The sequence below is a fragment of the Myzus persicae genome, unplaced genomic scaffold, assembly GCF_001856785.1.
Source record: "Myzus persicae strain clone G006 unplaced genomic scaffold, MPER_G0061.0, whole genome shotgun sequence".
NCBI classification, from domain to species: domain Eukaryota; kingdom Metazoa; phylum Arthropoda; class Insecta; order Hemiptera; family Aphididae; genus Myzus; species Myzus persicae.
The window spans coordinates 1-116,807 of NW_019104203.1; the positions used below are offsets into that span (position 1 = coordinate 1).

The following is a 116,807-nucleotide window of genomic DNA, read 5'->3' on the forward strand; positions in this document are numbered from 1 at the left end:
TTAGCAATAGATTTTCAGGATTAAGGTAGGCAACTTTGTATACAAATTGACGATTAGCAATAGATTTTGGGAACCCTTGAATTCTCTTATCAAATATTGCCAGCGGACGTCCGTACCATAGAATACTATAGTATTCTATGTCCGTACATATTCTGACGTCTGCATGTGAACCAACCGCGAATTAAAATAACGGCGTAATTTATCAAACATTAAAATTATTATATAAAGCTGGTAATATGCAGTCCGCTATCTAGTTGTTTTTTATACGTCGATGTGCTGGTTATATCACAGACATATAATAGTTTGTATTTTGTTTTTTTTATATATTCGTGGTGTACACAGTCTGTTATTATTATTATCATTATATGATAAGTAGTAATATTCTGTTATCACTTCTACGTGATTGCGGTGCCCAATGACGTTACAGAACGCGGATCGTATGATTCGGGAAGGTGATCTGAGTTGCTTTATTGTTGGCACCTCCGTTCCGATGTTTTTAAACGATGCTTATCAATAACGGTGTTCGGCGCTCGTCAAATACTCAAATAACAAATAAAATTAACTGGCAAAGTGGCAACGAACAAGTACGGAGTCGACTCAAGACCGAAAATAAAATATAAAAATACGTTTCGGTAATTTATGACAAACCCGATTCCCGTCTTATTCTTGGCTTATTTTACCATACAAAAAGTATCAAAAATGTTGTTCCTAGTTGGATTTTTCACTAAATATCCCGGTCATCTCATGATGGCACCTATAATTCCCGTCTAGGTAGTACATCGAAGTTCAACCTATACAATTGTGTTAACCACATCATAGTTGAAGATACGGTTGAATTTTAATATATTTTTGTACTTTGGTGTGTCCAGATCTCTGAGGAGAGATCCCATGGATTCGAGTAATGCTGCAAACGTTTCAGATGACGAAGAATCGTTTTATGGCGTTTTTGTGGATACTGACATTGACGACAGCAGTAAGTTTTGTCTAATTTTTTTTTTAAATTTAAATTAATACCCTCGTTAATACCATTATTTTAAACCATAGGCACTCCTAGAGTGTTCACTAATTTTCAAGAAACACTTTCTGCAGTCAAATCCAACAAAACCGCCAGATTCAAGCTGTTTAGATCAGCAACTGAAGCTGAAAGATTTAGCGTCTTTGGGCAAGAAATACCTATAAAACAGATAGAAAAAAGTACACCTAATGCATCTACTAGTTTTACTTTTAAGTCTTTAAAATCTGAAGATCTGGTTGCATTTCGTCGTCTAATTGAAAGCGGAGAACTAGATAAAGTGAAACTGGCTGTGAATTCAAATCCGAGGTTTCTTGTTAGCAGTGGTGATACACCATCAATAATTCAAGTAAAATATTTTAAAGCTAGATATTATATTGAGGGTCTATTATTAATAAAACTTTCACTCCTACACTATTTATTTTGCAATCTGTTTAAAACTTAAAACTTATAACTTAGTTTTTATTTTAAATATGCTTTATATTTTATAAACTGTTAAGCTTGGATATGTTTTTAATTTATTCACCTTGCAGTTTTGTATTCAAAATAGTTATATCTAATAAATGTAGGTTTTTTTAAACTTTTAATTTATAAGCTTATTAAATTTACTAAATAAAATTTTTTTTTCTAGGAAGGATGTCGGTATAATGCTATGCATGTAGCGGCTCGATTTGACCAACCACAAATTGTTCATTTTATAATGGAGTGTGTTACTAGTTCAGACTTTATAAAAAGTTTATATGGTACGGAACAATCATATCTATCACGGAGTGAAATCATTGCAGATTTGTACTTGAACACACCTGATAAAGCTGCAAATGATACACCTCTACATATTGCTTCAAAATTTGGCCATGTGGATGTAGTAAAAGAGCTTATTTCGTATGATCAATGTATATTAACATCTCTAAATAAATATCTTCAAACTCCTAAAGATGTAAGTTTTACTAATGAATTAAATTGTTCTTCAAAACTAAAATATCATATAAAATAACATAGGTTATATGCTCAAGAAACAACAAGGAAATGTATAATGATATATTACACTTATTAGAAAATGGATATTTTGTACCAATGTTTAAATCTGATGATGATTGTGTTCAACCGACAATTGGTAAACCATTTTCACCTAAATCCTCAACAATAATTCCACCATTACAGGTGATAATTATAATATATTTTAAAAAAATTACAGTGAAAACGATTACATTTTATTTTATTATTTTCATTTAGAATGACAATCCTAAATCATTAAATCCTATACTTGAGTTAAGAGCAGTGGCTGGACCAATGAATGAATCACAAGCCCTAAATTTTTGGAAGGATTGGAAATCACCAGTGAGAAAAACACTTTTATCTCCTTCACCAAAAAAGTATTCTTCAAGCCCAAAACAAAATGAGTTTAAAAATAAAAGTATTGAAAAAGCAGGAAGGTAATTAAAAATTATTTCTTATTTTTGATTAGTTGATTATTGTTGATTAGTTATAAATGATTGTTTATTTTAACAAATTATAGAGATTTAGCTGAAAAAAAGAATGTTGGTTGGGCTGAATATTGGCCATTCCTTGATAAAATAGTAGATCTTAAATCAAATAAAGGTTTAGATTTACTTGAAAAATACTTGAAACAAAGATTTAGTATAAAAGAACAAGATTTTCCTGTTAAAGCATCGCCACGAGCTGCTTTACTAAGTCCTATGGATGAATTGTGTAAGGCGTTGGAGTCTATGCGAATTGGAGCTATTCTAAATAGACGAAGCCCTCGAGAAAATACTGTTGTGTCTTATACTTGTGTTGTAAAATCTTGTAAAGTATGTGTTGACTAAAGCAATTTTATTAATTTATTAAAGTTAATATAAATTATTATTTTTTAGGTTTTGGCAGAGCGTTTATCTAATGTAATAATATCTGAAAATAAAAATATGCTAGGCATTGAATCATTAGCTATTCGGTTATGTCATGAAGTTAGACATTTAATGGTTTTGGAAGATAGCTTTTACTCTGATAGTCGTTTTGATTCAAAGGTTAAAGGAAGAATTCATGGAAGAGTAGCTGAGCATCTTTGTCAATTGTTAATTAATAATTTGGAACTTGTCAGCAATGTTTCTTTAATAGTTACAAAACTTCAAAAGTATTATGCGTGAGTAAATTTCAGAATTTTTTTTATTATTTCACTCAAGAGAACATGTCTCCGAGTATTGTCTTTGAGGTTGTCTCTGTCTTGCAAATGTATAATATAAAAATAATTTATATACAACTGTAATATTAGAGGGAGTTGATGTATTATATAACTTAAAGTTAAGAATTTAATCAGTGTTTGGATCTTTGTTTATTACTATATTTTGATTTTTAAGAAAATATGAGCATTCTAAAATTGTAATGTTATATACAGTATTATTACTGATTATCCACAAAATAGCCACAGCAACTGCAGATTAGAACATTTCATACTAAGTGCAAATTGAAACAAAAGTATTATTTTTATATGATAATAAATGTTATTGTGTTATATTAAATAGTATTTTAAATAAATTAGACAAATGCAGAGCAGAAAATCCACTTGCAGATATTTAAAGGTGTACTATACTAAAAATTTGCTTAAAAATTTAAATATCATTTAAATAAACCAACTCGTTAATAGATAGTGTTCTTACATTTAAGTTTGATAATAGAGAGCAATTTACTTTAATATTAAAACTGATAAAAAATTGATTTTCTGAAGTTAAATTTAAGATTTTCTCCCTGTCCTGTAGTATCAGCCAAATTTGATCATTTCAAACTAATAGAGCCGCACCTAATATTTTACTGATTGTATTGAACTCCAATAATTAATATTTTAATCTCTAGCTTTATAATAGGTAAGTCTTTAAAAATAAGACTATTTTAACCTTTTTTTAACAAATTATTTTTTCTACCATTACCTAAAATAAAAATTAAAGTTCAATGCGGTCTAACTTTTTCAGATATAAAAATATTTATCAAAATCCGACAATTTTACAAGCCCTGAGAATTTTTGGTGTGAAATCATTTTTGTCGATACAGTACGCCATATCAACCCCCCTCACCAAGTAGAAGTCAGGCATTAGAGTAGTGGGAAAGTATTATAATTAAGGTGGCAACTAAAATATATAATATCATTTTTAAATCTTATAGACTGGTGAAAAATGTATTAAACTAGCACTGGCTCACTAAACCCCTTAATGGATATTATTTGACTATTTATAATTTATATTGAAAAATTGAAACTTCTAGATGCTATTGACAATAAACTTTAAAAAAAACCTTACAGTTATTCTTAGAGTTCATTATTCATTGCTTTATAATTTATAATGAATAATTTATTTTAAATGTGTACCTACAGTTGTTGTAATAGTAAATACCATTATATTTTTATTTATTTATCGAGTGTTAAATATTACTTACATAAAAAGTCATTAGACAAATCTGGTTGTTAACAATGGAGTAATGAGTAGTAGATAATAATTTGTAGTATACTTGTAGCCTGTAGGTATTCTCAACCTTCCAAAACTTCAAATTAATTATCATATTGACTAGATATATTATTTAAATTGCATTCTTATCGACTTGTTTATAAAAATATATTACAGATGTCATGCAATTGGGAGTCGTAGTGAAATCACTGGAGCTTGCTTGGTAACTCAAATACATAAGATTCTAACTGAAAAGTCTTCTATTATACATAATATGCAATCTGATGATGATGATGAACTAAGTTGTAAGCAATGGTTTTTGACAGCTGTTCCTTGTTTATGTAATATTGAAACTAAAAGGTTAAAACCAAAACAACTATTCTGTGGTAAGTATACAAAATATTTAGTTATTAATTCAGACAGATAGGACATACAGTTGTATTTATTAAACATAAATATATTGTTATATTTCTGAGTTATGTTTAAGTTTTAAGTTAAGTTTTGGATGATAAGAAGATTGTTAAATGTAACAGTGGTCTGTTTTTTTAAGAAACATATTATCATTGAGTATATACTATCTATACTCAATGATATTATGTGGTCAGATTTAGAGATTGATGCAAATGGTGCTGTGTTTTGTAAGATATGTTCTTTTCTACATTGACAAAATATGCTTAAGCTTGTTATGTATTTTTTTCCAATTGTAATGCCATTATTTCTTGCTTTTTGTATTTTTGTCTTATTTTAACAATTTTATGCTGTTATAGGAGCCTTAGATATTATTTTGCTATTACAAATTAGGAAGTTCAAAAAATAGTTTAAATAATTTATTTGAATTAATATACTCTATAACAGGGATGGGTAACTCAAAGTTACTAGAGGCCAATTTTTGGAAAATTAAAATTTATCGGGCTAGAGCATTGAAAGCAAAAAAAGGGGGGGGGGGTTATTTAAAATTTACCTTTTAATTGGTGTTAAATAGATTATAGAGTATAGATGATAAACTTTAAAATTGTATGATGTAATTTAAAAATGTAATTCGAGACAGATAAAAAATACTCGTGAGTCGCCAGTTGCTCACCCTTGCTCTATAAGAATGATCCGTATACGTATAAGTATTATGTTATTGACTTTTGTAATATTACTTGTTATTTGTATCAATTATAATAGTTTCATATTAAAGATATTTAATTTTTCCTTTAGTTACTTTTTAGCACCTTTGTCTTGTACCTAAGTTTTAATATTATATATTTTATTTTAATTAGATGATGGACCTGTTAAAAGACTAAATGAGATTGAAGAATCAAAAAATGTCACGAATGGTAATCATAAATTTCAAGAATTAAATTAAAATATTAGTTGAAGAATTGTTTTATTCTTATTGTTAACCTTTTCACTGCTACACTAATTATGCTCTGCAACCTATCTATGCTTCATAAAATAAAATTTTTATTTTTATTTTAGAAAACTAAATTGAACTTATTATTTAAGTTTACAATAATGCAAGCCAGGGGTTGTTTCTAAATTGTACAATTGATAATATTAAAATATATAAGAACTCAATTAATTGTCTGGAGCAGTGAACGGTGTAAAATTTTTGGATGTAATTGTACATCTGGAGCAGTGAAAGGGTTAAAACGTTGAAAGGACAATTCATAAGTTCAACTCATGAAAGAAGAGAATTATTATCAAATGGTACAAAATAACTAAGATTGTGTCTATTTATTTTTGCCTAACATTTTTAGGCTATGACTCAGATAATGATGTTTTTTCAAGTGCCCCTACAAGTCCATGCAGTGAATATTCTTCGTCAGATGAATCTGACGAATCAAATATGTATCATAACGCTGAGCGTGATTTTTCTTACTTATTATTTTCAAGGTAACTATTTTAATAGCATTTTAGATTTTGAACAAAGCAATTAAATTTAGTTTTACAATTAGGAATAATATTAGATTTTTTCTATTTTGTTACGGCCTTGTAGACCAAAATCAAACACCCAAACACAACTGTCTCCATCCATTTTGCTTTTGTCCTAATACATACCAATCTAGATCCTGGTGGAAGTTTGCAACATCTCCTTGACAAAGTCCTCCCAGCGCAATCATTTTTCTCTCTTGGATATCTTCACCAAAGTTTCTGATATCCTCCACAAACAACCTGCCCATTCCAGTCTTCCTTTTAATCTCATTTATTATACCTGGTCCATTATAACGTTTCTTAGATCTATTAGGTTTCTTCAATATTGTATCTCTTACCACTTTTCTATTTGTGGATCATTTGTATCTTCCATAGTATTTTCCATTCAAAAACCCTCAATCTTAATACTTAACTCCTCAGTCTTTCTTTAAGTTTAATACTGTGACTCGTACATTACTATCAATCTTATCAGAATGATATAAAGTTGCTTTGACTTACATAGGTTGTTCATTACACTTGTTTCCCATTTGGATCCTTTTTAGTAGCTCAGTTTATATTATTTCATTGCTCCTGGATATTTGAATAGTGTAACATCTTTGAAATGATAGGATCTCAACTTAAGTCTTTTCTTCCTTTCCCTGTCTTCTGATTTCCATTTATTCTGTTTTTTTCATTTATACGAAATCCTAATGGCGTGTTTCAAAAAACAAATTGGTGTAATTTGGTGGTTTTCATAATGTTGTTACACCTACCGATAAAATGTACTATTTTCCTTCAATCAATACTCACCCATCCATATTTAATGTGTTGCAACACTTGCACTTGATGTTACCAAATGTCTACTTTCTTAGCTGCTTCTATAAGTATTATGCATAAGTTTCTCACTGTATTAAATATTTATTTAATTCTCTATTACACCATATTGTCTGCATACTCTAAAAAATGTATTGATGTTCTTATATTGCTTTTATTTTATTTTAAACAATTGTTCATATAATGCATATTGTGTCTCAATTGAGAATAATCCATCTGGCAGACCGATTTACGTAAGTGCTGTGCATCTCCTACCAACTTCCCAATGTTAGCTTGATCATGTGGTTCTCATGCTCCAATCAATCGTTCATGATGCTCAAAAAGTGATTGTTCTCTTTTGAGACAAAGTATATTATATGTTATTAACTATTAAGGTTATGCTTCAATTTTTTTTTCACAATAAAAATGAAATACTTTTATTTTATAAAGAACAAAAAAAGTTAAATTTAGTATACTCTGTCCCAAAAAAAGAAGACATGTATTTATGCAATACAAAATGGAACTAGTGATTGTTTAGATTCTTTTCTTTTGGAATGAAGTATATTGTTTAAATAATAATATAATAATACAATATTATATATAAAATATTGGATAATTGTTACTAATTTTGATGGCTTTAAAATGATAAATAATCCATAAGTGGAATATTTTTTTTTCAGGGATTTACCAATAGACTATGATTATGAAATATTTGATGCCATTAATGGCATAAACGTAGACTCCGACAAATATCCATGGTTATATAGGTGGTTGTATTCAATGAATGACTACAATAAATTAAACAATCTGTGATACAAAATAAATGTTATGTATGTCTTTTATGTGATGATTTATTTATAAGTAGAAAATACTATATTTTATTAAATTTAAAATGTGTTTATAAGTTTTTATAATAAATTTAAATACCTAACTAAATGTTGTTAGTATTAAATATTGTAATCTATTTTTAATGTTTTTAATTATTTTGAGTAAGTGTTTTTTTTGTAATAATTTATTTTGATCAATTTTTTTTCAAATTCTAAAGGGTAATTTTTGATGGTGTTGACTGTTGCTCATAAAATAAATTATGCTAAATTTCTATTTTTGAGATTAAATTGTATTGTAAATGTATCATAATATAATCATATAGAATTCTGATACTACAATATAGAAATGTTTTTGGCACAAATCATTTTCATGATTCATGAAGTATCTTGATATGCTTATTGATCCTGACAATATTGATTTGTCATTAGTCACTTGGAATCGTTTTATGTATTATTTATATTATATTAAGAATATATATTTCTTGGTTCTATCAAAGAACTGAAAACAATGATCAAAGTTATTTAAATAAGTTGTTACCATGAGACCTTATTTATAATAATATAATTATTTAAAATTAAATTCAAATTCAAATATCACATTTTTTTTCTTTCTCATGGTTTTTTGGTTTTAAATTCAACTTATTGAATTTAATTGTATTTAAATGTATTTTCCCGATGATGTGACTGGTGTATTCTTATTTTTGTAATTTACCTTCCTTAACGTGATCATGTGTATTTCATTTTTTTTTTTTGTACAAACTACTCTACAATACTTTTTCATTGATATTATACCCATCTATCAGTCTAAGTAAAGATTGTAGGAATTGTAATAAATAATAATTACAGACCAACTATTTGAACATTCATTCGTTGTTGTTCCCTAATCAGTCATTAAAAATCACTGTAACTGAGCTGCTAAGCTTTTTGACGATGTTAAACGTAGACCTATTAACAATTGTTTTTCTTTATTATTGAATACCTATTAGATAATATTTTTGTAAAAAAAATAATTTTGTTGATGCTTTGTTGCATCTTTGGACTAATAAATACATTTATGATAATCTGGTTATTAATTATAAACATGAATAATAGTTTAATAATCATATATTAAAAAAAATACATAAGTACCCATACCAACTGCATTAAATGCACTTATTAAATGTATATTTAAGCTAAGACCATATTCAACAACGTTATTATAAAAAGAAATCAATGTTTTATATATATGTGCACATAATTCTTGTGTTCATGGGTAAGTTTAAATATATATTTAAGTGAAAAATATAGGTACCTATATTACACCTACCTAAGAAATATGATAACTACAAAAATCTGTGAGCTTTTAATCAACATTACACTTATTTTCTATTCGACATAAAGTACATAAAATATGCTTGATTAATAACATATTAATAGGTACCTACATACTAAAAAACAAAAAATAAAAGCTTACCTATACATCTCTTAATTATTATTTTTTTAAATAACCAATAACGAACAAAATCAATTTTGTTGAACACTGGTTTTGCTTAAATGACTGGTACCTATTCCGTTTTCCAGCAGTTTTTTTTATTTATTTTCTCCTAATGACATGGGTATTTAAAAAATAATTGTTTTCTTTCGATCCTCTCCCCATTCGCAGCTAAAAAAAGTACCGATCATCTGGATCTAGTTCTCTGCAATAAATCACTTTCTGCAATATTGAAAATTCGGGAATTTGTTTAGTCTTAGAACGTGTCGTCGTGACTCATGAAAACCATAAAATATTAATTATTATGGTACCATTTTGAGTTTTATTTTCAAAAACAAGAATTTAAAATGTGAAAAATAAGTACCACATATTCAAGTTATATAGTAAATAGTAATACATTATAGGTAAGCGGCTACTACATAATGTGATACATTCATATATTATTAGCATAGTACTACAATGCATTATTAATGCTACTGCCAATTTAATATTATACCATTCGATGCGTTTCATAATATTTTCATCCAGCCTTGACCGGAAGCAAATTCAACTGTATTCCTCCGTCCTTTATGTCCCTCTGCACCGACGCCGGCCGGGCAATAGTTTTTAAGTAGTAGGTGAGAGCGGCTTTCAGGTCCTTGTTCTCCTGTGCTGCTTTTGTTCGTCTGGCGTCGAGCTCCTGACACTGTACATCTACTCGAGCGTAACGCTTCCAGAATTTCGACATTTTATCGAATTCCTAAAATGAACACTATTATTAATAATTATTAAACATTACAATGTGTAAGGTGTTTCTATTGTCATTGATGCTGGTCGTGATTACAATTTATGACTACACGACGTGTAGGTATTGTTGTTTATACACAATTCGGTTTTTTTTATTCACATAAAAATATATAACAAGTAAATAAGAAATAAACTGTCTTCTATAAATTTGTTTTAATTTTCCAAGCCAATTTTTTCTTGATTTATGAAATTCATTAATTGCACTGATGTACCTATTCTTACATTGTTTTTTACAGTGATTTTGTAATAGGGGTTTTTTTTAAACGACACTAATATTATATATTATTTAATAAACACCTAAGAAACCAACCTAGTGTAGAACAATTTAATTTTCTTAGTATAAAAACAATTTTTTTCCAAATTTGAATTAGATATATATTTGAAGTGTGTTTTGCATTAAAAAAAAAAAACCATCCTGCAGTATAACAATTTATAATAGTATTAATAACATGCAAATATGTAGTACACTAATATACTAATGCATTAAATCGAACCGTAGGTTAATAATAATATGTACCGTGTGTATTTAATATTTTGATATAATATATATGTTACATTATGTATAGGTATACTTAAAGCCTATTAGGGACGTAGGCCGTTGGGTATTATAGTCTATATTACACTCTACATAAAATATTCATATACGTACTCCTCCGTTATTGTCTTCGTCGGGGCAGACTATGTTATTATCATCGTCATTCATTAGTTTGGCACAATTTTCCGCTGTCTTAATTATTCTCTCGCCCTTTTTTGTAATGCTTGTTAATTTCTTAACACATCATCAACAAAAACAAATAATTTAATCTTTAAATAGAACAATAGTTATATTGTACCTAGGTATGCATAAACTTAGCCATCCTTACGTCGATAACGTTTTTGTATACTCTCGTCATTGCTTCAAGTTTATTTTTATACTCGTTTCGCTTAACGGTCAGTTGATTTTGTGCCACGAAACCTCGTTTTATGAGGTCTTCACGGTCCTGTTTCAATTCGTTTTCTCGTTGTGCATACTGGGCTTCACGTTTGGCACACAGCTGTGTGAGCATTTTGATCTCTTCCTGTGTACATAATACAATACGTGTAATAACTAATGAGTAATGAGTATGAGTGCACAATATAATGCCACTGTGTCAGCTGCAGTCAGTAGGTGGGTTACTCAGGTAGGCAACCACTCAGTTCCTATTGATATTTTTATGTACCCATATATTATACGATATATACCATTATACTAGTACCTAGGTACCACTATATTGTATTATGGTCGACGAATCTATTTAATTAACTTCTACACCAATTTTTCGATTTCCTAGTCAACTTTTGTGATTTTGTAAGGTTTTTATTTAGTTTAAGCTATTAGTTTGAAGTAGCCTAGTACCTAGATACTTATTTTAACTATTATTTTCATTACCTACTGTTTTATTTTAAATGGAAATCTTGAAAAAACGTATTTTTATATGTCGAGCAATACCTATTTATATTTTTCAAAATAATTTGAATGTAGGTATCCACGAATATCCCAAAATTGAACAAATAATTTTTAATTAAATACATTTAGGTTAATATATGAAGGTCAAGAGTACTGCATTTCAGAATATAAAGCTATGGGCTTGTATGAAAAAAGTGAAGTATCAAAAATATGTTCTAAGATAAAAAACTTTAAAATTAGATTTTTGGCAGAAATTTAGTGTTATACCTAAGCAAAAGTGAATACGAAATTGCCTTTATTATATAGGTACAATTTAATTTTTAAAAAAGAATTGGGATTTTTACGTTAAATGGATTACTTTGTGATTGCATACCTACGTTTTAAGCTTAAGTGTAATCTATATTATACTGTTATAATGTTATTTGTTAAGTTAAAACATGAATATTGTATTGATATAAAGATAAATGGATTATATTTAGCAAGCTACAACACTGCATTGCTTGTTGACAGTAATTTAAGTATCCATTGTGTTTGTGTTTGAATTTTATTTATTACGGTAAATATTATATAAGTGTACAAAGGGTGAAAGGGCATACAGAATATTCATGAATTCGTTTGTTGTTCTCTTCGATAGACGCGGTATTGGCTTCATCTCGCATTTTTAAATAATTGTAATGATTCTTTTTCGACTCAGTTTCATTGCTGTAGTCGTCTAGTACTTTCTGAAATTTCTTCATGGTCGTTTGTATCTCTGCGAAACGTATTTTTGTGAACCTGTCTTTCTCGAAAAGCATCTATATTCAAACAACAGACATCGACAAGTCACAATAATAATGTTACAACTTTTAATGCATTTTTATTTCTTATTTCTAAGTAATACATTAAAAAATATTTTTAAAATTTAAAATTATGAAAAATGATACGTTGGTGCAGTCGATTTTTCTGAAAGTGCAAATGTGCAGTGGGACCTACACAATATGAAATATAATCAGAATTTAAACGAAACATATAGACATAGGTACTATATTATAGATACCGACCTCGTTGTTTAACACGGCAATTGAGTCTTCGAAATTTATGTGGGTTTGTTGTGTGTCGTCGTCATTGCGTGCCTCGAAAATAATGGACATAAGGTCCAAGCGCTCATCGTCTCTGCTGAATATATCTCTCATCCACCTAAAGTTATGTTTCAACTCGTCTAACAACAACTGCTTTTTGTGTTCGTAGCGAGCGTGGAGTTCTTCTAACGATTTCTCGTGGATACCTATAAAAGCAATACAAACGTTGAAACGTGGGTATAGTATAATAGTGTAATTTCAAAAAGAGACCACTCATCAACTTCAGGATAATTAGGTTATATTATTAATAATAAAACAACGGAAGTTTGCATGGGCGTAGGTAAGGAGGGGTTTTGGGTGTTCAAACACCCCCCGAAATTAAATAAAACAATCTTGAGCTTTTTGTGAATTTTTTCGAGAATATTATTAACTCGTATATTATTTAGGATTTAGACAAAAACCCCCTCCGAAAATATTTCCTACCTACGCCCATGGAAGTTTGGCAGTAGAACTGGAATAGTGTACCAAACTACCAACTATCTAAAAACAAATTAAGAAATATAAAATTACCATTTCAAAAATGGAAATATCACCTAGTTATAAAAATAAGAGAAGAAGTGATATGGATAACACTCCGATTACCCGAGTGAGAACGAAACACTCACACTCAACCGGCCCCTAACTCCCATAATAGGTACCGCATCACTCATCAACAGATAATCGTATCCAACACATGACCTTAAACTTGAAAGCAGTTATTAGATCAATAGTGTTATGATCAAATAATTTGTGATTAAATTTACTATAATTTGATCTAAGATTTAGTTATAGCGTGTATTACATTTTTTAGTAGGCTAATAACTATTGAGTATTAACAAATACGTAATAGAAGTAGAAATCGTAGAAGAATTAAGAAGTAGAATTCGTAGTACTGTAGTAGAAGCCTTAACAAATAATAATAAAATACTGTCATTAACGTACTATGGTCTATGACACAGAACATCTATTAGTTACCTGCAGGTAGATATGTAGCCATGTAGGTATATCTAAATATCGTATATAAAATACTAGTTCTATTGCAATATAGACATGCTTAGAAAAAAATAAACAATGTATACAAGTAAATATATATATATTTTGTCCCTACACACAGCCACTGGTTTGCACTTTTTACAACAGTAATCACATCGTGTTCAAGGTGTAGATAATAATATTATGTCATCTTCAAACATCTTATTGATTTTACAGTCAGGTGCCTACTCATCATAGAGCGATTGCATATTATTTAACAGTCCATCTGTGACTCGTACAAACATATTTTTCCGTTTGCACATTGTCACACATGTATAATTGGCTACGAAAAAATATGTATCAAGTGTAAACTTTAAATTGTTCTAAGGTTCTAACCTTTTAATAAAAAAAAAAAATAATATTATTATTATAGTAAACTGAAACATTAATTTTAAGTAGGTAGTTAATAAAATAACACGAATTGATAAGATAATGGTTCACATAAAATTTAGAAAGTAAGACACAACTTGGTTAAAACCATATTGGTTCATTAGTAACTGAATAAATGTTTTAGCTTTGAACTTTGAAGTAAAAAATATGTATTATGTCTTATTCGATATTTTATTACTCGTTATTAAATTGTTGCAATAATGCAATAATGTATATACAGTAAATAATTTTTATCTGATACACAATTTGACGGTCAAAGACTGCGTAAAATTATCCTGTAATGTGTATACGGTAAAATGAAGATTTTTGGGTGGTGCTAGTTGTGTATGGTGTGATTATCGTGGTTAAAAGTGTATATCCGCTATGAAGGAACTAAATATATATCTACTACTTAAGTACACCCGAGTCCTATACTTCAATGGTACATTTCATTTAAATACATTTTGAATTGTATTTTTGGGTTTAGAAAATGTACAAGAATTTTTATAATTTTATTGGATTCGCTTAATTTGTTTGATTTTGAAAAATTTTCTCATTTGATATAAAATCTTAAATCATAGAAAAAATTTAACCGGAATCCAAAAACGATAAAACGAATTTGATAGTAACAATTTAAGTAGAGTACAATTTATTTATAGATATTTTTTTACCATATCTAATACAATTTATAACCCAACTTGTCCAACATATATTAAAAATCAATATAAAAGATCATTATGAAAAAAATATAATACAAATATATTATGTAACTAGGTAGGTACTAATTATATTATAACTTACTCAAGAACTGAGATACAATCTCAGCATGTGCTCCGTACTGTTTTAGATTTTGTTCTTCGGCGTCTTCTAAATCTCTCAATAACATGTCTATGTGGTCGTTTTTGCAGTCTAATAAGATTTGGAATCGGTTTTCCATTGTCTACAGGTGTTACACACATGAAACAAAACGATAAATAGGTAAGTAATTCTATTTTAAGTTCTAAATTAGAGTCTACAATCAATTAATATCGCAGAAGTTCTAACAATCTTAGAGGTCAAAAAAGTCATAAAACATATTCAAAAATTCCCATTTAAACAGTTATAAATTATAATTGAGCTTTTCAAAAAAAACTATTCTATTCAAACAATTTTTCATAGAACTGAAAAAAAATACCTAAAAAAATAAAAGTGCACAAAGAACCTACTGAACTAATAACCCAATAATTTAATATCTAAATTGAAATCAGCAGTAAGTATAGATATTTATTATTTATTTTCGATAGTGCGATAAAAGTTCAGACTAATACGAAATTCACCAGCTTATTTATTAAATAAACATCAATAGTTTTATTGGTATTTAAAAATTTAGTTTATAGTTTATACTGTATTTGGAAACATGGAAAATAGTTATTGATAATAATTTAAGAGTGGCCTGGTGTGGAGCGGTATTTGGCTTCAGTCACTAACGTGTTCTGGAGTCAAGCATCAGCCCGGATTCCGGATGGGTGACCACTTAGGATTTTAGTGACATATCCTAGCCACATAATTACATAAAAAAACACTATAAGGCATTCGAACATTTCATTGTATAGATACCTATTACACTATAATAAACATTACCAGACTATAATGTATTAACGTGCAAAAGTAAGTGTATTTAAAACTTTAAATCATTTAGATCAACACACAAGAATACAAGATGATTGTTGTCATTATGCTATTATAGTGATAAAATGGTTAACACTTAATAACTTAGGTTCTTTTAGTTCTAATAAATAAACACTCAATAGGAATTTTCATATTAAATATTATTAATATGTTCTATTTTTTAATTTAATTTTATGCTTATATTATTATTGTTACTTTTTTAAAAATTCTCTAAATATTAAAATCAACTATTAAATTTGATGTCTAATGTTTGTAAGAATATGAAATATGCAGTGCTATGTTTAAAATAGTACCCATATACACCTACCATCATTTCGTCTTTGAGCTCCTTGCACTTGATTTGCCGCAAGTTGTGTCGCCATTGCTGGTTCAGTTTGGCAGTATTTAGACGGGTAAATGCTTCTTCTTTTTTCAACTTGCTCTATTACATAACATTTATAAAAATACCATTAACTAAAAAAGTAGCCGAACGCCTGGCTTGAATACCTTTAAGTACGTGGCGACCAATTGTTCTTTCCGTCGTTTCGTCTCTTCTTCTATGGCTGCCCGGTGCTGCAGGTATCTCAATTTTTCCTCATCGCTCATTCGAGCCAATTTATTACTTTTCTTATTCTTTTTAGGTCCCATTTTATTATTTTTCTGTCGATCTAGTGAGCAATAAGATCAATCTTCTGCGTTACGATATTAATAAGTGAGTACCGTGCTGCAGGAGTAGAGTTAACTAACTACTTATGAGTAATGTGTAGCAACGTAACGCGTAATCGACTAAACTTTTTGTTTGGGTAGCAACCCTATTTTATTTTCAAGTTATACATTTCTCTAACAGTATTTTATTTTATTTTCTGAATTAAAAATTACCCTGTTATTTCCACTAAGTTTCTAGAAATAAATCACAAATTCATGTTTTGTATTTTATTTTATTCAAAACGAATGCTTATAAAAATTTAATTAGAGAAATACAATAAAGTTTGATAAATAATATATATTTGTCATCGTTCACGTGATCACTAAAATAAATATTTTTTTTCTGAATAATTACAATTACCTTTAATGGTGTTTAAGGTTTAACGTATACGTATGACGTATCTATATAATTCTTATGCTTATAGTACTTGCAGGATAAAATATTGTCGTTATAGTGAATCTTGGGACAAAAGAAAATATTCAAACTTTCCAAAAAATGAATGTCAGTAATCTACTTTGGAAAAGAAAGTTTTAAAAAAATCATATAAAAATATAAAGATAAACCATAAAATACCGAAAAAATTACAAATCTAGGTATATAATATTATAGTAATATACCACGTGATTCATAACCATGATAATAACTGGATGTTGATGAATTTTTAATTTTTTCCTTTAACCCTATTTACTATGGTCATTATATTTTGGTACTTTTTTAGGTCATCACTCATCAACATCATTCTGCTATAATAACAATAATACTACTGCCGCAGGTGTCACTGTAGACGAGCCTAGTCGGTAGTCGACCTCACCGCCAACTGCGGCAATCACCTGTTGAACCTGGTCGAGTTTTCGTCGTTCCGGGTCATGGCGGGTCTCAACCAAGGGTTGAGTACCGTGGGACCGACACTGCTGTTGAGTACCGTGACTACCAGTTCGCTGGTCACCTGTCACCGTGTTCGTGTACCTATAAGATGGTATGCTGTGCACTTAGAGTTACGCAATGCTTTAAACACCGTTCATGGCCGATACCATCCTAGAGATCTTTGACAAGTTTGTCGACGGATGGGTATACAACGGGCCGACGTCCACTTCATACACCACTACTTCCCCGCCATCTGAAGTTTATGGCCAACACCAAACTAAAGTCGGGTTGTGGCGTCGACAGTTCATGTACCTTCCATTATTTTCTATAGCATTATTCTATTCTGTACAAATCTCGACCTGGAAAAAATTAATTTAAAAATTCATGAGTGTTGCAATAGTACGCGCTGATGAATTGGAACTTCTATACTTCTTTATTTTTGATGTGAAACATCTAATGCGCCTTTAAAATAAATAATAAATTTTCCTTAAATAAATCTGAATATTTTGTTTTTGATTACCTATGCCATGTTTATTTCCTTTAATAAACCATCCTTTCAATTTTCATGTTCAACTGTGAAATGTTTCATTGTTTCAAATTTCTATGTTTCACATCTGCAAGGAATCTCACTTTTTTTAGACAGCAGGGCAGTAGCGGTGAATGAATTCGATTTCGGCTCGTTGTAGGTAATAGCAGTTGCCGCTGACTGCGCCGTCTCGACACACTATACTGTCACCCACACGCCGTACGTCGCCCACGCCTCGCCCTGACCATTCCACCGCCTTGTCAAAGATCTTGAGGCTGGTGTCCATCATAAACGGTCTGAAAAGCAACGCGTAGCTCTTGGTACACAGCATAGCGTCGTACACGAACGGGTGACAGGTAACGGGCGAGCTGACGGTTAAGTCTCCGTACTCGACAGCAGTGTCGGTCGCACGGTACACGGACCCTCGGATCGCCACTATGTCGCCGTCCAGGACAGTGCCGCCAAACTGCCAGAGCAAAACTAGCTCCACAGAGAACTTGGCGACCGCGGGGCGCTTGTTGAGGCCCATTCCCTGGAACGGCGAAAACTCAAGAACATCGTCCAAGTTGACATGCATCACGTTCAACCGGTGGTTGCCGTACTTGGCCGTCAGGTCGACTAAGCTCGCCAACAGCGACACCTGTGGCAGTAGTATTATTGTTACTATAACAGAAAGATGTTGATGAGTGAAAAAAAAAGATGTTGATTGATGACCTAAAGAGTACCAAAATATAATGACCATGGTATGTAGGATTAAAGGAAAAAAAATGAAAAATTCATCAACATCCGGTTATAATTATCATTCGTTATACTGTCGAATTTAAAGTATGTTATTTGAGAATAATGCAAGTAATAGTAAAGTAACTTATATATATATATATATGCAAATGTTATTTATGTTTTTTAGCTAATTTAGTCAAAATAAATGTTGGAGTTAACATTTTAAGTACAGTTCATGTTAATAAATATAATATAGCGTATCCTATATTTATATTAAATTGGATACATAAATTAATTCTAGCATGTAATGGATTCATTTTACCAAAATTGGAGTTACATTTGTACTTTTTTATTTTTACTTGTCAAATTAACATTTTTCGGTATCTTGTGCAATAGTCATGATTTGCCGGTGCAAGTAAATTTTTATATTGAGAGATTAATAGTAATAAGCGCTTTTTACAATTGTGGTCTACATTTTGGATGTTCTAAGTGTTAGATTATTATTAATTGATGAGTTATTTAGAATACATTTAATTAGCCTGTTAGTTGTTCTTTTTAAGTTACCCGCATTATTGCGAAGAAAATTAATTTTTCGTTATTTGTTGATATAGTTTTGAGGCAATTTAAATGTGACCATTTGGGCTTTATACTGGCTAATGTTTGTATCATATGACTTACCGGCTGCGTCACCCCGACTTTGTTATCTATTCGATCGAATTCCATTCCACTGACGACGAACACATTTACCCGGCCGACGTTGCCAACAGCACCCAGGGCCGACTCCAGCGAACAGACGACTTTCCACGGTACGTGCGTGGTGTTGACAAACACGTAGTGCACGTCCTGGGCTCCACCGAGGTCCAGGTACATCAGCTTGGACACGCGACGGGTCTTGTCCACATATCCCATCTGTTCCAGCGAGTACAGGTCCCTGGACACGACCGAACAGTAATCAGAGGTGTTGGCGTCGGCGTTTTGCACCGCCGACGCCTTGGAGCTAAGGCCCGAGCCTTCGAGGTCTTCGTAGAACGAGAATTCGCCATTAATTGGATGCACCGCCTGTGCAGTGGACTTGCACCGCAAGTGCAGGTAATAAGCGAACATCACCAGGGAGAACACGAACACGAACACTGCCGTGATGAAGGACTGCATGAACATAACCGCCAACTTTTTGGTTAACGTCGTCCACCGTTGATTGTTATTGTTATCGACGATCGTGCTCCTGTCCATTTTCTGTTTCGGACGTGATAACGTGTTCTGCAGTAATACGCAGGTGGTGAACAAAATATTATTACATGTATCTAATGCTAACCGCGAATCATAATGTACAAACAAAAACACGTTGTCAGGTTATGAACGTGTTTATAATACAAATACGTCTTATAGATAACTATGATAAGGTAGGTAGGTAAGAAATCAATTTTAAAAGTTATTTAATGAAATGATCACAAGAAACAAGACATTAATTAATTTGTTTTCGGGGATAAATTTCCGTGTCGTGTTTATTGATACAACAAATCTATATGTATAAACGAGACTGTTTCGAATAGCTGCTTCATAAATCATAATCAACGCAGAGCCGAACGTATTGAAGCTATCGATTTTAAATTTTGAGGGTAGATTAATATTGTAATTTTTTTAATTGTTGAATTTTCACACATTGCCTACCAAGGTGGCTGAGTTGCATTTAAAGCCGCTCATTACCGTGCTCACAATAAAAATAAAATGTATTATTTATATAAAGTACTCACCAAGAAGGGTCCACAATCCATCGCAAGCGGATTGCCTACCTGTTAATATATTGCACTCATTATTATCACGATAGAGTCTCAAATAGAGTTATTATATACTATTCAAAATTCAAATAGGTATTAAATCGCTGAAATTGGATACTATATAATTATTTAAGTAGTACGCTGAGCACTGGACGAATATCTTATTTGTTTATGGGTACATCACCAATTCAGTGTTTTATTTAATGTAATTAAAGTGTTTCCGACCATAAATTCTGTTAAACTTTCTTGCAATCATTTGCGGTTCGTCCTTAACGATTTAATAGCACCGGGGTGGTATACAACATCAGCTATCAATATGGTCATCATGAAGTATTAGGGCTTTACATAGCCTGGGTGGCTGGGTGTTAATATCATATAGATCTAAAAGGATTGGACGTAGAACGGTTAGGTAAACGTCGTATGCATCGTACTCAGTGTCAGCTCGATAGAGAATTTTAAGAGGACACTGCCTCACTATAAATTGATTATATAATGCGTATATATGTAACGTTTTTAAATAAATGATACAATTTGTGGTGGTCGACCTCTAGCATCTACGTATGGCAGGGGTTACCAACTGACGAGTGACGGACTACGAACCCCAGTTTTACAGACTCTTATCTGGAGTAGTTTTTACATTTTTTAAATATAATTATAAAAACTATATACGTGTGTAAGTGTTATATAAAATATTACGACAAAAAATGTATTTAAGTAATTGGTACAGTTAATACAAATACAAATTTTAAAAAAATTTACCATTTATTAACGTGTGTATAATCCATTAAAATCGTTTGGGACCACGGAAGTTCGGTAAGTTTCAAAACAGACCTTCATAAAAATTAGTTGGTGACCTACGATCTATTGTCTCGTGAGAAGTAAAAAAGTTCACTGATAGATATGCCTCACTTTGAGTTAACAGTGCTGGCTGAATTTAAAAAATTTGGTATGGACGTTTCGTCATTAGCTTAGATTGAGATAGATAATCGTTGTTATACCATCACAGATTCACTTTATTTTTGTCTTATGCACAGAACAATGCTTGTGTGTGTGTGTGTGTGTGAATACCCAGTAGGAATAATATTATACTATCTATATAATACGTAGTTTATTTTTCGTGTGTCCACAAATAAAAACTCAAAGGCGGGCAACTGTACAAGGTGTAACGGAATGACCTGACAAATGAAAAATAATGTTTGTTCTAATCAATGCTTAAAAATTGTTGTAACTGTTTTGTAATATATTTTATAATTTTTGGAGTAATTTCATTCGAACAGTTCATACTGTTGCAGTGTAACTTAAAAAATATAAAAATTTATAAGCACAGCTATTTTTTACAGATATTGTAAGTTCAAATTTGAGCAACTCAGAAATAATATTTTTAGTTATTTTATTGCATTAAAAATATTATTCATGGGTAGGTCGTAGGTACTTGAGACTTTGAGATTACATTATTATATTACATACACTATACTACGGTATACACACAATGATTATTTCGACCAAATGTGAATGTTTCCTATGTCATATGCCTAATAGTAAAATTAATATCATACAATTTACTTAGTAATATTACAAGCTGACAGACCGTCTTCGCTCAGAATCGTTTTTCGTATACAAAGATTATTAATATAATCGAACTCAAATTTAACACATCCATTACTGTGACTATCTACACTCTAGACACTTAATGTACCTACATCAGAGTCTTACCCGCTTACCCTCTATTTTTTATTTTACAATATCGCAATATTTTTTTTTATGAATGTTTAGAGAAGTATGTAGTGAATAATCAAACGAACAACATAATAATTTAAAATTGTGTATTTAAAAAAAATATATATATTTTAATACAATCTTTGTAATTAATTTATGCATAATTATGTAGAGATCACAAATTGGATTTTGTAAGCTTTTTGGTAGATTAGGTACTTTTATACTAATGTCAACATGTAATATTCAATGCCTATACTTAAAAATACTCCAAATAATATAGGTATTATGTTTAAAATAGGTATTGAACTTTAAAAGTAATCATGTATTATTTTATTTACGTATTATACGTATAACTTGATATATCGATGTTTAATCAGAAATAAAATGTTTGTAGTTATATTTAATTTCTTTAAAAATAAATAAAACCATATACTGACTCCAGTTTTTATCAATATATGACTATATACAAAACGAGTAGAAGTAATATAGTAGTAATTATATATAGATATTTAGATTAATCACTAGTTAATTAGCTCTTTCAGGCCCGAATTAATTGTAGTAGGGAAAAAAATTAGGGTTGTATACATGTTATAAAAGGTACTTGATTAAAATTCTCTTCAAGTTTGAACGATCTGGACCAAAGATACAGCTATGCGCATTATAATTTCTTGCGTGCACATTACAATGTACATTGGGCTTCCTAGCATAAAACACTATGCATATTATAATGTGCAACGGGACTTAGGTGATAAACTTATTGTTTCATAAATTATACAACTTCATTTATGAAACAAAGACATCATATTGTATTGTCTTTTGTGCACAAATTGTAAAAAATTATTTTAAAAAAATCTTTAAATCAATAGTTAAATAAAATTAGTCATAGCGATGATGCCTCCTTCTCGGTTTAGATTTAGGTACTCGTGTATGATGATTGTTGGAAGTGTGTTTTACCCGACGTTGCTTAGTAGAATTTTTCAAAACAATTTGTTTGGTGTCTTGCAAGTCATTTTGTTGGTTAACTGCGTCGATCTCTTTGCATGCATTATTCTGACTTTCTTTCTCAACACATCCAGTTATTTCAAATACAAAATTGGGGTTGACTTTTTTCGGTTTGAGCTGACATACTTCCATAATTTTAGTTAATTGATCTAAATATAATTCTGTTTGATCTCGATTCTCAATGTGACCCGAAGTAATAGCCAATTTGATTTCATTACACACTAGTTCGGCAAGGTTGAATACTTTGGAATGATCCTTTATGAATATTGATCTATGTTTCTGAAAAAATATTACGATTATGAAGAACTTTTGTAATTAGGTATGTTGATTTTAGTGAAAAGTATAGTTATTTAATTTAAAAAAAGGACACAGGAGTACAATGTTTGGATATATAATGGGCATTTGTTCATAATAAATTAATACCTTGATGTGAATAAATATTATTAATATGAAACAAAATAATGATAAGCATAACCTATAAATTTGGATTCATTTCTTACCGTAATAATATCGCTATTAGCAATGCTTTCGTCATTTATTAACATCATGAATTGTTCTACACCAACTAGAAGATTTGAAGATTCCTTGAAAAGTATTGAGTAAGAACAAATTTGTGCCATTATTTTCCATCTACAATTCCCTTCATATTTTTCGAATAGATTAATCAAATCTAATATCGGATTACTACCTTTTTCGTATTTTTCCATTATAAGTATTAAGTCATCATCCAATGAGTCATGATCTTTGTTTTTCACCTGATTTTCAGTACTGGTATTTTTCAAATGACTTTTATTTTCGTTCTAGACATTACAATATATTATTTTACTATACATTTTTACAGTACACAAAGTATTACAACTTAATAGGTACAACTGTATAATATTAATATTTATTATATGATACTATTATACGTAATATATTATCTTAGGCTAATGATCCACTTGCGGAACATCCGAGGCGGAATTCACCGAAAAATGTCCTCAACATTTAATTAGAATCAGTGATATCTATATCTGTGTTTTTCTACTCGGAATTTACAGGTTTCAATTAATTTTACATAGACATTTAACATTTTATATTTCGAGTGTGGAAATATCTGTCGGCTTTACGGTGGCTTTACACATTTTATGGCAGAAAAATGCTTTAACCTTGTCAAGGGTTTGCCCTTAAGATACATTTTTTCAAAAAAAAAATGTAGAGCCGCAGTTCGTAAATACTTAGCATTTTAACCAAATATTTATACAAGCATTTTATAAAAAAAATTTTCAAAATGTAGGTATAGAGATACCTATTGGATTTTTTTAAAAATTATTCAGTAGACATTTTAAATTCTCAACTTTTTTTAGTTTTTACTCAATAAATGTCGATATAAAATGTATACGGTAAAAAACCTTGAATATTAAACAGGTACAAGTCAATTAAGTACCTATTTAGTATTCAGTTGTTCAAAATTCATACAAATTTTAATTTTTAATTTAAATATCTAATAGGTTTAAAAATTGAACTCTGTTTTTAATCTTTGTTAGTCGTTACTTGTCCTTAAAAACAATTTAAAAATATCAAAAATACATTCAAATTGAACATATCAATTTCCAACTTCTCCAGTTTTTAATATTAAAGTTTTTTAATAATAATTTATTCTTACCATTTCTATGCAAGTACAGACCAATTCTCTGAAGATTGCAATGCTTTTCTGAATTGCTCTAATCACCGTGAAGTCGTGAAAAGCCATATTTACTGCTATTGTTATAATTTGTTTAATGAGAAAAATATCGTCTTGGGTTAAATATGGAAGAGTCATTAGAGATTTTGCGCATTTAACAACTAAATGAGGATCTTCTGGTTCCATACTTATGATGTCTCTGACAAATTAAAAAATATATTTAAAATAATTTTATGGTATCACATATAATAAATGATTAACTTTGGTTGGATTATATTTACTTGATTAATTCTATTATATTGAGTAAGTCTTTTTTTACTTTTTTCAATTCATTTTCATTGCTTTTACTTTTATTATTATCATGATGATAGTGATAGAGTATTTTATTTGTCATCAAATGCATTCTGTGGAAGTTAAAATAAGGATTTGGTTCATTTGATAAGATAACTGCTTGCTGTATAGAATCAAACTCGTCTTCAGTAGGGCACGATATATTGCTATTCAGATATTGTCTTTGAGCAGTCATAGCTATTGCAAGATAATAATTCCACTGAACTGTGTCTGGATCTAACTCACATGCTGTTTTCGCATACTGAACAACATTTTTCATTGATTTGCCACCAATGTCTAAACAAACTACAGCATGTAAAGCATTAACTGCAGCTCTTGATTTCGAATCCAAATTGTTAAATCTTGTTATCATTTCAAATAACTGAAACAAAAACAATTATACAGATTTCAGCATTAGGTATAAAGTTGATAGTTAACTGGTTCACTGATGTTCCTTGTGTCCTCCCCCCTTTTAAAAATAAGTTGTTGAAATAACGTTTTTTAGAAAAAAAATTTAAATGTTAAAATGTTTGGTTCATATTTATACAAAATTCAGTTATTTCGTTAAAGTGTATATTTCCCTTGTTTTAATAGCATCGGTATAAGGTGACAATATAATATGAATTTGAATAATTTTGATATAGGTACCTAGTAATATTTTTAATTAGGTAGTATAAATAGTGAGTACTTTATACTTTTTGGTATACCTAACTCATGGGTGGATTCAGAAGGGAGCACCTGGAGCAAGTGTTTCTCCCTGTTCACAAAAAAAATATATAACATAATTTTTTTATTTATTATTAAAAAGCGACATCGTAAAAAAATATTTTTAATTTAAGTGCCTCTCCATAAACAGAATCTGGATCTGTCCTTGACCTAACTATACTCTATAAATCCAGATCCACTGGATGATATAAAATCACGATATAGTTACAACCCTGACACCTTATTTTGTTGATGTTACAATGTCATATAATGTGTGTATTAAATTTATACGTATGTGTGTTATATTATTAATTTAATTAAGTATACAGGTAATAGGCAATTGTTATATAAACTTAACAACAATCCAAAGGTAATTATTAATATAATTATAAATATACAACTGCATAAACATATGTTTAACTAAGTATTTGCATTTGGTGCGGGAGCTTGAGAGTTTCATCATACAATTATTTTATCATATATTTATGTTAGAGTATTACAAATGCCTTATATAATTCCTGCTATAAGGATTTTTTCTTCTGATCTCCTACTTGCACCTAAAAAAAGTTTTGTTTACCTGTACCACAGATTATCGATTGGTATAATAAATAATGATATTATATGTACCTTTATAGCTACATAATATTATTAAGGTTACAACTAGAATATTGGGTTATATGAACCAATGTATTAGATAGGTAAATAGGTAATTAGTTATTACATCACTATAACCAGTTGTACATTCAAGACTTACAAATAAGAGTTAAATTACTAAATATATTTTTTTTCAATTTTTAAATACTTGATATTAGGTAGATATAGCCATTTAGGTTACCTACCTTTATAAAAAGTATATTTAGAAAAGTCTATATATAATATAAATTTAAATATTCTTGCATAATATTATGATGTTTTTTTTTTATGGTGGATATATTATCGATGAATTTGTTATTTAATTTCGAGTAGTTTTGAATTACTTGTGTATCTTGACCATATATTCTAGAGTTCAAGATAGAAGTAGGCATTGGGAGAATACTTATATGAACAATTATTATTATAAACTATAAAGGTATTCCGAGAATACTTGAATAAAGTTATTAAAAACTATTAGTTTAGGTATAGTATAGTATAGTATAGTATAAAGATGATATATTTTGTGGACGGAGAAAAAGCTTATATGATTCTAGATAGGTACTTCATAATATTAGCTTTGATTTTTCTACGAATATTGAGTAATTTTGTCTTACCTGTTGACATTGCGCTCTATTCACAGTGAACAATACGTGACACAATGTAGACATAACGATATGCTTCAATCCATCTCTAATTGCCAAATATTGAGGTTCATTTTTATCGTCTAATTTATCTAGCCATTCCCAAATATTTATTAATTTATCGTGTGCTCTGTCTGCTTTGTTTGTTTTAAATAGTCCACAACTGATAATAAGATTGCTTATGTACCTAAAAAATGCATATATATATATAAATATGTATATATTTATATAATTTGTATCATATTTTTTTTTATCAACATAACGTCTCTACCTGTAGTTATAAGTTAAATAATTATAAAAAAATAGTGCTGAATGCGTGGTGGTATGTTATGATATTTAATTCAAAAATAGCTATAAATAATAAAAGTAAAAAATGATTCGCATTAGAGCTAAGCGTTAAAACCATGCTTGCTGACATTGTTCACGTTGTTAATGGTTGCCAGATTCAATATACTCGTAAGGTGAGAATATCGAATAATAAACCCTCAAAAATGTACCTTATCAATTAGAAAGTACATTTTACGACGTTGGGAAAAATCAGCCAACTAAAAAAATTGAAAACAGTGAACAATGAAAATAATAAAAAATGAACCGTTGTAAAAATTAATGACTATTCTCTCTGAATTCTGGAATACCTACCTAATTTTTGTATTATTAAAAATCAACATATAACAACTAATAAATAAAACATTTTTATGTAGAAGGATAAGTATTATAGGGGTTAATTATTAGAAAGATTTTACGGAAAATATATTAGATATAATTTTAGCAATTTAGAAACAGATAGGTGAGCTAAGACATTAAAAAATAAATAAAAATACATTGACGTATTTTTATAACTAATATAAATTATGCATTACATAATATAGATCAAGAAATAATAAGATATATTGGAATTGATGGAATAATTATGACTATTTATTACTTATTTAGCATACATTTATAATTTATATGGATTATTCCAAAGCAAAAATCAAAATATATTTACTTTTCAAATGAAAATCTGACTGAGGAAATATTCGTATTGTATTTGCCATATTTTTTTTCAATTCGATTAACAATGTTTTTTTTCCACACTGCAGATTCAAAATCCCAAGTAAATGGACATTGTAAAGTCTTCAAATGTTTTTCCGTAACTCTACTAAATCTATTATTAATAACCATAGAATCTTCTGTACTAACTTCTGAATTACCAATCTCGTTTATAACTGTATTGTCATTTTCAATAACCACTTGTTCAGTTGCAGTTATTTCTGGAGTTAACTCTTTAAATTCATTGTAAGGATCAAATATCGAAAGATATGCAAAATGTTTGTCCGTAACAAATACGTTGTCATTACATGCTTCCAAATCATTAAAAACGTCCAATTTGGGTAGAAGATCTTTAATAATTGCTTTTGAATTGTTTACCTTCATATAATTTTCATCAGATTTAATCGTTTTACTTTTTTTGTTTCTACTGCAGCTTTTAAAAAGTAACCAAATCATGTTTTATTAAATCACGTTAATATAAATATATTTTACACATACATGCACAATTATCACAACAACTATTTTAAACTATACATAGATAGCGAAAGACTTTATTTTAATTCTATGTTATTAATTTTCTACAGTAAAAAATGAAAATATTACTGTCAAATTTATCAAAATGAATCAAACAATTATTTAAATGTAACTTATAAACACTACTGTGCATCAAAAACACAATTAATTATTATCTTTAAGTTTCTGTATAATAGGTATACTAAAACTAAATAGATAATATGTATAATGAGCTAATAACCTTGTAACATACATAGTGCTTCACTTAACAAATACAACTTTAATAGTAGTATAAAGGTAATATCTATTATCTAGGTACCTCCAGTGGAAGCAATGCGAAAGCAGATCGGTTATAACGAAAAAAAGGTACCTAAGCAAAAACTACTAGCTAGTAGCTACCTTTATCATAAACTTAATATATTTCAATCAAGGATATACAATTAAAGTAGATAGGTTTGGTTTTGATCAATAATTGCAATTTAAAGTTTAAACTAATGGCTTGAAACTCTTTTGATCGGAGTTTCAAGTATTTTAATATTCATAAATAATTTAAATCATACTGTATGTAAAATATTTTTATTGAATGACACTATACATTTCTCGCTAAAATTATTATTCTATAAAGATACTTATTATGTCAATTCATCCGCCTCGTTTATTCAATTACTCATGTATGTCTATTGTACATGTATAGGTATCATTAAAATATTTTTTTTGTGGAGTAGGTATCTGAGTACCTAGCCATTTGCATTAATTCTGTTGTAAAATAAATACCTAGTTAGTCGTCAAACAATTTAAATTTACTGACAAGCTAACTAATATAAAGTAATAATTATAAAAAATTAATTTACATAAATATTTGTGAATATTAAATATTAAAGAACAAAAAGTATTTAATATTTGAACATTTCCAATTAAAAAAAAAAATAACTATTATCGGTAAAGATCGGATGTTGGTAAATGCATTGAAAATTTAAAAAATCTTCATGTAAATATGCACTTGAAAAGCTCAAAATACACAAAATAATTTTAGAAAATTATTGCAGCTAATTATTTAATGTAAAATCAAAATATTTTTTTTTTTTTTTTGGTTTTTACGTTTTTATTCTATCTGTTACATAAAAAAAAACACAATAAGAACAATTGATGGTAAATAATATAAGATAAATTCAAAATATAAATGATAAAAAAATGTTATATCAATAAACTACAATATTATATACAATTTAAACATTATTGGAATAACAATAAGTATCGATGATTATATATTATATTCCATGTCGATCTCTGTAAAATTATAACGACGGTTTGTAACAATGTGTCTGTAGGTTCCCAAAAAAACCTTGTTCCACTTCAATGCTTGTTAATTAGTTGTTATTGGTGCCTACTTTAGACTCGAAAATATTTCCAGGGTAAATGTTGGATAGAGGAACCCTCGAAGACCAAAGTGAACATTAAATAATTAATTAATACACCTTGGTTTACTTCAGAAATGTCTTTTAAAACTAGCAAGCCTTTATTTTTATTAATAATTTTAGATCTTATATTTATTTTAGCTAAAATTTGCTTACAGTTTTTAATGCTATTGACATTATCTTCTTGTAGATTTTGAATAACATTTTTAAAATGGTTCGAAATCATCTGCATATAATATTGCCGATTCTAACCAAGTACCACCCCACCGTGCTATTATATAGGTTGGCGCTATAATGACTAGGTAATGGTTTATTATGTAACATTTCATGATATAATTGAATTTTGTAAGGAGTTTTCAAAAATATCTTTTTTCCGTTGCTAATATTAAGCGTTTTTTCCATGAAAAATAATATACATACTTTTTTTCTGCGATCCGATAAATTCCATGATCAGCACAAGTCTCGTGAATAAGATTGAAATAAATTTTTTTTTAATTATTGGCAGCCTTAACCATGCATCGGATAACATTGACAAAACTTTTTCGTCGTTACCTCCCTCTGGTCATAATAGATACTCTGAGACTAACTGCACGTTTTGAGTTTTCTTTATGTTTTTAACTTTTAAGGCATTTTCTTCGATATTATAGGTACTTTTTTAGACGTTTTCAATCGTATTATTTGTAGCGAATTATAATGATTAAAAAATTTGATTTTACTCACTGCTTCCTCATTATTTAAATATAACCACTTAATAGTTACATAACTGTTTTAGGTCTTGGATATTTTCACTATTTAAATACTTACCCGAAAAACAATAAGAAAAAAAACCGTCTATACCTAATTTTTGTTACTATTGTTAGTTTGCAGCTACAGGCTACAGCCGTTCTGTAGCTTACGCAGCGGCCGCTTTAGCTAGTTAGTACGAGACCCATTGGAAATTTCCCGATTTCCCAATGACCCAATCCGTCCCTGCTTGCAGCCTTTAATTTATAATAATCACAATACCTACTTATTTTAATCATTTATTGGTTATTTTAACTGTACCTATAAAAATTAAATGTAAATTAAAACTGAAATCCCTTTTAGTTATCTTGTGTACCAAATATTTATGGTCTTGTTAAAATAATTAAATTATATACAATTCAAAATAATGCATTAGTTTAAAATCATAATTAACTTTTTAATATTAAAATATGTTGAATCGATTTTAATAAATAATCTTTGTACCTTTGTCATATTCTATTTTGAATTTTCTACACAATTATGATTTAACTCTCTGCTGTTGCTATTGGTTATATATTATTTAACTCAGAGCTTGCGCTAAAGAAATATAAGAGTTGCACATACTGTTTGTTTTACAGAAGTAAAAAAATTTGATGTTCGCTTCGCTCTCACATAATGAATAATACATACTATCATACATATTAATTAATATTATATTATACGTCATAATATATGAATATTAACAATTAAAATAACAATTTCCTTTAATCAAATTTTAAAATGATTTTATATTTTATGACAACCTCTTCATCAGTATCACCACTATCACCACAGTTTTAGAACCGTTGTATGCCCGTAGTTTTAATCTTTTGATAATCATAAATAAATAGGTATTTACTATAACAATGTTTTAATCATAATTTCTAATAATTTCAGAAATCAAAATGTCAAATGGTTACAAGCTCATAGACATAATATAAAATTAATTATTAAAAATTCAAATCATAATATTTTTTATGAACTGCACAACATTAAAACAAGAACTACGCATTTCAATTTAGAACTGCACATTTTATGCACAACTGCACATTAGCGCAAGCTCTGATTTAACTATTACAAATAGTAGAATTGTGGCATAATACCTACACATTGTTTTAAAAATATATTTAAAAAAAAATGTTGGGCTCGAATAGCTAGTAGTAAAATAAAGATACAATGATACGGTAATATATTTTTTAGTCTGTTTCGTTGGTTGCACTGTCTGAGAAATCTCTAGATAATGATATTTGTTCTGTATTTACAATAATTAATATCTATTATCATTTATCACGCAGACTGTTAGATATAGTGCGAAGGAGTTGACGTCGAGTAGTTCACTTATAATTAGTGATTAATAATATTATTAGTTTTTTAAGTATTAAATCATTATTTATAATACATATTTTTTATATACATACAGTATATATATATTATTCGCATATACTTCTTGTTTTTATTGTTAATTTTTAGTAAGTAGTTTTAATAAGTAATAAAAATATATTGATTCTATTGTAAAAAATAAAAATAACTTATATACTGTGCACACTTTTTCAATTTATATATCAATTAAAATTTGTAAACAATTTTTGTTCTGTTAAAACAGGGTAAGACAAATCCAAAATAATTGACATGCATTTTCAATGTCTGACTACTGGAATTATTTGACAAATGCTGATAATAATCGTAAGTAAACAATATAATATTTATTAGGTCTATCCATCTACATATGTGCCTATGTACTATTATTATTATCGCTTTTATTATTAAGTTGTCTCATAGATCACAAAATTTAAAGTCAGATATATAAAATAATATTTTACTTACTACCCACATAATAGAAAATTATCAAAGAATAAACTTTTGGCTTATTAGTAAAAAGTATAACATTTTATGTATGATTAATTTTGATTTTATAATATGGAACAAAAAAAACCTATTTTTTTTTAGTTAACTTCAATAGGTAGGTACTTAATCGGCTCATCTTATATTTTTCTGATAAATTAATTTACATAGATACCTACAAAATTATTTACTTAGCAGGCTCACCCCCATTTTTTTAATTTCATAGGAAATGTATTCATATTCTGACTTTTGAAATTTTGAAATTAGTTAACTAGGTACCTACTTAGTTACTACCCTCTATATTTTTAAATTCTTGAGATTTTTTGTACTGTGTAAGGAGTGTCCTTTTACAATACAGACATCTGTTTTTCTTATAAAAATCCCCTTCTCCCTTTTACCGTAAATTATTTAGTGGATCATTTTTTAAAATATTTTGATTTAACTAATTAAAAATTCAAACCAGGTGATTTTTAATTATTAAAATGTTTGTATTAAGGATAATAGTCCTCAAAAATGGTTTTACAATAATATAAAATAGGTGTAATTATCGGATCTAGTATTTAACATACCTGATTATAATAATAATAATTGTTGACATTTTCAAATTAGTATATCCCCCATATCTTCAAATCCCATTATCATTAGTAGATACATAAAAACTACTCGTTTGAATTTTTGATTTTTATGTCGACAATATCAGGAAAACTATCTGCTAAATTTTTTATAAAATAAAGGGGTTGACATTTGAAAAACAGAAGTTTGCTTTTCCACATGAAACTTCTATTATTAAAGTACCATAGGAAGTTTCAAGAATTGGAAAAAACTGTTTGGGCATGTTTAAAAATTACGAAAATCAGATATTGAATATCTGCATTATTAAAGAAGAAAAATGGTATGACCAATACTGAGAATCTGTAGTCAGATCACTGCTTAGTGAATGTCTATATATATTTAATCAACATTAATGGAACACAATACAATTATTGTATTATAATGGAATTTCAGAAAATAATTAAATTTTAAAATTCTATAATTTGACTATTCATTATTCAATTGTAGGTATTCCAAACTTTTAAATATTTTCTTAGATATACAAAGAAGTAGGATGTTGATTTAATAATTTTCTTATGATTATTATTAGTTATTAAATATGTCTAATAAATAATTGGCAGGTGTTTAAAGCAGCTGCTGATTTCAGAATTGAATAAATAATGTACTTATCATTTTTTTAATCTATTGATTTTTAAATTCATTGAATATTAATACTTATAGTCTTCATAAATAAATATATAAATATAACTAGGTGGGTACTTATAAATGTTATTATTCTATTGTTTAATGTTGCCTTTAATTTAATACAAGTAAGAATGCAGTGTAAAAACTTGGTTATATTTTGATTATCTTATGGAAGATTGGTACACCAACTAGAGATTTAAAATTAATCAAGCGAAATCTATCCATACGACGTTCACACTAAGACTTACCCTTTGCAATGATGTTTTCATTTACGGAACCCAAAATCCAAGTGCTCAGAACACTAAATATCTTGGCTGAACCCTGATAAAAGGTTGACATGGGCCCAGCATATTAAATCAAAAAGAATAAACTTAAACCAACGTCTTTTAAAAAATCTCATCTATAATAACAGATACACTCACACTAGTACCAAACTCCTTATTTATAAATCCTTACTTAAACCCATGTGGAAATATGGACTGCAACTATGGGGAAACTCAAAAAGTCCAATCTAAACAAAATACAAACTTTCCAAAATCTAGCGCTTTGTAAATTATTAAATGCCCATCCTTATGTATCTAATCATACTATTTATTCAGATTTAAAAATGCCTCTAGTGCATGTTGAAGCAAAAATTTATTACAAACGTTTCCACCTCCACTTATTATCTCACCCCAATCCGCTCGCTAGAAATCTCTCTAATCCAACTATCCTCGGAAACCCTCCAAGAAGGTTAAAACGAAAATAGTGCCGTGACTTGCTTGTTATATAAATCAAGTACTAAATAATTAAGCATATTCAAAAAAAAATAATAATTAAAATATACTGCATATTATATATATATATAAAAAAAACGAGCAGAAGTGTCATTAATGGGTGGCTGCTCTCATCAAACGTAACATGTACTATATAATTTATTGTAAACTGTTATTATTATTAATATGTTTTGATACCTTATATATTTATTCAGTATCACATTTACTCGTTGTGCCTAAGGTATAGATTGTAAATTTCTTTTAAAAATATTAAAAAAAAAAATTTTGATTTCACTTAATTTCAAAAATGTCATTCGCTAAATCAATTTGTCTATTGCACTGTATGACACTGCTAATTTTAATTTCAAACATATATTTAATGTATCCAATACTCAATTGAAATGTTTGACTATTGGTTCAATTTTATTGTGACTTATACTTCCTTGAGAAATGCCTTACTCAGCATTTCCACAGATATTGCTGTAAAGAATAAATGAGCAACTACTTGACTTAATATTATTATAAAATTCTATTATTCATATCTATTTAATAAAATACCAAAATAATTATTAAGTATTCAACCATTTACTGGAATTATATTTTACTTTTTCAGTAGCATAACCTAGATATTTTTTTGTGTTCATTGTTTTAATTTTAAACATAGTTAAATTAACATAATTATTGTGTCAAATACTCATTGTATGCTAAACATTCAATAAATTACATTTACAATTATGAATCATATTGTTTTTATTTTAATTTTGAACAATTTATTATCCTTAAAATAAAGTGAGGTATATTACAGTACATTAATCAGATCACTAATTGTAGAATATAAGAACATTTTTAGTGGTTAAAAATAAAATTTTGTGTGTTTCTAAACTAAATAAATAAGAAATATCTCGAGCAATAAAGACTCTTCAAAGACTTGAAGATTATTTGTTATAAGTCTATCATATCCAAATGATTATCACTGCATTTAGAAACAAAGTGTAAATTATAAGAAACAATTTAAAGTTGTTTTTATACTATTTACTTTGTATTAAAATTTTATTCTTATTCAATTATCAAATAAATATGCGAGTAAATATGTAAATAAATGTAAAAAGTTATATAAAACAGTCCCTAATGCTGTTTACAAATATTTAATAATCAATATAACTATGAATATACATAGTTGATGTCTTATGAGTTATGATTAATATGAGAATATTGACAATAGATAGGTATATTATATTCTTAAATTATTAATTTTGTTGTCTTAATCGATCAATTTATAAATAAACAAATTTTGTCATGGAATTTTTAATTTTGTACTCATATTTAACTTTTTATTATAGAATGGAGTTGAGCAATGTTCAACAATTATTACTGATACTAAACCGTATCAAAACAAAAAAAAACATCCTATAAAAACAATTAAGGTAAGATTTTTATTACAAGCTTAGATAGTAGCTATATCATTTAATTTTATGCGTGAAAATATAGCATGATAATTTATAATACCTATTACCTATATTGTATGTATAATGGAATAAATCTTAGTTAGCTTATTATGATACAGAATATAACTGTAGTTAGTTGGATATATTATTCTCATTACAAATAATTCTTTTTTATATTAAGTCTTTGATTATAACTTAAACATAAAAAAGTTTATTTATAGGTATTAATTATTATTTTTAATGTACCTAGTGGGGATTATAAATATTTGTGATAAACATAGTTATTTAAACTAGTTAATCAATATTGCAAGGTGATCATTAAATTGTAATGTTCAATTCTTAGTAGGTAGGTATTTAATGATAAACTGAATGAGTATTCTTTTATCATAGTTGCTTTTAGTTTATGTCTATAATGATAAATGATAATAAATTAATTTATTATGATGTTTTGACTGAACTAATGCATAACAACAAACAAATAAAGTTTAAGAACATCTACAGGTAAATAATAGTCAAGTAATCAAAATGTATCATTTAATAATTAGGCAGGACGGTAGGTAATTTAAGGTAGGATATATACTAACTTTGGAACTTTTTAAATGTGACAATTAAAATTATGATAACTTTTTATAACTTATTAACATTATCATTATTATCAACATAGTAATAAATACATACAAGGTCAATACAATATTCTAATGTTTACTATAATGTTTTCATTAAGTATAATATTTATACTTTATATTTTCAGTACTCATAAAATAAATAAATTTACTTATTAATAATATAAATTCTTTTGATGACATCATTGTATTGATGTATAGTGTTGGTGGTTAAATATTGTAATGTTTATTTGTCTGTTCATCGTAAATCGAATTACAACCATTATTTAATTTATTTCGAATTTTAATTAGTAAAAAATATATCTATTATTGCAAATGCCAAAAAAAAACTGGACGCCGCCGTTGTAACTCGTAGTCGATGTTTGATTAAAATTCATACAGTTATGTTATGATTTATTATCGATTACTATTATTATTCTTATGATAAAAAGTGCACAGACAGAGTGGCGTCTTCGTTGTTATTCTTAATATATAGACAACATGCCATGCACGGCTATAATGTGTATACATGCTAATCTATGCTTAAATTGGATATCCAAATTTACTGGTCAAAAAAATTTTCTTTCCACAACGCAAAAATGTAATGTCCCCCATTTTATAAATTCTATAAGTTAAAAATTGTCTAATTTAATAAACTTTGGTTAGATATAAATTATAATGTATATGCGGATATACCTAGGTATATGTCGTATACTCATACCTATGGATACTTTTATATATTATGTAAATAATAATACCACGTGTATATGTATCAGTTTGTATAATTATATGCCATTGATTTTCATGTTTTTACGATAATTTTTTTCTTCTGTATCGGGTCTTCGTGCATATTGTAATACATTTGTATCACACCACATACGCTATAGTTTACATTGTATAGGTATACTCTTTCAAAGCGTGCAGTCGTTGAACTCACTTGCGTTTATTTTCCTAACCGTCGCGCGTCGCGCTGATGACCAACACGCCACCCACACCTGGCACGTTGTGTTTTCGACCAAGCGGTTGGAAATTGAAACGACCATCTCTCGTTCTCGAAAAACTCTAATAACAATAACATAGCTGTACGCCGTCCTATGTACCTACTTAATATATTATAACATATTATATTAGTAGGTACTGTGCTATTATCGGATAGGTACATAAGGTGTATGAGACACGTCTACGACGGTTCGGATCGTTTGCATTTCGGACGGATGACAGACGCGGCGGCAACCAAATGATAAATCGTGCTGTTCGCCTCGTGCTTCGTGTGGTCGTAATATTATATTACGGGTTAATATTATAGGTACGCGCCAGCGATGGTTGGATTACTATCGACGCGCCGCCAAGGACCCCGACCCCACATCGTAGCCACACTGCCTTAGTTGATTGATTACAACCAAACGACGTGGTGTCGTCGCTCCGCGGTTCGGACCAATGTGTATTTTATACGTATAATATAATTTATTATAATATATTAATATTCCCCTTGTATACTATAATTTATTGTAATATAATTGTTGCTGGGAACTTGATGCACCCTAAAAACGTCAACGCAAAAGTAATTTATAAAAAATGTCCAATTACACTATTTGCTGTTCACCTGTTTAAGTAAAACTACCTTTTCAAAAAAGTACACATTATTCTGTTCGTTGTTGTGAGATATACAAATATATACATACTATCCTATAAATTAGTTTCGGCCCTAATAAAAATATTTTATTGACAGTTATTAATACTGTACAGATGTTATTTTGTCATTGCCATTTGTGCAGCAACTGCCACATATGTTACTCATAATATTTTGTTCTATTCATCCGTTTTGGTCCTGTAGGACCCGATACTTGGGATATCTTTTCTTTTACTTTCGGTATGTTTTATGTAATTTAGTCAATGTTGTACTGTTTCTTTTGAAAGAAGATAACATTCACAGATCTGGAACGTTTATATATTTTTTTTATTAGAATTTTAACAGTCCGTAGTTTATAATATTACTTCTAACAATTTAACAAACAATACCGTTAATATTGCTTGTCTCGTTTGAACGTCGTTGAAGAAATATTTTCAGAATCACATTAGGCATATTATATTATTTTAATAATAATTCGAATTAGTGTAGTGTAGTGCAATGTAATTATTTTCAGCAAATACGATAGAACTATATTATAATTTATAAAGGGTATTTGGTGATGTATATAACTTGCTTATAGCTATGTGTCCGACTTCTTGTATGAATAACGTCATAATTTAACAGGTTCCGTATACAGTATAAGCATAAATATAATCGAGAAGCTTTAACTTAATATCACGATTGCGTTATACCAGTTTTTCCTTGCAGTGCGCCGCCGTCGCGGTCTCCTTATAGTATGGCTATAATGCCGCGGTAGGAGTGGTAGAGTTAATGTCCAGTTGTTTTTCTCTTTCTCTTCTATAGAATCGGTGGTCATTATATTATTATACGCCTACGTATTTAATGTGTTGCATTCATCAAGAAAGTATCGTATATACTTATCGCACTGGCTATTAATATTTTTTTAAATCTTTCGGATATTTCGATAAAACTTGACAGTTGATAAGAGCTCATATACCACTCGCTAGTGTCCTATCTTTTAATTGGGCCACTATATAAATGGTCAGAGTCCTTTTTGTATAAGACTAACCGAAAACAGTTGTGTTGGTGCACTATACTATTTTATATCGTTTCTTCTCAGTTTTCAACCTTCATATTATATACCTTACAATATTAATATGTTATCTAATGTATGATATTATATAGTTGAGAAAAAACGCGATTTATCTTATTTTAAAATATTATATTAGTTGTATAATGTTTTACATGTTTTATTACTTCTTGATAATTGTATATTATAATCTTAGTTGTATTTTAAATAAATGTCGGTTTTGAACCATAGTATATAGGAGTTATAAATGTGCTCGATTTAGTTAATCCAAGAAACTATATTCAGTTTATGTTTGTTTTCCGGAAGTGTGCATGTTCTTCGCTGTATTCTATTAAATTTTTTTAGTTGTGGGTTATAAATTAAATTTAAAAAAGGATATTTTTCGTGTCTTGTTCAGGACAAATAAAATAGATTCTGTTATACTAAAGTGATATCGACAAAGAATAAAAACAAGTAAGAAAATTAATAATACGTTTTAAAAAATATTCTTATGAGATAGTTAGTGTAATATTTGTTTAATAATCACTTAAAGTTTTAACTTAATTCAAATAGCTGCTGTATCAGTGTACTGTGTTGTTCTATTTTTGTTTTTATTTAAAATATCTTTTTAGAAATTATTCGTAAATATCTGCCAACAAATGTTATTCCAGTATAATATTATTATTTTCAAACTAGAATCTACAAATTATATATACATTGCATTTGAAATATATATATATATTTACGACTCTAGGAATTTAGCAAAAATAAAAAAATGTTTTCATACAAACTGTAAGTACGAGTTAAACAGTAATAATAGGAAAAGTATAAGGTATTATTTTTAAAGAAATTCTAGGGATTATACATTTGCAGCTCGAAGCATGCATGAGTAAGATATGGTCGTACTAGTAAGGTACGTTTGGTATAGTTATGACTACATTTTATAGGAGTGAGATGGAGTTATTCGAAATAAAACGTTAAAAAAGTGAGTACCGCTCTATTATACTACACGGGAGTCGATTGGATCACTAATGGTTGTGTTAGGTAAATTTGAATTAAATGTTATAAAATCATTGTATGTAAAAAACGATTCTGAGCGAAAACGGTCTGTCAGCCTATATTATTAAGTATATTTTATAATACCTATTATTGTTATTAAAATAATTCATTTTAATAAACTTAAATTTTAAATTTTATACCTAATTATAAATTGCAAAATTTAAATAAAAGCATTACTTAAAAAAAAAAAATTAGATGAATCAACCAGTATATTACTATATCAATAAATGCATATTAATTTATATATTTATGTACTTACGAAGAATGTACTAAAATTTAAAATTGTTCAAAGTTTAACTACGATAAATAAGTTTAATCACAATAGTTCAACTAGAATGAATTAGGTATTATAAAAATAATATCAAACTCATTTATTAAAATACATTAGCATATTGCACCGTCGTTTGTAGAAGTTGTGTTGCTCATTCACATAATATAATGTATTATGGTAGCCGGTAGGTATATTAAAAATAATAATCTTGGTGGAATTTTACATAAGATATTTTTGAACTAAAAGTTTCGAGTGCGCGTGCCAATTTAAACTTCCAAATGTAATAAATTCTTTGTAATATTTTATTATTATTTTTTGTATAATGTAGGTATAATATACCTATACTATTCCAAATTTCAATCATATTCATCATTTTAAGAATTGTTCAACTGTTTAATATAACACCTTGCTGTTGGTTGATTAATGAGTCTATTATGTATTGATACAGTGAATGATCTTCGTTTAATGGCCCATTGATTCGTGGTTAAAATATCTCGTTGTTACTAATGAAAAAATTATGTTTATTTCTGCTCGAATAAAATTGTTGGAGTGAAATGCTCGAAAGTTTGACTCCGTAATTTATTCGTCGATGTATCAGAGTATTCGTGATGTACAAATAAAACTATCAACATATAGCTGGTGAAATGTTTTATACATAGGAAGTTAATTAAAATTTAAACAAATAATATTATATAATATATATATTATATATGCATAAGAATAGTTAGAACTGGTTTCTCTACACGAACTTTCCGCATATACCTATCTGCGATTCGTTTAGTATAGACGAGTGTTGTTCAAGTATGTACGCAATTTCTCTATATTATATTTAATAGTAATTTACTGCCCCGGATAATACGCGTAGTTAAGTAGTCGATGCCGCTTACGCGATCAAACAAGTTAGATTTATTTTATCGGTTAAATGATTTAAAATGACGTATCTATGATTTGTATTACCATTGATTTTTATTCTAAAATCAATGGTATTACTATAATAGATCCACGTCTCAAGATGTTGATGGCATTTGAATATTCTTCTACTTTTTGAATGTTCAACATAGTGATTTTGTTTATGTACTGCAACAGTTTATTTTCATTGTATTGGAAATTAGAATCTATTCTAATCGACGTTAACGACGTTTTGGTTTGTATTTTTTGAATTCTACGGTCTTAAGAACAAATATTCTGGAGGATTTTTCTACATAGGGAATCTTTGTTTGGTAGATTCTTTGCGTTTGATTATATTATATATTATTGTATAGATATCTGTAAGCGATAAGCGTGAGTATTAATACGAGTGAGCTGGTCTTCTTCTATCGGAACACAACGGAGATGTTATTCGTGATGGCAATGAGTAAAGAGGAGAAGTTAGATGGAGAGGTACGGTTGGACTGAGAAAAAGAAGAAAACAAAACAACGGTACTTTCTATAAGAAATAAAGATCCGTGTGTTTATTATATATGTGTTCGTGTGTGCGGGTGGATGAGGAGGTAGGTCGCCGGTGGAAAGTGGTGGCGGTGGAGGCGGCGCGGCGGTCTCCCAGTAAGCCACGGCGGCGGCAGTCGTGTACACCGCACACAAACACAACCGGTTTGCCGCCGCCGTCGAAGAATTCTTCGCGCGAATCCAATCCTGTAATGGTCGTGCATGCCCGAGGGGGTGTCGACCGGCGGCGTCGTCGATCGTCGGGAAAAACTCATCGCTCGGGCGAAATTCATACCGCTGCAGTCCGCGGACGTACCCGCGCCGTGTACCTACACGGATTATTTATTTGTCGCCAAACGGTCGGCTGTCGTGCGACAAGTCTAGTGTCCGTGACCGGTTTAATAGTGTTTCGCCAACGAATAATACTACCTAGTAAAGTGACATCGAATTAGGTTTGTTTGTACTTTTTTTTAAAAAATAAATTTCAAACCGCCGGTGTTATTGTCGAATAATAGTACGTAATTATTGTTATTAGTTATTTCACATCATCATACTCTATAACCTGGTATATATAATGTCGTGTGGCTGATTTTTCTTTTGGTTGTATGCAATGGTACCCACTGGGATTTTTTAAATGAACCAAACAATCAGTGTGTAGTAATGCAAATATGTGGTTACCTATGTATGTATCACAAAAATTTAACTTTGCGCCCACTGAGCTGATTTTCTGCTGGCGCCTCTGGTTGTATGTGCAAACAAACATTGTGCTAGATATAAGTATAAAACTAATAACATTTTGTAACTTCCGACATTTGAGACTTGTCATATACTTAGTTTGGTTCGGCTATACACAGTAGCCAGTAGGTTTAATATTCAAATTATCTTGCGAAGTTATCAATGCTGATATTAATTATTATTTTATATACTGTAGGACTGTGAATGTATTGATTTTTCAAATCGAAAAATTTCATTATGTATTAAAAATAAGTGGAATACGAATTTGATTTAAGACATTATCATTCGAAATAATTAATACCAGTATTAAATAAATTTAATTTTGCATCTTTTAGACGTCGACACGTAGTGTATTATAAATATAAATTCATATAATATTATAAGTCTTTATGTGTTCTTATTCCATATTTGAGAAAAAATTGTTGATTTGGCTTTATATACTATCATATAATTTTATAACATAAAACGCTTATCAATTATAAAATATATTATACAATTTTTCAAAAAAAATGTTTTTCGTATTTTACATTTATTTAAATACCTTTTATTATTTTATTAAATTACTTGCATATTATTTATCTTTAAAATCATAAACATATACATATTGTGAATTTTTTTTGCAAGGTTATTTTGCATATTTTTTAATTTTTGGTTTATACTAATTTCATATTTCCCTGTTTTTGAGTGCATAAGTACATGCATACATTTAACGTATTTTTACGGGATTAAATGTACTGTTCTGGTTATATTATCTGTTTGATTGGTGCCAAAATTAACACTACTTAAGGTGTTCGACTGTGTTAGTGAAATACTTAAATACTTGTTAACAATTGTACTAATTGTCCTCTCACATATGCGAATAGATTTCAAATATATTTACTATTCAGAAATCAGAGCAGCGTTATGAAGTCTATTTAGTGTTTATGAGCGCTATCTGATTTTCTGAGTATCTGACTAGGGGCTTTGATCAGGTAAAAGTTAATTTTGTTATTCAATTTGTTGGTTGTTGGACTTGTGTTTATAACTTGTCGTTATAAACGATATTATACAACTATTACCCATTAGTGCATCATCGCCTTGGCCTTTGAGGCACTTTTAAAAAACCACGAAAATTAAAGTCACGGGACCTCGGGGACACATCAAATTGATGTATCGTGGATCTAAATCCTACACTTAGAAGCAATAGTATAGTTTTATTCAATCGATCTTAATACGTAGATATAACCACATAGTAATCATTTGGCGTTCGCCCTAAAATAAAAATAAAAATAATGTTGCCGAAGTTTTTTGAAAAAAATATACTTTGTAGTCATGCTTATCGTGTTCTACAATATAATACGTACCTTACTAAAATACTTGTTTTCTGTTCCTTTGTCCGTTTATATATACGGTATATAAACAATGAGCATTGTTAAACCTTACGATATATATGTTAAACGAAGTTATAAATAAAGTGAACTACTATTATTGCTACAGCAATAACTTCTTGTTTGCATACGTTTTACACATACACAAATTAGGAAATATTTGAAATTTAGGTGGTAACATTGTAACGCAATAATTTATTATTACACTCTTGATCGTTCAACATGGCCCGACCAATAGTATTCCAAATGGCAAATACTGAAATAACTATGTAAATTATCAAATATATGTACGTTTGAACCGTTTGATGTACGAATACATTTTTCTCCATTAATGTGTATTATAAAATATAAACTTACCTATTACTCCAATCTAACATCTTGTTTTTAACCTATTTAATATGACATTTTAGTTTCCCCTTGTCATATATATATTATTTATGCCTAAACAATAGAACGGTTGTTGACTCCCGGTACCTCATATTATGTTAATTTTGCAGCGTGAATTTGAATAATTTAAACTGTTTTCTATTTTGAATATTTTTTTGTCTCAGACGACCCCCCTTATAAATAAGTACATAGGTATAATATAAGATTTGCATAAATTTGCAGAGGGGTCTTTATTAATTTTATTGCCACAATGTATCTTTAGTTTTATAATGTATACAATATGTATTAGTTACGTTATGTAAATATTAATACGACTATAATAATATGTGCATTGTGCCGTGTATTGTAAATGAAGCGGATTTTAAAACTATACATTAAATGAGCAGAACATATGTTATTTCACGAGGCTATACCTAAATCAATAACTGCAAAAACTTAAAACCTCCAATAGTACAATAGGTACCATATTATTTCGTAATAATGGACGTGATAGTAACGTTACTGAAATATTTAATGCATTTTGATGTGTTTTGTTCGTCTGTACCACCCGAATACAATACATCTCGTACAATAATGTATTGATGGCTCATTAAAATATTTTAATATTATTCATCAATTGTTTAAATTTTTAAGACACTAATTAATTATTTCATATCATGAATTATCCTTTTTCGCTGTTGAAAAATGTAATTATTTGATTTGAAATATTTCCGATTAATCTATATGTACGAATAACTATATATTACGTTTGAACAGTTGTATGAAGTTCTTGTATTTACAATAATATGCTCATTACAGAATAAATAAACAAAATCAAAATATAGTAATACATATATTATTGTTTATCGTATTAAATGGATTTTGTACTTATTGCGTCGTTGGTCGTTTTATCACGTCGAGATCGATTTATATACGATGAAAATACATGTTGAAATACTTCAATTTTTTTGAACATATATTATGAATGATTTAAATTGTGAAGCTTAAAAAACATAGATTGATTTTAGGCAAATATAATTTCATAAGAAAAGAAAGTTTTTTTAACCTAACTTGAATCATATTATATTGAGTACTTATTAAATAATTAAACGGTCATATTATATAGATGGTCTACAATTTTTTAATAACGTATTGATAATATAATATTTTACTATTTACCGTGGTCGGTGTATGTTGAAAAATATACTTTATTTTTGTATTCGATAGAATATTATGCGTAGTTTATTATGTTGTTTATCAGGTAAAATCCGATGGTATTAATTATAATTCGAATTGCCCGAATGATGTTATATCCAAAATATGATGTAATCCATTTGATAATATAGTTTAACTATTTATATTTTCCATACCAATTGGCGTTTATATCATATGCGTATATAATTTAAATCACTATCTTAATTCTTAATGGTAGTTATTAAAGTTTAAATACAAACATAAGCGTACGTAGTATCGGTTTACATAATATTGTTGAAGTTGATTTATTAGGAATAAATACATTAATTTTTTCTAGAGTCTACTGATTTCCTTTATTGAATTGAATTTATAGATATTCATAAACGTAAAATGCTATTTTTACATATTATTTTTGATTCTGAAAAGCGATGAATGTATAATTTATTGATCTTATTATGTTATTTTAGACACGTAAAGACACTTTTTATGTAGTAGAAAAATGCTTCAATGTTCAATATTGAGGGTGGTTTCTGGTAGCAAAATTGATCCAGTTTGCTGGTTAAAAGTAAACATTTCCAGTATTTTTCAAAATATGCTATTATTGGGAAAACAATTTTTGTTGTAATAAAAATACCAAATCATAGAGATTTTAAATTTTCTAAATATTTTGGAGCTTTTTGAACTATTTATACTAAAACATTTTAAATGTTCGAATTTTTTCGATTTATGTCGATAAGTTCATTTATTTATTATTTAGTTCAAAAAACTTCATAAGTTGCACTGATTGGTATTTAAAAAAAAATTAGAGTAAAGCCACTTTTAAAAAAAGATCGAAAATCTAGTTACAATTTTTTATATAAGGGTTTAAATTTCAAATCTTTACAAATCGTTAAAACCTTGAAAATGTTCGTGTTAAGAATTCATACAATTTGAATTTGAGTAGCTATACTTCATGTTTGAAAATGTTATATAAGGATCCAATAATAAGTATCAAAGATACGTCATATTGTTATGTACAATTTTTTTTATAGATATTTGATATTCAAATGTCGATGAATGGAATGTTTAAAACATTTTTTGCTTAACGATTTTAGTTATTTTGTTGTAACACTAGTAGTGACTTCAAACTTTTCGTTACGACAATGAAATGTTCAAAATATTTAGACAAATTTTAAACTATTTATGCCAAGGAACCTATTTATACTTTAAACACATATTTACACATTCCTAAATTGAATAAAATTAAAATTATTTTTAAATTTTACTTACTTAATATCTTTAATACTTTATTAAATTTATATCTATTAGAAAAAAAAATCATATATATAATATATATATGATTGTTATTATTTTTCTTTTATTATTTAATTATTCTCACAATATAAAAATGTTTTTATTAATATAATATGTTTAATATATGGTTTTCAATATTTTATAGTTTTGTAACCCTTAATATTAGGTTTAAAAAATTGAGAAACGTTGAATCGGTCAATATCTCGTTGGTTGGAACAGATATTGGTTTAAAATATGAAGAAAAGTATTTAAACTATTGAGAGGCATGTAAAATAATATATAATAATATAATATAAAATATACTAATCGTATACGTTAAACCTATGTGATATATTAATATATATGATATTATCATTAGTAAATGAAAACTCTTCTAGTGATTATCTATTCTTGTTGTTAACTCATTCCGGTGGCCGGTAATATAGCGAGTACCTAATCTAAAGGTCGATTTTTTTTATAGCCCTTATCTTTTTTTAGGAAAAGGGGCATCACATATACCTATGTATTTTATTAATATTTTGATTTTAATTATGTACTATTCAAAATACAATTTCTATATTTATGTTATTCGATTTTCTACTGTTTAATATAAAAAGTTATGTAACGTTTAAGCGAAACATTCAATTAAAAGGAAAAATCAATTATTGTTATATTAAATGTATTTATTCATTCGATATTATTTATTTATATTATTATAATAAAGTATTGGAGTTACTTAAATCACATTTGTACAAACAAATATAATATAGAAATTATAGTTGTGCCGTAGTTTAATATAGTTTTAAAATATGGAAATGTGTTTAAATGCTTGTACCTATATTTTAAGCAAGTTTTGTCATTTTGTTTTAGAATTTAAAATCGAAAAGTTAGTAACTTATAATTGAAAAGCTATAATAACCAAAAAAAAGAGTATAATTTTTTAAGGCAAATGGACGTTGTTATGTAGAATTTTTTTTTATTAATTAAATACGATATTATAATGATCTATAAAAAAGAAAAATGGCATAACTAATAACATAATCTATAAAGGTTTTTTTTAAAATCAATATCTAATTTTTTGTACTAATTGTTACGTAACTAAAAAATAATCAAAGTAATAATAATTTATACGAAAACCAATTTGTCTTTGTAATTTATTTTTCATTGTTAGTTTATAGTATAGATTAATGGGTTGAAATAACTTTGGATATTACATTATTATTCAATCAAATGGACAATATGTTTTGATTTGTACGCAATACACAGAATCGTATTTATATGTCTTTTCGAATGTTTCATTATCTTGAGAATAATGTATAATGAGAACAAAATATGGCATATACCTAACCTATACAATGTATTTTAAGTTCTTAAACTAGTTCGATTCCTCCATGTATTGTGAGAAAGGAGTATTACTCACACATAAACAAAAATCATACTTTGAAAAATGACAATTACGAGTGAAAGTATCCAAAAAACTATACAAATTGAAGTAAAAAACAGTTATTTATATGTATGTGACTAAAAGTCGAATTTTCTGGTAATATTATTATCATGATCATCACAAATATATGAGAATAATATTGTGTTCTATTTATACGCTAACAGATATACGTAATATTTCATTAGGTGCATATTCTAAAAAACACATTATATTATATTTTTACAGGTGTACATTACTTGCGTTTCGAATATTATGTATAATTTCTTCCCTATTTGAGTGTGTTAACTTGAAATAGAGTCAAGTACATAGATTGCGTCTCTGGCTGCATATTTGTATTTATATTTGTTAGTAGTTCATTAAATAATCTATAATTTTAACCTATTTAAATTTATAATTAAATACCTATTCAATACTCGTTATTTAATATTAGTACCTAACTAAAAGTAAAATAATATGTTTTTTGTATAATATAAATATGACTATTTGTCTTATTGTTTTTAAACATAAAATGTTATTACATTGGATTAACGTAGCTTAACTTAATTCTAAATTTAAATTATTTCCTAAATATACTAGTATCTTATTTTACAAATGTTAGGAGCGGTAAAAGCTGGTTTATATTGAACCACTGAATAAGATAACTTTAAAGCTGACTATAGTTTAAATAGTTGTCAAGAAAAAGATCTTGCACTTAAAAAACCAAAATGAGAAACAACCCCTTTATATTTTATAATCTATAAAGAGAAAAAAACAATCAAATACTAGGTAATATACTAAAAATCGATAAATGTGTAATCACTAAACATATATTATGATATCTACTTAATATAACTTAATTATTATTACGAAATTCTTTTGCACTGATCTGCATTACTATTATCACTACTTTATTATTATTATTTATCTACTATTTGCATATTATGTAGACTAAACTATGGTCTACGGTAAGCCTACAAAGACTTGTAGGGGCTGCTAATTTGAATAAAAATATCAAATCTTTATAATCATTTTTACTAATTTGCTCGTTTTCTGCAGGATGGTGTTACTGGTGCGAGGCGTAGTTCAGGACGAACCACCACCGGACACGAGGACTCTATACCTCAACCATCCAGTACTCCGAGATTCCGCATCACAACTGCTCACCATCTCCACAAAAGTCGTCGGGCCTATAGGGCTCCTTTACGTGTGTCAACGGGAGATGGCCGTGACCGTGCCGCATGACAGTACGTATACTTGTATTATTATACAATAATATGGTATTCACATGTTTAATCGTGTCGGGGGGGGGGGGGGAGTGGTTAAATGTTTTTTAATTATATTTATTTGTTTCAATATTGGGGATAATAGCGCTTGTATTATAATAATGTAATGATATCGTTAACGGTGTATTAATAATGAAAATTTATTGTAATTATATTGGTTCCGAGTTTTTATAACGACTTCGCTGCCCGGTCCTATCTTGGAATATATAAAGATCAGAGGTGAGATCCTCGTAATAATACGTTATTGTGCGTGTGCAACACAATTATATCTTCGATACTTAATAATTAGTATAGCTTTACGTCCATACGTACTGAATTGAGCACCTGCTTCATATAATTACTTCCCATTTCGCTAGCTAGTATTTCCAATTTCGGTTTTCATTCTCTGGCTGACAGAAAAATAAAAATTAGCTTGACATTAACCCATTACTACGTGAGAATTTTCATACCTACCTAAAAATAGTAAATATTCGTTTCTCCTTATCTCTTGAACCGTGTTATGAATTTTAAAGTCACCTTTTTTTTTACTTATAAGCTCTGTGGGTAAATCCCTTATCTATCAGTCATCGACTGCTTAGATGCCAATGAGTGCCAACCTCTCCTTCTGGTATTATACGTATAATAAAGATTTATATACACAGTCTTACTTTGAAATATCTGTCCGTATTTTGAATGATAATTAAATACTCGTTCATATAGCCATACTATAGGGCAGCGATTTGGAAATATAACCGTATAATTTATTATAAATAGGTGCCTACCTAATAAAGTAATAACTAATAACCTATTTAGTATGTTGATGAGTATAATAATAACCACCTAACGTTCAATATTTTTGATTATTTTACTTTATCGTACATTTATTTTATTATGAGTAGTTCATACGACTTTCAACCCTCCCCCACCTTCCCACTTAAAAAAGCTGAACATGCCACTGATCGATTTAATGAAAACAGTCTAGTACTTATTGTACATTGATTTATATTTATGATTTATGACGTAATACTACTATACTAATACATTTATTTAATGTTTATAGAAAACGTGTCGATCATTGGTTCCGACGATGTTACCACTTGCATCATTCTCGTACTCCGACATACCGGTAAGTTTATTTTGTATTAATAGTTATTAAATTAATACATAACAAATGTTAATGTTTATATCGTATCCGTATATATGTATTTTTTAAGCACTATAAAATAGGTACTTTAAATCCATAACGATATGCCTCACCTAAAACTCTTTAGTTTCAACGGTTAATGAGTCCTTCAATATTAATGAAACATTTTTCATTGTAAAATAATTTGGTGAATTTCAAAATGTAATATTGACATTTCTTATGATTTAAAATAATTTCAAGTCTTATGCGTGGTATAATTTTTATTATATTTTGAGTTTATTGGTTAAAAAAAAAACAAAATATTTGCTAGACACGCTCATAAAAATCTTGATTATCTTAATTATGTAAGTCGAGCACTGCTTCTAAATGCACATATATAAAATACGTTTAAAATGGTTTTCAAATGCAGTCCTAGTTGCTCTCTAGGGTCTAATATGAGTATTCAGTATATAAATCATTAGAATGTTATAGTTCTCTAATTTTTTAAATATACGTTTTGGTAATATAAGCGCATGTTGCGTACTTATATTTACTTACCTATGTTATATACTATTTTGAATAGTCTATTGTATTCGCCGTATACGTATATTTGTAGTTTTAGGTTAGTTTAATTAGGGTACCTATATAGACATGGCGGCACTGATGCCCAAACAATATGCGAAATTCGAAAACCGATTATTTTCAAACACCATGTCATATAATTATACCTATACGCTTTTATATTATTATTAAATATTTCTCTGCCGTACCCATAACTCTATAATTCGGAGGTTCCCAAACTTTGTTTTTCGCGTACCACTGTTTGAAAATAGAACTGTTCAAAATATCAATACATTTAATTATATATTTAAATGCTAAGGCAGTAAAATAATTTATTACGTTATACGTTTTTATTATCTACGTTGTGCAAGGTGTGTGTCAACAATAATAAGTACGACTTCTTGACGTACTTTCCGTGACTCGGGATAACAATTAATAACAATAATATTAATTTACACAAAATATAGACAAATATAAGATCCATCACAAACATCCAATAAATAAATAATATTTTCCGTACTATCATATGGATTTTGCTTAGTCCTTATCCTTCTGTTTAACACTAGTGGTATGCTTACCACAGTTTGGGAACCTCTGCCTAACCTTTATATGTATGTCGTATAGATGTATACTGTATAGTGTCTATACATCGTATATATATAACACAGTAGTCATGTAAAAATCGTGGCTTCTAACTAATTTATTTTGTAACTATATTTAATAAATGATCGAGTGTTACCGCTGGGTTGCTACTCACCTCACGCATTCACAACAATTGTATTTCAGCCCATATGCTTATTGTAACCTTTATTGCAGATTGTATATATTCTAATAAATGTTAAAAAAAATAAAAATATTTAATAAATAATAAAACTGTCATAATAAATTATAACAATCTAAATAATATCTAAGTAAGTTAAGATTACCTTTTATTAAAATAATTAAATATCTATAATAGATATATAATAAGCAACAAAGCATTGTATACTCACTATATAATTGATTGAAACATGGTGATTTTTTTCTTTCACAACCAAACATTCACAATTATGTACCCTGATAATTCTTTGAGCTTGATATGTCTGCACTATAACATATAATTGATAGTTTTTTCGGGAATGTTTACACATATCATGTTTAGGTTCCGGTGCTGTGGGATTTGCTCATCTAGACGGTTCGTGTACCGAGGAATGTGTGGTGAACATGGTGCACAGGATCCAAGAGCTGTCCATGGGATTCCCAGACGGTCGACTGGAAATGTCTCTGATTGGCGGATTCACTCATGTATTGCGTTATGGCGAACAAGTGTTTTATAGTCTGATGGGTAAATGTCGTAACCGTTATTTTCCAACCGAAAAGTCGGTATAAATCAACGCAATACATAATAATAATACTATTATATCTCGCACTCGTGCGTACATATATAACAGTTGCTGTTCACAAACATCAAACCGAAATCGAACTTGTGCTCGCGTGTGTTGGAGAACTCAACACCATAATGCGGAACAACGTCCACTGGCCGTTGCTTTACGGAGCGGGTAATGTTTTTTTTAAATAATAATATTTTTGTTCTTTAAATACGATTTTAATGTTAATTCTGTGCCCGTGCCCCTTATACAGGAGTTATGGTCAAGAGCGGTGAAGTGTTTCCGGCCAACTTTCCTGACAAAGGACCCGAACAACCTCTGAGATTAGCTCGGCTGTTCACAGGCCTGCAACCGGTACATATAAATATACGTGTATAATATTATGTATTATAATTTGAAATTATTCTTTTCGTTAAATTTATATGTTTGAAAATATACACACATATATACGTATATATTTTTTTCACACAATTTGAAGCCATTACAAGTTACAACACTACATTTTGTTGTATTTTTTTAAAATTTTTAATTAGTTTTAATGACAACATACATTTTTAATTTCATTCTCTTATAGTCACAACCGTGGTATAACGTTATATGTTTTCTTAACACATAAATAGGTGTTGGACGTGTACGACTGTAGCTTGGGTCTCTTGAGAATCGGACCGTTCAACTACGAGCCCATGAGAAGTGTCGACTTGTGGCTCCAGCAGTCCGATGAATTCATCCTGCAAGCTTTGTCGACTACGCCCGACGTAGAACCACCGCACACAGTCATGGCCGTAAGAATACAATTACATGCCCAATATATTATTTTAATACTTGTACACCGTATTCTCCGTATTTAGAAATTCAAAGCTTGATAGTTGTTGTGTATGAATAATAATAATGTATAACAATATACTATTTGTTATTGAATACGACTAGGAAAATACTAAAATATTAATATATTTATGGAAAAACGTATTATTTTGTCTTTTGGCCGAATATTCATGGACAAATGTATTTCTAAAATATGGTTTCTAGTTTTAGAAATTTACATACCTAGTTTTTGATAAAACAATCAAATATATGTCGGGGTCTGCGTTTTACATTTTATTCCTATAATACAAGTTACTGTAACACACACATGACTTTTGCATTTGAATATAATTAATTAAAATATAGTATTCATATTTTTATTATTGTTTTATTTCAGATACGAGCCTCTCTAAAATACGTCCAAGATCATCCGTTTCCAGCGGTTACGGTGTTCAGGGATAATCGACCGTTATACTACAGACGAGATGAACACTCTGGCACGTGGACTCCATTTCGCTATTAAAGAAATAGGAACCTCTAACTCGACAATCTAACGATACAACGAAAGTGCCAAATCAATGTTTGTACGGCGTCGACGATTTGGTAACATTCAAATTTAAAATATCATTGACAAAAAATTACAAGTGTTAGTTTTTTTAATATTAACTATTATTATTATTTATAGAACATTCCATTTCGTTTTGCCCTAATATTGTGTTTTATAAGCTGTTCATTTTTATTGTTTTATTTGTAAGTGCCTTTATAGTTAAATTCAATTTTTTTAAAGCTGTTTTTATAATTTTTAGAAGCTAATGGAGAACTTGAGAACACTTAAATAAATTATTATAATATGTATTAAGTTTCAACTGTGGTAATATTATATTTTATGTTGTACGATGAAATAATCAAAAAAAAAAAAAAAATACAATGTTGATTTATTTTTTTAACAATTGTTTCATACATGTGAATTTTAATCAAAATGAATGTTAAGACACTGTACAATAACTATTATATTTTTTTATCATAATTTATTTTGCAAGTGTCATTCTTTTAGTTGTATTATTGTAATATTGTCATTGGCAACTCAATACAACATATTTGTATGTTGTAATTATATAAAGTCATTAACTCATACCTGTATAGTATATACCTGCAGAGCTTGGAAATGAAATTTAAAATACTGGTATTTGCACAGGAACATTACGAAGATATTTTAACCTTAACTGGTACCGATATTTGTTGGTATAGAATTTTTCTGGTTCCATATTATTCAGCTAATTTATTTATTAAGGTAATAATAATAATTGGTTCATTGAATTTCATTGTTAGTGTATAAAAAACACCAGATACCTAAGTATTAAGGACCACATTGCATGTGTTGTCTCCGTCTAACACACGTACGACATAACACATTTTCGTTCACTAGTTTTGATATTAGAGTGAATTGACATATTATCAAACTTTTAGGTAAGAACGTTATCTGTGTTCTCTCGTTTGTTTTTTACGATATTTTAATTTTAATTTTTTAAATGAATTATGATTTGTGAATATGTAAAATATTAATATTTGAAAATGCTTTTAAATCAATTAACTAACTATATTATTACAATTCATAGTTTCAATGCACTTATGAAGAGATGAAGTTTTTCTATTCATAGCATTTACTATTAATTTAATAATATATCTTCCTTGAAAATGACTATGCAAATATTAGCTATACGCCCACACAACTGTCAGAAACCGAGACATTCTCAACATTTAATTTTGGATACTATCCAGTCTTAGTATTATGAGCTATCTCATTCAATTTATCATTTAAACTCATTTTTAAGCTTATAATTATACTATTTGTATGAAACAATAATTTGTCAACACTAAAATCACAACTAAAACTACTTTTTTGTTGTTAACTATTTGTTCCCACTAAAACCATTTTAAAAATAATAAACGTTTATTTTGGGGAAAAAAATCATGTTTCTTCTACTAATGTGGAGAGAGGAAAATTTGAAGTACGAAAGCATGTTTTCGGTAAGGAAAATTGCAAATTTATATCCATCATCATGACGTGCTGCTCTGGCAGCGTTCAAGAATGGTGTTCATACCATTATCCCTAGCATGACTATCCATACTGAAAACCTACTTTTCAAGTATTATATGTTATAAACACAATGATATTTTCAATTGCAATTTTTTCGGCAAAAATTAATTTACTTACTGATTCCTATAGTAGTGAAATACTAAAATAGTTTTTTTTTTGTAAAATTATATGCGGAGAGGCCGTCTTCGATCATAATCATTTATGGAATACCTACAATAATTGTATACAATTGAATCAAAATTTAACCTATCTTTTACAGTGATCCATATTTAATTTAGATACTTACTGATAATAAATATTATTAGATGGCTCACTGCGGTATAAAATTCACTGCTCTTAATTTACTATAGCGATCCGGGTGTTGCCATGTTATAAGCACAATTTATTTAGATAATATCATCACTCATCACTCATCAGTATATGATGTTATCTAGTGATATCTTATTGTAATATCTTTTAAGACATTTTTAGTCGTAATTTGCCGGAATTTAGGGCTTGCATTGTCCGCCAGGAGTGCTAAGAGGGCCGATTTTTTTAAAAAATACTGTGTACTTAGGACCTAGCGGTATATGCATTTAAACTTTAAGAACGAATTTAGTTTATTTTCCAAGTTAATTTAATGAATTTTTTTGGAAATGTTAGTATTTTTATACTCAACTTGTTGGGGAATCAGAATTGAAATACTATACTTACTGGTTAATTTTTTTTTTATTGTTAATAAATCACCTACAACTTAATTGTTTAAGTGGTTAATTTACAATACAAATGCAGCATATTTTTATGTAGTAGTTGCATAACGTCATATACTCATAACCAAAAAGTTCGGATTATTATGCAAAAATTATTGTAAAATATGCGCATATTTATGCACTCAAAAATTAAAATATGCAAAAAAATTTTTTAACGGTGTGTTAAAAAAAAACTGATCATCTTAAAATAATTACAAAATATATTACGTGAAAAAAAATACAATTTAATTATCAGTTATTTTTCTTCTTACAAACGTGTAAAAACTATTATACATTTATGCCTATTGCTTAATTAAATAAATGCAAAATTAATAACAAAAAATGTTACATTAATTTTGGAACGAGTACCAACATGAAGTTACGAAATGTGATTTTATATTTTCAAATTTGAAATTTTTACGAATGTTAATAAGGAAACATAGATTTATATTTGGAAAAACTTCTTTCTACTTAGCAAGACACGATATAGGTGCATACTTAAAACAAGAATTTACTATTTCTAATGTGTTTTGAAGTTCCTAAATGTTAAATAATCTATGATTTTCTATCACATATGATACGTTGGTTTTACAAAAAGTACAAAATAATATAGCTCCATCTGTAATTTCATTTTTCACGTATAAGCTTTCTTTACTTTTGACATTTTCTTAGAGAAAGATAAAAATTTAAAGTTTACAAAATTTTATTTTATACGAACACAAAAACTGCGGTGGATAATTGGATAAATAACACTAATAGTTTACCGTCACTAACTAATTGAAATACACAAGCCGTGCATTACGTGTATATATAAGGAGCAGATAACACAAATATGTAGACTGTCAATAAAAATCGGCTACTGCAATTGGCCAGTTTGTGCTTAGAATAACTTTTATGTCGGCAGCACACTCGCCTTGCCTTGCAAAAAATAAAAAAATCGTCAACTGTTTATAAAAACTGCAACTTTATATAATATTCATATAGGAATATGCAATCAGTTCGCATTTTTATTCAAATATGCGAAAATAGTCTAAAAAAATTAATCGTAGACTCTACAGATCACAAAATGTCGACATTTTTAATCAAAATTATTCTGGGTCAATAGTTGTAGAAGAATATGCATTTTCATAAAAATCCGGGCCCTACTCATAACCTTTACGCTATAAATTAAATTTTGCTCACATGTTGTAAAATCATACACACATATAACTATTAGTAGGTAGGTCAGTGGCTTTATAGTATGGACGAAATATCGACGTTATCTCCCAACCAAACGAAAGTTCTGAAAAGTTACTTGTATCTAATATTTTAACTCGTCGTAAATGCCTGGGTTTAATTTGAAATAGGCAAATCGTTCTGTAAACTTTCACCTGCAAGTCACTGGAAACTTTATTTAAGTATTCCACACAACTGCAGTTGCTTAGTTTTCCCATTTCGAGAGGGAGGTGGAAAACGACGTCGTTGATAAATTGTGAATGTAAAGGATGCATCCTTCACAGGTGAAGGGGGCCAATGATACTGGCGATCGAATTTTCGATCGCTAAGTAGTTTCAAAAGTGTGTGGTTAGTTTTGATATTAGAGTGAATAGTTAAACTATTATCAAACTTTAGGTAAGAACATTATCTGTGCTGAAGCATCGGCTTTTATTCATTATTTTTATATTTAAAGTGATATATTAAATTATGAACATTTTTAATTTGTGATATTTCACATACCCATATCTTGCTGCAAAATGAAAACTTAAAAAAATTACCATCAGATCAAATTCAACATGGATTTACAGAGTTGATGATCTATTTGTTCCAGGTTACTGGTTTTTCAGAGTACGTTCTAAATAATTATATTATAGAAGATACCGAATTTCCCACCTTCGGCGTGGGCAAAAGAACCAACTGACGCACCTCGTATTTCTAATGGGACCGAATCATTTCACAGTAACTATAACTCAATCACAATAATATGAATTTAAAAAAAAATAAGTTATTAAGTTATAATATATTATATTTATTCAAATATAATATAATACATCGTATGACAATATAACACATTTTTAACCATACCAGTTAATTACGAGTTCTAAGTCTCTAAAAATTGGAAGGTCTAATCAGTCTATAAAAATGTATTTATATATTATATACTTAAAATCTCGCTCGAATTATGTATTAGATAAATTAGGAGTTCATGTAAATTTCGCAAAAATGATATGCCAAACTTATAAGTTTGGACTAATAAGAAATATGGGAATATATAAATTCGGCCAAACTATATATTATTTTAAGTCCTTCGCCCAAATGAAAGCCATTCTATGTATCATTCATCAAAATTACATATTGATCGTGAGTTTTTAGGCCTTACAGAGATCATTCAATTTGAAGTCTCAATATAATCCATTAAAATACTTTAAGTCTTCTTCTACATTATTTGTTTATACTTTTTTGTAGGCATGAAAGTAAAACATTGAAAAAATAAGTTATTTGAACGAAATATGACGATATTTTTTTCCAACAATTTTAATTATTTCGTTAAAAAAATATATATCCGTATTTTATTGATTTGATACTTTTACCATTACTCCCGTACACTGGTATGAAAAGAGTCTATTAATATTTTTTATGCACAATGGTCAATTACATTTACAAAATATTTAGACTAATATTTTAAACTAGGTAGATATTATAAATGATTGTATTAACACGTGCAATTGTACAACATAATTATTGTACCTACATCGATATTGATTTAAACTTTTTTTAAATTTACTAATTCAATACATCCATTAGTCATTACAATGACAAGGAGTGATATACTCAATGACAAATTGCACTTGAAATCTATATAATATGGACGTATAATAGTAGAACAAGTTTCCGGGATTTTTAACAGTTAACACGCTGTGTATTGCTCAAAAACCAAAATTATCCATTTTACTGTATGCGTCCTCTATTTAGTTAGTAGTTATTTGAGATATTTCTAATCAATTTTCAAAAATGTTGCATTTATTTTTGTCATCAAATTATTTACCCAGCCGAATGCATTAGTTTAGTATTCATTAATCTTATTTTCAGTTATGTTGTTTAATATTTATAGCTGTTGAGTATTGTGTATTTATTGTTTGAACTTTGGATTATGTTGAAAAAACCTAAAAATTAATTTGACATATATTTATTAAATAATGAATGTTGTACCCCACATAGCAAGTCAATATTAAATCAAGGCTGAATAAAGATGCATTTTTAAACATTGAACATTATTTAAATATTGATTTTAGATGAAATTAGAAGCATATTAATCTTTATTGAATGTTGTATAAATGTGAAATGAAATAAAATCATATGTTCAAGAAGTATTGACCATTAAATGTTGAAACAACATTAAAAACATAATGCTTATAAGCCTTTATTCAAACAACAGTTCATATTAAATCGGCCTTGTGTGAATCTTGATTCAAGATAAATTTAAACTTTACAAAATATGGAACAAATATTGAAAATAACATACAAATACTATATATAGCTCCAGATTAAAACCATATATATTCAAGTTTACCCTCCAACCAGGGCCGGATTAAGGTTTTTGCCGCCCATAGGCTAAAATAAATTTACCACCTAATTTACATATTAAGTAAAATTTGTCGCCCTAGGCTTTAGCCTAACCAGCTTAAGCGGTAATTCGGCCCTGCCTCCAACACAAGTTTTTTTAATTTTACTTCCATAATATTATTATATTATATAACTCTAAAACCTTAACTTTTGTTTTTTTATCCATGACTATTACATGATATAATACAGCAAAACAATTCACCTACAGTATTTGTATTTTGTATGAAAGAGTAGGTATGAAAAATATAATAAATAAAAAACTACACTAATATATTTAAAGTCTTAAAATATTATATTAAAATTACTAATTATTATTTAATTAATAATAACAAAATAAATTATGTTGTAACTGCAACTCTGGAAGAAGATTTTTTTTTGATATTAAATGGAGCCTGGATCAGAGCGTTTTTAATATATTTTTCAGCATCATCAGTGGCACTTTCATAATTAAATTTTTTCATGAATTTTATTGAACCTATAAGAAAAAAATGTATTATTTTCCTGTATACAAAAATTTTAAATTAACTAATAGAAAAAAAAATTAGATGATTCAATCAAGTCAAATTAAAGTTAATATTAAACTGAAGCAAGTTAAACTTAATTTTTAATTTATAACAATAACTGAATTCAAATCTTAAGGAGAGGAAAATTAATGTGTTTATTAAACTATAAATATAACATCAGAGATGCCATGAAAATTTTATTATTTTGACTATCGTTGAACATCGATGCAGCTAGAGATAATTGTTGTAAAATGTTGAGATAACCTATCTATAGTTCCTTAAATGTTCTAGTTAGAAAATATATTCAAATATGCATTCAAATGTATTTTAAATTTATTATTTAAAATAATAATATAATATATACTAGTTGATATTGCAACTAAGGCAAAAAAGGCCAAATGATTATAATTATGTTAAAAAACTATAATACATTATATTATTTATATTAAAATAATTCATTGAATTGTAAAAATCCAGCATTTAAAATAAGAAAATATACCTAACATTGGACTGTATAATAGAACACAATTATAACTCCCCCAAAAAGTAATGATTATAAAACCAAAATTACTTACTAAAAATTAGCTTTGAAATAATTAAATTTGAAAAACATTTTTTTTTGTTTGCACGGCCACTAAAAGAATAATATTGTAGTAGTTCGTCCGTAAATAATAGCTGCATAACTCTTTTAATATAAATTTGAATTGTTTTGCCACCTAATCCGACTAGTTTATTTGTCTAGAACAAAACATAAAAAAATTACTTTATTATATGTTATAAATACATCAACAAAAACACTTACCATTAATTTATGATATTTTTGATCTGATGCCAGTTGTTCTTCAATACAATTCAAGGTATTTATGTCATCAATTGGAAAAATACAGTTGAGATTTGCGTAATCCATATCATCTTCATGTAAATTATTGTCAGGGTTTTGTGAAAATTTGTTGTTTCTTTCAATTATCAGATCAAGTTTTTCATTTAAATTTCTGATGCCATGTTTTATAATTATTAAATTATGGGATACCATATCTTTAAATTGATCATCTGTAATCATAATATAACTTATGAATTAGATTTAATATTATTATATTACAAATACATAATTAGTTAAATTTATTTTATAAATGGTAGTTCAATTTAAATATAAAATAATTACCTAATCGAAAAGGTAAAATAAATTATAGTGATGTTATCGTGAAATTAAAATATATCCATATACAATTAATAAATACTAAATTAACTAATAGTTAAATTTAAAGTATTCTTTCAATTATTTTAAAAATACCTGTTAAAAACTTTGATTTTTTTGTGTTACTAGAAATCATAGTTGAAGTTTTCATACCTAAAAAAAATTAAACAATTAATGACATATTGCATACCCAAAATATGTAAGAATATATAATTATTAAACTTAGTTATTTATTTATTCAACTTACAATCTTACTAATAGATCATAAATCATAATAGTTACACTGAGGACACATGGACACATAATACCCAAAATTTTAAATAAAAACTTAAATCAAATTAAACATCAGAAATACCTAATAATTATAACTATTATTAAAATCATTTTAATTATATAATTAATAATTGTTATTTTAAAATAACTAGTATACCAATTGGTATCTGACTACTAGGTTAGGTATTATTGGGAGGAAATGCTATCAGATGCAAAGTTTCAAGTGAAAAATTTACAATTTTTAATAATCGGTCGTGCATAGAAGGCACAAATCATTCGAGCCTTGATTTTTATTTATGCCAGTGTCAGTATAAATTACATGGTGGTTGGTACTGTACACAAATGGATTGTGCTTAAATTCTATTTTTATTTTAAAACATCATGAGATGGTTTCAATTTTATTGTGATATTTTTTTCCAAGTTATTATATTCAAACAAGAAAATAGTAAGGCATACTATTGAGTATTTGAACACTAGGTATTTAATTTTTATTTATTATGTGATTATAAAGACTATATTATTTAGTTTTTATTAATTGGTTATTAGGATATTAGGTATATTATATTAAATATATATATATTATTTTTTGTTATATAATAATACATAATTATATTATCTACAGTGAATAAAATATATTATCATAGTAATTTTAAAATCATCAGAAATTAGGGAGGAAGAGGGTATATCCTGTGACCCCACGAGCCGCCACTGCAGATTAATAAATTATGACTTAGAGTCTTAGGAACTTTTTAATTTTTAGTAAAAAAAAAAAAATATATAAGGATATATAAACATACTAGAACCTGAATGTATGCCATTTTCTTTCGTCTTAAATAACTGCTTCTTTACATTACCTTTAAAAATATACAATTAACAATTATTTTAAATTATTAATTCAAATAGTAATAAATTATAATAATCTTAGGTAAAATTACGTTTTTGAGATGACATTAATATGCTCGGAGAATATACATTAAAACTTATTTTAGTTGGAGTTTTCTTAACTGGTGAAATTTCATCTGTAGTTGTTGCGTATGAAATAGCTGACAATAATACAATACAAATGTTACAAATGTTAAATGGTTAACCAAAATTATTAAAAACTATAACTTACATTTTTGTGATAATGTTTTTTTAGGTGACACAATATCTACATAGTCTTGCAGCTTAGGAGATGACATTATTGTATCTTGCGCATATTTATATTGTGAAGAAACTATTTCAAAATATATACATTTTATACAAAACAAATGTTGTAATTACTTATAAATTAAAATTATAACTTACATTTTTGAGATGTTGATGCTCTTTTAGGAGATTTTAAACTGTCAAAACCTTGCTTAGGAGACAATATTGGAGTATCTGATGGTTGCGAGAAAACTGTTTAGCAATAATTAAATTTTGTATTAAACAAAATATATTGTTAATTACTAATAAATCACAAATGAAACTTACATTTTTGAGATGATGATGCTTTTATAGGAGATTTTAGAATATCAAAGACTTGCTTAGGAGACAATATTTTTTTTGTAACTGATACATGTTGAGATTTTCTGACTGGAAATAAGTTTTTTAACAGCAAAAATAAATAATATATTTTCTTTTTATAATCTATGCAGTTCAACCCATAAAATAGGCATTAATGAGTGTTAAAAAAGTATGAAAATTGAAAATACATTAAATAATAATAATAAATAATACAATTTGAAAATATACTTTTCTTTTTAATTGGAGACTTGCAGATTTTTGGTCTTTGATCATTATTATCTAAAAACATTAATAAGTGAGGTAAGTTACATGAATAAATGTAATTATCAACTTAATAAGTTTTCTTTACTACTTACCAGACTCGTAATTCGGCATCTCACTATAATTTCCGTTATATGAATCATCTAAATCATCACCTGAACATGTAGGTTTTAATTATAATTGTATAATGTATATAGGTAATATAACTAGTAGACTACATATTATATAGATAATTTATTAATTAATACCTGATTTACCATGATTTTTAAGTTTATTACTGTTTAATTTTCGTTGAAGTCTTGTGTCATTTTCGGAGGATGATAAATCTGAAGTAAAAACAGCTTTTTTGCATTTTTTATGTGCTTCAGAATATAATTCTTAAAACAAAATGTATAGTTGAAATAATTATATTTTGTATTTTTATAAATTTAAATAAATAATTTATTAAAACATAGATACCTAAAATATAATACCTAATATCTAACTAGGTAATACAATATTATTTCAAATTTAAACACATTACAGTAGGGTTAAGAAGTTAAGTAATTCAAATTCGAATACTTACCGATGTTTGACAACAATGCACGTGCTTTAAACCAATTAAACATTTGTGAATCAGGGTCACTTTGACTTTCGATAAATTTTTTAGTGTTTCCGTTTGGCCAAGCACATTTATATTTTGTAACCCACTTACTGGGTACCACTTCCACGGAATTGTCCTCCTTAAAATGCACTACCGACCACATTATAAAAGTGGGTATAATAATTAAAAAAAAAAAATTATAAAATGTTCACAAATCATCAAAATAATCTTACTGTAGACGCAGAGCTAACAAATACGTCTATAACGACTAATGGATGAAATTGAAATAACAATATTGACAACTGGAAATCCAAATTATGTTGGTTACTTGGGTTAATCTAATAATAATAAGATAATTATCGAATGTTCTCGGCGGCGGCAATTCGTATAATCGTATATTCCTATGATGATAACGATTTCCTATTGTTCTATTTTTAAACATATTTGTCTACAACTTACTATTCATAACCACGGATAATATAGTGTAAACATGACGCGCCGCCGCCGCTGACGGGGGACAGTGTCGGCGCAATGNACATATTTGTCTACAACTTACTATTCATAACCACGGATAATATAGTGTAAACATGACGCGCCGCCGCCGCTGACGGGGGACAGTGTCGGCGCAATTGTTATTCTTTTCAAGCAGGGGCGCATTTGCCCCGGGCGGAAGTTTTTTGGGGGCGGTACATTTTTTGTAATTTTTTTTTTTTTTGTATCTCAGAGTCAAAAAGAAAACATACAAATTGTATGACATAATGGAAAACTTGGGTTTAAGAAAAATAATAATAATTAGTATTATCATACTAATGTACTATTAAACGTTATAATATATTATGTATATAAAATTATGTCATAGTATGAGATGAGCATTTATGTAATAACATATTATACATTTATACTTATACATGTGTCATGACGTATACAATCATACAGATAATTATATTTATATATTGTGGACTGGGGAAGCGTGTACGTGCGGTTTTAGTAATAAATAATAATCGTATACTATTTTGGTATTTGCTATTATAGTTGTCAGAATCATTATACTAATATATAATGATAAATCATAAATGATACGGGAAAGAATTATTCCATAGTTAATGTGGAAAATTATTCTATTTTTAGTCATACCCGTATGCCCGTTTTATTTGCGTGTATTATTGTTATTTCTTATTATCTTTCTGATAATATTATTATGTATTATGAGTTATTATTATTATTATACTGCATAGACGCACAGTGACCGTAGTCATACGTCCTACGGATATGTAATTATATGTAATACAATTTTGTCGTCGGTTTTGTTTGTTCGTTTTGATTTTAAATTGTTTATACATTTTCTAAACTATGTCGGGGGTTTCAAATCATAAAAGAAAACCAAGTGGCGCAAAGTTTAGAAATTTGGCCAAGAAAAAGAAACAGAAAATCAAAGATTGCGTTTCGAGCTGTATGAAATTGAATAATTATTTTGAAGTTAAGCCAGTTAAGGTATGTAACTCTGAAATTTAAATTATTGTTTTTAATAGTACAAGTAGTAAAAGTATTTTCTTCATTACATTATATTTGTTATTAGATTAACTTTCAAGTTTCGGTATGTTTTTTTGTTCAAAAAATGTGAACATATTATAATAATTGTGAAATGTTATTTATTAGATTAGGCTAATCCCAACTGTATATCTGTATCTAAAATAAAAAAAAAAAACTATTTTTGTTTTTTTAAAGGCATTTTAATTATAATTTTATTCAATGTTGAATATAAAAAAAACATGTGTACCTTTATACTATAACATAAACATGGTAAAGAATTAGGAAATATGTCATATGTGTACAGGTTCATTCTAAAACACATCCAAAACCAACCTTATAACAGACTACTTATTTTAGAGTTATACTTACATTATGATAAATATATTTTAAATACATATTTTATTATTAATCATATATTCATATTAGTACTTTGATAATATTAAACTAAGTATTCCAATAGTATTTAAAATTATTTTTAATATTTTGAAATAAAATAAAAAATGATGAACAGGAAACTCAAACGTTTAATCTTTCTTCCACAAACTTGGAAAACGTGGAGAATGGGAATGATTTGTTGCTGCCTGGTTGTGAACCTACTGTTAGCACAAATACAGATAATAATTTGGTAAGTAAATACTAAATAGTCAAAACTTCTATAGTTCCATGTTTAATGTTTACTTTTAAGTCTATTTAATGATAAATTATTTTTGCTTAAAAAAATATTGTCCCAACTGGAACCTCAGTTTTTTAATATTCTAAGGCCCGGTTTTTCAATTGTCATAATAACTGCCAGTTAGTTAACCACCAGATAAATTAAACTATCGTTTAAAGCGGCGGTTAAATAGTGCACTGTTTATCAAGTGAAATTGATGTGCCAGTTAGTTAACTAGAGGTTAATCGTAAAATCAACATATCTTACGAGTGGTCATACTGCATAAAGTGTATTATCCACGATTTAAGATAGTACTATCTATTATTTTGCTTTTGCTAGTATCACCGATTATGTTTTGAAAGTGACTGTTCAACTGTAATGTTGTCTAATGTATTTACTTAAACTTTAAAGTGCTTTAAAAATGAAATAAAGTTAAAACATTATACAATTTTGTTAACTATTTATTTGTTTCTTGTATTCATTGACATTTTTTTTATAATGAGTTCGTCAAACAAAAGAAAACGTTCTTCTAATTTTAGTTTTTCCGATAAGGAACTATTATTGAAAATTGCGCTTTACAGGAAAGCAATATTGGAAAATAAAACGTCCAATGCTGTTACCTGGAAAGATAAAGAGAAAACTTGGTCAGATATTGCTTTAGAATTTAATAGCCAAACTGGTGGTTCGGTAAGTACCAATAAATTATATAGAATACATTTTTCTGTAATTTAACTAAAATGTTTATTTTATTGTTGATGCTATATTATCATTATTATTTGTACAGCCTAGAGATGGAAACAGCTTGAAAATGAAATATGAGAATATTAAAAAATCAATGAGGTGCCCAAAATCAGCACTATTTGTGACTGGTGGAGGACCAGCTCTTAGGATACAAGAACCATCATCTGATTATGAGGCAGAGTTATTTAGAACCATACAAGTTTCGGTCGAAGGTGTACCCTGTGAAATTGATTCAGATGCTATTGATAGTAAGAAGTTTATATATTTGTTAATGAAACTATTATTTTATTAATTATTTTTTAACTCAAAATAGCAGACATTTCAAATACCATGGTGGTAAATGAAGATCATGATCCTCTCTTATCCCAATTACAAGAGTTTGAATATAATGGTATGACTGATGAGGATGATGTTGAACAACCATCAAATACAACATTTTATTCCTCAAATGTTGATGATGGTAAGTAAAACAATAGTACCTAATTAAAATATGTTTATTTGAATTTGTATTTTTTTATTGATACAGTACCAAATAGTTCTACTTGGGTACCAGCTGATTCGGTAAAATTGTTAAGAACTAATGGGAAAAGTATTAAACTAAACAATTTACTGACACCAGGTAAGTAGCTAATGCACATTTTAGGTTTACACCTTAGAGCAGGGATCACCAAGTTTTGATGGGCTTTAAAATTTTTCCGAATTTCTAATAAGGCATTACCTACATAAATATTGGTGACCCCTGCCTTAGAGTCTTGAGTAGACCACCCGACAGACATGTGGAATTTGAATACTAATAAAAATATTGATAGACAAAGAGATCAACAACCAAATAGCTAAACAAACAGGTGAGTACAGAATATTAGTAGTTTCATAAAAAGGAGAAATTTAATTTTTAAATCAGTTGCTAAAAATCAATTACTTTTAAATTGGAAGTTTGTAAGTTATATTGTGTAATACATTCAGTGTGCATTATTTATTAATTCTAATATTATTTTTTTATTATTACAATTAAAATTATGGAATTGAGAAATTATTAGTGTTGTTAAGTATTTCATCAAAATAATTTTAAAACTAATTTTAATATTAAATTGTTATTTAATTAGATTTTATTTATGGTTTTTGATTCAGTATTTTAAATATATTTACTTTATTATTAGGTATATCTACTAACAATATTTTTTCTTGTAATTATTAAGTACCTATACAAAGTATTTTTCCAAATATTGAGTAGTATATTAAATACTTTTTAAAATATTCAGTACAACACTAGTTATTCAATAAATAGTTAATAGTCAAAGTATGGGTTTTTGTTTTGCTATTTATGTATTCTGGTTCATATTATAATCTTTTGTCATGTAAGTATGTAATTAATGTTTGTACATTGCTATTTTAAAATAAAATAAATTAACAAGCATTGTAACTAGATTAATAACAAAATGAAATGAGTACCCAGTTTGTAATGGCCGTATTCATAGTCGATGCTTAATAACACTGTTATATTAAATAAACCTGACTTTAGCTTAAGAGAAGATAAATATGAATTAAATTAAGGTTTGGTTGAGACCTACCTTAAGGCTTAAGCATTGCTTTTAGTTATCGCAATTTTTTTTTTTTTTAAATGATCAAAATTAGATATCAATAGCTATTGTTAAGCATCAACTATGAATACGGCCCTAAGTTTTTATATCTTTATAACTACACAATTTACTAACCAATTACTTTTGCGCAGTGTTTGATCTGAAGCTAATTAAAAGAGATTAACATATTAAGCCATATTCCATTGTACAATTTTCATCCATTCCACCTGTTGCCTCCTTCAGATCTGCTACTACCTTTGTGTCATATTAATATATGTTATTAAAAATTCCTCTTTATTCTACATCCTAAGCAGTGATCCACTCAAGCCTAATTTATATTTCTTACCTCTTTCTTTTCCTGACTCATTTTTTCTGTTTATTCCCATTATTCCCAGATCCTTCATTGAAAAAAAAAAAATGTGTTACTCTTCGGCTAGTCAAAAAATAATAGAACTAACAGAGGAGAAGAAAAGTTTAGTTGCATTGCAAGAGGAATTAGTTAGGCAAGAACTTTTGCAATCAAAAGAAACCCATAAGTTGAAGATTGAACATATGAAGGCAGAACATGAGCTACGTATGTTAATTCTTCAAAATGAATATGCCAATTCTTCAAAATGAAATTTTTTTTTAATGAATCTTTGATATATGTTTAAACTTTAAATATTTTTACTCATAAATTACATTTTAATTATTTTACATAATAATAATAATAATAATAGGTTAAATAATAAAGTTTATTGTTAATTAGTTTCATAAAATGTATATTATATATAATTATTAAAATGTAAACAAACTTTTTAATTATTTTTCATTTTTATGTTTTTGCTATTTTGTATTAAAAAAAAAATAGTATATTTTTATTTTTTTTCATTAGTTACTATATTTGATTTTTTGTAATAAAATTAAAATAATTTTTAGTTATTTAGTATACATTTTTAATGAATATAAATAGTAATTCATTATTATACCTTAATTATGTATTATAAGTTAGAACTGTTATTACTTATTATAATAACTTAATGTTACAGTTGTGAAAAATACTCATTCAATAATCGAGATCTAGCATTATTTTGATTATTTTGAATTATAGGTATATTCTCTAGAACATCTTCTGGTAATTGGATTGAATTATCATATGGAATTTTATCATTTTTGTCAATTGCTATGTTATGCAGAACTGAACATGCAATGATAACTGATTGAATCTTATGTACTTGGAATCTCATTCCAAGGGACAATATCGGAAAGCGGCGTTTCCACACGCCATATGTGCGCTCTACTGGATTTCTAGTTCTTATCTGCGATTCATTGTATACATTTTCTGGCCCAGGTTGTGGATTAAGGAATGGGGTCACAACATGATCTGTGTTGGCATACCCAGAGTCTGCAACAATTAAACTATTACCCCATTTCTTTGTAACATGTAAGTCTTGGTATATTTTTGAGTTTGAGAATATAGTTGAATCGTGAGTTGAACCCGGCCAGCGTACAACTATATCCATAATTTTTAGTTTTGAAGATACCACTGTTTGGACATTGAATGAGAACCACCCCTTTCGATTACGAAAATACTCAGAATTTGGGCCACCTTAAATAAATGATTAATTTTTTTTACATAAATAATGTGTATTTATAAAAATTCATATGTTAAAAATTAAATGTATAAATTTATATGTTTAAATAATCACAAATCCAAATCAACTATTTTATTATAATAGGTATCTGCATTATTATACATACGAGTATAATATACATCTCAACTTACCAGGACTTTGAATTTTCACATGGGTGCAATCTATAGCCCCAATGACCAATGGAAATTTCGCTATTTTATAAAAATCTTTTTGTAACTGCCTAATTTCCAAATCATTTTCTGGCATTCGAACATACTCTTTTCGGAGGTTAGCTATAGCCAGGCTTACATCTCGAACTATGAGGCAGGCTGATGATTTGCTAACGCCAATAAAATCACCTGCACTAATTAAATAGCTCCCCGTAGCATAAAACCGTAAAGTTAACAATAGTTTTTGAACTGGAGTTACAGCATGATTCCTGATCAAAATTATAAATGATGGTTAAATTAATATATGCTTAGCCCACGAATAATAATGCCTTAAGAGGGCTGGAGCGTGATTAATTTTCGGTCGAAAACATAGCTCACGACTACGCCCAAAATAATGTCCTGATATTAATTTTGAAAGCACATTTGAATTCGTCACTAAATTATCTATGCTTTGACAATTTCATTTTTCTGATTTTTATTTCTTTTTACTTAGAAATTTACTAACAAAAAGAGTAAAAATAAATCATATTAATAATTCAAATTTAAATACATTAATACAGAATATAAATAATGTACGACAGTCAAAGCATTGTAAATTTAGAGGAGAATACAAATCTGCTTTCAAAATTTAAATCAGAACATCCTACTGAACGTAGTGATTGAAGTCACAGCCCACAGGCAGTATTTTTTGAAAAAAAATGTACCTAATTTTATTAAGTAATATTTGGTGACGTGTGCATGCGCGTAGGTAAAATGACGGACGTATTATGATGCCCCTATACCGTGATCGGTACTACGAATTAAATACAGAAAATGTTAATTTACTTTCAACACATACACAAGACCCATATGAACTGAAATACAAAATGCCTAGTTTGTACTCCTTAGAATAGATTACGCTCCAGCCCCCTTAATAGTTAATTCACGGCTAAGCCAATAGGTTCTTGCCATCGGATATAATATTAGTATAAATATTAAATAGTAAATACATACCTATCAGAATTAGATGAAATAGAATGTTTTATAATATTCAAAACTTCAATAACCGTCTCTTTAGATAATCGAAATCGGGCTTTAAAATCGTAATCATCCCATTTATTAAAATGATCGATCCTACATCTTATAGTATAAGGTCTTCGAACATAGTTCACATACATGTTAAATTCATCATCGTCATCTTCAAAGAGTATAGCATGGTCCATGATGAGTTCCATGATGGGTATTGACGTATTGTCGTAACTCGTATTGAGTATAAAGTACAGGTATAAAATAATAACGAGGATAGAAAGTATTGAGTATAAAGTACAAGTATAAAAAAATAACGAGGATAGAAAATGTCAAATTTGCATATATTTTGTTATCTGATTTTTGTTGATAAAAAAAACAACAATTACATAGGTATTATGTAGTTTAACCGGCAGTTATCGGTTTAATTGGAGGAAATATTAGCGATTAACTTAACTGCTAGTTAAGCCTTTCAGTTAGCTTAATCGAGGTTTGATAAACAGTTTAACTGGGACATACATTTAACTGTCAGTTAAATCTCACTAACTATCAGTTAAATATGATTGAAAAACCGGGCCTAAGAAATGTAGAGAATGAACATTTTTTTGCCATCACATTTTGAACCTGTTAACTTGGTACTAATTAGAAAATAAATTCTGAGCAAGGAACAACATTTACTAAATTAATATTTACCTAATTTATAATTATAATCATCGAAAAATATAACTACTACAGTCTACAGATAAATTTAAATTTATAAAAAACATATTTTAAATACATGATAAGAAGAAGTTATTGAATGAAACACAACTTAGCAGAGACAATATTAAATACCAAACTTATGTCTAATGAGTTAATCAGTATAATAATTAAAATAATTTACTTTTTATACATTAATTTGTTGTACTATTAGTAATTTTGATTACATTAACAGAAAACCCAGATCAATGATACAATTACTGATACAGCAAACTATTCACTAAATATTTCACTGCCTGGCGGTTGTAAAAAAATTGATGAAAGACCTTCCTACATTGATGATAGTTTGGTGAGTTTTCAATTTTCATTGTGTTTTTATTTCAAATTTTGAAAAAATTTTGATAATGTAAGTTTTTATTATGGAAATCAATTGATTGTCCGCTTTAAGATTAATATAAGTTAGTGATTACTGATTAGTAACTAACATAAATTATTTTTATTAAATTCTTTTACAACCTGATTTCAGGAAGAATCTGCTGCTGTGCCTGACTTGGACCCTGCCAAATGGAAAATTAATTCAAGTTTAATAGACTATTTTATTTTGAATCAACCAATTCAAGATGTTAAAAAAATTAATTTTAATAAAACTGGACGAATGTGTGGAAAATATTTCCGGAAACTGCCTAGAAGTATCTTTATAAGAACATTGCATAATGGGCAAATTACCAATAGAGAGTGGCTCTTATACTCTTTATCAGCTAATGCATTATTTTGTTTCCAGTGCCTTCTTTTTTCTAACAAAAAAAGTAATCTTGGAAATTTAAAATTTGGATTAAAAAACTGGGGTAAATGTGAAGAAAAAGTAAAATGTCATGAAGAAGGCCAACAACACGGTGAATCAATTAGAATTTGGTTTTCAAGAACACAAAAAAATGCTACTTCAATTGATAAAATGTTACACGAAGAAATGAAATCAAAACTGGATTATTGGACTAATGTTCTCCATCGAGTTATTGCAACAATTACTTTCTTGGCTGAAAGAGGACTACCATTCCGTGGTAAAAATAATGAATTTGGCTCAGTACATAATGGCAATTATATGGGATGTTTAGAACTTATAGCTAAATTTGATCCTTTTTTGTCGGAACATATTTCTAAATACGGTAACCAAGGGAAAGGCAATGTTTCATATCTATCCTCGATAATATGTGATGAGTTTTTAAGTTTAATGAACAATTTGGTTCTAAGAAAAATTGTTGCTGAAATTATTGAAGCTAAGTACTTTTCAATCATAGTAGATTCTACTCCAGATATCAGTAAACAAGATCAATTAACTGTTGTGATTCGGTACATAAAACCAAATGGAAATTCTGAAGAAAGATTTTTAACATTTTTATCCTCTGTAGGACATAAGGGAGAACAAATGGAGGAAGCGTTAATTGATAAATTTAAGGAATTGGACATAGACATAAAAAATTGCAGGGGACAAGCCTACGACAACGCATCAAATATGTCTGGAAGATATAATGGCTTACAAGCACGTATTAAAAAATATTCTAAAAATGCTAATTTTGTACCGTGTGCCGCACACTCACTAAATCTTATTGGGTCAAATGCAGCTGAGATTACCAAAGAAGGAACTCGGTTTTTTTATGATTGTCAAATGGTTTACACTTTTTTTTCTTCGTCTACATATAGATGGAATCTGTATGAACAATCGACCAAATCTGTCCTTAAGAATTTATGTACAACAAGATGGTCATCACGTTATGAAGTGTGTAAAGCTCTTTCGTTTGGTTACAAAAATGTATTACAAGTTCTTCAAGTTTTGTCAGAAGATAACACGCAACAACCATCAACAAGACATGAGGCTACGTCTATTAAAAAAAAATGTTCTTATAATTTTAAGAATCTTTGCTGGTATGCCTTGTACCAATGCGAGTGGTGAACGATCATTTTCAGTGCTTCGACGAGTTAAAAATTATTTAAGATCCACCTTATCTCAAGATAAAACATCTTCCCTTTCATTGCTGTCAATAGAAAATGAGATACTTAGAAGTATTGATTGGTCAAGTATTATAAAAGAGTTTGTCAACAAAAAAATAAGAAAAAAAATATTTTAATTAGTATTGTTCCATATTTGTCATTTAAATAGTTTTATAATATGTAATAATATTTGATTGTTAATAAAGAATAAAGATATATTTATTATTATAAGTCAATGCTTAATACATAGGTACTCCATAAATAACTAAAAATATAGGAGTTGCTTACTAGGAGGTATATATTAGTTAATGAAATATAAACATTTTACATAATAAATATTCCAATTACCAGTACTATTTTAAAAGAAAGGATTATTATTCCAAGTTCCAAATAGATATTAATTCATTAATTTAATAAGATTTCTATGCAATAAACTTAATTTCCCGAGCGCAGCGAGGAAATTTTTTTGTTAAGTTTTTTATACTTTCATTAATATTCATAAAATACACCAGGGGCGCAAAATAATTTTGCCCCCCCATATGTGAACCCTTAATGCGCCCCTGTTTTCAAGGCTTCAACACTGGGCATTACTTTATTACCCATAACAAAATATATTATAAATTACAATATATATATTAATATAATATAATATACATATTTACATATATATATATATGTATACTAAATACATATTAATATATTATATATTATATTATAAGTGTACGAGTATTATTAATTTATTATAATATGTATATAATATTATATAATATATGTATTTCGTCATGATGTTACCAGTGGTTTTATTTAGCACGTCATATATGTCTTAATCCGAGTTTTATATACATATGACCTCAAACCTTATAAATTGTTAATTTTCATTGTAACCCCTCGCACTTGTCTCTTGTTTAAGAGTAAACATTTGGTGCCACTGATAAACTATTTTAGTATATCAATTAGTAATGTATTATATTATACACGATACACCTATTATATTGGCTATATAATATAATATTATCTATATACCTAATCGCACTATAGTCACTGTGGAGTATGAACTATGGTAATCAAATTATTTTTTATGGGGTGATGTGGATGATTTTTTAATGAACACTAAAAATTAAATGTTTTTTTTTTATTGATATTTTTTAAGCCAGGCAACTATAGCTATTAGCTGAAAATTTAATTTATGGTTATAAGATCATACCTACATATTTTTTTTTTAAAAGGTCATAANAATTTTATTTTATTCAAAAAGATGCTATGAAAATCTGACAACTTAAATATTAAGCAATGGGTGTCTTTTATCTGCAGTTGCCAAATTTACAACGACAGTGTTAGGTACTTCAGTGCATCTATCTATATTTTATCCTTTTAACCAAACACAGTTTTGGTTGTGACGTGTTATTATTACATCGTATTATTTTATTTTAAACCGATATTGATTGGCTATTGTGCTCAAAGACATGTTAAATGATATGCTCAGTAAAAGTTATTTGAAGCTCTTTTGTACTTTTATTTCACTGTACAAAGTATTTTCGGAAATATCACAGCATCGTAAAATCAATAGCTCTCGCTGTCAGCATGGTTCTAAAATATCACTATAAAACCGTTAGTTGTCAGGATGATAAAAGAAAAAAAGTTTTTTATGAACATAGTATTATTAATTGTGCTATTAAACTCAATTAAAGTGGTATAGTATATAAGGAGGAACGGGTAACTTAAAATAGATTAATTGTTTCAGAAGCTCATCTATACCTCTATTCATTATATTGTATTCGTAGATCACGCCACAGCTGTGTTTTCCGATCTCTTCTGTTTCAACGCCTTTATCATGATTTATATTTTTTGTGCAAAAAACACGAAAATAAGACCCCTACCCGTTTGCGCGCATCGACGCCGCCAACCCTCGGGACGAGTTTTTTGAAATCACGTAAAAAAAAAAACGGTAAAAATCTTCCAGTACATCGATTCTTGTGTGTGCGCGCGCGCGTTCGTATCAGACACCGATCAATTTTTCGCAATCGTTGACAAGGGATGTTTTATGGACGTTAAATAAAATGAAAATAGGGTAAAAAAAAACTTCCATAATACACAATATATAGGTGTCCGCGTAACACTAAACTGCGCTCCGCGGGTCTTATTCTTTACGCGAGCGGACCAACGGCGAATACACACCGTGTGTAACTAGGTCTTTTGTAAATCGATACGAGCGTATAATAATATGTATACATCATGAAGAGAAGGGACGGCGCTTGAAAAAAAAATATGTAAAAAAAAAAAAAAACATGTCACCAGAAAAACGGTTCAATAGGTTTGCCGAAATCCTGCGATTTTTTTTTTCTCTCGCGTGCACAATATAATATTATAATATTACATTATACGATTATCATAATGAACACGACCGGCGATGGCCGTTTTTGTTCGCAGCAGATGGGAATGGGATGAGGTGATACGCACGCACGGAGGCACTTACAAAGTCGTAGGTGTACACACGACCGTCGCCCGCCGGAGATTACCGCGTGTCAGCGTGAAATTTTACTTTTGGAAAGGACGAAAGGATAAAAAAAAAAAAAAACAGAGTGTAATTTATATCCCAATTTTTTATCTCTGTATTAATAATATCATCGTGTTATTATTATTCTATCGACGGGACGCGTCGCACGCGTATCCGCAGCAGCTAATCGATACCATGTATTATATCCGAACTATTGAGGCTTTTCGTCCGGGCCTTATGCCTCGGCGTCTGCCGCATAAATAACGTGTACGTCAACAAACGGCCGCCGAGTACCTTTTATACGGCATTAGTACGGCGGCCGCGATTAAATGGCTGTCGCGGCGGCGGCGTTGGTTTTTTAACCGTCGGCACGTGCGGCGGCGGCGGCGGCGGCGGCGACCACTTCCGGTCCACACCCGACAACAATAATTAAGCGGCGTTTATACGCGTCGGCGGCGGGGGCGCGCGTGCTCGGTCACGTGTCCGCCCGCGTAAACAATCCGTTAACAAGTGGCCCGTGCGCCTATGATATTATATTATTGATTGTGTTGTACGTATATATTAGTGACGGTGGTGGTGGTGCTCTCCGCGTAAAATGTCATGTCGAGCGCACAACTATCATGGTGTATTATTGCGAAGGCAGTCGTAGGTACTTGTCGCCTCCCCGACACTTTGGCACGCTGCAGGTTTTTTTTTTTTAATCGAATTTTCCGACACTTTTTTATTCGGTTTTTTTTTTTATGACACTTCGATGTACTCGCCCGATGACAATCTCTATAAAAGGTGCCCTCACACACATGATCACATAACCACGTAATAATATTATAATAGATTATAAATTAAAATATTATCGCTTCACGCGCGCGCCTGTCGAGTACTCGATACGGATAAAGACGCGCACGCGGCGACTCCACAGCAGCTTTGGACGAGTGATATATAATATAATATTATATAATACTATGCATAATTCGTTCACTATTAAACGCAGTTCTTATTCACATGTACGTGTAACACTATAATATTATATTCCATGAGTACTCATATTGTACGTATGTGTGTGTGTGTGTGTGTGTGTGTGTGTGTGTGTGTGTGTGTGTGTGATGTACGTACTTATACAAAACAAAATCGATTTTCATACGATTTCCCGCGGTTTTAATCCGCGCGACGACAAGATTGGAACGACGACGTTCAAAGTGGATTAATAATATACTTAATATAGTTGTACGACTATATAATATACGGTTACCTATAACCTACTCAGAGGAATTATTTTTAATCCACGGCCCGGTAACCACGTAAAGTTTCTTAATCGATTTCTCGTGCAAATTGTTCTGAAGTGCTATTTCAAAGTTGGCGATAAAATATTTCACAGCTCTTTCGCCAAAATCGTTCTAGCAAACAGTTTACCTAGATAAGCACCGACAGAATATAATACGGATGCGGACTACAATCGCTGAGTATGATAATATTATTTTATCTCGATTCCGTCTAAAATTCGTTTACATATACTCATTAACGTGCATACCAATTGAAGCACTGAGCACGAAGTACGAATACAATAAAAATTACACTCATTAAACTTTTCATATATAGAACAAAAAAATACCATGTAGACGAAGAGATTTGTAATTTTAATACGTCGCGTAAATATAACGATATAGGTAGGTACTTGCAAATGTTTAATAATTATGCAGTTTTAAAATATTACTGTACCCATTGTCTTAGACTTATTGCGCAGTATACAATAAATTATTATAATATACCAATAATAAAACAATTTTTAATTATTTGTACATAATTCATCACAATCGGGGAAAGGGAACTGCGAAAACCACTTGATGTCGTTCGTAAATATAATACGAATACAGTTTAATCGACACGTTTCGCCATTTCGCCGTTATTTTATTGTATTACGCAATATAATTGTATACGGGCACGCGAACGGCGTGGCCCAAAACGGTTCGTCCAAGAATGGAAGGCACGGCGGGTGCGAATGAAATCGCCGGGGACGACGCTCGAAATGGAATTATATCTCGGTGACGCGGTTACCCGCTTGCAAATAAACCGAATACAATTGTTTAATATTTTCAACCGGTTAGTCAGTTCGTGGAATCATCAGTCGGCGAGTCGTATACGTGGAGAAATACGGCCACCGTCGGCCGCCACCGGTCACCATCGTTCTGAAACCGACGGAAAATACCGCGGATACCCGACGGCGAGTAACCCTATTAAAATCTGATCGCGACCACGGTATGAGTTTGGTGATGGCGGTACACGTCGCGGATATTCGGTACAATACTCGAGAGCTGGTAACCGCGATAGTCTCCGTCGTCGGCTAGCGAATCTGTTTTTTTTTTTCGGCGTCCGTCCGTCCCGTTCGGTCACGTCGTTGTCGTGCGAGAGTGATGCGTGTCAAGACAGTGTGTCCGATGTGCCGCTCGATATGTGGACCGCGGAGTTTCTTCATATGCGAAGAATATAACAATATCAGTACAGTGCTATATACGGTACCGACAATTTCAAACGACGCGTCGACGTGGCCGTGAGCGGCCGTTATAGTGGACCTATGCAATACGGCGATACGTGCCATACGCAGTACGTGTTTCGGTCGGTGTACTGTTGTACACGTCAACACGGTGTCGCGCCGTCACCGAGATATCGTTGTTTCTTTTAAATATTATGTCCTACGCCGTTTGAAATCCATTTTATATTTTTTGTAGCCCTCGTTGATACCACTGTCAGACAGAGCTGAAATTTAATATCTTAAAATTAAACTATTATTATTATTAGAGCCAACCGTCGGAAACCTATTTAATGTATCGTGCAACGGATGTAAATATAACATCTAACGGCAATAACACTGAAGTTGTATCGATGATTAATATTGACATCAAGGTGAATAATAATATAACAAAATAAATAACGTTCCGGACCATGAAATTCCAATGATATTATGTGCCCATAATTTAAAAATAAAATATTAAAGAAATAGCTTATAGGTACAGACATTTTCATTTTTAAAAACGACTGCACAATTTTAGCCGTGCGCCCCTGTACACGTAATTTCTAGTTGCGCGCCAATAACAAACTGATGATTGAGAAAATAAATTATAAATCAATAAGTATGCTTTTATACGGTAATAACGTCGTTACCTACTGTGATAGTACGCGTGATGTAATATTTAAAAGGTGAGCGATGTAATACCTAGTAATAATATTGATGTCAATTTCTAGAATTTTTTATTTTTCCTAACTGGGTTACGACGTGCCACGAATAATCGTCTGCCGACGTCGCTGCAGGTCTCAGCTCGGCTATTTCGTCGACGCGACGGAACGGTCTCTCGTCGCAGTTCGCACATTATCGCCGGGTAATATATTTTTTTACTTCCATTGTTATACCATAATATTATCGTGATATACATGCAATATGACACACGGCAGCTACCTTTTTATGACTGCCTTCTATATATAGTGCGCGTATAAAATAGGTGGGGATGCCTATATTCCTCGATTAATTCTGCAGCGATTCCATCGAAATGATTAACGAGCAACACCGTGTGTTCTACATTGTACGTTACTAAACGTTTATATTAGACAGTTTTATAAATTACGAATATGTGTGTGTGTGTGTGTGTGTGTGTGTGTTATAACGTATAGGGATTTACGTCATTCTCGGGATGCCGCGGCATTTACAGTATTATAATAATATACGAATATTAATTTCTCTGAAAATAACTCCCTTTGAATTCGTCTACCTACCCCGAAAAGCCGCAGTGACGTTTTTGATTCTAAACCCGACATGCGAAACGCATGTTCTGTGAAGGAAAAACCACGTTTGCAGTTGTGATAATTAATATTGTACTCCTCCGAGAACAACGTATATTATTTTAAGTATTTTTCTGCTTTTGGTTTCGCATGAAACGCCGTTCTTCGACGATCAAATATAAGTAAAAATAATGTATTTCCATCGCTATTTAGTTTACCCGAGTACAATAATCTTACGTATGTATAGATACTAGTATGTGTACGGATAACAATTTGATTTAATACCGCCCTTATTGCTTTTGTTAACTTCAGACTTTTGTGCTTCAATAGATTAGTATACAGTATGCAAAGGTAAAGTAGAATTCAATAATTATTGTTATTACGTCAAGTAAAATATATTAATTAAAACAGTGCAGGCATTAAAGTAATAATCGATATAATACGACTTGGCAATGAATTTCCAGTAAATTGTGTACTTCAACTCATCTCCTCGTCATAATATCATAATATCCAAAATCCAATACCAGGAACCGCTCAAAAATTTTTAGAGGCCAGGGACAAATTAATGAGAAAGGGTCTCGATCATCATAACATGATTGATAACTACCCACAGAGATTTGCAAAACGACCAATGGACATTCAAGTTCATGATATCAGCTAGTGTTGATGAAACTATGTAACTATGTATATGTCGGGTAAGTATTGATACACATTTATAATACAACTCTGGTAACTATATTATAGCTGTACGATACTAAACCCTAACTTAACCCTTATGAATTAAACTCAATATATGTAAGTAATAACAAAATTATTAAACATTCAATAACACGGATAATAAGAAATAACCGATAAGTATGGACTATAGACAAAGGCCACCGCCGAAGCTGTTTTCTCACCATGGTACTATTGTGATAACGAATTTCTACGAAGGAATTTGGATATTTGCATCGTTAATCTCCATACTCCTGTACAGCCACAATAAGACATTACAATTTATTATCATGATTTAAGATAACTAATAAAGTAGCATCGTGCTTATAATCTATGCATATTAAGAAAAGCGTCCTCCTGATTTATAATCAACGCAGAGCCAAACCTATTAGAGATATTGACTTGGAATTTTGAAGATAGAGTAGTAGTATTATAATTTTAATTTGCACTTCTAAAGAATTTTTCATAATTTTGATTTTAAGTGGTTGAAATCGGCAAGAATACATTTTTTACGTGGATATTGTACATATTGTATGGCACACGTGCGTGTAGTTGGCCTCTCCCCCCACCATGACTGATTTTTTTAAAAGTTATGTACTCATTTTGCAAATAATTTGCAAACATTTGCAAATTGGTTGTCAAGATTTGCAAATCATTTCCCTGTCTGGTATAAACAAAATAAGACAGAGGAGGCCAACTTCACGCACGTGTACGGCACAGAAGCGCGCGAGTTTCCATAGCTACGTGCAACCTGACCTCTTTGTCGGTTTAATTATGTATGTTTGATCGGCGTGTAGATATGAATGGTTCCGAGAAGTAAAATCCTACAATCATACATATATGTATATATGAATCCTTATTTTCCTAGGTCACGGCATCAGGCTTATCGCTTATCGCTTAAAACAGATTCATCTCCGATGTAAAATAGTTCATTTATCACTTTTTTAGTGCACATTTCACAGTCGATACAATCGGAAATGAATGAAAAATTGTACAGTGAGTTTTTTAATAAGACAGTGTTTGTTCATCATGGTTAGTTCAAAGCAATCACGCTTAATAACTTAAGTCGCCGAACTCGCAATGCTACTAGTCAAAGATATATGAGAGCAAGTCAAAGTCAAACACATAATTTCACGGACAAAAAGGTCAGGTTGCAGGTAGCTAGAAACCCACGGCCCGCCGTGCCGTACAATATGTGTGGGTTTTTGTATACTGTTTGCACGTTTATTTTAATTAATAACTAATTTTCCGTGCAACTTTCTAGGAAATTAGTATTTTATATTTATTTTTTGGTTGCCATCGGGCAGATCGGGTTTAAGCATGCATCAAATCGAATTTTCACACATTTTCTACCAAGGTGGCCGAGTTGCACTTATAGCCCCTTACCGGGGTGTCCAAAATCAAAAAATCAAAATAATAATTAAAGATATTATCTGTATAGCGTATGCACCTATCGAGGTCCTGCCTGATAATATACTGCTCGCATTATCACAAGCTAGTCTCATATTATAGAGTTGTCACTTTTTACGGGCAACGAAATGCACGGGATCGGCTTGTATAACATAATATATATTAAACAAAAACTACAGATACGATTAAACGAAATTGTATTATATCATTGAAAATATATTGGGTAAAAGATTTTAGCAATGATAGGCCGTAATGGGTAACGCTGAATCCCAATCATACCATGTTCTGACTAATTCACAAGTCCACCTGGAATTTATTGCCGAGCTCCTGGAAATCGTCCTAAAATGTTCCCTCGACAAAATCGGTCCAGTTGTTCCCCCCCCCCCCCCCCCGGGACTGTTTTGCATTTGATGGGGCCTGCAATCACCGTCTTACGATGATGTGTTTGAAATGTTTGAATTAATATATTATTATCACGTTTGTATCAGGCGCAGCCGTGTATAGATACAATAGAAACACATATTATTATGATACATCCATCGTCCGGTTCGGCCGCAATAGAATTTACCTACCGGTGTCGGTGAAAGTACATTTTTTTTGGTAATTATTTTCGCTGACCTTCGTGCTGTACGCATTTTACGACTGGCGCGGTTTATTTTGTCTTTCTCTATTTAGATCATCGATCGGCGTTTTAAAGAACCGTGCTCGACAATCGCGTCCGTCGTAAAACTGCAACACGCGCAAACGGCATCACGCATAACAATCGCAACGCGCACATACTGTTATAATATTATACGACGTGATTATTACTCTCGCTGTCTCTCTATTCACGCATAATATATATGTATAATATGTATACATAATATAATATATAAGGGGCAAATAATAAACCGGCATCGAATAAAACAAAATGTATTGTACGAGGGAGGGCGGCGGCGGCGACGGCGGCGACGGTGGCAGTGCCCAGACACAACGCGATACGTCATGGTGTTAAGTACACAAGGGGTGTGGGGGAGACACAAAAAAAAAGCCGTCCACCCCTTACATATTTCACGATAATAATAATAATAATAATAATAATAATAATAATAATAATCGTAATAATAATAGAAATAATAAATGTGCAGGTCCCGCGAACTCGTGATTTGCTCGCGGGGCCGTGATATATATATACGTATGCGTTATATTATTATTATTATTATTATTATGTATGTATAAACGAGGACGCAAGCTGTGCCGAATTCGTCCAACCAAACAAATAAACCGCGTCCGCCAATAATCCATCGAATTGGACTCGGGTCCGGACGCATTGCGCCGATAAACGCCGCGTCCGCAGTCGATAACATCGCATCACTGTTATTGTTACGAATAATAATATATGCTCACTGTAAATAATATACAAATATTATATTAAATTGTTGTAATCACTTATCATCGGTGTTATCACAGACAAACGGTACTGAGGTATATACTCTGGCAGGGTCGTCGACCGTAGTTCTTATGATGAGATACGGTGTAGGTACGCACGTCTTCGTCGCTCAGATTGAACAAAATGGTACACACTTTGATATGCATCAACCGTCTTGAATCGCGATAATATTATGTTCAATTATTCACTTGCGTCAGCTGTCTGCGTGGTCTGTTCAAAGCGATGCTGCTCCACACGTACCTACATATTTTAATGTGTTAATATGATCTAGCGATACACCGTTGATTAAATATACAAATTTATTAATTAATCAATGAATACGCACAGTGCGAATGTATTATAAGATCAAAAAACATTACGATCAACAGCGGAAAAAATCGTTTTCTCTATAAATGTATTGTATACACAGATTATAATGATAGAAAATGTGCATAAAATAATTTTATTTCGATACATACATTTGGCCATTTGGCTATGACCAGCACAATATTGTGTTTTTCACATAAACGTATATAATTAAGAATATGTGGTGTAGTAGTTATATTTATTATTCACCTATTAAACCTACTTAATGTTTTAATTAATGGCAAATACTCAGTTATAATTAACAAACATTTAATGTGCATAACAACGTTTGAGAAACAGTTGAAACAGCATTGATATATTTCGTAGTGGACTATATTGAAACATTTAAAAAAATGTAACCATCAATATAAAGCGGTTGGTCGAATTCAATGCTATTCAATGGCTATTTAATCACTTTTTTGTGTAGACTCGTGTCAATTTATAATAATATATTAGTATAGTATTATGCAAGATAACATTTTCGTTATAGATACAGAAGATTATGCATCTGATATCGTAAAATGCTGTTTATTGTTATCTAACTATCAATGCACTGATATTGAAATGAGGTGTTAAAAAAAACCAATTGTCTTACATTAGAAATCTGCATATTAATGGGAATTTCAATATTATTTTATGAACAGTTAGCGAGAAAAACAAAACAATCGGTTTTCTATAATTATGACACGCTTGTCTGACGATTAATTTCTGTCAAACTTTGTTCTTAAATTAAATTACTACTTCGTATAACTTGGATTTAATTTCTAGTACGAGTGTAGTGTGTATAGTTTGTTCTTCGAGCAACCCTTAATAATTATTCTCGAACAGACAACAAAAGAAACAGTGCACTCGGGTACGTTTTAAATACGGGTGCCCCGGGGCGATTGCACTCGCTTTACAATATTATAACCGAGTGGTTGGCGAAAAATACGAACTCAATATTCGCATTCGTCGAACCCTCCGATATTGAATATGAGGCTAACGAAGTAAAAAATAGAATAAGTTCGACCAACTTATTTTGTGCATCATTTATTGAATAAGTTCGTCAATTTTTCAATAATTATAATATGTAGGTATTATAATACAAACAAATATTTAATCATTTTTCAATATTTTCAATAGAGTACCAAAATACTTAGGCAAAGAAGAAAAGTGTTGAAGAGACAAAAAGTCTTTAAACTATCTTAGTTATATTGAAACTCAACTTGTCGAGAATTGTTTTTCGAATGTATATCGACGCGACAATAGTGATTTTTTCATACCTAATGAAAGTCGCAACTTACAAAAAACGTATTAAAAAAAAATGATTATGTTGTTAATGGAGTGATGGTATTTCAAATATACCTAATCGACAAATTTTGCAAAGCGACGTTACCTAGAAACTATGCATTGACGAATTACCAAACATTGGAATAATTGCCAAGTGTGGGTATTTGACGATGTGAATGCTTAAATTTAAGTGCCCCAGACAAATTATAATGACATACTAATTGCATCGATCCACTTAAATTATGCACAAATCTAATATTATCACCATAAATAAAGGTCAAACGAGTTTTTCTCAGTAGTCAACAAACCTTAACAATAGTTATTAAATACGAAGACGATACATTAATATTACCAATTATGCATGACAAATTTACTATGGAAATAGAATAACGAAGTATAAACTATAGTCTATACTCTATACTCTACACTAATAAATATAAAAATCTCATCGAGAATCAAAATATGTCCAAGGCGTGTCAATTTATTTAGGGTCAATGATATCTTCATAGCAATAACTATAATAGTTTGGGTCATGGTCATCTTGACAAATAACAATAGAAATATTTTTTTTCGAATTTTTTATTAACAAAATATTAAAATACCTAGGTAATATTATTAATGTTATTTTCTTACACTTGAATGTTGTACACAGAAGCACTTTTTTAATAGATTTCAATGTATTTTAATAGAATTGATAACTGTCATAAAATAAGATAGTTTTTAGTACCTGACGTTTATAACTTACTTTTTTGTGTACCTGCCACTATTAAAATCATTTACAATTTCAATAGAAATGCTGTGTAATAACTAGGTACCTATTTACCTTAAATTGATTTACGGTTATATCATAATATTTATCATTACGATTTAAATTTGTGAAAGGAACATATTATACGGAATGAAAATTGTATTATTTATTATGTTATGACTGATTTGTGATCGCACAGAGAGTTTTGACAAAGTTCTCCTCATCCTATAAATGTATTATTACAATTTGCATATCCATGTAAAGACACGTTGTTGGTTGCATAATATATTGACACATGTACAAATAAACAAGTTTCAATATTGTATTGATTATTTTTACTGGCATAATCTGCAAGTAAAACTACGAGTACTTAGTAGTCAAAACAAATTAAAAATATGTATTATAATATTTTGTTAAATATATTATGTACAATGTTATAGACTATGTTATAAAAATACAAAATACAATGAACATTTTTATTTTTCTGGTATGTATTATAATAAAAAAAACATAGTTATTATACCAAATAAGTTTTCTTGAAAATTATTTTTTAATATAAGTAGGAACGTACAGAGGTACCTATATATAGTTTTATTAATTGTAATAAAATTACTTTTACCGCTATTTGTTGAATCACATCACGTTTTAGTTTCATATAAGCTGTTTAGCTGTATAATGTGAAAATTGACCATTCCTTAGTATAATAATAGGTAATGATAGATCGTCGTTCCGAAGAATGAAGAATCATAAATAGCATTGTACCAGCACTATATTATCATTGACGTACAATGATTATAAAAAATCCGTTACACTCACAAAATTATTTAAATATATATTTCTTATCATATAATTATTACCTATTTTAGATTTTATTTTATGTTTTTACTAGTGATTCGTTTGTCTTTGTTATAGGCTTATAATGTGAGTTTAAAAATCATATATTTATAGGTAGGTTCCTACTAATAATATTTTTATCATTTAAACTTGGAGTTCGCCATTCTGTTTATTACACGATAAAATAAATTATCGCATGCATGCCAAACGAACAAATCTAATGATTATAGCCATCTCCAAGTTGAAATTTAAAAAGTCAAAAATAATAAATTATTTATAAACTACAACACTGTCTAATTACTCTAAATCATCCGTGAACTTAGAATAGAACACAAGGCCTACACAATAATAATGAGTGTAAAATCGTACTATTTTATAAATTATGATCAACTTTAGGTTTAATACATTTATGTTCAATTATATAGTTCTACTATAATTCAATTTAAATTTTAAATCTAAAGTTGGATTAATCATTAAATCGCCCTACAAGCTTCGCTCAACATGTTTTATGGACTGCATCTATTTTTAGATTTGTGATAGTCGAATACAATAGAAAAATCACTAATATTTTATTATCCTGTTTTTCATTTGGTTCGAAACATATATGTTTCGTTTTAAATCTACTCTTAATTGATCAATTCAATAATATTTAAATATTAAAATACGTAGGTAATAATATAATGATTAATAGCTATAATAATTAATTCATAGTATTACTACCCTTGGTAGTAATAAAGTCGAGTGCCGAGTGGTGGTTATCCCCACGACCCCCCCCCCCCCCCAGGTTCGTCCCTTCCAATGGTGTACCTTCACATACGAAACATACATATTACGCGACACTACATTCTAAATCCTACATTAATAAATCTCTCAACACATGCAATTTAATAGTTCAGAGTTTATGAATAATAATTATTGACTAATGACGAAAACTGAACACACAGGACGCATAACTCGTCGCATGAGGCAGTAAAAACTATTTCTCATGAATATGCGTTTGGAAATCTCCATAGTAGAAAATTACTAAGACTTGTGAAAGCTGTGGCACTAAAAAAAGTAGGTACTCATTAGCACTTAAGTATAACCTCAAAACTCTAAAATATGCGCTTAAATTATACGAAAATGTTAAATCAAATATTATAGTTGAATTATGTATTAATATCATATACGAACGGAGTGTTATTTAGAATATAATATTATAATCTTCTAACAGTTTCATTTTCATTTTTTCTACACGATGGAAAAATTATCAAAGTTGAAAATTATAAACAAATTAACGATTGTAACTTCTATTTTTTACAATAATAGTGGTTCTGATCACCTGTTGTTGCAGTATTATGACAGTAAGGAATACCTACAAGCGAAATAAAAATATAGCACCTCAAACCGCAGTAGGTTGTACTCAATGGGCTTAGAGATTTTATGTGACTCAGTGTGCACTAGAAGGTGGTCTACGGGAGCATGAAGTCAAAAGGGGTTAATACAAGGTATCTAACCCAGTGGTTCCCAAACGTATTACAGCACATTGTTTTTAACTTTACTAAATGTCGTGACTTGTGACACGCTTTCGATAAACATATTTTGTACTCGACCATGGTTTATCATTTTTTAAAACTACGAGTAGGTATTTAATATATATTTATATGATTTATAGGCCCATATACTTTGTTCCCCATTTTCATTCTAAGATCCGTCACTGGATGTACATTGTACATACACGCTCGGCTTTTCGCGACAGCCAAATTATAGGAATGAAAACCTTCGGAAGGTCGAGGCGTTTGATAGTTCGATCAGCGCTCTTTCGACGAGTTCGGTTATACACAATAATATTATTATTCTACGATATATATAATTCGAATACGTACGTGCGCTCGAAACCGTATCCCAAAAACTCCGGAAACGGAAACGAACGGCAACGTCGATAATCCGACGTTAGCATATAATAATATATCGTCGCGGTCTTTACGGCTTTTCGGATGTCAGCGTCGGCGGAAAAGGCGTCGCCAGTTTCCAGAACGTGGAAAAAAAAATTCCAAAATGTATTCCTCCGGTAAAAACGTTGTTGTATTATTACTATCGTGGGCCCCGTACGTGAGGTGCGGAAAAAAAAATACCCGAAAATATCCGAAACGACGTGTTCGGTGACGATTTACGCGTGTTCTTGCGCGATTGTCGGCGGCGCCGGTCCATGCCCATTTCACGGCCCATTATGCCGGGTGCTATATGATTTGTTTTATTATTTTTTTTTTTTTTGAATCCGAAACGAATTTCCTCCCCCCCCCCCCCCCCCCCCCCACCAGACACACACCGACGAAACCGAGACGGACGTCCGTCCGAGATCTACGACGACGACCTTCGGACGCCCGACATCAGGCTATATTCGTACATTATGTATAACCGGTGCAGCGTACCAAACGTAATATATTATGTATATACATTTAATATAATTTCGCGCCCTTACCTCCACGCAGCGCTCCCCCCCTTGCAACCGTTCGCCGTTGCTATATTTTTATTTTTTTGTTCCGGGGTTGTAACTATCGTCCGTTTTGTACGATTATCGTGTTATCGTATTGTATGTTAATATAATATGTATTGCTACACTATAGCTGTTATTACTCCTCGTCTTTTTGTTGTGTCCGCACTTCCTCTTTCACTATACATAGGTCGGAATCGCGTTCGTATAATATGTAATATTATCGTCCAAAGGGTTGGGCGCGATCTAAACGATAACGAAAAAAAAAACCCCCGGTGTATGTAATCCCCCGGTAAAGGCTTTTAATCTTTTAAAAGGCCAAAATCCCCATTGTGTCACGACGGTGACAAGATCGCGTTTCATGCATCAGTAAAACATCATTAGACGTACGCGTGATGGCACTGTTGCCGTTAAAACGATAGATTTTTAATGGATCCTAGGCGTAACAGTTTGAGCTCGGTGGCTGGTTCCGGGGCCTATAACTGCTGTGATGGTGTAAACGTGCAACGTCCACGTTCGACTTAAGTTTTATTCGTCGTATTTAACAGATGTAACGGTGTGTATATACAAAAAAAATTATTCCGATAAAAATTACATTTTGTTCGTCATTTCGACGAGATTTAAACCGTTTTCAATTATCCTGCTCGTATTATTAATATACTATATAATATATTAATATTTATACTAATTTAACCCAAATATATAGTGACATAAATCGCAATTCATTTACAATAGTAATATGATGCTATGCATTTTGAAAATATACGTTGTCACGTAATACATGCAGATTATGAATTCTTGGAAAATTGTTTTGGTTGAATCGTCTGAACTTTACTGTCCCACTATCCCCTGGTGTTACATTTATTACAATATTCATTCCTATGCGAAAAAAATATATCTAACGACGTTGTAGTCGACAATTAGTGCGTTTATTATTACAGTTAAAAAAAAAAAAAAACATTTTTTAACGCTATTGTTGGTTAGTGCGTAACTGTAGAACATTATGGATTCGATTACACGCTATTTAACGATATTAACATTAAAAACGACCGGGCGTGTAATAAATTATCATACACATATTATATACATACATACACACACACATACATACATACACACACACATACATACATACATACATACATACATACATACATACATACATACACACATACATACGAACATTAGAGTTTGCAACCCGATGAGTTATACGGCTGCTAATATAACAGTCGTAATAAACGTTTTCGTTTTATTCGAAACGAACGTCCGACCGCAAACAAGCATCCCAAAAGCCTCTTCGACGACGCATTATGATAATATTAATAATAGTAATTATTATTATTATTATTATTATTACTATTACTATTATTGTCAGCGTTATGCGGCGAATCCATTAGGCAGAGCCGCCGGTTTCTCCCCTAGTAGATTATTAAAATCGCATCGATCGTCCGGTTTTCGGAAAAACGGCATAATCGAACGGGCCAATCTCGTTGATTTTATCGAATTTCCTACCCTTCGGCGATTTATTATAAACGGCCTTAATTTTTTTTTTCTCTTCCCCACCGTCGTCGACGGCGGAGGGATGGGACGCGGATTGTGCATATAAAATATATATATATAAATGAGATGTGTGTACAATCGTCACGAGACCGGTGCACCCGCGGTATAGTACGCGTATTATAATAGTCGTATTCGGTGCACGCAGTGGCGTATTTACCATTTCGATTATAATGAACATTATAATATATTATATTATGTATACATATATATATGTATATATTCCCGTCACCGGTTTCCGCGGAACCCCACAAAATTCGAATTTCTCCCCGCGCCCGCGGTAAAACGTGTTATTATCCTCTCCGTCCGCGTCGTTTGTCGCCAAACACCGCGGACCGGGGGTCGCAGTGGCGAAAGAAAAAAAATGTATACATAAATATTAAAATCATTGACAATCTCTCTCTCTCTCTCTCTCTCTCTCTCTCTCTCTCTCTCTCGCCGACACAACGATCACAATTAATAATCGTGAAATGTCCGAATAGAGGCTGCGACGAGCGTACAATAATTTAATATCATCATAATGCTGGAGCCGAGTAACGCGACTACGATTTCAAGCACATTTTACACGGTGATCGCAAACTCGAATATTCCGCGTGTGCCGATATCTGTCGTCGTGTGACTGTGTGAGTGTGCGTATGTGTGAGCCTAATTCGAATTTTACGAGCGTGGAAATTCGCGTGACGACTCCGAACACATGATTCGGATTCACCACGCGTGCTTGTGTGCATACGACTTTATTTGCTCCGGACCGTTAATAACAATAAATAAATATATAATTTTATAATAATATATTGCTGCCGTTTTGGTGGATATTGCGGACACAATACAACATAACATAGTAACAGCAGCGGCGGGAAAATGTGTACACTGCAAAATCGTAGGACACATTTTATTTCATCAGATGTCATGATAATAAATTATGATATAGTATTTCCGCGAGTTATCGTGATGTGATGCTGTTTATGAAAATGATCGTTCTGCGTTCAGAACAAAAAGCAACTTTTTATAACTAGTCGTTCAATATACTATATTATAATAAACACGATTTCAATCAATGGTTATAAAACGAATATATTCATTTAATTTACTTTTTTAACAGAATGCTGAATTTTAATGACAATAATCATTAATATTATTACTCGTGATTTTCACCCTATAGTATTTTGTCCATTTTCTCATATAGCTGCTTATTAATATTTAATTATCTAATAATTAAATCACAGAACTAATACAATTTTATTATTAAACTATAATTGTATTTAATTTTTACCTTATTATTTTGCGAGTCTTGATAGTTCAATTAATTGCATCTCATTTTTTGTTTCTTGTAACACGTCTTCATCACCCTATTTTCCATACTTTTATATGATTGCATGAATGCATTTAAGTTTAACCATTTTTAGATGTGTGAAATAAATGTGTATATTTGTATAATATGATAAGAAAAATGTATTGTAGAAGTTCTGTTCTCAGGAAATAATAAATGTATTTGTTTGAACTAGTATTCATCTGTCTTTTCACGTTTTTAATATTAGAACACATTATTTGTAGTTGTTTCAAGAATAGCTATACTAGGAAGTTTATTTACATAAATAGTTATAATGTTTTTTAATATTTAAAATACTACACACCATATTTTTTTGACCTATAAACATGACTGTCTAAAATAACAAATTATTGTGGATTGATAAAATGGTCGGTTTTCTGGTCGTTACTTATATGAGTAAAAACTGGACACGGGTAATGGTATAACGAATCAAGTAGTATCGAGTTTCATGTATTCAGATATATAGTTCACCCTCCCATAAATTAGTTAGGGAGATTAAAATGAGTACCGTAGGCACCGTTTGTTGATATTTGTACGTTAAAAATACGCGCATAACGATTTTTAATATCATCTATTTGTTTACTTATTTGCATTGGTTATAATATGGTTTGTGTTCAAACCACTCGCACGGTTACCCTCAAATCAATTGTACCAAATGTAGGTAATTAAATTATGCTAATTTTAAACCTATTTCAAATTTCCATTCAAACATTTCCACATTGACCATTCAATAATGTATTTAAGAATAATATAATAAGAAAACAAATATCACTTAAATACTCTGATAGTCAATAGATTTCTAATTATATTGATGAAATATTATTCTGCTCTATGATATCACACTATATTAATTAAACTAACCCAATAATGAGTCATTTTTTTTTTTGATTATCCCTATAACCTACTGAAAATGTTATGCAAATAATTTATGAAACAATTAGCAAGTAGATGGAATTTGTGGTAAAATCGATGGACAGGTGTCTTTAGCAAACATTTGTGAAGCTTAAATTATTTTAAACGAAGTACACGTAAAAAGTTTTACTCTAAACAAAAGTTGATTAACCATACTTCATAATAATTATTAGAAAATACTTCGATAACCTTGAATAGTAGAGAAATATATTGATACATTATTAAATATACTATGTTACAAATTAAAAGAAGTAAAATATTCACATTGAAAAATCAAAGTTATTAGTTGAAGTTTTATATAAAAAAAAGTATTTATTTTAATTTCTCAATATATGATTGTTTGATACTTCCATAGTCTAGTATATATAATATAGGAGAAACAGTTGTAAATGGTGATACTTAAATAAATTATCGATTCTTTATTCAAAATTATAATTCAATTAAAGGTCAGTATCAACGACATACTGAATATTATAAGTTATAACTAATTAAAAAAAATAATTTTCAATAAAATAATCTTATTATAATATCTGCATTTTTAAATTAGACTATGATTAAGAAAATAGTATATTTTAAGACAAATTAAAATTATTGTATAAATGAACAAATATAGGTCTTTCAGTTCCAAGCCATTTTATTTGAGTTTTAAATTATTAACGACTAACTTATTTATGTAATTAAGATCCATAAATTGATTTTAATAATCATTTCACATGAAAAAGAATCACTTAGGCCACCACAATCATAGATATGAAACCAAATGTATACACGATACAGAAAACAATATCTTATATTCTGTTGAGTTATTGTTGTATTGATATTATTAAATACAAAACACATAATTATTATTTTTACAATCCGTTAATTGAATGTCTTAAAATTGAATTTGTTTTGTATTTAATCTAATAATCAAGCAATAACAAACAATGATACTGATATGGTATTTAAATATAAGACTTAAGATTTAAATTTTAAATATGTCCTTAAAACTGCCTATATCAAACCCCTGAAAAACGGGTGTGTGACGTTTGTGTCATATTAATTTGGACGTTTTTTTATAATAAAGCAGAAACGCCGTGCTGGGTAGATGACTAATATGACACTTGCTATAACTGCTGCGTTGCGTCATCCTGAACTCCAATACTTTTAATATTATAATCATCACACAATAATAATATAACATTTAATAACGTCAACTAAACGAAATTTTTTTATATTTATTTAATTATCGAATTCAAAACGTGCTTTAAATACTCAAACGTAAACCAAATATGCTTTTTGCAAAATCTTATTCAATTATTAGGCTACATCATTATATTTTAAACGTATACCTTAAACATTTAAAATTTAATTATTTTCTATTTCGTAATATCAAAGGTTATCACATTATAATAATTTACGTAACTTAAAGTTAGAAAATGAATAAGAACCACAACATTAAGCTCTCATTAAATATTTTGTGCTTGGGTATCCAATATTAAAATATCTCTGTATATTTTTCCATACAAAATGCCTCAGTATTAAATTATTAAGTAAACCCTAAATATACATACTCTTGCCTTTATGAACAATATTGTCAATTATTCAGGAATAACAATTATAGTTCATTAAAATATGAATTGACAATATACTATGATATAAAATAAATTGAAGTAGATACTGCACTTTTATGCAATACATTGTCATCTTGCCAACATCAAACAAAGTCATTGTAAATATTTTATATACCAAGCCTATAGCCTTTATACAGCTTTGACAGTATTTGAGTTTCAGTACTCATTAAATTAAGCCTTGTAAAATGTTCTCAAGTTATATGAAATTGGTAAAGGCTTATTATATTTTGTGAGCTCGCATTTAAGGGGATTTGAAATTTGAAATAGAATGTGGAAATTTAGCAATTAAAATGTATTTTATTATATTTCTAAAGGTCTTATGAACCGTGATTACACAATATGTAAAGATGGTAAAGAGAAAAATTATTTTGCACGATCTAAAAACTTACAGTTAATAATTATCAAATTGAAAAAATCGCATTATTTTCGTATGTAATATAAAGAAAAAAATAAACATAACTGTATTCTATGACAATCGTTGTAAGTTTTTTCATAACAATATTTAAAATATCTATGTCATCTCTAAAAAAGAATATATAGTAGTCACTGCTTAATGGACTCACCTTGGGACCAAAGTATATGTGTACATTAACCAAATATATGAGTCAATAAGACGAAACTCAGCGAAAGGTCCAATAATTAAAATATATACCTACATATAAATTGTAATAAAAAATTTAAAATTGGCCTTGTACATACTGATAAATATTCATTATAATTAGGTTTTATTTATGTATTTCAAATTTACGTTGTAATTAATAAAGAAAAAACATTAAAAAACGATGATATTAATAACGATAAAATATAAAATATTTTGGTTTGTAAATAATAACATCGAACTATACGAAAACAAATTTTTGAATATTTAATACTTTTCGGTGGGATAAGTCATGAAAGTAGTATTCATCGTTAAAATATAAGCAATACAATCGGGATAATGGACTAAAAATTGAGAAAATATGTTCTTTAAATGTTGACATTGACCCCATTAACCTGCCTAATGAATCCATTTGACAAACTTTTCGTAAGTATAGGTACATGTGAATCGGGACTAGCCTGTTTTAGTCAAATAAGCGAATGAACCTATTGTCCAAGGGTCCAATAAGCTGGGACACTGTATAATGTTCATAAAAAACTTTTTTAAGATTAAAAAATAAATTCCTAATATTAAAAATAAAAATTGACAAAAGAAGATGATAATTAATCATTTTATCCTCTGTTTTTTAAAATTGTAACTAATTAATAGAAATTTGGTTTTTAATGACTTATAGAATCATCGTTTTTTTATAATTTAAATAAATTCAAACATATAATGTGTCCTCTAAAAATATTATTTTTGCATATTATATTATTCAGTGATGGTATAACAATGTGGCACAAGAGTTTCTGATCTATATGTTAAATTACCCGGCTGAACCACGAAACAAAAAGTTCATACAAAATGTAAGAACAAACCAAAAAAAAAACGAAACATGTACGAAGAGTTTGAAACAAGTAACAACTGCAACAATAATATAGCTGCACGGATAGGCGGATAATGTGCACATCATATTCCGCTGCAAAAAACTAAAACCTTATAAAGCCAACGGAATTGATACTCGAGTAACATCCGGTTGTTTGCTGAAATAATAATAATCATAATAATATAATAATGATTGAGTAGCAGTGGCCCTTGCGGTGTTGATAAAAAGGCTCAAGCAAAATAACTCATTCGTTTCAAATCGTCTGCTAACCCGTTCGTAAAATACACGGGAATCTTATATAGGACGATTGGGTGATAATACTGCGACGACGATTGTAATATTATAATGGAGGAAACATATTATGCGATACATTATCAATACGCTCGTTCCTGGCACGGATTTTCACCTATTCCCTGGACGGTGGTCCAGAGAGAGGATGTCATGTGTCATGTCGGCGGGCAGCTGATGATTTTACTATATCTACCTCCGTAACTGCAACCTATCAGGGTAGGAGTGACGCCGGAACAAGACGTCTTTGTGCGACAATAATTCAGACAAAAGATATGTTGAAGCGTTTTGGTCTTTCGGTATCCAAATGCGCAACTTAACTTTTGGTTGGTGTTGAAATATTTTTTCCCCAAGGAGATGTTTAAGGATCAAAATATTCTTGCACAGAATTCAAACCAATACTTTAATATAACTTTGACACATTTATTTCGATAAGCATTATGTATTTCAAAGAAATATTTTAGACATATTTCCAACAACTAGTTTTTCCAAAAAACTAATATTCCACTACAGTCTACAACAATATGTTGTAATTCTGAATAGTTATAATAATACCAGTATAATACTAATATAAGATAAAATAAAAAATTTCCGGATGAGTTCGGTTAATTATATATATAAAACTATTTAAAATATCCCTTGAGAATAGTTTATTAATATACAATTAAAATCTGTTAACTTTAAATGTAACTAACAATTAACAATAATTGTTTGCCTTTGCATGGTACTTGGGACTAGCTTACATCCGAACAACGCACTGCTTTCCGCACCCATAGAAAAATGCCTTCAATGACACTTCAAGTAAGAAAATATATTAATATATTCACAGTATAGTACAAATTAATTAGTTCCAATGTATCGAAATGATTAGCTCTTGTTCTGTTATTAAAAACTGATTCATTGATTGAACCCCGCACAGGATATTTTTGCGCTGATGGGATTTGGACTGAATCGTAAAAGGATCGACAGCGACGCTGTTGCTATGTCTGTAAATCTAATAAGTACCTGTAATAATATATTTAAATTAAACAGCCTTTTTCTTTAAACCATCATGTACGCACAATGATACAATTACAATAATTAAGATTTATGATGTATTAAGTTCTATAATGGCCTATTATAATGTAAATGGTTTTATTATTATTATTATTAGTTGAAATTATTATTTACCTCTTTCACGCAACAAAATAAAAATATATAATTTATTTACTCAACAACGATGTTTATGGTATAATTATTGTAAAATTAACTCAAAAAATCATAACACTTGTTTGTGTTGAATATTCATTAATTTAATTGCGTACATTTAGTTCAACAAGCCTAACACAGCTCAAACAGTGTTAATTAATATAATATGGACACGCAATTCACGAAGTCTGGTGCTGTTTACAGGAGTTCCTTCCCTGAAGCTCTTTCACTGCCTAACAACAGCTCTATTTTCTGACGTAGTGTAATGGGGTGAAGCCCAACCACCGTCACCGTTTTTACTGCTTCCAATCTGAGGCTCTCGTCGAGTGTAAGACCATCAATATCTCTCCAGTTTTTCCATCAGAAGGGTTTTTAGTGTGAAAAACCACTTTACTATGCTAATATTAGTACCTATTTCAAATAATACTAGTTCCGCTTTTACCGGTATTTTCAAATTCCTTGCGCGGTTCATCGGTATGACTAGTATAGTATCAGAAGAGGATTTAGGAAATCGTAGAAACGAGTATTATTTCGAAAAGGCTTGTGAATTAAACTCTTAGATCGTAAATATGAACCCGGTATAACATAAATTAGATATTATTAGATTTATTAGAATATAGATATCAGGTTATTATCATATTTTATCAATTAAGTTATGATACTAGTGGACAATGTTAATTGTGACATTTTAGAGGGTAACTTATTCGATGATAATTCTACCTAGTATGCACAACAGAATGGATTTAAGCATGACCCAATATACATTTTGTTTTTGTCGCGTCATAGCAGGTATTTAATGATACATCACTAAAATATAATTTTAATTATAATATTAGGCAGGTATGTAAATAATAGCCTATAGAATGTATAATGATAAGAGAATACATGAGAAAATTTAAATGTTAAACATAAACTCGAAGCCCATTACTGAAAATATAGGCTAGTAAAGGTGTTCGATTGAAATTTGAAACATAAGTATTTAAATGAGGTGACCTATACATGATAATGTCATGGTTAAATGCTTTTTTTATATCGCGCATTAACTATTACGTACTTTTTTGGCACCTAGGCATGTATATAATATAATATACATATTATATTTCTAGTACCCACTTTAATACGGTGTATGGAAAGATACAAATACGAGTTACCTAATCTAACCTAACCTACGAAATTTAAATAAGGTTTTTTTTGCACTATTTGCACATGCAAATAATAAATACATAATTACGTACGCTCTAAACTTGAATACGCATAGGTTGGTCACTTATCTATTAAATAATAGTGCTACGGAACACGGTGCTCGAGCAACTGCTCGAACGACCGCAACCGCATAAAAAATATATTTTAATTACACGACGCTGTTTTCGTAATAATTATAGCGCGTGGCGTTCGGTTTTGGCGTGTTAATAACACGCAGCTCTAAAGACTATGCGCACGCACTCTGTACGCATATTATAATATTATTATAGACGTATAATAATAATATTTACTGTATGTACGGATTAACGATTCTGTTGGTCTTTACACGCGGAACTCGAAAAACGTTCACAGGTACGCAGTTTTAAATTCGCAAAAGGTACAAGTCTCACGAATGTTTTCACGTGTCGAAACCATCGATGAACACGAACATATGCCACGATCACGGATTCTTGTAGCAATACCTACGTATAGTGATCATTATTATTATTATTTTTTTTTTGGGCGAATAAAAAGTATAATTTAACCATCACCGCATTATAATACCTATTTATTAGGTAACGGTTAAATGGTCAATTTTATTATGAGCAATGATTATGGTCTAAAGTGAATGAAAAATAATTCATTGCATATCATATTATAGGCTTATATTATGAAATGTATGTAGCAGGGCGCCAGAAAATGAAATGAAAATGTTCGGTTTTAATTGCAATCTCGCTTATTGATATTAGTTTTTTCTGATTTAAATTTAAAATATTATATTTTGCTTTTATACCATTGAACAAAATCGATTTTTCTGGATCAAATATTGAAATTATTACATACGGTTATTTAATCACGGTATTAGAAATTAGAATAAGTACTGGTAAATAATAATAATAAATGTTATTATTATTATTTACCCCAATCGCGGCACCGTTCGTCTTTTTTAAATTTTTGACTCGAGAAAACTGTTAAAAAATATATCTGGAGAATTCAGTCGTTATCTGTGTTTCTATCCAGATTCCCCGTCAGGAAGTTAGTCTAAAATAATATTACAAGTTATTTTTAATAATTTGCATAGAACGATGATTATTATTTTAACTATCCATTATAAATGTCAGCGAATTTTATAGTTTTTTTTTTGCAATACAAATAAACGATATTTTCTTCCTTGACTTATAAAAATCCAGACACCTAAATTATTAAAATGTTTGGTTTTTTTATTGATCAAAATCGCATCAGCAACAAAGGTTATTAGTTATATGTGTATTTCATTTTTTTTTTTTTACACTTAGGTACCTATTTATCATAATTTATAATATTAATAAACTTATGTTTGAATATTGGTTTTTAGAACATTGACCATTTCTAAAGAAACATTCTGCTCTTCAGTATATGAAACTAACATGTAAATTATATGCAAATGTAAATTTAAAAAACAAAAACAACCATAAGAAATAGAAAAAAACTTTTTTTTATCGGAATGACTTAAGACTGCGTAAAAAAAAACATTTATTGTGAAAACGACTGTTAAAAATATAAACGAATCGCCTTGAATGGACGGACGAGTATAATACACGTCTGCTGCATTATCACCGGCGAGATCTGAGTATCCGACTGACCGCCACACAATCTTCGGACGATTTCATGTTATACGCATACCCATATAAACCTAATATGTATCACGCGTCAGTATAAGATATAGAAAATAATATACGCGCATATGCCCTGTGTTGTGGTATTATTTTGATACACAGGTAGTTTGGACAGGAATTATTATTAATACAACATTATCATTATATTAATATCATTATACAGGCACTCGGCCGTTTCGTGTCGGGCCGGCCTACGCGCGCTGAGCCATTTACGAAACGATGCCAGAAGATCTCGACCGAATAGTTTTTCGTTCTCTTTTCTTTTCCTCCGTACGACGGTGGTAATATAATATCATTATATTTATTATTATTCAGTGCCCACACCCGATCGTCCAGCGTTTGTGCATTACGGTGCACATTTTATGTTGAGCTCCGGCCGTCCATCGACGCACGTGCAAACATATTATACTGAAGTCTTCGACCGCGGCGAGTGATAATAATATTATTATATTATTCGATCGCATTCGTATCGTGCCAGCCCGGATCGACCAACTAATTGGGGTTAACACAGTACCAGCTAAATAATATATTATTTTATTATCATTAAAATACCGCGGAATATGGTAAGCAATGCGGTCCTGTTCGAGTACAACAACTCCGAATACTTTCGTTTTGAATACGATGTCTTACAATTTTCGATATTCTAACGTTTTGATATTTAATCATTCCACAATTTGAATTATACAACTGTTGAATATTAATTGAAGGCTTAACATTAAGAGCAAATATACGTAATATAAGTGTATGTAACATACGCACTAAACTGCAGCAGCGTACAACATTCTCAAAAGTCAGAACCATACAAAGATAACACGGTATTCATTTTACAAGCTACATTTAAAAAAAAAATGATCGTATACTCATTTAATATTGATACTTGTATACATAAAATGGAACATTATATTATGGGAAAATAAAATAAACACTAATTTAAAATATCGATTTTCAGGTAAAGTGGAGCGCAAATTGAATGCATTTAAACATTTTTTTATATATATTATGTTTGTTGTACGTATTATTTGCTAGTGTAATACACGTTTTTGAATGCTTGCCGGTCTCAGCGCATATAACTGTGTAACTGCTATGCTACTTCTACTCTAATTTAAGTATATATATTTTTTTTATTGTAATGATTCATATCGGTAAAATTCATAACATTTATAGTATTATTTGATTATAAAATTGTATTTTATTTAAAAATAATTTATTTCATTATTATTCAATATAATTTTTAAATATTTTCTAAAATAATTATTTATCTTTGTATGTTGCATGTTTTAGTATATTTTATCAATTTTTAGTGCATAAGACAGTGTTAAATTTAGTTCATTTATCTCACAAATTGAATGATCATTAAGTCATAAATAAATAACTTTTTTCTCTTCCTTTGATACACACCCCCTAACGCGAGATTCACAGATTTTGTATTTGTAGAAAATATTGAAACCAGCCCAGTAATAAAACAACACTATATATTCATAATAATGTTGATATTATTTATTAGTATTATTTTTTTTTATTAGTTTGAAAAAAAATCTTCTATTCCACGAAGACATCACGAATGATTCAAATTGGACCGGTCAAGAAAATTTGCATGTCCAGGTATATATAATATATATTATATATTATATATATAGAAAAACGAAACTCGTGATGGTGTATAGAAAACTGCAAACATTTTACACAGAGGTACCTATAAGTATTATAATGTTTTACGCGTCTATTATAAGTCTTTAAAATATGCGTTATAACTTTTAATTATATAGGTACTCAAAAAAATTGTGTACAAAAACATAATATTATGCACAAACAAATAAATTTAAATATTTTATACGTATTATATTTCCTTAAAGTTAAGGTTTAAAAAAAAAATCAAAATGTGGACTGTTATATTATAAAGTATATTATTATGTCCACTTTGTACACACATGGTTACAAAGTGTTTCAGCTGTAACCGTCACACATCCGTGTCGTAATATATAGCTCTATGTATTATGGTTGTATATTATATAGGTATAAGGTAACTACCCACTGAAATTAGTTATTCTGTTACAGAGTTTCAAACTCGTTACACACAGTACATACTACAACCACGTTAGTGCATACAAATCAATATACTAATTATTGAAGAACCAAATACGTGAGAACAAAACGTAGGTACATTATAAAAAGTGAAAAAGTTCTTATGACCATTGTAATTCACCTAGACAAGTTGGTTTAAAGTCTTAGGACATAGACTATTACAACTTAATTACACTTTTCACTGTATATTTCCTACATTACATCGATTACGCGTGTTTCTGAATAAATATTAAGCTCAGTAAAATGTACAGAAATCGAATAAAGTTTGATACACATTCAATATCGTCCTAAGTCAAGGCATCCATCATGAACATAAATAATTAATACTAACATTAATGTTCAATATTCATAGCTAGTGTTCGTAAATTTATTCACCATTTGGACGACATTTATTTTCGTTTAGAATAGCCGAATGCATAAAATATATTATTTATGTTATCGAAAATCAACAATTATATCTACTTCGGTGGGCATAAAAAACAGTTTTAGTGTTACAAACAACAAAAAACAATTATAAATTATAATTAATTGTCAGCTAATATTCACCATTGCCGATAATCGTGTACAAAATTGCTCTACGTGAATGTAAAAGTAACTAAAGTCCCTAAAAAACTGAAACAGTAAGTTTTTATGTGATTTGCACGATAACCTTCCCTGCTGAATTGAATGGAAAAATAGTTAAGTCTTAACGCAAGATCGATACGAGCACGTAAACCGTATATACGCTCTACCATATTATGCGTCGTCAAAATAAAATTTGTTTATAAATAATTATAACATATGTACATATATTATTCATATACCTATGTGAAAAAAAATATTGGAAACCTTGACTTAACCAATAAATAGTATGATAATAAAACGCTTAACTATACATATTATTATCGTTCCGTTTTTTATAATTGATATCAATTAAAAAACGAATGCCAATAATAATGACTTAAAATTCTCAAGAACCATATTCATAATGCAAAACACACATTTTAATAACATGTGTGTATAAGTTTATACGTTATACATACAATTAAAATGGCGTTGTTTACAAGGAAAATGTGTGTGTGTATTTTATTTAATACATATTTTTTATAGTACCTAATTAACAAATAAATAAAAACACCGATCGATGTTTATCATAAATATTATTCCCCAAAACGGTATTCGACCATGAAATAAAATAGAAACTTTTTAACCAAATCCATAATCGACGTATAATGTGTGCAAAATCGCCTCTCTCCCTAGTTTGTATCATATTTATACAAGTCACAAGGTAGTGTTTACCTATACGCGACAGGAGAATGGACAGAAACTCACATGTATATAATCACAATCAATAAATCAATCTACATTACAAATCTTAGCCCTGCGTTATTGAACTCAAAAAAAAATAATGCCGCATTATACGACGGTTGCTACAACTCCCAATTGTACAAAATATAAGTGATAGACGACTCTTAAAATTCAAAGTGACAGCTATAATTTCAGTCATCAAAAACTAAAAAGATTTAAAAGATTTTTTTTCTCATTTTTTACCAATACGAAGCCCGCAGCTGTTTAAGTACTTGAAACTTACAAGTTAGAGGCCATCCGAGATTTGTAGTCCAAAGACAATGACTCAATTTATTTTAAAGTTTTGGGCATAGTTGTTTTGATAACCCTTATATAATATTAGATTCACAAGAGGTTTCAATTTTCGATATCTGACATAATAATAATTATATGAACTGTGCTCAAAAATAGAGTATATTAAAAAAAAATATTTTCTCGAACAACTTTCTCATTTTATTGGGATGTGCGAAATCTTAGAAATCCACGTGTTAGTTTTGCTCCAACGCCCTAATTACAAATTTATATGTGTTTAATACAACTTATTGTGCCACATATAGCAAAAATGACCTATAGGTTCAATGATTCACAACCTCGCTTGAAAACAAATGCTGTATCTAAAAATAACCATCACCTATACCTTATTATAACGGAATGAATAGATGATGTCTATAATCGGATCAAGCATATACGAAATTTAATGGTAACAAACTAACAAATAATAAACCAATTATTGTGCAACTTTTTTACACTGTAAATGTCAGCTTTGTACATTTTGAGAGTTCTGCAACATATTATTATATATTATAATAAAGGTGGTGTGTACTATAAAATATTATGTAGGTACACAATTTTATTATAATGTATACATCTATATGTATTATACAATATTCTTGAAGCTCCTAAACCATAACAATATTTTAAAGTATGGACACACATGCAATCTATGATAAAAACCTTGTTTGACGTTAAACCGCATACAAATATAAACATAATCTAAGCGTTATTCGCTGGTATGGATTGTTTTAAACTGTAGGAATAATTAGGTTGTTTGATTCTCGAGTATTACTATTATTTAATTTTTTTTCCACGCACAAAACGTTGGTATTCAGCATTTATAAATAAAGCCGAAGTCAGCAGTCTCCAGTCTCGATGTCTTCCTGTGGGGAAATCACTGCGACGACTCACACTAAAATCCGATCAGACTCCACGTGAAAAACCGGAGCTCGCGGCGTTCGTAGTGAATGTTTTTTAATTCGATTTTTGATCACTTTCCCGGGTGACGTTAACACTTAATTTTTCTCTGAAGTTATAATCTACTGAAAATTGTCCACACTTCCATTTTTACTAAATCTAATTTAACAACTCATTTACATTTTCATAACTCATCTGAGCAATTTTTGATATGAAAATAATATCTTTTAATCTACATGATAAGTGTAAGCATTCTTACTGCCAATCATATTTTGAAAACTATTATTTTTTAATACACAATTTACTGAATAGAGAGTTGACAATTTTAAAACTTTACGCTGGTTTAGACATAAAGGTGCAATTGTAGGTACGTGAGCAACAACCACTTTCCAGCTTAGTCATTAAAACAAATTACCTATATCACACAACGCTAATACATTAGCTTATACCAAATTATCCCAACTAATTTGTGGGAAAGATTCATTTTGAAATTCTGATTCGTAAAATATAATATAGTATTTTGCTCAGAACCAGTATGAGGTATACATGCGTATACATTAATGGTCTATTGATTCATTCAAACGAGTTCTGAAAAAAACATAACAACAATATTGTGTTAATGTAACGTGATGTTAAAAGTACGAAATTATAACCTAAGGTATATATTTTAACATGCCTTGCGCGGTTTTCAATAATAATTATAACTATTAACATACATTTACAAAATATATTCACTATTAAGTTATTTAAGTTAAAATATACATCCAGTTTAATTTTTATATACCTACCTATTTATGCAATTAGTCGATTAATGATATTTGTAAAAGTATCGTTGTTCAATTGCCATATTACAATGCTATAGACACATATTTTATGTTCTTCTGTTTATTTAATACAGTAAATTATTGGTCAACATTTTAGCTATTACTGGTATATTAGTAAAAAATACCTACTGCATAGTGAATAGTAAGTCAATCATAATACATATGGTCGGAACAATTTCAAAATAAAAACTTCTAGAACTATACAGGTTTAATATATATATATTTTAAGTATAAATATTTTTTAGCATTATAAAGGTATTTAACATACCTGCTTATTAAAAAGTAAAAGCTGAATATATTTGGTCTGCACACGGGGAAAGGGGAATAAATAAGTCAAAATCATTATTTTTCAGGAAACAAAAAAAGCATTTCATTTCCGCACAGCCTAATATATTTTTCATTTCTCAGAGATAATTTGGTAACGACAACTGAGTAGAATATTTTTTCTCGACATAACCAAACGATTTACCTTCTCCTTTTTATATCCAATCTAAAACGTAAAATTAGCACACCTGTGTATAAACGAAAAAAACCTAGTTGTGAAGTGAATTATTTGTCATTCAATAGAATCTTAAAATAAAACAACATTATATTTTAGAATTATTATATTATAGCCAAAAAGTTCAACTGACAAAAAAAATATTGATTTCTAGCCTTTTAGATATAAATAGTCTATATTTTTGGAAACCTTATCGAATAAAATATCTCAACATAACATTACAATTCAAACTAATGAACACCAGATGGACATTTCATAAATCATCTTTTATGTCGACCCTATCGACGGTGAGTTGTGAGTCCGCAGTTGTGTACTCACTACTATGTCTCGCTGTATCTATCATCAAGTACCACATCCTTTTGCACCTTATCGTATACAATATATTGAGTGCGTCTATAACGATTATCGATGGAATGAGTATAAAATTATGGCACGAGTAGGTATAACCACAGGCGTACGCAGACCATCGTGGTAGAGTGGCTCTTACAAAAGATGATTGAAAAACAGATTAATTTAGGTGATATAAAATTACTTTCATTTACCCATCGGTCATCGCCCACTGTTTAAGGTGTAAAATATAAATATATTCATAGACACTTAGTTATTGAGGTTTCGTGATTTAAAAAAAATCAAAAACCACAATGCTTAGATGCATACCTTAGAATAAGACAAAATACTACTGTGTACATAATCTATTGAACAATCCATAACAAGTATGGTACAGCTCGCAAAGTGGACCATGGCCACCCTCGTGCGCGCGCCTCTATGGGCATAGCATGGTGGAATGAGTACAGGCGGAAGGTAATATGTTACGTCTATTTGTTGGAAGCCAACCGACGTTTTGAAAAAGATTTTTTCGTACCGGATTTCCGAATAAATAGTAAACAAATTCTACCGCCGCCGATCGAATTGTTCGAGCGACGGAATCCCGGAAAAACTAAGTCTTAAGCTAACTCTTGTTAGCTCCGTGGATTCCTGACGGTGCAAAATGCAGAAAGTCCATGACGATAATCTCGCATCACACCCTCGGGATGGGCTTGTTATTATAATGTTATTTAACGTTACTGTAGAACTCAACTCTGGCGGAAAACTTATCCACCTCACGCGTTATGATTGTTGTTATCGCCGCACGCTCCGCCGCCCGTGCACAATACCCGTTACCAATGTCCGTGCCTGTCGGATTCATGACACGCGAATGGTATCATAATATCACACAATATTCTTTTCTTTGAACTTAATTTAACGTTCGAATACAATAATGTTATCCTCCGGGGGTAGGTACTTGTTTACTGTTATAATACTGTACAGATAGCTGCAGTGTCTCTCTTAATCTACACACAGGTACCTACCATGCACTAGAAATAATAGTATGCGTAACTGTACAGTATTATATATTATTATGATTGTAATATCGCCACATAATACAGTCCGATGCGACTCATGACCGCTGTGGGTACCTATGTTTAATAAGGTAACGAAATTTCGTTCAGCGAAATATAAGATTCAACGCCAGTCGAAAAAATGCAAAGGTAGTATGGGTATATATGCGAAACCGTCTCTCAGTTGGATACGGCCGACCGAAATTGATTTTCTATTATCTTCGTTATTATTAAAACCGTGTGTGTGGGTGTGTGTGATTAGAAATACCGGTCGTAATGCGACGTGTCGTTCGTCGACCGACGCGATGCTGTTCAGATCAGCCATTTGTTCTTATCGATGTAATCCTCTGTTTCGTTCGGATGGGTAAAATGAAAAATATAGAAATCCCTCAAACCGAAGACATTAAGAATGTACGAAAAAGCTTTTTAGACGCCAAAGTGGTATATTATTATTGTTTTCTTCAATCCCGACGTCTGTTCGAATTCGTTGTTTCGTTCTATTTGCGTACTTACTGTCGCGGAAGATTGCTGGGAATTATTTACACGTACATAATATATAGACGTGTGTCAAATTCATAGCATAGACATACCTACTACGGGAGTTTTATTTTTTTTTTAACAAGTACTCGTATGCAGGCTAGAAGTGTCGCATATTTTTTTTAAACAAAGTGAATTATTTGTAAAATATTTGTTTTACACAATAAGTATGTTTTTTTTTTGTCATTATTTTAGTACCTATTTCTTGTATATTTTAGCTGTATATTGCTTATACGGGTAGAAGGTGTGTTCCAAAAGTTTCATAGTAAAGTAATTCTATAGTTCTAGTGTTGGAATTTGGAAACTTAACAGCACAGATAGTAAAGTGATAGTATCTACTTTATGATGGCAGATTTATATGAAGAATTTCACTAGACGATTCATTTAAAAAAAATATACCTATATATTCTTGACCGGGGTCCAGGTTTAATAGGTACTTACCTATGTTTATATTATTTTATCGTTAACATTGAACCATAATTTTTCAATATAATTCATAACAATATTTTTATCTTGCAGTAGCACAATTTTCTTCAACCCTCCCCCCTCCCCTCTTCGTCACTCATTGGACAAAATATTACAAACTTCGATTATACAATTTTCGTTCATAATTAAAATTTCAAATTCTTAAAGATAATATTATATTTTTTGAATGAAGCATCTTCATAACATAAAGCTTAATTCATATTATGTGAAAACAGCTCATTCGACCGTCATATTTCACCCATTCGCCCTAAATCAAAAATCTTTTTTTTAAAACCCTGCATGCACTTATGCGTCGGGTGACAGTAAGAATAATTTAAACAGAACTTGTACTGCAGTCTGGTCTCGTTTGAGGCAGTCCTTGAGCTCTAAACGTGCACGTGTATAACTTTTTTCATTATTGTGTAAATACCTACTATATCATTTTAAAACTAGTAATTGGTTTTATTAAATTCGCATTGCATCCACGCGTGGTTTATTTAACGTTTTTAATATAAATATCATACGTTTTACATTTTGATTGATATTACATTTGATAATAATAAGGTATTTTTTATAAAATATTATATCTTAAACAGTCGTACAGTTATTATAAGTATTACATTATGTTTTCATGTAGTCGTCAGAGTTGGTACCTACATTGTTTAATGCATTGTTGTATAATAAATTATATACACAACAATTCTACATTTTTTTTTTTAATGTTAAAAAGCTCTAGGAAATGTATGTCTCGCGTAACAATTGCTTGGATATTATATAAATTGACGAACATGAGACTGACTATGTATTGTCGACAACCAACGTTATCGGTTCAAACGAGTAACAATTTCGGGTTGATTGCTTGTTCATTTCTTCAGTCATCAGTTACAGATAATTGTAAAATGTGCATTATGGTACGAATGTATGATACATCAATGGCCTAGCTACAAGTATAGTCATTAGTCAAGATTAGGTGCCGGTAGGTTTATACAGGTATGATATTCTCTGGGGTCTATATGCGGTTGAATTATGTGGGCTATACTAAAAAAAAGGTATGAACAGAGAGCAGTTAATAAACCTCTTATTTATATCCTGAGTTCCATTTTCAAGTATCTACCTTCATACTCCATTGAAATAATTACTTTTTTCTTTACACCATACTTAACTTTTATACATTGTTGTTTTGTTATTAACTATACCTATGGGTACCCAGTAAATACGAACTCTGAAACCATTTCAGAAAAAATATATAAATTTTAAATAGTTAAATATTTATCAAGTTTTTCGACTGAGCATCAACTGGTTTTGATTAGGATAATATGTTTTTAGTACATTTTAGTAATACAATAAATTACAGGGCGTATACCAGTTGCTTCTTGGAGTCAGAAAGGTCGAGAACTCGAGATTTTGTATACGAATTATTGTCCTCCGACGTACTTTAAATTAAAAAAAACGTTTTACGTTTGGTACTAGTTGCCTCCCAATAGGTAGGTATAAATATGTAAGTGGTTCACAAACGACTCAAACATTTTATGCACATAAATATTAATAATTTTAATTATATGTACTACCAAATGATTGTACTAACGAATTATTACTATTATTTTTAATAGTTGTGTATTATTGGTATAAACTATAAATGTAATATATCATTATTTATTATATAACTACCTACTGATATTTTTCAACCTTACATCATAATTATTCTTTCTAAAATATATTCTATATAGGTACATAATATTCTATGAAAGCGCAATAAACAATTCGTTATAATAAAAATCACAAAACATTTGCAAGACGAATGACAAATGATTAAAACCGCTATCTCATCATTCACACGAAAACTTCATTTGTATGTAGTTACTATGTTCGAAATAGGTAAAATAATAATAATTTTAACAGTCAAACTTTACAAGTAACTGTGCCAAATTAATAACTGTAAGTCAATTTTTAAGCACGTGATTTTTTGAAAAGTTTTTATGGAAAAATGGATGCGATCATGCTTGGCGGAACACCGTCACCGTGACACCGTTTATCCATTATGCGTTTTAATAATTCATATTAATAAGAGAGTTTATTTTCAGATGCAAAACCTGGGCTCACGTCATTTTAAACTCAGAATTGATACCTTAGAATTTAGATCATACACTAAGGATAGACCCATATCCCAATAATTTGAAGCACATACTAGCGACAAGTATTAGACCAATTATCTGTGAATACGAGAAAAGAAATGTTGCATACATTAAATCAATCAGCGACCAACGGCTAACGCATTCGCACATAGCTTCGAATTCAGTATTATATAATATAACGTTTATTTATTACACAATATGAGACAACTATTATTTTTTGTTTTGTTTATCGATACGCACTAGTACATTTGGCAACGTGACAGTCGACTCGATGGCGATACAGCTAAAATCGGGACGGGAATATGATTTCGTGTGACGGGTTGCGGTGTCTGCAGTGAAACGACTCGACAGCTCGGAACTTGGACGAGAGGACGTACAATAACTGATCGAACCATTTTAGTATGAAGTTATTCTACTGTCTTATACTGAAAATAAGACCACGATACTTACAAGAATAAAATATAAAAATATCAATATAAGTAATGACCTAACTTATTATAAGACTAATGTGCATCATTATTATGTAATATTATATTAATTTATTCATAGTATATTATTATGTACACACTAATGCATCTACCTATTTACGTAGTGTATTTTAGTAAAGTTTATGGACCACTACTTACAACTATAAAATGGATGGCAACTAGTGTAAATTATCCATATACATTAATACATAAATTAATACATCATACATGGGAGACCATTCGTGTATTTTGGCCTTTGGTAAGTAACTAGTATCCACCAAAATTATGATCGCGCGGCGTTATAGATAGGCAAATTGAATAGTATGTACATTCAGGGTATCATATTAATGGTATTAAGATGGTTGGTAGAAGTTATCTTTTCGTGGTCTCAGCCCCAGTTGTGATACCACATTACCACACGAAAAAAAATATGGTAATTGTTTTGGTTAAAATACATCATAGTACGAATAATACTGTGTATTGTGTAATTATGTAAGTAAGCAAGTATGACTTGGGATAAAGTAAAATTATCATATGACTGGTTCATAATATTATACCAATAACGGCTGAATTAAATTTAAGGTAGGTAGATACATAAATCTGCATGAGGGTATTTAGAAATATTTTTAAATTTTAATAAAAATCTTAATTTATAATTTATGATCATATTGAATTTAATCATTAAACTACTCTAACAATGATTTCAAACATTTTTTGATTGCAATTTGTGACCTCATTAAGCGTTTCGATTGCTCAATTAATATACAATTCAAATGTACTAATAACTGAAAATGTTGATATCTTTTTTAAAAAATTCGATAAAAACATTTTCGTACTGGATAATTATTAATATGAATTAATAACAACTAAAAATTATGCATAAAAGACATCAAGACAAGTGTTCATGTACACAATCAATATCACGCAACAGGTGAACTCATTTTGTGTTGTATACTTACCGATTATACTCGTATTTACTATTTAGTGAAGGTAATTCCTATAGAACAAAGGTATTTGGTTCTATAAAATCTTTTTTATGCTTAAGTCAAAATGTTTAATGATTTAAAATCAAGTATAATTGATACAAATATATGTAATTGTTCGAATTGCATAGTAACTAACGTAAATTAACAGTTCAATGAGTGTAAAGAAAATATGGGCCTACGATTGTAAATATGTTTGAAAAACCTCACATCGACCACAATTTTAAGCGAACTCTTTATACAGAATCGTTTTTCTTATGATTTATGATTGTTTTTAAATTTACAGTGTTTTGTTTACCCCATGATGAATACAAACATATGGTTCCTATAAACTCTTCGGCTATTATTTTTAATAGAACCTAGGAGTGGGGCTTTATAAAGACATGAATCATATTTTGTATATTAATAAATTGCACAATTTTCTTATTATGATAAAGATGATAAATTCTTCTCATAATGAATGGTAGGTATAATACCTAAGAAGATTTTGGTGGAAGTTTCGAAATTCAAAGACGCATTATAGTGTAAAACGGAACAACGTAATACAGCAGATTATCACTGTAGCGAACTGCATTTGACATACCATAGTATACCACTGATCCACCACTAACACGGTTCTATACCTATGCAATATAAGTATATAACCATCGTAAGAATCTCGGAACAATGTTATAACATTATTGCCACCCGTCGACCGTGGCGAAATACGCGACGAATTCGTGTCGGACACCAGCCGTAATCCAATCCCCTTCGACTGCGACAACAATAATAATAATAATCGTTGATCCGATTGCGGTTTATTCACCCATGTGCCTATGCACTATACATAAATATTATGTTCTTATACTTATACATAATACCGACTTGTTGATGGCACCGGCTAACCATTGCGTTCAGTAAGGTAGTATCCACGTTGTCACCGCACTATTGAATTTTCATCAAGACCTGGTCTGTATAATATTATACTCACAATGTTATTATGTTTGTTTGGCTGCATTGTAGTAATTATTTTATAGGTACATTCGATCGCGCCATTAGTAAATACGGATTTATTGGCCACCATTTGCCGATGGTTAAACTTACATTCTACAAATCACGATTCCCGGTCTATATAAATCACCGATCGACCTCAGTGACGGCTTTATTATACATTATTTCAAATATTTTTCGTTCAATGCTCCGAAAAGACAAAATGTCAATCCCAGATCCAGAATATCGAGTTTACCATCCATTAAATTATATTTTTAAGGACTTATTATAATATCAACGTTTGAAATTAAAAAAAAAAAAGAACTCAACGTGAACTAAATAAATAAAAAACTCATTTATTAAATACCTGTGTTAATTAAACGAGACAGAATCATTATTTCCTCGAAATCTGTATAGCTTTTTTTTGTAGAATCATCAAAATGTAATAATTAGTTTTTAATATTTGTACTTCAATCTCTGTAGTATTAATCCATTAAAAACATACATTTTATGATTCATTTTTCAGAAATTGTCTTACTATTTAATCAGATATGGATAAAGGTTATATACCTAATTATTTATTCCACAGCATTTCTATTACTTTTCCACATCTTGTTATTGCTTACATTATTGGTTCTCATTAGATTTTCCGGAAATGTCAACTGTCAAATTAATTTTTTTAATAAAGTTGACATTTTTGTATTATGTAATTTTAATTTATTCAAGCATAGTGACTCATTTATACCCAGCGACTTTTAGATGTACTTCTCTTTAATTTAAAAGTGGAATTCTGCATTTTTTTCATTATGATGTTAGACTTAAAACATTTTAACGAATCGGCCTTTCTATAAATTCTTCAATTGATTGTTATTTTTTTTTATAACGATATAACATTATTTTAATAGAATATAGATTGTCTTGGAAATCTGGAAGTCCAAGTCACAATTATATAAGTATTAGGTAGTTTAAAAATGCACTATACATTTTTTTGAGTTGATAGACAATGGCGATAGAGTGACTGTAAATTGAAATAATTAGTAATTACTAGATACCTAATACGTCATATGTGCGTATTGTTTTAGACTCTGGGCAGAACAATGAATCTATTGGTTGTACAATGATTGAAAATTTTTTGTATCTATCATTACTCATCAACTTTTGAAGCAGTAAAAATGCTTAGATTTTCAACTAAAATATTTTTTCTGGTGAGAAATTCATTATAATTGACACCTTTGTAAGTCAAAAGTAAAAAATTCTCAGTGCTTGTCTGAGTCATTGAGGTAAACACTAAGATAATAAAATATACTTTTTAATAATATCGGCTGACAGACCGTCTCCGCTCAAAATTGTTTTTCGTGTGCACTGATTTATCCTCAATTTAAAATTTAACACACAAATTACAGTGTCTTAATCAATGACGGGCCAATCTCTACAAATTTTCCATCAGAGTTGTTTAAGATTATTAATTTTAGTTCCTATTTTCAATATTTTATAATTTGATAGGTTTAATAAACATAAATCTCTATAAGTAGTAATTAGTACCCAGTGTAGTGTTTACAATATACATATTTAACTAGAATGTTTCAACACTTTTGAGGCCGTTTCAAGTCAAAATTATTGAAATTTAAATATACAACAAGTATGCAAATTGATCTTATAACCTTCTCAATTTAGTAAACGTCATATTCATACATATTTTGAGTACAATTTCTTTGACCTCATCGTAATTATAATTTAATATTGAAATTCAAAACATTCATTAATTTACCTTAAATCATAAATATTAAAATTTAAAATCACTATGAAGCAAAAAGTAGTACATTATAGCTACCTTTAGTATTCGTCAACACCAATTATTGTATATATAAAATTGTTATAGTATATCTATGCGATTTGAATATGTTAAAAAATAGTTTTTTACCTTGGGTATCATACATGCATAGTAGGTACTGTTTTAATTATAAAAATAATACATGTATTATAGGTACCTACCTAATTATATATTATAAACTATTTGTATTTTATGAAATTATACTAAAATAATATAGACGTACCCACTGCACTAACTATTTTATTTCCATTTTATAAGATGTATGTTTAATATAACTAATAATTATCATTACGGATTATGTATATTATTGTATGTGTATACAAGTCAGTTATCTTAAATCTTGAACTAAAAATTAAATTAATATTTGTCAAAATACCCGATGGGTACTTAATTATCTATACCTATTTGTTTAATATTGATTATTATGTATCTACTTAAAATATGTTGTTAAGAAAATAAATTTATAATTGCTAATCCTCCATTCATCAAAATTAACTTTATTTAAATTTAAATGTATCAAAACAATATGCCTACTGCCTGCCATTTTATAGCAAGAAACAAAATATTTATCATTTAGTTCATTAAAAAAAATGTATGACAATATATTATTGTTCCTTTATTTTGATCAAAATATAAAATTGATTGTAATATTAAGTCTGAAGATGTCAAGTTTATGTCAGAACAAATTATTGCTATATTTAACATTTTGAATAAAAATATATCTTTAAACGAATAACATTACATTATAAAATATATATTAAATAGTTCTCAGAACGTATTGAATTAATTTTATAAATGTTAACAAAATTCAAAAATAATTAAATGTTGAATTTTATTATAATATAAGCAATTTTAATATTAATTAGAATAGCTAATATCATGGCTGTTATAAATAATAATTTAACACTATTACTGAAATATTTTAAGTAGAATTTGTAATCAAAAAAGGAGATACCCACGTTTGCCTTGAAAATATATTTTTTAAATTCAAAATAATTGTATTTAAAATTGTTGAAGTACACAGATATACAGAAGCTAAAGGTAAATAAATGTAAAATCGGATATAATATGTAATAATATAATAATATGTATAATTGATATGAATAACTATAGTGCTCCGATGCGTAATATAAAACAACGACTAATCGTCCTACAGGCTAGTACATATAACGAAT

The 116,807-nt window shown here is 29.4% G+C and overlaps 8 protein-coding genes across 14 annotated transcripts; 3 read left to right on the forward strand and 5 right to left on the reverse strand.

The window, feature by feature from the left end:
- The first annotated feature begins 145 nt into the window (after window positions 1-145).
- On the forward strand, window positions 146-8,041 carry LOC111039956 (ankyrin repeat and LEM domain-containing protein 2). 4 transcript variants are annotated; one of them, XM_022323631.1, is made up of 12 exons: window positions 147-771; window positions 870-973; window positions 1,045-1,361; window positions 1,644-1,949; window positions 2,012-2,173; window positions 2,246-2,445; window positions 2,529-2,823; window positions 2,887-3,152; window positions 4,621-4,829; window positions 5,709-5,765; window positions 6,189-6,324; window positions 7,836-8,041. In XM_022323631.1, exons 2-12 carry the CDS (start codon window positions 889-891, stop codon window positions 7,966-7,968), a joined length of 2,166 nt encoding a protein of 721 aa, XP_022179323.1. In that variant the 5' UTR covers window positions 147-771; window positions 870-888; the 3' UTR covers window positions 7,969-8,041. The 4 variants fall into 4 exon arrangements, with proteins under 4 accessions (XP_022179325.1, XP_022179323.1, XP_022179324.1 ...); XM_022323632.1 differs by having other exon boundaries at window positions 147-632; XM_022323630.1 differs by having other exon boundaries at window positions 161-231; window positions 343-973.
- Window positions 8,042-9,166: 1,125 nt separating this feature from the next.
- Window positions 9,167-16,478, reverse strand: LOC111039958 (coiled-coil domain-containing protein 65-like). The gene is made up of 8 exons (XM_022323634.1): window positions 16,318-16,478; window positions 16,139-16,252; window positions 14,965-15,103; window positions 12,706-12,929; window positions 12,262-12,459; window positions 11,103-11,297; window positions 10,889-11,008; window positions 9,167-10,192 (listed from the first exon to the last, which is right to left on the reverse strand). The coding sequence occupies exons 1-8, from the start codon at window positions 16,456-16,458 to the stop codon at window positions 9,974-9,976; spliced, it is 1,350 nt and encodes a 449-aa protein (XP_022179326.1). The 5' UTR covers window positions 16,459-16,478; the 3' UTR covers window positions 9,167-9,973.
- Window positions 16,479-16,934: 456 nt separating this feature from the next.
- LOC111039959 lies at window positions 16,935-21,083 on the reverse strand. Of its 2 annotated transcripts, XM_022323637.1 has the most exons (4): window positions 19,305-21,083; window positions 18,011-18,546; window positions 17,901-17,953; window positions 16,935-17,739 (listed from the first exon to the last, which is right to left on the reverse strand). In XM_022323637.1, exons 1-2 carry the CDS (start codon window positions 19,854-19,856, stop codon window positions 18,016-18,018), a joined length of 1,083 nt encoding a protein of 360 aa, XP_022179329.1. In that variant the 5' UTR covers window positions 19,857-21,083; the 3' UTR covers window positions 16,935-17,739; window positions 17,901-17,953; window positions 18,011-18,015. The 2 variants fall into 2 exon arrangements, with proteins under 2 accessions (XP_022179329.1, XP_022179327.1); XM_022323635.1 differs by having other exon boundaries at window positions 17,901-18,546; window positions 19,305-21,079.
- Window positions 21,084-22,467: 1,384 nt separating this feature from the next.
- Window positions 22,468-28,579, reverse strand: LOC111039953. The gene is made up of 6 exons (XM_022323625.1): window positions 28,080-28,579; window positions 27,065-27,278; window positions 25,064-25,494; window positions 24,765-24,981; window positions 23,620-23,919; window positions 22,468-23,398 (listed from the first exon to the last, which is right to left on the reverse strand). The coding sequence occupies exons 1-6, from the start codon at window positions 28,577-28,579 to the stop codon at window positions 22,994-22,996; spliced, it is 2,067 nt and encodes a 688-aa protein (XP_022179317.1). The 3' UTR covers window positions 22,468-22,993.
- Window positions 28,580-32,096: 3,517 nt separating this feature from the next.
- LOC111039955 (protein N-terminal asparagine amidohydrolase) lies at window positions 32,097-54,242 on the forward strand. Of its 3 annotated transcripts, XM_022323627.1 has the most exons (10): window positions 32,097-32,282; window positions 32,417-32,496; window positions 35,987-36,070; window positions 49,522-49,709; window positions 50,788-50,853; window positions 52,553-52,735; window positions 52,842-52,949; window positions 53,032-53,132; window positions 53,399-53,560; window positions 53,977-54,242. In XM_022323627.1, exons 4-10 carry the CDS (start codon window positions 49,523-49,525, stop codon window positions 54,100-54,102), a joined length of 933 nt encoding a protein of 310 aa, XP_022179319.1. In that variant the 5' UTR covers window positions 32,097-32,282; window positions 32,417-32,496; window positions 35,987-36,070; window position 49,522; the 3' UTR covers window positions 54,103-54,242. The 3 variants fall into 3 exon arrangements, with proteins under 3 accessions (XP_022179319.1, XP_022179320.1, XP_022179321.1); XM_022323628.1 differs by lacking the exons at window positions 32,097-32,282; window positions 32,417-32,496; window positions 35,987-36,070 and adding an exon at window positions 42,353-42,560; XM_022323629.1 differs by lacking the exons at window positions 32,097-32,282; window positions 32,417-32,496; window positions 35,987-36,070 and adding an exon at window positions 42,601-42,622.
- A 6,848-nt stretch (window positions 54,243-61,090) lies between these two features.
- LOC111039954 lies at window positions 61,091-64,774 on the reverse strand (the record flags this gene model as incomplete). Its single annotated transcript, XM_022323626.1, has 13 exons — window positions 64,542-64,774; window positions 64,291-64,458; window positions 63,974-64,102; window positions 63,821-63,880; window positions 63,693-63,743; window positions 63,432-63,533; window positions 63,264-63,356; window positions 63,091-63,192; window positions 62,912-63,019; window positions 62,774-62,830; window positions 61,800-61,856; window positions 61,311-61,558; window positions 61,091-61,246 (listed from the first exon to the last, which is right to left on the reverse strand). Coding segments are annotated over exons 1-13 (1,332 nt in total), but the record flags the coding sequence as incomplete, so codon positions are not given.
- A 5,056-nt stretch (window positions 64,775-69,830) lies between these two features.
- LOC111039960 (putative nuclease HARBI1) lies at window positions 69,831-72,118 on the reverse strand. The gene is made up of 3 exons (XM_022323638.1): window positions 71,585-72,118; window positions 70,574-70,860; window positions 69,831-70,396 (listed from the first exon to the last, which is right to left on the reverse strand). Exons 1-3 carry the CDS (start codon window positions 71,803-71,805, stop codon window positions 69,831-69,833), a joined length of 1,074 nt encoding a protein of 357 aa, XP_022179330.1. The 5' UTR covers window positions 71,806-72,118.
- On the forward strand, window positions 71,807-74,243 carry LOC111039952 (zinc finger MYM-type protein 1-like). Its single transcript, XM_022323624.1, has 3 exons — window positions 71,807-71,818; window positions 72,531-72,644; window positions 72,822-74,243. Exons 1-3 carry the CDS (start codon window positions 71,807-71,809, stop codon window positions 74,241-74,243), a joined length of 1,548 nt encoding a protein of 515 aa, XP_022179316.1.
- The last annotated feature ends 42,564 nt before the right edge of the window (window positions 74,244-116,807 follow it).

Excerpts from the sequence above, each read along its gene's own strand:
- LOC111039956 (XM_022323631.1), top strand. The coding sequence starts at position 889 with ATGGATTCGAGTAATGCTGCAAACGTTTCAGATGACGAAGAATCGTTT. Across the intron at positions 2,446-2,528 it reads AGTATTGAAAAAGCAGGAAG|AGATTTAGCTGAAAAAAAGA; the intron begins GTAATTAAAAAT and ends AACAAATTATAG. Across the intron at positions 2,824-2,886 it reads GTGTTGTAAAATCTTGTAAA|GTTTTGGCAGAGCGTTTATC; the intron begins GTATGTGTTGAC and ends ATTATTTTTTAG.
- LOC111039958 (XM_022323634.1), bottom strand. The coding sequence starts at position 16,458 with ATGGGACCTAAAAAGAATAAGAAAAGTAATAAATTGGCTCGAATGAGC. Across the intron at positions 15,104-16,138 it reads AGCTCAAAGACGAAATGATG|ACAATGGAAAACCGATTCCA; the intron begins GTAGGTGTATAT and ends TAACACCTGTAG. Across the intron at positions 11,298-12,261 it reads AACGAATTCATGAATATTCT|GAAGAGATCAAAATGCTCAC; the intron begins GTATGCCCTTTC and ends TTATGTACACAG.
- LOC111039959 (XM_022323637.1), bottom strand. The coding sequence starts at position 19,856 with ATGGACAGGAGCACGATCGTCGATAACAATAACAATCAACGGTGGACG. Across the intron at positions 18,547-19,304 it reads AAGTCGGGGTGACGCAGCCG|GTGTCGCTGTTGGCGAGCTT; the intron begins GTAAGTCATATG and ends CTACTGCCACAG.
- LOC111039953 (XM_022323625.1), bottom strand. The coding sequence starts at position 28,579 with ATGATTTGGTTACTTTTTAAAAGCTGCAGTAGAAACAAAAAAAGTAAA. Across the intron at positions 27,279-28,079 it reads GTCAGATTTTCATTTGAAAA|GTACATAAGCAATCTTATTA; the intron begins GTAAATATATTT and ends TGCATTTTTTAG. Across the intron at positions 25,495-27,064 it reads ATAGAGCGCAATGTCAACAG|TTATTTGAAATGATAACAAG; the intron begins GTAAGACAAAAT and ends TTTTTGTTTCAG.
- LOC111039955 (XM_022323627.1), top strand. The coding sequence starts at position 49,523 with ATGGTGTTACTGGTGCGAGGCGTAGTTCAGGACGAACCACCACCGGAC. Across the intron at positions 52,950-53,031 it reads GCCGTTGCTTTACGGAGCGG|GAGTTATGGTCAAGAGCGGT; the intron begins GTAATGTTTTTT and ends CCCCTTATACAG. Across the intron at positions 53,133-53,398 it reads TGTTCACAGGCCTGCAACCG|GTGTTGGACGTGTACGACTG; the intron begins GTACATATAAAT and ends ACACATAAATAG.
- LOC111039960 (XM_022323638.1), bottom strand. The coding sequence starts at position 71,805 with ATGGAACTCATCATGGACCATGCTATACTCTTTGAAGATGACGATGAT. Across the intron at positions 70,861-71,584 it reads ATTTCATCTAATTCTGATAG|GAATCATGCTGTAACTCCAG; the intron begins GTATGTATTTAC and ends AATTTTGATCAG. Across the intron at positions 70,397-70,573 it reads TGTGAAAATTCAAAGTCCTG|GTGGCCCAAATTCTGAGTAT; the intron begins GTAAGTTGAGAT and ends CATTTATTTAAG.
- LOC111039952 (XM_022323624.1), top strand. Across the intron at positions 72,645-72,821 it reads CCTACATTGATGATAGTTTG|GAAGAATCTGCTGCTGTGCC; the intron begins GTGAGTTTTCAA and ends ACCTGATTTCAG.